The following is a 126400-nucleotide window of genomic DNA, read 5'->3' as shown; positions in this document are numbered from 1 at the left end:
GATCTTCAAGCCCCGCCTGGATGCAGTCCTGAGTAACATGCTCTAACATGCTCTAGGTAATCCTGCTTCAGCAGGGGAGTTAGACTAGATGATCTCTATGGTCCCTTCCAACTCTAAAAATTCAGTGAAATTCAGTGAAACTTCTATGGGACAAAGTGTTCTGAAAATTCAGTGAAATTCAGTGAAACTTCCATGGGACAAAGTTTCTGTCTCACCCCTGGCTATGGAGAAATGTATAAGGATGTTGTGCTGATTTTCCATCTGTGGTGAGTCAGTGTCTAAAGGGTGGGTTGAAGGAGGAGGGAGCCAGACTCTTTCCAGTGGTTCCCAGTGACAGGACGAGGGTCAATGGGCACAAGCTGGACCATGGGAAGTTCCACTGAAATCTGAGGAAGAACTTGTTTGGGGTGAGGGTGGCAGAGCCCTGGCAGAGGCTGCCCAGGGAGGGTGTGGAGTCCCCTTCTCTGGAGATCCTCAAGACCCGCCTGGATGCAGTCCTGAGTAACATGCTCTGACAAGCTCTAGGCAATCCTGCTTCAGCAGGGGAGTTGGACTAGATGATCTCTATGGTCCCTTCCAACTCTGAAAATTCAGTGAAATTCAGTGAAACTTCCATGGGACAAAGTTTCTGTCTCACCCCTGGCTATGGAGAAATGTATAAGGATGTTGTGCTGATTTTCCATCCGTGAGGAGTTTGCTGACCTGTGCCCAGCAGGGACCAGGAGCAAGCCCTGTCTCAGCCACTCCAAACCCATTTGTTGGTAGCAGCTTACAATATGGCCATAGTCTTCATGGGCTGCACAGGTAAAGTTGTCCCCCTTTCCTAAACCTGTGTGGGCTAAACTCCTCTCTCTGCTTGGACCACGAGATCCCAGACTCAGCCAGTCCCCTGGCTTCCTCCTTCCCTCATTTAATGTTCAGTAGCCATCTTCTCAGTGACATATCCAAGCTGGTATCTGCTTGTGGGTGCAGGGGAAGGTTGTGCAGCAGGAGCAGAAGGTAAAGGAGGCTTCAGATTGCAGGTGGTGACATCTGATCAGCCACAGAGCTCCTTGACCACCCTTCCTGGCTACTTAGTCCTCCTTCTCCCAGTCTAAGGCTGATCTGGTGAGACAGTTGTGCCCAAGCCAGCTGGAGGGTTGCTGAAGAGCAGGTACATCAGGGTCAACCCTGATTATCTAAATGTTTTTATTTCTCTAACAGTGTGAGGCAAGTTGGATTTTCACAATGCCGTAGCCTGTAGACCAACCTGTTTTCACCAGAACAAGCTGGTAAACATCATCTGATGTCCCTTGCTCAACAGAGGTGGGCCCCACAACTTTGCTCCAGAGCTGGGACGGGACTCATGGGCTGCCTGGAGAGCTGAGGAAGACAGCAGAGGGACATGCAGAAGCCACAAGGAGGACTGAGGTTTATCTCTGCGCAAAACATGTGGCACTCAACAGAGTGGATTTCATTCCTGGAGAGATATTTTTTTCCTTTTCCACTGAGAGCAGGTTTGCTGAGCTTAGCTCTGAGATGAGGGACCATAATAAGTCCATTAGCTTCAGAGGAGTTATCCTGAGCACACAGTTCGACCTGTGATCCCTCATTTTACAAAGGGCTAAACGAGGAGAGGGTGTAGTAGTGGAAGTGAGAGATCCTCTGCCATTTTACACGCAGGAGGACTTGGATGTTATGTGAAAAAGCAGTCCTGGGGGTGAAAGCCAGGTTACATGGGACTTTTTTCACTGAAATGTGTGGTCCTGGCAATCAAGCCTCTCACGCTATAGCTGCCCTTCTGTACTGCAGGGGTATGTGGTGTCTTACACTAAAGGGTGCCCAGGGACCCGGGGTACATGTGTTGGGGGTGTCCCACGGTGTGGGCAGTCCTGCAGTTGGGTGCCCTGTGATACACTCAGCAACACAAGGGCTCCTCAGCCACAGGGTACCCCATGGCGTGGGATGTCCTGAGGATGTGGGTGTTGATGCAGGATGCCCAGCATCCAGAAAAGAGGCCCTTTGGCTTGATTTTGGTGGGTACCAGCCTGGGTGGCTGCTGGGGAAAGTCTGCAGCTGGGAAGAAGGCAACAAAAGGGGTCCCAGCACTGGGGCTCCGATAATGAAGAAACAACCCTACAATTTGTAGCTGAGCTCACAGTTTTGGGAGCCCTTCTTACGGCTTTTGAAGTGCAAACAGGCACAACACCCCCCCATCAACCAGCTCACTGCCGAGAAAAGCCCATGGCTCTTTGTGTCACCTCCATCGCAGGAGGTTTCCCGGAGCAAAGCCCCTGCCAGAGACTTGCGCAGATGAAACTGCTGAGCAAGATCAAACACGAACCCTTCCCCAGGCTCCCCCCCCGCCTCCTCCAGCTGTCCAGATAATCCTCCAGACTGAAAGGGAACCTGAACCCTGAGTGGTTTCGGGCAACAGGAAATGGAGCTGAGCCCCCAAACCTTCTTTGTGCCGGGATAATGGTCACAGTGACATCCCCACGCTGTCCCGCTCCCCACCGGCACCGACCGGGAAGATGAGCTCTGGAGCCGTCACCACTCGGGGCCGCAGCCCGGCATCAACCAAACTTTTTGTTTAAGGCAGTAGTTTAAAAAAAAAAAATTAAAAAAGCGCAGCATATGTCTTTGATCTTGAATAAAGCTTTTATCACAGAGCTTTCAGTCCCGGTGAGCAAAGGGGATTATCTTTCTCTTGCACAAAAGTTCACCTCCCGGTGCAGGTCACAGGAGGAAGATTTCACCAGAGTGGGAGGCGTTTTCTCCGGGGCATTCACCCCAAGTCCAGCACTGCCACTCCCAGGGAAAGCTTTTTATGAGCTAACCTACTGCCTCAAATCCTTTCAGATGGAAAGGGAAGGGAAAAAAAAACCACCCCTGAAAGAAAGAAGCGGGTGCAAACTCCCTGACAATTGCTGCCAGCTTCATTTGGCAGGAGGGACCTCAGCCCAGCATCCCACCTGCTGTCCTAACTCCCAGCAAACAGGACCCAAAGAGGTCACCCAGGGCTGTGTCCTGACCCCGACCCCTCTGACGCAGCCAGAGCACGGCCTGAATTCAGCCTTGTGCAGAGCATGGTCTGCATCTGGCCCCGGGCTGTGGCTCCCCGTGCAGGGCAGGCTGGAGCTGGTGGGGGTCATCTCACCCCATCGATAGGTTAATGCAGAAGGTGCTCACAGCCCACACCTCGGGTGATCGCCCTCATCACTGATGCACTGGGCAGCCTCCCTGCCCTCGCTTCCCCTGCCCCTCCATCAGGCAGGCACTGCTGTAAAATGGGATTTATTGCTAGAGCCTGGAAACTGCTGCTCCCGGGGTCCAAGGGGCGGAGAGCAAGAGGTGGGGGCAAGAGATGACATCGCAAGGTTCTGCAGCACCCCCCGCCAGGAGGGGACAATGGGTGGGGAGGCTGCCCCAGGAGGGAAGAATGGACGGCAGGGTTGCCCCAGGAGGGAACGACGGACAGCCTGGCTCCCCCCAGTGCAGCCCCCACCTCCAAAATCCTGCTGTCCCGGGGGCCATGGGAGCAGAGCGCTGCCAGCCCCCGCCAGGGAGGAAGGGTGCGAGGGGGGAGCGCCAAGTTCCCCACTCCCAGGACATTAATCGGAGTGACAAATATGCCTTGACATCAATTATGTTTCTTTCTTGTTCAGCCAAGAAGTAATTAACTTAAGTGAAGCAATTAGGTAAACTTATCAAGTGAGGTTTGCAGTACCCTAAGCAAACAGCTAATTGGGCTGTGAAGGGAGTAGGGATAAAAGGGGATGGGGATGACACACCCAAAGGGGACCTGGGTGTCCCCGGGGGTTGGGGGTGCCACAACACCCTCTGTTCAAGGGGCAGACCCTGCAATGGGAACGTCTGGAGTGAAAACACCATCCTCCCCTCCGTGCCTCTGAACCCCTGTGCCCTGAGCACGTCACAGACCCCACCACACGGTCCCTCCTGCTCCTCCCGGGACACAGGCAAGAAGAAGACACAGCCCCAGGGTTCTCCTGAATGCAGAGGTAAGAAATAAAGCTGTTGATGGGGAACACCACCGTGCACCAGAGACTCAGTCACACGGGTCTCAGAGCATTTGCTGGGTGAGGCAGAGGATGGAGACGGACGTTGGGTGATGCTGGACTCCCTGCAGGAACAGCAGAGACCTGACTGTGCCTCACTCCCAGCCTCCTACACCAGAGGAGCAAGAGAAAGGGTCAGGGTGCTCTGCTGGGATGGATGGTCACAGGGCAGTGTCCCGTGGGGAGGGGGGACGGCGGCGTGGGGAGAGGTGATAGGGGCCTCTGTGGCCCAGAAACGCTCCTGGAAGACCCTGGCTCCCAGGACCCATCACATTAGAAGAGACTTAAAACTCTGCAAAAGCTGCCTGGAGAGGAATGACAGAGGGTCAGAGCAGCCAGGCCACACGCCAGCCTCCTGTCATGTCTGGAGATGGATGGGGTCCCCCCCCGGGCCAGCGCCACCTCCTCGGGCAGGGGTGCAGCCACCCCACGGTCTGGGTTACGGTCACTTTTCAAAGACTCTTTAAGATTCTTTTTCTCATGGTGCATCTAGCCCATTTTCCTGTCTTTCAAGCCAATGAACAACTAAATTTTCAGATTTAATTTCCAGATTTCAGCAGAATCCATGGCACAAGCTTTTAAAGTTTGCTAAGGTGTCGAATCAAAATGCAATACTATAAATCATTAATGCACCCCTGTGTCGCAATGAAGCTGGAATATTTTAATCACTGAATAATGAAGTCAATACTCACAAATCTCAGCTGTCATTAAATATCTGTGTGCCTCTCTGCACCCAGCAGGAGGGGAAATCTCACAAGGGGACTGGACTTGCCCACAGAGGTGCAGCCAGGAGCACCACGGTGGGACATGGGGGGGACAGCGAGCCGGCATCCCCTGCAGCACCTGCTCTTTAAGCAGTGTGGTTGCTGAAAGAAATAAAGTCAAGCTAAGCCACTGCATGGTTCCTGGGTAGGATGATGGTGACCCGGACACATTACAGTTTGGATGAGTGAGGGGTTTTCAAAGTGGACATTACCAGGCTCCTTGTCTTGGTACCACAAGAGGTTTCTCCAGCCTCACTGAGGACAGACTGGCGCTAGTCCAGAGCGGGAATGGCCAGACACCATCCTGGAGCTGGAGAGACCCTGGAGACAGCAGGGTGGAGAAAATTGGGAAGGGCAGCTCTGGAAGATGGTGAACAGAAGGCTAAAGGGTAAAGTTAAACCGACTCCACAAGTGCTGGGAGGTGCCTGCAGGCAGCAGGAGCCACCGTGTCCCCAGCACAGATGGAGTGTGTGGAGCCGCAGCAGCAGCGCAGGGCAGGGGAGGGACACTTGGCCCTGCCAGGGGAAAGGGGACAGGGGACAAGCATTACCGAGTAGGACCAGCCTCCTCGAAGGAAGGAAACTCCAGGAAGGACAGCATCGGGCTGGCAAACAGCCAGCACAGAGGCTGGACAAGAGAGCAAGCTGCTGATAGCTCTGCCTGCCCCCAGCTACGGCGTTCGCTGTGATGCTCAGGTGTGTGGTCCTGCTGATGGTAGGACCTGCCCTGTGGTGTCTTGTGCTGTGACAAGCCTGGGGCTCCAACACTGCAGCACTGGCAGGATGGGGCTGCCATCCAGCCAGATGCCTGAGTACTTGTGGAAACTGCAAGGTCAGATTAGCATCACAGGGACAGGAGAGCAGTGTGGTCCAGAAGGGAAGGACCCAACATTTTGGTACCTCCAGAGCTGGGTGAAAATCACATTCACAGTAAGACACAGCTGTGTGGGAAGCAGAAGACGTCAAAAATTGCCCCTACAAAGGTAGGAGCAGGTGTAACAGTGCTGCCACAGGGCTATAGCAGTGGTACAAGAGCTGCCAAGTGGCCTCCTGAGCCACAGGAGACCTCTCTGGCTCTGGAAAGAGCAGGTACCGTGCACCAGTCTTTCTGGATACATGGTGTAACTGGGAGTCAGATACTCTTCTCCCAGGAACCAGGTGAGATGAACTTTCCATCCTGAGTTTTCCTGCTCCATCCCGTCTTGACACTACACTGAAGCCCACACCAAAGGTCTCAGGTTTGGTCCATTTTTTCTCAAGCAGGAAAAGGGGTGAAGCGCTCCCAAGTTTAGGGTTTGCTTGATACTGCTCTGCGTGCAGCAGGGAAGCCCAGCCAAAGCCTTGGGGGAAAAATTGGAGAGATCTTCAAAAAAATTACAATAAGAGACTCACAGTACAGTTGAGGTTGGACAGGACCTCTGGAGATCACCTAGCTCAATCCACCCCCCCGTGCCAAATCCTTGCTGTGCCTTTTTCCTCCTGACATCGCAAACCACTGGGAGATGCCACACGGGTGTAGACGGTTCACACTGCGGGGTTTAGCAGCACAGAGGCTCAGCAGGACACGCAGCAGCATCCTCCTGTGAGTGACCATCAACAGTGCCCGGCAGATAGGACTTCTGCTTCACCGTGTTTGAAGCCGTGACCTCACAGGTGGTCACTGGAGAACACGTGTCCAGAGCTGTTTCCCTGGACATGAGGGTCCTGGAGCAAATCCTGCCAACCCACCTCTAAATTTATTTCAACCCAGACATCACCCATAGTCTTTGCAGTGGTGTGACAGGGTTTGGCACTCCAACAGGGACGGCCAGAACATTTCCTTCAAATCCGAGAAGGGGTTTCTCTCCCCATCCGGCTGCTGCAGAAGCGCTTGTGTGGGTGGCAGAGGACTTTCACCTTTGGAGCACGAGACCGGTCGTTTCTGAAGAGAGGACCCTGAGCGAGCTGGGCCAGTGTGACAAATCCCGTTTACTCATCGATTTTCTTGAAGGATGCTCTGGGGGAAGCTGGGTGTACGTGTTCATGTGAGCAAGGGATATTAGAGACTCGTGCAGTGAGATTATAACCGACACCGAAGGTCGTTCTCTGCTAAACCCCTCTTTTCAGGCGTTAACAACTTTAAATAAAAAAAAAAAAAAAAGAATTCTTTGTGCTGGTGATGTCTCAGGCTTCATCACAGACGAAAGGTTTTTTTTGGGGAAAACTGAGACAAAATCTCCATGGATGTGTTCTGCATTATCTGAGCTTGGGAAAAAAAAAAAAAAAAAAAGCAAAAAAAAAGCCGTGAGGAAAGCGCTCCCTGGTAATACCGTTTGTCATAATCCTCTCCTTCCATCATCCTGCCCAGCAACAGCAGCTCTGCTCTGCCACTGCTCCTCCTACGAGACCGGGAGCTGATGCAGCCTCCTGTGAGCACCCCCTTCCCCACCAGAGCCTTCCAGAGCAGAGCGGGGGTGGGTGGACCAGGGCACGTAGGCAAGCCTGTGAGATGCCCATCTAGACCATCCCTTGGGCAGCTGGAAGACTCTGGCCCCACTCTCCCCATCCTGCCCCCTGTTTCCTCCAGGGGAGAGTTTCTGGCTGGTCCCCAACGCCCAGCACCAAGGGGCTGGCCATGCCAGGAGAAGGCAGGAGGCACCAGTCTCAGTGGACAGTTCTTCTGGCCGGGCTCGCACAGGGCTGGGAGGGGAAACCGGGTCCCTGTGTGCCCAGCCCTTGCAGCATGAAGAAGACTCACCAAAAGAGCAGCCTGAAGGCAGGGAGGGACACAGCTCACCCGCAGGGCCAGCAAATAATGGAGCAACCCAGTGATGAACAGAGACCTGCCCCAAATAAAGAGTAGAGGATGGGGGTGCCTCCCCGCCATGCAGGGAGGGAGACCCCCCCAGCCCTTATCACAGGCAGCCCAAGCAAACAAGTTACACGGCCAGGTTCCAGCCCTCAAAGGCTTGTTTGGGGTCTCCAGAGCACCAGCAGTTTGGGGTACCCCTCAGCCCCACAGCACGGCGTGGTCAGCTCCGGGAGGGCGAAGGGCCAAGCACCAAGAGGTGCTCTGGGAGATCGGGAGCACTGGAGATGCCAATGTCCAAATTTTAAGGGCCCAGCCAGTGTCCCCAAGGGTCAGGCAGGTCCTGCAGCCCCTGTTGAAGCCCATCACCAGCCAGGGGCTGCATTCAGCCCCCTGACCTGCAGCCATCCCTCCCGGGTGGCTCTACACCTCTACACCATTGCAGGAGACAGCCCAGCTGCTTTCACATTTAAACCAACACCAATTAGCGCCCCCCCCTCAAATTACAGGTCTGAGGCATGTCCCTCCAGCCCAGGGGAAGCGACTGTTCCCACAGAGCTCTCCTGTGGGCACCCGGCAGGAGCGCAGCCCCGGGCACCGGCTCCTGGCACGGAACAAGGAGTTGGCATTTGGTGGCTTTGGCAAGGAGAGGTGCCCGCTGCCGGGAGGGGAACCGGAGCTTGGGGTCCCCCACGGGGCTGGGGGGGCTGCAGAGGTGGGACACAGCGTCCCAGGCCGTCCCAGGGCCATGTCCCACCTGCACACGGGGACAGGGATGACACACAGAGGAGTGAAGGGACCCCCATCGCCCCGTGGCTTCCCGGAGCCGCTCCAAGACGCTGGAAATAACCTCTCAGGCGTTGGCAATTCTTCGCCAAGTGCTGAATCATCCTCCTGCAGCGTTTGCATCAGGAATGCGGGAGCGGTGGAGCCTTTTGCAGCGGGAGGGGGGAAGGAGGGGACAGGCACCCGCACACCAGCAGTGAGAAGAAGGACCAGCAGTAACGGGCTCTCTCTGCCACTGGTGCTCCCAGGACTAAAGGGAGGAGGGGACGGAGGCTGCCAAAGCCTGCACAGAGAGTCTGGACACACAGCAGGGTTTGGTTTCTTCAGTGTGAAATTAAGTCACTGTGAAGCCCTGATGCAAGTGCTACCCATTCCCATCCTCCACCAGAGCAGCCCCAGCCGTGCAAAGCTCCAAGGATCCCACTTCCAATCACCTACCACAGGGTCCCACCAACTCCTGGTCAGCTCTATCACCTATCAAAGGGTCCCACCAACTCCTGGTCAGCTCTATCACCTACCCCAGGGTCCCACCAACTCCTGGTCAGCTCTATCACCTACCCCAGGGTCCCACCAACTCCTGGTCAGCTCTATCACCTACCCCAGGGTCCCACCAACTCCTGGTCAGCCCAGTCACCTACCCCAGGGTCCCACCAACTCCTGGTCAGCTCTGTCACCTACCCCAGGATCCCACCAACTCCTGGTCAGCTCTGTCACCTACCCCAGGATCCCACCAACTCCTGGTCATCGCTGTCACCTACCCCAGGATCCCACCCACTCCTGGTCAGCTCTGTCTCCTACCAAAGGGTCCCACCGACTCCTGGTCAGCCCTATCCCCTACCCCAGGGTCCCACCACCTCCTGGTCAGCTCTATCACCTACCCCAGTCCCCCCAACTCCTGGTCAGCCCAGTCACCTACCACAGGGTCCCACCAACTCCCAGTCAGCTCTGTCACCTACCAAAGGGTCCCACCAACTCCTGGTCAGCCCTATCACCTACCCCAGGGTCCCATCAGCCCCTGGTCAGCTGTACCACTGATAATCTGAACGAGCCCATTGAGTGAACAGCAATGCCTCACCTCTAAAAAAGAAAAGCCTTCTCGAACCACTGAGAAACAGATGAGTAAAAGTGGTTTATTTATTTAGACTTTCAATAAAACTTTGACAGTATCCTGCACTGAGGGATTTAAAATCTAGCAGCCTACCCTGGTTACGCACAAGGACATCAGAACTTTTGTGTGTTTAATAGATCTACTGAGATGTGGCAGATAGCAGAGGATTATCTGGGTTAGTCGATGAGAGAGGCTGTGGGGAGCTGCAGAGGGAATTCACTGCTAACAGAGACCAGCTTCGCTGCAAGGGAAACGTAGTGTTGATAAATGGAAGTTCATGCACACCACAGGGATCATCTGACCTACTCCTGCGTATCGCCAAACTCACTGTCATCTATAACCACGCTGGAAACAGCCCTCTGTGTCACAGGAAGCTCAATAACAATGGTTATTAAACTCGGAGACAAAAGAAACAACTTAAGGTTTGAAGTGCAACGGGCTAAACAAATTAAATATTATTATGGCATTAAGCACCAACTGACAGGACAGCCCTGCCCTAAACACTGTCTCAGCTGCAGCCTCTGGGCTGGAAAAAGTGAAAGCAACACAAGGTGGATAAAGGGAACCACCCGCCTTTGTAACTGCCAGGGGGTCCTTCCAGCCATCCCACCTACCTCCCACCAAGCAGGGCCCTCCCTGCGACTCCTGCCAAAGGCCAGAACAGGAGCTATTTACCAGCAACTGGAGACTTTCCAGATGGGCATCCAAGTGTAGTCTCTACAGACAGCAAAGCCCTGCATGGGGCTCAGCTCACGGCAAGTACCTCAAGGTGCACCATCTTCGTGGAATGAGCTTTGGGGAAGATGCTCTGGGGGATGACAAAGCACAGGTGAAGGTGTGGGGCGAACCTGCAGGGGAGCCTTGTCCAGGTGACGAGGCAGAGCAGAGGGATGAAGGTGGATGGCAAGGACTGGAGCTCAACCCTTCCCTATCCGAGTGCTGGCCAAGAAAGCCAAGGCCATGGAGTAGGTGGCATATGGCCTTAGCCTCCTTGGGCAGAGAGCACCAGATTCGCATGTCAGGGAAAGCCATCATCATGCCCGTTAGCAGGTTCAGCACAGCTGGAGGGGCACGGATTATCTCCACAGGCAGTTTGAAACCTGAGGCAGGGCTCTGCTCACCTTATTGCAGCCAAGAGGAGGAGAGCAAACTCTGTCTCCATCATGAAGCCTCCAAAGGCTGGAAGACCTGTGGGCTGAGATCATTTTGCACAGCACGAAGCTAGATCTAATTTATCTGGACAGAGCCATTTGTTGGCAGCGACTTCGTGCTCCAAGCGAGGATGTGCACAACAGACCCATCCTGGCCAGCCCTCCCCATCTGCAGGAGGCTCTGGGGCAGTGGGGAAAGGTCTGGGAAGCACAGAGAATGCAAGCAGCCCGCCTGCCCGGCCCAGGCTTCCCATATGCTGCGGAGCTCTAAGCATCCCTGATCCAAGGGATGAAGGAAATATCAGTCAGCAAACTTGACCCTGAGCTCTCTGGGAACGGCACCGGCTGCTCCCCTTAGAAGTGAAAAGGTCGCTGTCTGGACGGCCCTCAATGCTGGGCATCTCAAGGGTGCCTGGAGGGGAAGGAAAATAAGGCAAATCCAAGCATTTGTGCTCTGTACAGATGGACTCTTCCCAGCGCTGATGCCCCTCAGCACTTTGCCTTTGCTGGAGCAGAGAGAAAGGACGGAGCGCAGTCCCCTGGCACAGGGGGCCGAGTGCTGCCACAAGGACCTTCCTCCACCCCCCCCAGCAATTAGAGCTCTGCCCTCTCCTGCAATAAGGCTGATTTTCCACCCCTTGACTTGTGCTGGCAGTTGTCACCTGCACAGCCTCCCCTTTGTCATCTACCTGTTACCCACTGCTGTGGGTGAGCAGCCGGATGGGAGAGACATCCACGGGGCCGCAGTGATGCTCAGAGCAGGGGCAGCAGCAAACACCTCCCCACTTCTGCCAAAAGCAGCTCCTAAAGCCTCCAAACGCCACTCGCGGATCCGCACACCTCCGGTTGCAACCAGCAGACCCCAGGATGGTTTCAGACATCCCGACCGCAGCGCTCTCCGCACGGCTGGCACCACCTTCTCCCCACACGCAGCTGGCATTTAATGATGCTGAGACGTGGGGAGCCCTACAGCCCCTGTGTGCCAGGCAGTCAGATCCCCACTGCTCCTCGTTGCTCCTCCAGCCCCTGTCATACAATCATAGAATCATCTAGGTTGGAAGGGACCTTCAAGATCATCCAGTCCAAACATCAACCTAACTCTGACAAAAAAAATCATCACTAAACCATGTCCCCCAGCACCATGTCAACCCGTCTTTTGAACACCTCCACGGATGGTGCCTCAACCACTTCCCCAGACAGCCCATTCCAAGGCTTCATAACCCTTTCCGTGTAAAAATGTTTCTTAATCTCCAATCTGAACCTCCCCTGGCACAACTTGAGGCCATTTCCTCCTGTTTCATCGCCTGTTCCTTGGGAGAAGAGACCGACCCCCCCTGGCTACACCCTCCTTTCAGGGAGTTGGAGAGAGCGAGAAGGTCTCCCCTCAGCCTCCCTTTCTCCAGGCTGAACACCCCCAGCTCCCTCAGCCTCTCCTCACAAGACTTGTGCTCCAGACCCCTCACCAGCTCCGTTGCCCTTCTCCAGACCAGCTCCAGCCCCTCAATGTCTTTTTTGTGGTGAGGGGCCCAAAACTGGACACACCAGTGCCCAGTACAGGGGGATGGTCACCTCTCAGGTCCTACTCACCACGCTGTTCCTGACACAGGCCAGGATGCTGGTGGCTTTCTTGGCCACCTGGGCACACTGCTGGCTCCTGTTCAGCCGACAGTCGACCAACACCCCCAGGTCCTTTTCTGCCCGGCAGCTCCAACCACTCTGCCCCCAGCCTGGAGCATCCATGGGGTTGTCCTGCCCCCACTGGCAAGGGCTGGCTGTTTCCTTGCAGGTCACAGAAAACAGGGGCCGTGACCCGACTCGTGGGTGCTTCCTGGCCCTGCTCCTGGTTGTAGGGGAGAGCTCTATGTCATGGGCACCTCATATGTGCCTCGTATTAAGTGGATGAAGAGCCAGCTCACTTTATCAAGTTTGCTTAAATGTGATTAGAAACCTGGGCAGATTTCCCACTTTAAGTGACCGTAAATGGTGCAGGGAAGGCAAAGTGAGAACAACTGCTTGCGCTCTCGCCAGGTGCGAAGGGCTGGCTGGAGATCTGATAAAAGGAATTATTGTTTTAAGGCAGGAAATCAGGAATTGTGGTGATCTACTCCAGCGAGGCACCGTACAGCCGACTGCGCGGGGGGATCAGATGCATTAATGGCTGCCCGAGAGGCAGCCGAGCCCCCTCCATTAACCAGCCTCTCCGTGACAAAAGGTTCCTGAGCCCATCTCCACACCTTGGCTCTCTCTGTCTGCAGCAAACCAAGGATATTCGGGAGAGGGAATTCCCTCTGGCTGCTGCAGCATCTCATCTCTGCCCTGCGAAACGCCGCTTGGCTTCTGCTGAGCTGGAGGCCGCTTCCCTTCCCCAGTGCTGGAACTCGCTGGGGACGAGCTGGACTGGTAACAAACCCCACCAAGACACCACCATCAGCCAGGGCACAGGGGCTGCTAGGGCCTGCCCAGTGCTCACTGAGGGTCTGCAGACCCCTGGTACCCGCTGTCCTCCTCCTCTTCCCCAGGAGAGGCTGCAAGCAATGATGTCCCACCTCTCTCTGTGCTCCTGCCACCTCCACCCCTCGCTCCTGGGCAAGGCAGCAGCATCTCTGCACCTAATCACAGATGGGCTGCATTTAAAAAAAAACCCCAACCAAACCCAAAACCAAAGCCCACAGCACAGGATTTACACATACCATGTTAAAATACTAAGGCAGCAGCATCTCTGCACCTAATCACAGGTGGGCTGGATTTAAAAAAAAAAACAACAACCAAACCCAAAACCAAAGCCCAGAGCACAGAATTTACACATACCATGTTAAAATACCACTTTGGGGCTGCAAAGTCACACTTTGGATTGGGAAATGCCAAGAGGGGGCTGCTCACAGCCGTTGCCATACCCTGCCTTTCCCAAAGTGAACAGGACAGACACCGGCTCAGAATGGAAGTTGTGCAGAACACAGGCAGTTCCAAACAGTCACAAGCTTAATCCTGCACCCTAAATTACACCAATTAGTGCACGGAGATATATAAATCACTAACTGATCTAACCTCCTCCATGGGATGTTACTCCTCCATGGGATGTTACTTTTCCCAAAAGCCTCATGCACCAGCAAAGGAGGACAAATGAAGCACAGGACAGTCCCCTGCCCCAGCCTGACCTGACAATAGCTTCTTCTCTTCCAAGGTCAAGAGGGCCACGGGACCCCATGTAACCCAGTGGGTCACCCAGCACCTGGAAAACGACCTGCAAAAATCACTTCTTCAGAAATAAGGATTTTTCCTTCCAGTGAATCACTTCACATGAGACCATGCAGCCACATCTTTCATTCTCCATGTTTTATTTTTACAGAGAAAAAAAATAATATGCAGCAGAACAAGAAATTGCTAGTGATCAGCATCTTCAGCATTGGACACGCCAGACCGGGATGTGCCCTGGGAAACGCATCTTCCCTCTGGGTAGGACATAGGTGTTGCTCACACTGCAATTTGCTCCAACTGCTTATTTCATCCATCAAGAAAGAACTGGAACAGGGGGATCTGAGTTATTATCTCCTCCTAATGATACGGGAGATGCTCGACAGTCCCCGCACAGCCGCAGAGCTCTCACTGGGTGTACACTGCTGGCAGGGCATCTGCTGATGATATGCCTATGCAGGCTCTTGCAGGATACAAAGGCAGGAGAGATGACCCTGAACAGGAGACATGAGCCTGAACTACACCTGATGTGTGATTTACACCATCCTCCTTCCACTGTGACAACACTCACTCAACAGGGACCAAAGGGATCAAAGTCATAATGCACCACTGGCATGCTTTTCCCGAGCTAAGCCTTATGAGAGGACTATAAATAAGGCAACTTCTCCCCAAACCCTCCTAAACCTTTAGTCTTCCTCCAGAGTTTTTCAGGAACAAAGGGAGATCAGCTTTACCAAGGCTGTCAGGATTTCCACAGCTCCCAGCCCCCACGGAGCCAGAAAAGAGGGAACAGCTTCCATCTCCACCAGCCTGTGGTTCAAAATCCACCACTTACCTCCTGACACATCTGCTCGGAGACCATCAAGACGTACTCTCTTGTTCTGTCACCATCCCTGTGCTCATCCTAAGCACCACACATAGCTCTTCTGTCTCCAGGCAGGCATCAGATGGTCTCCAGCAGTTCCCCCTCTGCTCTCCACATGTGGCCACAGCCCAATTTTAGGCTCTTCTTTAAGCAGTGATATCCAGGGCTTGGAGGTGCCCTGTCCAGGGCTTGGAGTTGTCCTTCAGCCTGGCAGTGGCTCAAGGTATCTCCACGCCTGCCAGCCCAGGAGCTGGGTAAGGCCTGGGAAGGCAGAGGCACCTGGCCATTAGCACTAATCCTCAAGACCTTGAGCACCATCTCCTGGTCATTCCCAGATTCAGTGGCAACTTAACCTCACGCTTCCCACATTTCTTCCTCAGCGCGAAGCCTGGAGGACAAGCTGCGCATGAAACTGAGGAAGAGAAAGGTGGCAGCACCGCACGACACGTGCAACCCTTCAGCAGGGTCATGTGCGTGATGCCACACACAAAGTGCCACAGAGAACATGAGCTCCACCAAACCCTTCTCCTGGCGTCCCTCCTTGCTGTTCACTTCTTTTCTCCAAGCTCCAAGAGGAACAACAAACGATCTCACTGGCACCGCCGCCGTGGCACTCTCCGTGTGACCGTCCCTGCCTGGTGGCCGTGAGCAGCCGGCACAAGATGCTGCTGGAAACCTCCAATCTGTTCCTGCCCTGCGCTCCGTGGAGGAGCAGCGCTCGCCGCGGGGTCTCGGGCCGCGAGCTGCGGTGGGAATCACCGTCGGCACAGAAATACCGCAGCGGCAGAGTTCAACCTTTTGGCACGAGGGAAAGGAAGATAAATGCTACCAGTCCCCCTAGAGCCACAGGAACCCTGCATCTATCTAATTGCACTTCATAATGGATTCAGCAAACCATTAATTATCAGATTATATTTTAGGAAAGCGCAGATAAAAAAGCTTTATGAAATTTTAGCCTTAAAGGGGCCGGTGCACTGCAATGAAGCCGTCGCACCGCGCTGGCACCAGAGGAGCAAACTTCACGGTGGGTATCTGAAAGCCTTCTACAAAGCAATGCCCTGTGTGCCCCGGGGGATGCCTGTGTGCGGTGACAGCAGCACAACCAGACAGAAACACCTTCATTAGTGCCAACCCACCGATACCAGGCACGGGGGGCCCCACCACACAGGTACTGCTCTTCCTCAGCTGCAGTGCTTCAGCGTGTCCCCAGCGCACCCCAGGGAGGCAGGAGATGGCAGAGCTGCTCCCTCACAAAGGGGATGTGGATGCCCAGACCTGCCTGTGACCGTTCCTCGTGAGGCACAGTCCCAGCAGAGATGTGGACAGAACCAGACCTGTGCTACACAGGGTACCACCTAAACACTCCGAAGCCATTTAACACAACTCCCAGGGAGTCTCTGCTCAAGGCCCAAGTGCCAGCTCTGCGCTGGAGGACTTTTCTAGCTGGCACAACGGGCAGCACAACGAGACCAGGGAAAGCACTGAAAAACATCCCTGGAGGGGTTCTGGGGTGGAACTGGATGCTCTTTCAGGTCCCTTCCAACCCAAACCATTCTGTGATTCTGTAACAAAGCAGCCCTTACCCTGCAGAGCAGCAGACACCTGCAAACACATCTCTGATTCAGCCATAGAAATCTCCACCCCATATTCTCCAAACAACTTTTTCTTTGGTTTCACATAACCCACCCAGCCCAGCTTTGTCCTGCACTGGTCTCCTCCTCTCCACTCTGCTCACAGCAGTGAAGGGACACACATAAACACACCCATCTTTTCCTTTGCTGCTTTATTTCTCTTGAGCCAGGAAGGTTGGGTGGTCCAGCTCACCTGAGCTGCTGACTGCAGGGAGAGTTCCCAGTTCCCTGTTAATGTCTACAGACCTCTCCTGTCCTTGGCTCCTGTCCTTGGCCATGCTGTGCTTACTGGAGGCCATTTCATTTGCAGTGTCACGTAGCCAGGGCTGTTTTCCCAAAGAAACCCTGAGTGTCCCTCTGGAGCAGCACGTACAGCTCCTGAACGAGTCTAGTAGATACCGGGAGCACTGCGTGGGCACCCGCTGCTCACTCTCACTTGGTTTCTTCACAAATCAGAGTGACTTTGTCATCAAACAAGTCCTCCATGGTCACTGCCACCAGCTCGGAGCCAGCTTGGCTCATCTGGGATTCCGGCAACGTCACAAAGACTTGGGAGCCAGCGAGTTGGGCCTCATCAAAAGAGATGATGTGCTCTGCGTCTCCTTGCTCCAATGTCTGAATTACCTGTGTGGAAGATGACCTGAGTCAGACACCTACAGCACCGCTTTCTCCACGACTCTTTGCTGCCCACATCTTTCGCAGCCCCAGCTCTGGTAATAACATTTAGCTTCACGCCAGAGGTCTGCAATTACAATAGGTGTGAGACTAATGGGAAACACCAAACCACATACACTGATGATGCAAAAGAGAAGACAGCAGAGTAATTTAAATATTTCTCTCCACAAAATTGCTATAATTTAGCTCCACAAGCAGTTGTAGACAATAAATGCTCTGTGATTATCCACTGGAGGAACGCCAGCCCAGGGAATCTTGCACACTTGGCTCCCTCATCCAAGGAGCTCTTCTCCACTGATGGCTGAGATACTGAAGAGAAGGAGTCTGGGTTCAAGCCCAGCATTTGGCGTCCAACAAAACAACTATAATCTCATGGGGTATGTCATCTGGGTTTCAATAGCCCCTGAGGAACCAGGCACCTCTGCACACACTATTGGTCCCTCCTGCTCAGCTCCTGAAAACCAGGACTAAGCTGCTTCCCCTCCAGTGAGCCCACCTCACACCAGCACAGAAAGCCCAGAGCCCTGTGGGCTGGGAGGCTGGACCCTTCTAAAATAGGGGAATCAGGGAGCAGAAGGGGTGACCAGAGCCATGGGGCGGGTTTGGGAAGAATAAGCGGGATGGAGGGGGAGGATGGACGAACAACCTTGGGAGCCATGGCATATAGCAGTCTTTACCTGCACAATCTGGGTTGTGGTGGCTTGGGAGAAGACCATCTTGGGATGCTCAGCGCTGCAGTGACCCTCCAGCTCACCCTGGGAGGGGAAGAGCTCCCCACAGAGCTCACAGGGGAAGGTGCTCTCTGTCTGCTTGAAGTGCTCGGTGGCAACGTGGCTCTGCAGGGCCCCTGGGAAACAGAAGGAAGCTGAGCAGTACAAGCAGCAAAATGGCTGGGAGCCTGCAGGGCTGTCAGCACTGTCCTGAGCCTGGGCTGCGATGGCCAGGGCCAACCCCGGGCACAGGGAGCTGCAAACTGCCAGGACACGCAGGGCAGAAACCCAGCAGGGACTCGGGACATGGCACGTGCCAGTGTCCCATCTCCTGGCACACCACTGCCCGCTCAGTTCTAGCTCTGGCTCCCTGCAGCACTGGCAATCAGAAACCAGGCTGGTGTATGATTGTAGCTGCGGCTGCCCCACCTCACAAACACCTCTTCTCCCTGTTCCTTTGCATCACTCAGCACTGCTCCTTGTTGGCGTGGCTTGCAATGTCTCCTGCTCCATCTCCTCCCCTGCCATCCCATGCACAGCCCTGGGGACCCACCTTTCGTAGCAGTCTGGTCTCCCAGTTCACCCTGCCTCACAGCCATGCTTCAGCTTGCCAAAGGGCCCTTGAGGTGGCCTCCCCAAGCCTAGGTCCCTCTCCGATCCTTCTGGTGCTAAACTCACTTTTTCTCCAGTCTCCCACTAGCTCTCTCCTCCACAGACTCCCATGCTCAGGGTTCAGTTCCTCATTTCTCTCTGCTGATGCCTCCTCACCTTCACTGAGCTCTCTTTTCTGCTGTAACAAGCAAATCCAGATTCCTCCTTGACAACAGTGGCTCCAGAAGCTTAACAAACATGTACCAGCCTCACCAAAACCAGTGCTCTTCCACCAGTTCATCCATTCATTTTCTGTTTCCTCACACTCTGCTTCCTCACCATGTCCACCTTCTCTCCCACTTACAGCTCAGACATCGCTCCCTGAGAGGAGAAGTCATTGCTCACAAGGTAAACATGAACAAACAGCAGCAAACAGAACTGACCTGAGTGCCTGCACTTCACGTGGACCTGCAGGAGAGCCAGCGTGGGGAAGAGCTCCTTGCACATCTCACACTTGTGGAACTTCACATCTGCAAACAAGGCCAAGAACAGAAAAGTGTGCACCCAAGGTCTTCTACAAGACACCTTCTGGACCAGAGCTCTGTTAATGTTTCAGCAACACCACACATGCTTATAGACGTGAGGAACATCTCTCCTCCAGGAAAAGGAGAGAACAAGAGCAAGTGAGCTGCAAGAGGGTGAGATGAGACTTGTCAGAAAAGACTGTTGCAGGAACAAAGAATCTGCTGTGATCTGCAGGCAAACGGGATGCGCAACCTTGTCCTATGGGGGTTATTGAGACACCTCTCCCAGCAGCTGCCATGCATTTTTCTTCACTAACAAATGGGCTGTTACCTGTGTGCTCTGCCTTGACATGCTTTCGGTGAGCAGCAGTGCTGGAGAAGGTTTTGTCACAGGAGCTGCACTGCAGGGAGGAGAACTTGGAGGAGCGGTGATTCTGAGCTGCAAAGACATCAGGGTGGTGGGTCCGGTTGTGATACCATAACCCTGACAACTGCTGCAATGATAAGGATCAAATCACAGTTAAATACAAAACTGCTCCAGGGACATCGTGACACCAAGAAACTGTGGAAAGCAACAAGAACAGTGAGGCTGTGCTCAGCAGGTATGAGACCTGCTCACCCTCCCACAGGACAACAGCCAACACCTCACTCCTGGTTCTCCGTTGCCCCCAAAGAGCTGAACCCCGCTGAATCCCTCATCCCCATCTCACTTGCCACAGGTCTCCTTTCCATGTGAATTTTTGTTCCCTTGTAGGAATGTTCTCCCACACCCACTCCCACTGAGGTGTGCCATTTGCAACACGAGTAGTTTTATTCCTACACTTCCCAGCAGACGGAAACTTGAAGTGGAAGAGATTCTGGAGGGTGCAGATGGGCAGGTATGTAGCCCTTTGCAGCCATGGCCTGTCTCTCTCCATGGACCTGCCTTTTCATAGAATCATAGAATGGCTAGAGTTGGAAGGGATCATTGAGTTCTAACTCCCACCAGACCAGGGTGCTCAAAGCCCCCTCCAACCTGGCCTTGAACCCCTCCAGGGATGGGGCAGCCACAGCTTCTCTGGGCAACCTGGGCCAGGCTCTCACCACCCTCACACCAAACAAGTTCTTCCCCAGATCTCAGCTCAGTCTCCCCTCTTTCAGTGTCAAACCCCTCCTCCTCATCCTATGTCTCCACTCCCTCATAGAGTCCCTCCCCATCTCTCTTGTAGCCCCTCTTTAAGTATTGGAAGGCTGCTATAAGGTCTCCCTGGAGCCTTCTCTTCTCCAGGCTGAACAACCCCAACTCTCTCAGCCTGTCCTCACAGCACTCACGTCCACCAACACCCCAAAGTCCTTCTCCTCAGGGCTGCTCTCAATCCATTCTCTGCCCAGCCTGTATTCGTGCCTGCCTTTTCCCTATGGATTCTGCCTTCTCTATGCAATGTTTCCTTCTGTTGACCACAAATTGCTGCACTTGGTGCTCACGGCCAGAAGAGACATCCTGGTGCGGGAGCAGGCAACAGCAACCTCCAGCACATGAGACCAAGCCCTTGCTGTGCCAGCTCACCTGGTAGGCTTTGCCACAGATCTCACAGCTGAAGGGCTTTCCTCCAATGTGGGTCACCACATGGCGCTCCAGGAGCGACGGGGCGCTGAAGACCTTGGGGCAGGTAGGGCAGGGGTGGTACTCCCGGGAGTGGGCTTCGTGGACGTGCCTGCGGTGCTCCTGCAGGGTGGCAAAGCTCATCCGGCACTTCTTGCAGTCGTAGGGATCTTCGATGTCTGCCGCCCAGGAACGTAACAAACAGGAGACAAAGAAATCAAGGAGAAAAAAAAAGAATTAAGAGGAAAATTCACAGAGAGAGAAAGGAAAAGGGAAATAAGAGCTTGTTACACCCCAGATGAAAACTAGCGCAGAGTTTTGGCCTTGCATACAGGGGTTGCTGCTCCTGCTCATCTACAGCTTCCCGCGGTGGGTTCCCAGCAGCTTGCACTTTGCTGGAAGCCAGCTCTGCCATTTTCTTTGGGATAATCCTACCCACAGCATCAAATCTCTAAAGAGTTCTTGCTTTTCTTGGGAGGGAACAACCCCACCATGAGACACCCAGCCAGCCTGCAGGCACCAGTAACACGGCACGAGCCCCTGCTGGTACAGACGGGTCTGCCATGACCCCGCAGAAGCCGTGTCTTGCAGGCTGGGCTGCCCGAGACAGGGAGGCGGGTGGTCACACTCACTGTGGAGGGTACGGAGGTGGATGGAGAGCCCGTTGGCCTGGCGAAAGCCTTTCCCGCACTCCCGGCAGACGTAGGGCTTGTCCCCCGTGTGGGTCCGGACGTGGCGCGACAGCTCAATGGACTGGGCGAACACCGCATGGCAGTACTGGCAGGCGTACATCTTCCCTGCAGGGACACCCCGCCTGAGAGCCCGCACCCAGCCCGACAGGAGATCTGCCCAGACTACGACTAATTCCAGAGGGAGAGATCATAAACCAGACAGGCTTCCCTGGGGTAGCCAGAGCATCTCAGCGCAGGGTCAAAAAGGTCCTAGAGGTGCTGGAGAAAACCACACCTGCACAGGGAGTATTAAATCACTATGAATTTCAAGTATCTGGAGGTACTATGTGCTTCTGGAGGTACTACACGCTGGCATGTCTCATGTTCAAAATTAACTGCCCAGCTGCAACACGCTCATGCCCCAGCAGTGGAAGGGGCTGGGTGCAGGGGCAGGAGAAACACCAACATAAAAACCTGAATGAAATCAAGTCAGAGGGAGGGACAGAAGAAAGCAGGTTAACCAGAGGGAGGGGGACACATCACAAGAATTTAGATATGAGGGGACAGAGAGGAGCTCAGGAGCAAAACAAGGCAGAGAAAGAGAGAGAACCCCAAAACAGAGAGCAAGCTGCTAACTGGGTGGGTACAGGGAGGAGGTGGAGAAGGGGATGGGGGAGAAGCAGAGCTGGGAACAGCAGCCAAAAGCATGTGGGTAAAGATGACCTGGGAGCAGCCTCCCAAAGGATGGGGAGGGCGGGGAAGCAACCAGGAGGCAGATGGAGGAGTAGGGCAGGAAGGAGTGGATGGAGCAAGCCAAGCCCATGGCTGGGCTTCCGCAAGGCAGGCTCACCCTCAGCATGCTTCTTCTTGGTGTGGTAGGCGAGGGCCGAGGCCTGCATGAAGGTCATCAGGCAATGCTTGCACATGAAGGGCCGGTCCCCCGTGTGCAGCCGCAGGTGGTTCTTCAGTGTGGAGTTGGCCGCAAACTTGGCCCCGCACTCCTGGCAGGAGAAGGGCTTCTCGTCAAAGTGCTCCGTCAGTTTGTGGTACTGCATCCCTGGGGAGGCAGAACAGGGGGGTGGCACTGGTGGGACCCCACGCCTGCCCTACCCAACCCTGCTGCAGAGGCACCACTCTGCCCAGTCCAGAGCTCCACATCGGGGGTCACCCTGTGTCCTCCAGTCTGGAGGTCCACCAGGACATCACAAGCTGCCACAGGGAAGGCAAAGAGACTCAACTCCTCTTACTCATCCTGCTAAACCAGCCACAGAACTGGAACAGCTTGATTATTTTTGGAGGCTTTTAAGTTTGCCAGTAGCCCCACTTCTCCTTGATGAGCCATGTGGAAAAGCAATTAGGGAAGAACTAATCAGAAAGCGGTTGTGCTCAGTGGGGCAGGAGAAATGAGCTGAGCTGCATTTCTCACACACAGCGTTCACAGAGCTGCAGGGGGGAGGAGGAGATTTCAGACTATCACTTTATTATATTGTCCAGATTTCGGTCCCACCAACCCTACCTGAGGCATGAGCAAACTCTCGGCCACAGATGTCGCATGCCACGGGGAGCCGCTTCTTCTTCTTTTTGGCTGCCCCCAGCATCCCGTGGACCTCCAGCTGATGCTTCTCCAGCTCCTTCTTTGTGGATTTGACCTCACTGCACTCCTTGCACTGGATTTGCTTCCCTCTGGCCACCCGACAGCGTTTCATGTGCACCTTCAGGCGGCAGTAGAAGTGAAAGGTCTTATCGCAGGCCTTGCAGACAAAACTCTTCTTGGAAGAAGCTTTTTCCTGGTGTTCCTTCAGGTCCTTGGCACCAGCACCTCCCGTCTTGTCTTCATCTTTGTCCAGAGCTTCAACTTGGGATTCACTGTTCACCTTCCACTTCCTGATCCCAGGTTTCTCCCCAGTTCCCTCAGTCAAGAGACCTACAGAAACAGTAATTCCTGTTTCGGTGGTGACCAGCAGGACCAGGCACCAGCCCATCAGTCTCCCATCTGCTGAATGCTTCTACACAGATAGTTGTCCCTGCACAGCAAGAACAGACACACATCGGACACGCTGTCCCATCACAACGGACACACATCGGACACGCTGTCCCATCACAATGGTGGCACGTGGCACATGGCTCTGCCCAAAAGTGGCCATGGCCATGCATGGTATGATGGATGAAAGCGTGGTCCTTGAGTTTCTCCACCCAGACGTACCAGGGGCTGAGTAGCCTGGAAAGAGCCAGGGCCAGATTTTCCAAAGAGCCTGCTCCTCAAACAGGAGCATCAGTTGCTTCCAAGTATCTGCCTCCTGCTCAGACACGGGAAGTTATGGCCATGATTAAACGTTTGAAGATCTGAGCCTCAGGTATGGTACTGTCTAAGTCTGCCATTGAGAGTGGATACCCAGCTATTAATTACAAGAAATCTCAGAAATACTTCGCAAACACAAACTCTTTGAAAGAGAACAGATAATCTTGCTACGACCCTTTTGAGTCTGCTGGTTAGGGCCCTGAGGTATTTTAAATCGCTCATTACATTCACTTCTTACAAAGTATAATGCTTTTCTGAGGCTCTGTAACACCATCATCTCAAAAAGCACAAGCTGTAAAATTCACCCAGGAATCTCAGTCTACAGAAAAGACCCACAGGGAATGCACGTATGGAAGAAATCAAAATACAAACAGATAGATTTGGCTTCTCTGCTATAATGAGAACCATGCAACGGCGTGGCCATGGAAACCAGCACAGACTTCTTTTGCCAATGCACAGGAAATTCAGCCTGTGCTTGTGAAACTTCATTTCTGCTTCCTCGCTATGGGCAGAGCTCAGCACCATGTCCCCCCTGCACAGCGCTCCTGCCCTGGATTTCCAACGAACTAGAAACCAGGTGACATATTGCAACAGACTCAGAAATCTTAAGTGGTGACCCATCGACCTCGGAATACATCAAGGGAGAAAAACAGACTGGAAGACTGGTTTCCAGTTTGTCCTGCTCTGTCAAGACAGCAATACAAGATCTCTCTCCACATCCCTAGAACCAACGCTGGCAGTTTTTCCTGACCCAAGTGAAGAAGTATCTTTAAATCTCCCAGAAATGTTGAATGTCAAAAAGAGTTACTTTGCTGGGCAGGATGAATGGGAACAAAAGGCCCCCACACCCTGCGTGCATCCCCAGCAGCGTGGCCAGCAGGGCCGGGGGGGGACTCTGCCCCTCTGCTCCGCTCTGGGGAGACACCCCCCTAGTGCTGCCTCCAGCTCTGGGGCCACCAACAGCAGAAGGACACGGACCTGTTGGAGCTGGGCCAGAGGAGGCCACGGAGATGCTGCGAGGGCTGGAGCCCCTCTGCTGGGAGGGGGGGCTGAGAGAGTTTGGGGGGTTCAGCCTGGAGAAGAGAAGGCTCCGGGAAGACCTTGGAGCCCCTTCCAGTCCCTGAAAGGGCTCCAAGAAACCTGGGGAGGGAGTCTTGATCAGGGAGGGGAGCCCTAGGATGAAAGGGAAGGGTTTGACACTGAAAGAGACACTGCTACATCAGGGCAGCAATTCTACTCCACTTGGCAGCCAGCATACCCCCCAGAACCTCTCCTGTGGGTGAAGACAACATTTCATACCTTGTTAGAGCAGCATCAAGCAACAGACATTGCCCAGCTGGCTTCCATCCTTGGAGATGCAGGAAGCCTAGAGGTGAACCCAAGCGCTCTCATGAGAAATAAGACCAGACTGAAGAAATGACTGCACATCAGGCCTGAGGGGCAGGACCTCAGCATGCCTTGGCCGTGCCCCTGGCTGAACCTCCTGGGAGCAGACAGAGCCCGAGGGCAAATGTACACCAGAAAGCTCCCAGACCTCTTGGTGTGTGACCATCCTGCCTCCCACTTCTTCAACTTAAGCTGGAAGAAAATTCCCCCTACGCCTTTGCATTTTGAAGGTCGCTCCGATGCTGACACACATGGTGGCTTCTAACGCAGAATCTTTAGAGGGGAGAATGGCATTTTGCTCACAGACCCTAGGGTTTAACAATTCCAGGGGCTGGCGCAGGCCTAAGTTAGATGCCAACTGTCTTCTTTAAACACAAGGCTATGCAGAGAAAAAGCCTTTTTGCTGAGTTCTTGACACATTTCTGAGATCTGAAAGGCATATCTTAACAAACATGATCTCCCCAAAAGTGACTGTACAGAGAACTGGAAAGCAGCTGGCAAGAGGGGAGGTTATGGCGTTGGCTGGAAGAGCCAAACCTCGTCCTTGCAAGCTCCAGCTGCCGACAGTGAAAGAGCTCTCACTGTAGAAGGGACTCAAGGAGAAGCCAATGGATTTCATATGGTACCTCCACCAAAGAAACCAACTCAACTGATGATGCCGAGTGTGGCTGGGGATGGATGCAGACACCTTCCTCCACAAGCGACGCCTGGTGCTTTCCAAGTGCTTCAGCCCACCTAAATTAAATATCAGAATTTTTTACTTTTTTTTTCTTTTTTTTCAGGAGAGATGTAAGAACTGTTGCTTTCAAGTGGAAATGCAAACTGTACACATCTCCACACAGCACATATGTTCTTCAGAAATGTAAGCTTTCAGGTAGAAGCTCACATCCCTCAAACATGAGGACCACAGTTACCATTCATATCTCATGCCAAGACCCACATGGCTATTGATCTGTAAAGCCATCTGCAGCATTTGGGGCTGGTAAGCAGCGATATCAGAGCTGAGGAGACTGGCCTAGACATTAAGATATGGACATTCAATGCAAAGATCCATAGGATGCCAAGAAGGGGCCGGTAACTGGCAATCCTCCTCAGGACACCTCATACAGAATACATTATTTTTGCAAAGTAAGTACCATTTTTTCAGGGCTCTTGTTTTTGATGTTGCCTCTTGCTTGATTTAGTCTCAACCTTGGCTTGAAGCCCTGCAAAGACACTTAGTAACAGCAGTCTGCTCCCTTTGATATTGGTGCCAGAGAAGCAGGCATCTGCCAGAGCAATCTCGCTGCTTCCCCAGTTCCCTCAGGGGCAAGCTCTGCAAGGTGTCCAGAAACTAAGGTGGGCTGCACCTTCACAGGCACGTCCAGTTCTTGCTGGCTTTCCTTCTCTAGAGCCATCGGGGCATCAGCCCTGGCACATCCTGTGGTCAGACAGGGCCAAGGGCAGTAGGCAGGTGCCTGCATCATCAGCAGGAGACAGAGGAGGAACAGAAGATAAGAAGGAGTCGCCTTTTCTCTGGAAATTCTCATCAGAGCCACGACTGCTGAAAAAGCCAACTGGACTGGTGGCAGCTCTTGGTGGAGTTAGAAGAGAGGACCTATATCTGAACTGGGCATGAACACTGGATCTACCATAGGACATCTCTCAAGGAAACCGTTAAGGCCACTGAGCCAAGAGAGGGGAGCAGAGCACATGCCGTCACCCTCCCAACCCTATGGCTAGAGCAGGAATCCAGCTCCTGGATTCTTCTACACGTGCCCTGCTCCCAGTCCCCCAGTCCCATCTACTGCCCCATCAACACTTCCCCATCAAGGGGAAGTGTAAAGGTAACGAACTGCAGCTCGCTCTTTGCCCCTTCCCAGCACGTGGGGGACATCAGCTTCACCTCTTGCTGTGGAACATAGAACGATGGTGAGTATCAAAGCCAGGAGGTTTGCGTTCACTCATAAAGACTGATCATGGGCCTGACCCAAATTTTCAGACAAACATTATACCCCTAAAAAAGAAAAGACATTAATAATAAGCTGCTTACTATAGCTACCCAGCAATCTGCTAATATTTCCACACTGCTCCAGAAACTAAGCTGCTCTGGCAAACAGGGACAGCCTGAGCCGAGCCAGCGCCTGTGCCCGGATAACAATCGCCCCGGGTACATCCCAGGGGACTCTGCAGCCCAAAGAATCTGGATACTCTGGGAAGCAGGATGCCATCAAAATGTATGTGAGCAAACAGAATAAGCAAGTCACATTTGCATCCTTTTCAGGAGAACGCAAACCTGCAGTTAGCTTCCTGCCCCTCTGCTATTGTTTTCATTAAAGCACCAAATTCTGTGAAGCTTTCATTCAAATGGCGGATGCAGAGACACAATTCCACTCAGCTGGAAAGCTTCCCACAGCTCAGGGCAGGGCCTCACACATGGTTATTGCTGTGCATTTGTTTCCTGAGTTCACCAAATTGCTATCTGCATATGTTTCCTTCCACCTTTGCCAAACGAGTACAGTATGTAATGTTTCCCTACTGCCACGGGACCCTCCCAGGGGATCTCTGGCTCTGTAAAGTGTATGCAGAGCAAGACCAAATTAAGGCACCGTAAAATTCACTCAGAAAATAGTCTGGGACTACAAACTGCACCATCACGGTCATGTTTGCATGAGACAAGTGTGCTCCGATGTGACCTTTTCACAATCAGCCTGTGAAGTACCCTTGGGTACACAGATAAATTCAGGCATTGTAATACAAGCCCAAATTCATACAGTACTGGAAAAGCCTAAGAAACCCCACGGGTCAAAGATAAAAATTCTGAAAACTAACCCAGTGTAGATACAAACTACATAACTAAGTTGCTTAAACACCTACTGAGCAAGGGCTGGGGTGGAGAAATGCAAACACAGTTACAGAACACCAGTAAGGCATTAGTTACAATCTCTACAACCCTCGTAACACAAAATACATTAATGTGGTGCACTTTACCAGCAGGGAAAAGCCCACTCCAGTGCCTGGATCCAGAGGTCACCCCCGAGAATCCTCCTGCAAGTACAAGGCTGACATCTCATCAGGGGTAAAATGACCTCAGGCCACCACAACACTGAGGTCCACTACCAAACTGCCCAAAACTCCCATAACTGCATGTAAAAAATCACCGCAGGATGAAAGGTTGTGCTTTTCTTACCCAGATGCCCCAGCTCCTGCATCACTGGCTGCAGGTCCGGGAAGGACTCGTGGACTCTACACAGCAGCTGACAGATCTTGATGGCCGGGACAGACTTCTCTTGGGCTGTGCTCAGAGCTGCTTTCAAGGAGGCCTCTGAACTTCCCTTCTGAGCAGAAATACTCAGTAGCTAGAGAAGGAAGAAGAAGAAAACACCACATGACAGAGATTTTGGGCTGTGAAAGGTCAGGATGGTCTGGGAGTGAGGGCACATCTGCTTTATTTCATCTCTACTGCTGGGAACCTGCTTTGAGAAACCAGAAAAGAAATCCCTTTCCATACAGGTCTTTGCCCCTCCACTGATATATGTGCACGAGCTGAGAGAATTTCAGGATTTAAAAAAAAGTTACAACAAATTAAATTCTCAGACTTTCTGTTTTGGTATTAGCTCACGTAAAACCACCTTTCCATGGAAAGAGCTGTTCCTCAATGCCTTACAGCATCACAAATTTACCCAACTCATAAACCTGTCCTTCATACACAGCTATCTGGGCTATTTCTCTCCCTTCCAAATCCACACGTTCTTCAGAGAGCCACTGCAAAGACAACCAAGGAGAGGATCTCTGCATGCCCAGGAGTACCTCACCCTTCCAGATCTCCAACGGCCACCAACCAGAGTGGGAACGAGCAACTGCAGACTGCTTGGTGGAAAAAGCCAGCTCGTTACTAACACAGCTCATTTTCCTTGTCAAAGGGAAAGCAGAGAAGGCACCTTGGGACACCACACAATCATGGCACCCTCAGTGCACTCTCTAGGAGCATTTCATTCTCATATGTCCTGGAACAGCCAACTTAAATGGAGACCCATTGCCTGGCAGCTCCACTTTCTCTAGAACTTCAGCACCCTTGTAGAGCTAGAATAGTTCTGCTGTGTTTGAATAGGCATATTTTCTCCAACTGAGAATCTCACTGGCAATTCCTTTTACCTAAGAACTCCTGCAGAATTTATATAAACACCCAACATGCTCTCACTTCACCAGATGGGCACCTCCAACTGTGGATGGCTTCCCCCACCTCAGTAATCGTAGAATCACAAAGTGGGCCGGGTTGGAAGGGACCTTAAACATCATCTAGTTCCCAGCCCCTGGCCTGGGCAGGGACACCTCCCACCACACCAGGTCCCTCCAAGCCCCCTCCAACCTGGCCTTGAACCCCTCCAGGGATGGGGCAGCCACAGCTTCTCTGGCCAACCTGGGCCAGGCTCTCACCACCCTCACACCAAACAAGTTCTGCCCCACGTCTCAGCTCCATCTCCCCTCTTTCAGTGTCAAACCCTTCCCCCTCCTCCTAGGGCTCCCCTCCCTCATCCAGAGTCCCTCCCCATCTCTCCTGGAGCCCCTCGAGGGACTGGAAGGGGCTCTAAGGGCTCCCCGGAGCCTTCTCTTCTCCAGGCTGAACCCCCCAACTCTCTCAGCCTGTCCCTTGATTTCAGTGCACGCTCAGACCTGTCCACCCTTTGAGCCCCAGACCACGCCAGCTCCAAGAGCATCCTCTGGTACCTCTTTTACTGCTTCTGTGAGTCCCATCTCCACCGGGGCCAAGCCCACCAGGTCTGCTCTCTGCTGGATGGCCTCCGAGATCAGCTTGCTGTGCCGCAGGATGATCTCAATGGCCATGCTCTCGCTGGTGGCCACTGAAGAGGAAAATAAAAAGTAAAGATATTTAAAAGCACAAAACCCAATGAGAACCTAAAAGCCTTAGCTTGTCCAGCCCCGTGCTGAAGCTGAGCTGTTTACAGCATGAGTGACTTCTTTAGGGCATAGGAAAGAGCAAACAATTACAGGTAAGCTTTAGTTACACTAATTACAGCATAAAACCCTAGAGGGCCTCACTTCTCACTCCTTGCCCAACTTTGGGTGAGAAGATTGAGTTTTCCAAAGCACATTGCTGAAAGAGACACTGCCAACCTCAAAAGGCAGGCATGATTCTCCCAAGACTCAGGATTTCTTCTCTCCCCCAATTACAGACACCCCATTCTGACTTCCGCAGAGAAAGAGGCATTTCTAGGCACAATTTGCCTCATCCAAGGACAGCCATGTGAAAAGCAGCCAGATGCACTATGCACCAGAAGTGCTGGTTTCTCCAGGCTGAGCACGGAGGGGATGAAGAAGAGGAGTCTGGATGGAGGCAGCTGCACAGGACCACCAACCCCAGTGCTCCTCACACTTGCATGAGGTTTTGACAATGGTTTTGGGGGAAAAGCACAGTTTAGGGTATTAAAGTAGGAAATCTCAAAGCCAGAGGCAGAAAGCTCAGAGGAGAACAGTGGTGGCTGCACACAGACCTCCAATGACACCCGTGCTTTCAGTCTGACAGGCCTCCAGCTGGTTATTAGCGCAGGATGGTGGCCAGCTCTCAAAAGGTTCGCCCTCTGCAAAACTTGAAGGCACAGAGCCACAAGCAAAGCAGACACATTTGCAGACAAAAGTGCTTTTCCAACCAATGAAACATTTCACCAAGGATATGGGTGATGAGACCCTTTAGAAGAAAAGAGGTTAGTGGTCAGGGAGAGGGCAAGGAGTTAAAAGAAGCTCTTTCCAGCAGAGAAGCTCAGGGAGAACACAGGGGGACACCAAGGTCATTACCTGCTTGGAAGAAAAACTCTGCACCGGGTTGTTTCCGGATGTCCTCCATGAGCGGGCTGAGCAGGGCCGGTTCCTGCAGAGCCACCAGCAGCTGCCACAGAGCAGAGGCCGACAGAGACCGCTCCTCCAGCACCGCCCACACCAGGGAGGCAAAACCGCCCCCGTGCTTCACAGCCTGCTCCATTGCCTTGGAAAGACCCACAGCAAGGCACTAATGAAGGACCCCATCCATCTGCCCTGTGCCACCCTTAGCCACAACCGTGGCTCACCCCAGACCCAGCCTTCCCTTGTTCTCACGCTGCTGAAGAACTGGCTCATGGTGCAAACCAAGTAGTGACCACTTGGAAGCTCAGCTCTTAGAATCACAGTATGGTTTGGGTTGACCTTAAAGATCATCTAGTTCCCACCCCCTGCCCTGGGCAGGGACACCTCCCACCACACCAGCTCCCTCCAAGCCCCCTCCAACCTGCCCTTGAACCCCTCCAGGGATGGGGCAGCCACAGCTTCTCTGGCCAACCTGGGCCAGGCTCTCACCACCCTCACACCAAACAAGTTCTTCCCCACAGCTCAGCTCCATCTCCCCTCTTGCAGGGTCAAACCCTTCCCCCTTCTCCTAGGGCTCCCCTCCCTGATCAAGCATCCCTCTCCAGCTTTCCTGGAGCCCCTTGAGGGACTGGAAGCGGCTCTAAGGTCTCTCTTCACCCACCCACATCAGACATTTCCTCAACTCGCCCTGAAGCTGAACGTCTCTCCTCACTGCCCCAGTCAGCCACTCTTATTTGCCAACCTTCAGCATCATACACATCACCTGCTTCACTCCCACTATGGGCTACTAAAGAATCATTAAACCCAGTCCTGCTGGAGAACTGCCCCACATCAAGCCCTGACAGGCAGTAAATCAAGTCCACAGGACTCAACAGGGATTCCAGATGGGGATTAAAGCTTGGTATCTCCTTGAAGATGTGCCCGAGGCCACTTACGTCTCTCTCAGCAGGAGCCAGGCTCTGTGCAGCAGAGATGCCCTGCAGCAGTGTCTGGGTGTCCGTGAGGAGCTCCACTAAGGTTTCTCGGTATCGTCTCAACAGTTTGGCTCCATAATCCTCTGGGGTCCACTTGGCTGAAGGCAAGTGAATGAAAATAAGAACAGCTCAGCTTGGAGCATCTTCCCAAAGGGCTCCAGAGCTGAGGGGCACTGAATAAGCCAAGGCAGCCACCTCTCCCTGGGTGACTTACATACAGGTTCATGCTCAGGACACGGGGAATTACCCTCAAGCAGAGGATCCATATGAGAAACCAAACCATCTCCAAATCAAAGACAACACAGAACATCCTCTGCCCGCATGTACCTACAGAAATAGATCTCTGGCACCCAAACGCCTTGTGAGTCTCAGTCCTAGTCTGAGCCCAGAAGAAGAATGTCTGTTTTCAGCCATGTTCAGCAGACAAATATGTGATCTTGTCTGTGAAGACAACACCTCGAGATGTTCAGCAGCCTCTAGAATCAAGGAAGCCCCATTACTGACTCTTAATTGTAGTTTCATAGTTTCACTGCAAGAGGTCTGTAAGTGAAAGTCTTTGATCCACTCCATTGAAAAGAAGCTCTGTCTTAGCAGTGTGTGACTATCAAACATTTTACACGCACCCAGAGGTCCAAGATAATCAAGAACTTAGCAGGCTGAGTTGTTCTTGGTGAAAACGTTAAGGGAATATAGATTTGCAAATGCAAAGCACCAGTAACACCCTCTTCTCTCCCGTACACCAAAAAACCACAACTTTAACCTCCTTCTTCCCATATCTACTTTCAGGCTGGGTCTGCTGAGGTTTGCCTTGATGAATCTGAGAAACAATTTCTCTAGAGGAACACCACAACCCTTTAAAGACATCCCAGTATTGGGACACAATGGGCTAATTCAAGAAAGAGGAACGGTGTTTATTGAGGATAATGAAGAGACTTGAACAAAATACACTGTGTACCAAAAGCAATATATGATTGTACTTGTCGCCAGATTAGTTGATAAATAAAACTAGAAATTGTTAAACAGGTGAATCTGAAAAGGATTTTTTTCACTGTTGAAGTTATTGAATTGGAGAAGATGCATCTTTCTACTTCTGTAGGAGAAACCAAAACAAAAAACTGTAGTTCATCCAAGATATCTGTGCATGTTTATTGTTTGTATGCTTAGGTCTTTTAATCATTTTGGTTCAGTACCATACAGAAAAAATCTATTATTTGCACCTGGGAGAAAAGCTGCTAAACACACACAGCTTGGTGAAAAGACAACACGGTCTCTGGGACCCAGAAGACATACGGTGCTGGGTGAGTAGAGAGAGCTCTCCAAGATGGAGAAGGAGGCAATGGCAGGCCATGGGAATAATCAACAGAAGACTCCGAGCTAATACGAAAACTCCTTGCACAAAGACACAAGTCTGCTCCCCAGCAAAGCCAAGGGAACCTCACAAAGCACTTGAACTCCGTAGGGGTTAGGTATGACTTGGATCTGCTCCACGTGGCTCAGGGGATGGTTTACAAATAAAAATGCTTTCCCCCTTCTCCCATCGGAATGTTTCTGTTTCAACTTACGCAAATTTGAGCTGTTATGAATGCACCCTCAGTTCTGCTGCCAAACCAAGGTGAGAACCACAACCAGAGCGTGCCCTGTGCCGCTGAGCAGGACATCCCCTTTTCTGGTCGCAGCACAGGACATCAATCAGCTGCCATCAGTGACTCTAATCATTCCCTCCCTCCTCAATAAGAAATCCCCAATAAGAAATATCTGTGCTTCTGTTTGTTCAAGCTGCAATTTTAGGAGATTCAGCTCTATGTAATTAAGGAATGCTCCTCCTCGGAATGGGTATTACCACTAGATAATTAACCATGTTGGGAGTCTGGTGTTTCAAGAAAGCAATCGTGCTTAACAAATGACAAAGCAAACTGCCTGTCGGGAAAGTCTGCTACAGAGGAAATTATCAGCATTATGAGCACAGTTTTGCTTTCTATTAAACACTCATTTACATTTCACTGCATGTTAATTTAGTTTTTAATTTTTAAGACTTCAGAGCCGGTGAAATTTGCCTCTTTATTTGAACTGCTCAGGGCTGTGCCTAAACCCTCCCAGACTTGGAAATTCGTCCCACCAGCCGAAAGGTGAGGACTCACGAGCCCCTGAACCAACACCGGCAGGCAACAAACAATAAACTCCACCAAAACAAGAAGGGGACTAGCTGTCCAAGATCACGATGTCTAATGGGGACACTGGGCATGGGACTCTACCAGAGCACTCTGCTCCATGCAGCAGACCACAACTCAATGACCACGATGTGCAGAAACACCACCCAACCAAACGCAAGGCCACATTCCCCCTCAGCCCAAGGAACTCACAAAGACTGAAGCCAAGAAAGACATTGCCTGTATTTAATTTCAAGACATCTACAGCTTTGGGCAAGTTTTAGGTATTTGCTTTCAAAGCAAGCAAGTACCATGAGTTAAAGTCACCAATGGAACGGAGTTTGGTAAAGATGCCTTCACCCGTGAAGGGTTTATTAAGTGAAAATTGTTCCATTCATTAGGGAGACACGTGCTGCTGCTTTTAAGTGTCTGAAAATCAAGAATTAGTTTGACACTGGAGGGAAGCGTTCTCCTGTTTGCCTGATACGACACCCCAGTTTCCACCCTGTCACAGTGTCAAAGGCCAGGAAGAAGCCCAACAGGCTTCTGCCCAACACTGCTCATTTCTTTGCAAACCAGGGGTTTTCTTGCTGGCATCATCCTCCTACCCCAGTGCTCCCAGACCACGTTTGTTTGCAGAAAAAGGCCATCCCATTCCCTTACACAAAAGTAAGATTATAAGAGCATGCTGAAGTCCAGACAAGCATCCAAAATTCCCGCCAATCCCCTGAACTGAGTCCCCAGGCACCTGAAGTTTAGTGTATCCATACCTTTGCCATCAGAGACATTTGCTGTTGTCACTAAGTTGTCCAGCAGCAGGTGGAGACCAGGGAATGATGCTTTCACAGCCCCAAGAAGTTTGACCAAACTTTCCACTTTCAGGGTTTTCTCTTCATGCACCTTCCTGAGCAGAGTGTCTATGGCCTCCCCCTGAGAGCCGCCTCCGCAGCAATCCAAAACCACCTGTGACAAAGAAACAGCCAAGAACCTGTTCTTGAGAGTTTCCCACAAACTCTTGGATCTGAAAAGAGATCAGAGAAATATGTATCACAGCACACAGGACTGCTGTAAATCCATACCCACTGCTTCCACTAATTTGATTAATGGGAAGGTGTTATGGGGGGGCAGTTACAGGAACATCTAAACACATCCCGGTATTTCTGACACATGTCACCTTGAGAACTACGCCGGTGGGTTCAACCAACACATCTAGCTCTTGGAAGTGGCTGACAAGCAAAAAGCATGTTTTCAAAGGGAACAAAAAACGACTTAAAGACAGGATTCAAAACAATATTTCATTTAATATTTTTAGCAAATACTTTTTATATTGGCAGTCTCTTTTCCCTTGTCTCCCCAATTTTTCTGCTTGTCAGCAAAAGACAGGGATGGAGGAAAAAAAAATGAAAAAGACAAGACTCTTTATTTAAATAAGCATCCTATTAATTGAATGATTATTTCTACGACGAGATCACATGAGACATATTCACTGTAGCCTAGAAAAGCTGTAGCATGCCTGTGTAACACCTACAGGGCTCCTGCCAGGGAAAGGCAGTTGACAAATCCAGGCTGACCCCTCTGCAAACGCGGTGTTCCCGAGCACCCGAAAGGCACTGGCAGGAACTCTGTCACCAGCCCAGTTCCCCGCTGTCATAAGCACTGCACCACACGGTCCCAGCAAGGAAAGTACTGAGATCTGTCCTAAAACCAGTTACATTTTTGCTCCCTTTCCCCCGGTTGGAAGGACAGTCTCATTCCCCTGTTGATTCTTCTAATTTTCAGCTTAAATTTATTCATGGCCATTGTATACCCATTTGTTCATGTGCCAACATTATCTTTTAGCTTTACAAGCCTTCTAAATTCTCTGAGGCGTTTACCCTGCCCTTCCTCTCCAATTTCTTTATAAGAGCACAGTCATATTCACCCTCAATCTTCATTTCACTTGTCTAAATAGGGCAGCTCCTCTCGTGAAACAGCTTCCCCACTCCCCTGATTATAGGACTGCAGATCTGTCGCTGCTTCAGTGAGAATTCCCCGGTTTGGAACAAGACTGGGAGGGCACACAAATTTCAGATGAGGTCTCAATTCTTAGTTCTCATTACGGCATCTAAACGCGGGTCCTTCACTTTACACTACCATGACATTCCACCCTCACTATTTAGTTCTGCAGCCGTGTCATTCCTCTCCCTCTTGCAGATCCTCCTCTCTGCGGACAAAAGATCCCACACTCGCTCACCAGCAAGTTTTGCTAAGCATGCTTTGATACTGTCGTGTCAATAACATTAGTGTTAATATTAAGTAAGTGCCAAGAATCCCACCGGTAACCTTGTTCCAACCTGTCACTCCTGCCTTCAGCAGAGTCTGTGATTATGTCCCAGTAAGATACAGCCTTTTTTTAATATCACCGCTTCCTCCGGTTTAACAATTTCCACACATGAAATTCAAATGCTTTGCTCAAGTCTAGATTGAGGCAGAAAAACCCATTTTTATCTCATCAAATAAAGACTCCGGGTCAGGCAGAAACAATTTACTTGAATACCCTTTGCTGCATTTTATCCCATATTCTTGCTCACACACAGTGCTTCAGCTACACGCGTCCCCCCGCCTGTCCCAGCACCCACCCAGCTGGTGCCTGGATCACTGCTTCCCTCTCCCATGTCTGTCCTGGTCAGCAGCCGTAGAAACCACTCTCAACCTGGCAAATACAGCAATAAACCTTGCTGTCACCCTCACAGCCACATGTCAGCTCCTAATGTCTGCTGGGAGAAGCCCTTTGAGCCACGGTCTCACTCCAGCTGCAGGAAATGTCTGTTTCCTCATCTCTCCTGGATTTGTCCCTGGGCTCAGTCATGACTTTGAGGGTCATCTCTTCTCGTTTTTCTTTACTTGATCAGACAAACGTTTGTTGACGCTCTCAACACAGGCTGGGATGCCCAGCAGCCCAACATACTGCAAGACTCTCTTCACACCTCTAAAGTACAGTTCATAGAACAGAATCATAGAATCACTCAGGTTGGAAAAGACCCTTGGGATCATCGAGTCCAACCATCAACCCCACTCTTCAAAGTCCTCCCCTATACCATATCCCCCAACACCACATCTCAATGACTCTTCAACACATCCAAGCATGGTGACTCAACCCCCTCCCTGGGCAGCCTATTCCAGTCTCTGACCACTCTTTCTGTGAGGAATTGTTTCCTAATGCCCAGTCTCAACCCACCCTGTTGCAGCTTGAAGCCATTCCCTCTTGTTCTATTGCTAATTACCTGGGAGAAGAGACCAGCACCGACCTCTCTACCATGCCCTTTCAAGTAGTTGGAGAGGGTGATGAGGTCTCCCCTCAGCCTCCTCTTCCTCCAACTAAACAGTCCCAGCTCCTTCAATCACTTTTCATAAGATTTATTCTCCAGGCCCTTCCCCAGCTTTGTTGTCCTCCTCTGTACTCGCTCCAGCACCTCGATATCTCTCTTGTGTTGAGGTGCCCAGAACTGGACACAACACTCCAGGTGTGGCCTCACCAGTGCTGAGTACAGGGGGACAATCACCTCCCTACTTCTGCTGGTCACACTATTTCTAATCCAAGCCAGGATGCCATTGGCTTTCTTGGCCACCTGGGCACACTGCCGGCTTGTATTCAGCCACTTGTCAATTAGAACCCCCAGGTCCTTTCTTTGCCTGTTGGACATTTCAGCCATTCCTTGCAGGTCTTATACTCTAAACTCCCAAATACTCCAAACCTCTCACACAAATTCTCCTCTCTCATCGAGGGTGCTAACTTCAGACAGTTCTCCTACCTTTAACATAAAAGAAACTAATCCAACAGCTCCTCCTGCACTCTTACAGGCAGCTGATCTCATTAATTAGTTTCTCTCATTTCCAAAAAACTGTTCTTTTATAGCCAAAACTCTGTTAGTGAACCTGTTGACACATCTTCCCTTCTAATTCACACTGAGCAACTCTGGATTGCTTGGTCTGAAGTCATCTCTTGGGAGAACACAAAAAGGGGCACAAGAGCAGCATCTTTTTGGGGAGCTCATGCTGTAAGCTACCACCGCTGCCCAGCGAGTGCCGACAGGAGCAGGAGCGATGGCCCCGGCAGCGGGGGATGCAGCGCTGGCACTTTGGGACTCATTTTGACAACAATAAGGTGAAACAGTCAGAAAACACACCCCTGTTCTGCTTGCAATCGGACTTCTCCATAGAATCATAGAGTGGTTTTGGTTCGAAGGGATATTAAAGACCATCCAGTGCCACCCCCTGCCCTGGGCAGGGACACCTCCCTCCACACCAGGTTGCTCTAAGCCCCCTCCAACGTCCAGGGATGGGGCAGCCACAGCTTCTCTGGGCAACCTGGGCCAGGCTCTCACCACCCTCACACCAAACAAGTTCTTCCCCACATCTCAGCTCCATCTCCCCTCTTTCAGGGTCAAACCCTTCCCCCTCCTCCTAGGGCTCCCCTCCCTCATCCAGAGTCCCTCCCCAGCTTTCCTGGAGCCCCTTGAGGGACTGTAAGGGGCTCTAAGGTCTTGCCAGAGCCTTCTCTTCTCCAGGTTGAACCCCCCCAACTCTCTCAGCCTCCCCGTCCAGCAGAGGGGCTCCAGCTCTCCCAGCATCTTTGTGGCCTCCTCCGGCCCCTCTCCAAAAGCTCCGTGTCCTTCCTGTGCTGAGGACTCCAGAGCTGGACACAGTGCTCCAGGTGGGGTGTCCCCAGAGCAGAGCAGAGGGCAGAGTCCCCCCCTCGCCCTGCTGGCCACGCTGCTGGGGATGCAGCCCAGGATGCAGGGGCCTTGCTGGGCTGCCAGTATACGTTGATGGCTCATGTTGAGCTTCTCATCCAACACCCCCCCCAAGTCCTTCTCCTCAGGGCTGCTCTCCAGCCATTCTTCACCCAACCTGTATTTGTGCCTGGGATTGCCATGACCTTGCACTTGGCCTGGCTGAGCTTCATGAGGTTCACACAGGCCCACCTCTCAAGCCTGTAAGTCCCAGGCCTGTAAGCTTCTCCATCCCCCAGTGCGTCCAGTTAGGGTTGCTCCTTGTTGTCACTCCTACCTGTCCGAGCTCTGGAGCAGCTCAGTTTGAACATGGGCTGTGCAGACACCAGAGCCAGAGGGGAGGAAATGCACAGCTCAAGGTGCCCAGGTCCCCTCTAGAAGAGGGGCCAGGAAGTTTTCACCAGCTACTCTGACACTCCAAGTTCAGGGCTCTTGTGTGGACGGGTAACTCCGAGCTCTGCCATGATTTAAGTCACGGGATATGGAGCACAAGAGGGAATCTGCTCCTCCATCCCCAAATCCTCCACCCTACCTCCACACGTTAGAGAAACACGAATAAAGCCATAAAGTTTAGCACTCAAAACCCAGAAATTTTAGGTTAAAAGTTCCCCAGACAAACAGGGATTTACAAAGGGGCTTCACGACACGTCATGTGCTGGTTTGTGAGCAAAGGAAATCAGACTTACTCCCTGCATCGCTTGGACTGGGCTCAGAGAGAACCCAGTTGCATAGAAAAATGGCTGTTGCAGGTAAAACTTGTGCTTGTCTTGCTGAATAAATGTGTAGCTAATGAGGCAGTGACTGTGAGAAGAAAAAAGAAAGCCTCATCTTTATGAACTTGGAGAACTAGATCCTACCTCTGCCAGCCCAGAGCTCTAGCGCAACCTGGATTAATCAGGTAACACGAAACCTTCAGAGGTGGCTGCTAATTCCACGTTTGTTTTCCCAGTGCCGCACCTGAGACACCAGAGATCTCAACTGCACATATGCCACAGGCCCACCCTTTTAATCAATTTAACTTCTGAAATAATTAAGCACTTTTCCATTTGTCCAGAGGGAAAAAAAAAAAACCCACAACAAAAACAAATAAACCAAGCCTGAAAAAAGGTGAAAAAATAGAACCCCCCAAGGTTGGTCCATAGTTGGCAATTTCTGTCTTATTTTCCTGTGCCACAGCAGGGAAGCAGCTCTGCACACAGCCTCGCCGGAGACTCCCCAGATATTTGATATTTGATATTTGCTGGGAACCTGCGGGCCAAAACAAGAGCACGAAGGGATCCCATAGAGAGGAGCAGGATTTTGTCCTGGGAGCAGGGTTCGGAGGCTCTGCAGCAAATGGAGCACAGAGCGACTGAAGAGGATGAAAACAAATGTTGAATAACACCAGTCCTTCACCAAATGAGGCAGGTGTCCTCATCATTGCATACGATGATGCAATTAAAGCCTGTATCCTGTGACTGAGGAGCAGAATTATGATGGTGTAACAGGTTTAGGTTTATTGGCTTTTTTTAATGAGAAGGGAGATAAAAAACGGCTGCATTTTACCTACCTAATGAAGACAGATAGAAGAGTGCAGGGAAAAGGTGCAGCCTTTAAAGAAAGGCTGTACTGCAACAAGAACAGTTAATATAATAAATATGAAACATCCTCATCTCCCCACTGCTGCTGCAGCTTCCATGGCTTGGAGCTCAGCTCCAGCCCCCCTGCGTGGGTCCCTGCTGACAGCCACAATATCTCCGGCAGACGCCAAGCTCTTTGCTGTATTCCCACCTTGCCTTCTCCTCTTACATTCCCATTCCAGGCTCGGCCACGCTACTTTTGGAGGGGAAAATTCCTCAGTCACTAGTCACAGCCCAGCCCGTGAGGACAAGGTGGATGTCTCTGTCAGTGGCACCTTCTCTCACACCGAGCTGTGCCCGTACCCAGGGACGGTCCGTGGGGGACACTTGGTCAGGGACTGCCTCCAAGTGACCAAGACACCACTGAGGGACTTACAAGATGGGCAGAGGTTCTCAGCCCGTCTGATGGGGCTGTGGTCAGGCTCACTTGGACAGAAAGCAGACAGCACTCACAGCACTGAGCACAACAGTACCTTCCACTCGCTATAATCCCACATCAGAGGAACTAAGGGATGTGACAAACTAGGACAGGAGGTCTGCAGGCTGTGGACTGAACGCAGTGTGCCAGGGCACCCTGCAAGCTTCAGCTGCACAGGCAGGGTATAGGCAGCCCCCCGCCCAAAACACAAAGGAAAGCAAGTTATACACAATATTTTGTCCTTCATGGCTTCTACAAATCAGCACACATAATGCAATCGCTTACAGGAAAGCAATATCCTCCCCACCAACTGCTGCATCCAACACATCAAAAAAATAATTTAAAAAAAGATCAGTCGGTGGTTGTGCTACTCTTGCAGGCAACTGTGTGATAAGAGTTAAATAAAAGAGTTGGAGCTGGGAGAGTCAGCTGAAAGGTACGCCAATGACCCAAGGACGTAAAAGCAGACAGGCAGCACAGAGGTATTAGTGGTTCTGCCGAAACCAAACTCCACGACAGAGCCTTCTCTGGGCTCACAAAAAAGCATTTTCAGGGCCCACAAGGAAGATCAGGTGCCTCCTCCATCCCAGGCCCCACTCTAAGGGCAGTCTGTCACTGCATCAGGTGAGTTCATCCTGGCCTTGGGGTTGCCTTCGCAGGTTCACTGTTCCCACCATTCGGTGCAGAAGGGCCTGAGACAACACACGTGTGCCGTGCGAGGTGCACGGGGAGGTGACACTGCCAGGGAGGGACAGGATATTGCTTGAAAAAACACACGGTAGGATGCTGCCTCGCAGACACACACACATACAGACACACACAACCCCTTGCCCACAGTTTGCCTTATTTCAGATTTTTTTTACCCGCTTCTCCGAGGCAGACAGGAATCCCTCTTCTGCCGCCTCCAGGAACTCTACGATGGGGCTCAGCTGTGTCACAGTCTGGATCAGCTCCTCCCTGTGTCCCAGCAAGCGAGCGGTCAGCGTTTCTCCCTCGTCTGTGCTCTCTGGGGGGAAGGGATTCAGAAACACAAGAGAAGAAACGAGTCAGTCTGAAGGAACTGACAGGCTCCTGAAGCGAGTGAGACTGAAAGATCTAAGTGAATAGCAAAGCTCATCCCAAGCACAAGCAGCAGAGGAAAACCACTTTACTATTCTCTTTAAACTCTATGAAAGGAAAACGTCTCATTTATCTAACAGAGCACAAAGCCATAAAGCAAGCTGGAGGTTAACACCAGGTTTGCGAGGCCACTGCTTTATGTCAGACTCGAGTAAGAAAGGGGCTTTCCGTTTTGAGGCTCAGCTGTGCCGTGACCCAGGCTGGCTGCACCCTATCAATCCAGCCCTCCAGGCAGCACCAGGAGAGCCCTGCGCTGCCTGCACCCCGCTGCTGTGGGACAGAAACACCCCGGGATCTTGGCCAGCATAAGATAAAACTCCTGTATCCAAGTACAGATACAGGGTTTCTGGAGACCTGCTTTGCCTCTAGGGCAAGAAGCCAGAGGCTGCACCCACATCTCTACCTGTTTGCTGCTGGGCTTCTCCTCTGCCCCCTTCTCTCTCCAGCAAAGCTGCCTCCAACTTGGGGTTCACATCTTGAAACAGCTTCAGCAGAGACACAAGGGTCTGAGCATCCAGGGGCTGAGCATCCAGGGGCTGAGCATCCTTCACTCGGCTCAGCAGCTTCTTGAACACTGACTGTTCCCCTGGCTCTGCCAGACAGGCAGCCACAGCCTGCAATAGGACAGGTAAATGCAGGGATGGTTTTAGTAACAGTCAACTGTCCCCTACAAACCAACACAAAAAGCAGAATCCTCAGGGTTTTGCTAATTTTTTTTTGTCCTCTGAGCAGACACAAGCTGAGCTTGCTACCAGCCAAGGCCCTGCACTGATCTCCTCGTCTGGTCTGTGGCCACCAGCCCTGGGAGGAGGGCAGCAAGCCCTGCCAGGTTTTTCTTTACAGTCCCACACACTGGAGCTGATTTCACCACCAAACACATTTCTTCATTTCTTTCCCCAACAGCCTAGCGCCAGTAAGCCTAAGGAACTTAATAAACCATCATTTCAAGCCCACTACTTTGGAAGCCCAAGGCTAAGGCAGGGGATTCTAGATTTCACTGCAGATCAAGGAGAAAGTGGTTGCATAGAAAGCAGAGAGTATTTTAAATGGGACTTTGAGGAATCCCCATCCTCAAGTCACAACAGAGTCATGACTCCTAAAGATTTGGAAAGGAGACATGCCAGCCTCGAGCACTGTGGGTTCTCACAATCGCCCACAGTTCCAAAATCCACTCCATTGACCCCAAACAGCAACCAGAGGCAAATATGCCTGCACCATTATGGAAATAAAAGGAAAAGAAATAAGCTGTAACTCTTGCTCCCATCTCCCCGGAGCCCTTTAACGCTGTAAATATTGCCCCTGAAGACACCAGCTCTCCAGGAGCGATGCCAGCCTTTCTGAGCAGGCGTCCTTTATTGGAGACTCCAGGGATGCTATAAAAGTACCTTTGAAGTGGAGAGCTCAGCCCCGCACCAGAGCGAGCGGCCATTCTCTGCTGTCATTGTCATTTTTATTTCTAGGATAAAAAGACTGAATGCAACTGCTTGGGGCCGCACCAGGGGAGGGTGGACCTGCTTTTCCTGGCAGGTGTAAATGCTCATCTATTAGGGCAGCGCGACAGTGCAGTGACCTATTGCAAAGAGTACCCACAGAGGGGACGCTGCGGGACTCCCAGCCCTTACCCGCTCACGGCGTTTTTCCTGCTGAACAGAGAGACGTGGACATGAAGGGCTCTGTTATAAAGGAAGAAAGGAGATGCTGCAGACGTGCTGAAGAACAAGCTTAAAGGTATTTTTTTTAACGCAAACATTAATTTGTAATGAGACGTGATAACCAGATCATGTTTGTTCTCAAGGTTTGCGTGCCTGGCGTGCCTGGCGTGCCTTCCAGATCAAAACCATCGTGTAAAACACAAAATATCTTGACTCTCACCATCCTAAAGGTGCTCAGCACCCTGCCAAATATATGCACTAATATGGATGGAAAGCACCTTGCATTGTTGCAATATTTTCTTTTAATTTTAATTTTATTTTTTTTTTAATTAAAATCAGAACAGCCTTACTACCCAGAGCTCCAGGTAATGTCCTTTCCTCAGTGCATGGCCTTGGCTAATGGAAATGATTTTTCAGAAATTGAAAAGCTCTGCTATTGATAGTCTCTTTCTGGAAGACCTTTCCTTGGACACGTTGCTCAGTGGGAACAACAGCCTTCTAGCATTGTTTTGAAAGAGCACACAGGGCATTTTAGACTCACTTTAAAGCACTAACAACTCCCAAAGATCCTGGAAAAGATGGAGAAATATTGATATAAGCAGGAATCCCAGCTTCCACTTAAGTCGTCATGCACCCAGGCATTACAGCCTGATCCATTGGTTTTTCACTGCCTCAGACACTCACAAACCCTTCAGAGCCAAATTGGCACAAATTAGTGCACATCCAGCCTCCGGACCGGAGGCAGAGCTGGGCTCTCGGATCAGGGAATCCTGCTCACTCAGCTCTGGCTCAAGCTAGAGCTGCACCACCAAATAGGTTCAATGTCCACTGAGAAGATGGGTCCCAGTTGAGGGTGTCACTTCTGGTGGCCCCAACAGGACTCAGTAGCTCAGTACCGCTACGGTCCAACACCACGAAACAGCCCTCTCAGTTCATCCCAAACCTCCCCATGGCCACGGCAGCCCCCAGGCAAGCTCTGAACAGAAACTTCTGCAGGCAACACTGCAGGAGGTAGGTCACCTATCTGTATCATCTCCACATCTTCCAGATTTTTACAGATTTCTTTCCTAACACAATCAATCCCTACACTACTGTGTCCCTTTGTCCCACCACAGGATCTCCTGCTCTGCCCCATTGCTCCTTATTATTTCCTGCTCCTTCCAACATCCCCTGCTGCCCTGGGTAGGAAGACGCCCAAGTCTGCTTGTGCAGAGCCACAGCCTGCTTCTGAAACGTGCAAGAGCTGAGCCAGTGCTGTGTTCTCCCAGCCAGACACTCATCTCCTCACACTGACCCACAACACTCCCAGAAAGCCAGAGCCTCCAAGACCTCCACCTCCCTCTCCAACGTGAGCATGAGATTAAGGATTTTTTGGGCTGGGACGGGGATACTTCAGGAGCAGCTGGTGGCTGTCCCTGCAGGGAGTGACCCTGAGCCTGGGCTGTGCTGACCTCAAGTGTTGTGCCAACCTGAGGGATGTCCTGGCACCCGGAGATACTCAACCAGATGGGCAAGTAACGCACATCCCACCCGAGTGTTTGATGGCCCGTAACTGAGACTGAAGACAGATGTGGGCAGAGAGGGAGGGCAGCTCAGGGAAGCCACTAGCCCAGCTGGCCACTAGCAGGTAGGCAAGTAGGGTTATGGATTTTCATGCCTTTTCCACTCCCTTGTTCCCACCATGAGAGCACATCTCAGCAAAAAGCCACTTTAGTGACAATTACTGAGTGATCTCCCTCAAACATCAGCTTTAGAGTGAATGTGGGTGGGGAGGGACCTGCAAGAGACAGGCTGAAAGCCTCGGGGTTTGGGTGACAGAAGCAGCCAGCTCCCTTCACCTCCTCCTGCACAAGCCAAGGCACATTCAGTTACAAGAGTCACCCCTGAACATGGTAAATCCCATGCCAGTAGCTCAGTGCCACCTCCAGTGCCCAAGGAGAGCTGCACTGGCCACCCAGCGAGCTGCAGGACGCACCACGGGGAAACTTAAGAAACTTAATCATCAGTCCTCTGTGAACGCAAGCTGCTTTGGGTTTTTTACTTGTTAATTTTTCAAGTCTATAAGGTGAAGAAAATATATTAAGAAAAAACCTAGAAGCCTGCAGAGACAGAGCTGCTGCCCCCGGGGCCGGTGGCACAGACAGCACAGGGACTGGCTGTACACGTCTGGAGCAGAGAGAAGCTCGTAGGCTGTGACTGCACCATGAGGTCCACCAGCTATCGCTGTGCACACAATAATCAAAGAAAAACTAGGTTCCTGCTTCTGGTTCAGAAATCTGTAGTGCCCTTTATTCCACCCTGCGTTTGTACAGGAGTGAGGAAGCAGACCCCGGCACCAGAAGGCTCCGAGGAGAACGCTGACCCTCTGCTCGCTCCACACGAGAGGGACAAAAGCTCAGCCCAAACCCCACTCAAGTACACCAGAACAAGGGGAAAAAACTTCTCCAGCTCGGTCACCGCAAAATAAAACCCGCGCAACCTATCACTCCTAATCAGGATGCAGAAGATAACAGGAAATTTCTTTCTTCTGCCACATCCAGAAATCCCTGCAGCTGCAAACGAAGGACGACAATAATTGGACAGGCCTATAGGCAATGGAAATGATCCACAAGCACAATGACATTTATGCTACGTGGGAGAATCAACGCTCCCCCACTTCATCTGAACCCAGTAGTAGAGGGAACAAATGAGCTGTGCAATAATTTGAATTGAGTTTCTCTAAGAGAGCACAGGAAGATAAGACTTGACACCAGCAAAGCTCTTCTACGCTTCCCCAAATTACTGCAATTTCAGTCTTGTTCTCATTTCCAAGCAGGTTTCATCCAGGCCAGAACCAAATTAGATAGAAATAGTTTATGTGAGATATACAGACTCTAAAACAAAAACAACCCACAAAACCACATCTCCTTACACAGAAAAGCAACACGTCTGCATTTTTCAGCCCAGGGAGCAGAACATATAACATCAGACTTAGAGAGAAGCAACAATTCTCACAAAAGCAAGCCCTGCACCAAAACCTCCTTGGGGAAAAACCCCACGGCCCAACAAATCTCCACTGGAGGTAGCAGGAAATAAGGCAGCAACAGCAGAGGGGAGCAGACAGGAGCATGGTGGGGAACAGTGCACCCATGTGGGTACGAGCTCACGAGCAAAGGAACAGAAATATAGAGGCTACATTTGGGGCAAAATGCCACCGAGACCAGAGGAGCCTCAACACAGGATGGCTTCAGTGTCAGGGGCAGGTCTGCAAACCCCCCACCAACACCCACAAGTCCTTCATGCTTTGCTCTCCAAAACATATCGCTGCCTGCCCTTAGGGATGAGCCACTCACAGAAGGCTCCTGAGCAGAAGGATGTGCACAAGGGGTGGGCAGCCTCCCCTGTGGCAGGGCAAGCGTGCCTGGCAGCACCACTTAGTGCAGAGAAACGGTATCCCAGTGGCTTCCAGACCAACTTTTACTTGCTCCAAGGCATCCATGAGACTTCAAGCAAATAACTAGCAAAATAATACAAAAAGTGGGGGTGAAAGGAGAGAGGAAAAAAAAAATAATCCATTGACGTCTACCACTGGCACAATCTCAGCTGTAATTATGCACCGCGAGCTAGGCTCTTCGGAGCTGGAATTGCACTTTAAGCATGAATTTAAAAACACACCAGTGTGTTTCCCCTGAAGAAAACACCGGGCACTTGTGGGAAAAAGCTATTCCTTTTGCTGGAAACAGAGCCCAGGCTCAGTGCCGGTCCCTCAGGTCCTGCTTGTCCCAGAGGGGAGCTCAGGGAGGGACAGGTCTGGCTGAGCCCTGGCTGCAGCCTGTCCCCCCGCTGCCTGGGGGCTGACACTTTTCATGCCTGTCACAGCTGAGAAGTGATTTTTTGTGAAGGCTTAAAGAAAATCCATTTCTCATTTATTCAGCATTTATTTATAGCTGCAGAAAAATTGTCCAGCTGCTGTTTTGCAGTCAGACACCCAAACTGTCCCCGAGCTCCACAGCCTCTCGCTCAGCTCCCGTTGCAAACACTCGTTTGGGAACACAGAGGCTGGGGCACGGGGCTGCGAACCTTACCCACTGGGTCTTGGAGATGCTGAGGAAACACGAAATAACAGCAGTATTTTTGCACAGCAGTAGCAAACAGGGCAGTGAGGCAGAGCAGGAGGGAGGCAGCAGCCCTGCCCCGGCACTCTGCCGCTGCGGTTCTGCCCCGGGGAGCAGCGCAGGCGGGCAAGGGAAGGGATGCCGGCACAGGCAATGCCAGGGAGCTGCCAAATCCCTTCTGGCAGTGCCGTCCACGTCCCACAGCACCCTCCCCGGCTCTGTCAAGGTGCAGAATAGGTAAAACCTTAAACCTGACATATTTTTCTGATCAGGGCGACAATCAAACATACAAAACCCCAATCCTTCTCAGGGCACACGGGCACGCTGAGAGCAATGTACTCACAGCACCTGTCAGCATGGTCAGGCTGGGGCTTGCTTCTACAAACACAAATTAGGACCCACATCTCCCTCCTAAATGTTAAGCTCAACACCATCAGGAGGGGCAGCAGCTCAGGGAACGTGTGCTTCCCTCTGAGAACATTTTAATGCTTATCAGAAAAGAAACCTGTACTCCCTGATTCAAGGGAGTTCTCCTCCCTGCTGTCGTATGGTTTGAGTTTTTTTTCTAATAAACACATTGCCTTTCAAAAAGCAATTTTTAAAATTTTTAAAAGCAGAATGCCACCACAGCCAAAACATCCCATGTCCCACGGTCATACTGGGACGGGAAGGATCAAGTGACTTGAATCCAGACAGCTTCCCAGCACAGCAAGCGCACGGGAACCCAGACAGCACCACAGCCCCCGACCCGGGGAATAGTATTGCTTGGCTTCAAAAGGTCAGCTCGCCATGGAGCCACCAAAAAGCCGGCAATAAAAGTCACATTCTCATTTTTCCACACACAAAAAAAGTACACAGGGTGGTTCATGCAGCCTGGTATGAAAAACGCTTTATCAGAAAGAGACGGGGTGAGGAGAAGCACAGTCCCATCCTCACTCCAAAGTGGCCGCCACATGTTTTTCCACAGCCCCTGCGATGGCGCAGAAGCACAGTGCCTGCCCCAACTACCGCTATCGTACCGAAGCTCCATGTCCTCCTGCTCCACTGTCACACCAACAGGGACCTGCTGGTCCTGTGGTGGCTTTGGGCCAGTGTGAGAGCTGGGACCTGGTTACCCTTGTTCAGAGCCCAGAGTATCCTTCAGCATTAACCAAGTAGCAGACTCAAATATTCCCTCCAGCAGTAACTCAAGCATCATTCCTCAGCAGTGACTGCTCTCACAGCAGCACATCGCCAGGAGAAGCGCTGCGAGGAGGCACCCGTCCCCCCCAAGGCTCCCCCCCGAGCCCCCTGCCATCCACAGAGTGCAGCAGATGCTCCACGGCAAGCCCTCGCCTAGGGCTCGGCAACTCTATTTTGGGATCTCATATGTCAGCCGTTTAGAGTGGATACAGTTCCCAAAGCAAACGCCATAAACAGGAGGAGAGGAATCAGTGCTGGAGCTCTCCTACAACCCAAGGAGGATGTCTTCAGGGCAGGACACACACTTCTTCACCTGTGCACACGAGCAGCTTATTCTTACAGATGCTTCTCTCCAGGGGTTGCTCAGCTGGGCACATCTTGCCCTTCAAACAACCAGGTACCAGATCCCCAGTTGCCCATGAAACAATTTCCTAAACAGGGAACAAACTATTCTAGCCCTCAGCAGGGTGAAGAAAAAACTTGTATCATTTACTCAGGTAAACACACCTACCTCCTTTTGAGAGGCACCAATTTCTCTGCACTCTTCTAGTCTTTTCAACACAGCTCGGGCATCAGAAAGGGCCTCAGAGAAAACACTTTCATATTGAAGAAAGAAATCCAGTTTACAGCTTTTGCTCTCTGCTGCTGTGTGAGAGAAACAAGATGAGTTATTTGCTAATTGAAGGGATTCACAGAAAGCATGATGTGATTGAAAAGCATCAGTTTGTAACCAGCACATCAGCTATAATAGGGGAACTGTGACTCACAAATCCCTTCTAAAGATATCACGCAGCCTGGAGGGAAAACCAACAGTTTATTTAACACCAGTTAAAAATGGAACATTTATTTTAAACCCAGTGCAGCCTCCATTTCCCTCCCATGCTGAACAGTTTAAAGGATAAGGTAGCATTCGCATGCAACTCTGCTCACTTAATGTTACACAGATTGCCTTCCAACCTCACGTCCCGCACTGACGCAGATCCCACTGTACGTCAGGTGCAACCACACACAGGGGTAAGGAAAGTTTTGCTCACTCCAGTTCTGGTAAAGTGAGCATTCTGGTGAGAATGAAGGAATTGCAAAGGCCAAAGGGAGTATTGCACAGTGTCAAAGGAATAAAGTGCCTGCAGAAAAGGGGGGTATGTGTTGGCACTGCTCCCAACCCAGGACAACTAAAAAGAACAAACACAGAGGAAAAGATCCCCCATAAGAGGCAAACGTGAGCCAAAGCAGTTGCAAATAAGAGGGAATACTGTGCCCACACCCACAATATCTCACCTAAATCCCTGGCTCCTTCTTTCTCCTCTGGAGGCTCAGCAAGCTCCCCTTCAGCACTGCCATCCTGCTCAGGCTGAGCAGGGCGAGAGCCTGAATCCTCCCGCAGGGACGTGGAGTCACTCGGCATCGCATCCTGCAGAACCCAGGTGTGATTCATGGCAAGTTCCTGACCAGGAGGAGAAACATCTGCTTCCATTTCTGCTTCTACAGTGACAGGAGAAGGGGAAACTCTCTGAGGGATGAGGGTATCTGTTCTTCCTTCAGCAGGTTTTTCAGACTGAGGCGGATGATCAGCTTCAGCATGGTTTCCTGATGAGTCTGCTGCCTGGCTGGAGACTCCTCTCACCACCGGGTCCTGAGCCGAACAGCTGATGAGGTCCCTGAGGAGGTTTTTGCAACTAACAGCCACATCAAACATCTGCAGACTATCTGCCACAGAGATTATTTTGGTGAAATTGTGTTTCCCCAGTGGGAGTTTACCACTGTACATCATCTCCAACAAGAGCCCAAACTCCTCCGGGGTCACCACGGAAGCATCAATGGAGATGGTGTCTGTGCTGTCCAATAGGGATTTAAAAAGCAGGCTGGCAGCAGCCAAAACCACCTTGTGTGCTCTAAAATGAATGTTCCCAATGAAGATGGTGCAATCACAGAACTGCTGCTCCTTGCAGAGAGCACAGAGCTGCTGCAGCAGCTGCCTGCTGTAACCAGGAAGCTCCATGGCACCAGAAGCTCCTGGGCTCCTCTCACTGTGGTCTCCACTCCGCTTCCACAAAGCCCAGCTAGCAAAAAAACAAGGGATCCTTTGCTCAGATACTAGAAACACAGACAGAAAGAGTACGCAAAAATTACGTTTTGGTTTACACCTCCTCGTAGCTCCCTGTGCTGCAGTTCAGTGGTTACAGCAAGAAGAGGCCCCTTCTGAACTCACGCTCCCCAAATTCAGCAACTTACCTCACTAGAGCTGAAGGGTCTAGATACTGCTCAAGTAAAAATACTTCAGAAAGAGCTTGGAAACGTGTATCAAGTCCCAGGAGTTATAAAATGGAGAAGAAAACTCCCTGATGTGCCCCTGTCAAGAGCTGAAGGTTTGAACGTTCTTCAGATCAGGCACCGATGCTGAATTCAGGAGCTGGTTTCAAAAAGGCAGGTGGGGAAGCAGCACAGAGGGACCTGTTCAGACCATCTTCCAAACACAGAGGACAATCTGAGGTATTGGTTTTGACCTGCAAAGCACAAAGTGGTTTGGGACCAGTTAATTTTCTCCCCACATCACTGCTAAGCTCAGCAGGGGCACGCAAGCGTTGGAGACCGAGGTCTGCTCCCAGCCCAGCGCTTTCAGCAGACCCTTCTCAGCACCCCCTTCTCAGCACACCACGGCCCAAACTCATTGATTTACAAGGCTTTTCCCCCAAGCTATAATTTCTTGCAGAAGTCCACAGCCCTAATCCCATTAACCAAAACCTCCCTTTGACTTTTTCCCCCCACCATTGCAGGAGGGAGTACAGATAAGACATCTGGCAACAGAATTTTTATCAGCAGGATATCTGGAGTTTTTATCTAAACTAGACAAGATAAAGATGTTACTGCCTTGTCCACCCACCAGGATGCCTAATGCTGGTGCTGGCAATGATGCTGAAGCAAAACAGTGTGAGCACCAGAGGAAGAGCACCTGGATGGACACGATTTGCATAAACTTCAACTGCTTAACATCTTTGCACCCAGCTTCCTACTCCTGTAGGGAACAGGAGCAATATTGCCTATCATCAGGGCAGGAGCTTTAACGAGCTGAGGTTCATACACCACCTTGAAGCACTGCCTCGCACAAAAGCAGACTCGGAGCAACTCCCAGCTTGTACCAAATTGCCAGTGGTGAGCAGATACTGGGTGCAGGCTGGGGTCTCGCTCCTGCAGGGCGCCAGCCCCTCTGGAGTTCAGACTCTGTGGGAAGCAGGACCTCCTGCCCGCAGGCAGGACCCCGGCTGTCCTTCTGCAGGGCACTGCCTGTGGTGGCTGTGGGAGACAGGCTTCAAGACAAGAGACACTGCTTCATATCAAAGCTCCAGCCGGCTGAGCAACTGGTTGGTGGATACCACCTGTGCATGGGAGCTCTCCTGCCCAGCCAAGAGCTCCTCCGTGCTTTACAGATGAAGTAACTTGCTTTTCAATCACCAGGATAAGATCACAGATGGTTCTGACATCAGCTCAAAGCAGAGGTGTCATGCTCTCCATCTGAATGCCTTTGAAGAAAGAGCACAGGGCAGGTGGGTCCTTTTCTGGAAGACAGGGAACCTAAGCAGTCACTGACACCCACCCTCCTGCTTCCCAGAAGCTTCTTTGTGCACTCTGCTACCGCAGGCTCTGCTCTGCAGCTCATCTCTGCTACTTTGCTCCTTCCAGATCCACAGGGCCGGCCACCTGCACCTCCAGCCCATCAAACACACGGGCCCTGCTCTCCTCCCACGCTGCTGGAAATCACCAGTAACCAGGCTGCCATCAGCCGCGCTGCTGCTGGGCGTGGGAGAAGAAAAAGACCCGTTTCTTTTGCCAGACTCGATGTAATAGTGGTTTTAGTCCACCCACTCCTTCCCTGGAGCTGAAGGACTTCCAGTATCTGAGATGAAATTGGGTCTGCTGGTTAAATAATAATAGCTGTGGGTCTTCCTACAAAAGGACAAGCAGGGAACATCAATGTCCTAGAAGAGATGTCTGCTCACTTTGCCATGAATAGCCTTCTGCATAAAACCTCTCGCTTCCACCATGGCAAGCTGGAAGAAGCAGCAGCACCGTCTGCTCCCTCTATTCCTGGCAAGAATATAAAAGATATATTTGCCCATGATAGCTCAAAACAGTGAAGCTCTAAGCAGCCCAGCAGCACCTCCCCTTCTTTATTACAGCAACTCAGAGCCCTGGAAAATGTGCCCTGAGTAATTAGATCAGACTTATTTATTTAAATACATTACATACAGTTACTTCTTTAATTATAGACACCCAAAGACCCAGTACTGCCAAAGAGAATGGATATTTTTTAACAAGGGGTGATGGCCAAGACCATCCTCAAGGCAATTGCTCCCTACTTAGAACATGCTTCAGGCTTTTATTCAAAGCTTATGGCAGAAGGGACCACCAGCAGCAATGTGATTTCTCATTCGTCACTGCCTCCTAGATTTCCAGACTCAGTAAACGGGGTTTGGCTTAAGCTTCTCTTCCAGCAAGGTGCCCAGTCATGATGAGAAGGGATTTTTAGGGGAGGACCCTCCACTGCCATAGTTACTCTAACTGTTAAATTACATACCTCGCTTCTTACCTGAATTTCTCTGGCTTCATCTCCCAGACATTTTCTAGATGGCTTTCAGGAGATCTGGTAGGGTGACTGGGCATCTCTCTGAGAGCAGGTAACTAATACTACAGCAGCAAGGAGTGCTTGCAGGGCACGAGCCATCTGCCTCTGCCAGCACCACCGGTAAGAAAAAGCCATTTGTTACTTTTTCAGCTTAAAGCTGCTTCTCTGCACCCTCTCTGGAGGCAGGCTCACCAGGGACTTCTTACAAATTTCAAACTTCGTAAAACGTGTTTTAAGTGGGCTGCTTCTGGGACCTCTCACACCCAAGCCACACAAGTGCTGCCCTCTTCCAAATACCAGCTCACGTGAGTCAGAAGTGGGGGCAAAGGAGACAGAGGTACTTGCTCATCTCAGTTGCTCAACACCTTGAGCCTGGTCCTGCCACCTTCCCAGGGAGAGCACAGAGGTGGCTCAGAGTTTTCAATCCATTGATTTCCAATGAGACTGTGAAGTCAATCAATTTGAGCCAAATTTTCAAAAGTGCCTAAAATTCCTAAGGCTCTACTTGACCACATGTCAATAAATGTCTTCCTGTCGTCCTTCAGCAGCAGTTACCACCCTCGACTGCTCTCAGGTCACCCACTTAGAATCATAGAATCATCCAGGTTAGAATTTCACTGAATTTTGAAATTCAAAAATTTTGACCTTCAAGATCATCTAGTCCAAACATCAACCTAACTCTGAAAAAAATATACTATCACTAAACCATGTCCCCCAGCACCAAGTCAACCCGTCTTTTGAACACCTCCAGGGATGGTGCCTCAACCACTTCCCCGGACAGCCCATTCCAAGGCTTAAGAACCCTTTCCGTGTAAAAATGTTTCCTAATCTCCAACCTGAACCTCCCCTGGCACAACTTGAGGCCATTTCCTCTTGTCCCATCGCCTGTTCCTTGGGAGAAGAGACCAACCCCCCCTGGCTACACCCTCCTTTCAGGGAGTTGGAGAGAGCGAGAAGGTCTCCCCTCAGCCTCCTCTTCTCCAGGCTGAACACCCCCAGCTCCCTCAGCCTCTTCTCACAAGACTTCTGCTCCAGACCCCTCACCAGCTCCATTGCCCTTCTCTGGACCCGCTCCAGCCCCTCAATGTCTTTTTTGTGGTGAGGGGCCCAAAACTGGACACAGTACTCGAGATGGGGCCTCACCAGTGCCCAGTACAGTACTTCAGCAAAGAAGCCCCTTCTTCTGAGCCTCATAAGTACAGGAGGTCCAGAAAGGGTCTGCAGCAAACATTACCCTCCACTGCCCAGTTCCAGCTCTTTCTTCCTTTCCACGGGTATTTCTGTCCTCATACACTTCCACAGTTTGAGGGGATCATGTCTTTTTCTTTAAGCTACACTAGAAGACGAAAAGGATATGTTGATGGCAACATCTCTTCTTCACAGAGGAGGAGGAAACAGGACCACCCAATTCTAGCTATAGAATTGAAAAGGAGTTTCCAAATTAAATTACTTCTCTTCATTATTCATATAATTACTTCAATCTATATTCAACAGATTCAAAAGCCATCCACGTCACCAGGTTCATCAAAAGATAATTGAAATTTGGGACTGAGCACTTTAGCAATTAGACACTACAGAGATAGGTGTTCCAGCAATGCACAGACGAGACCATCCCTCCCGTGCAGTTACGAGGCTGCCGCAGCCTCACACCATCAGAAAGCTCACAATGAGGCACAGAAAGAATTTTAATGCTGCTGTAACCTTAGCAAAAAGATTCTGTATGCCCCTCACTTCCATCATTAAGGGTTTTTACAAGATGCTGGTCAACACATCTGCTGGCATTAATAAAATAATGCCAAAAGCTCCTTCCTGCATTGATTAGTGGCATCTCAGTGGCCAGCTTGAGATGCATTCCATGCCTGAAATTCTTCCTTGCGATGCACATGGAGCAGGCTTTTTTTTAGCTTTAAAAAAAAGAAATTAAAAAAAAAAAAAAGAATATTGCTGCCCTGCCAAGAAATTAAGCAGTACCATCACAGCTTTTTAAAGGCACAAACCCGCAGCCTTGTGCTCCCTCTGCTGCCAGCACAGCGCCCTGCACGGGGGACAGGCACTGAGCCACCCGAGTACCTGCTGCTGAAGTAGAAGAAAGCAATTCCTACACAAGCTCTAAAAAGCTAAAACAAAGCAGGCAGAAAAAAAAAAAAAAAAAAAAGCGGACAGAAAGAGATAAGCAAAATGGAAGAATCCAACTTCTCTCTCTTAAGGAAATGCCACTTCTTTTGGAGCGGATCAGGGGTTCTCCCAGGAACAGCCCAACAACCCTCTCAGCTTTCTGCTCACAGGAGCTAAAATCCAAAGTGGCCACTGAAGCAAGCGCAAGTCGCAGCCCAGGAAGGCTCGCTGCCCCTGTGCGGAGCTCACTCACCTCTACACGTTTTGCATTTTACTCAAAGGCTCATATTAAAACACTCGTGAAATCAGTAAATGCAGCAGGACAGAAAGCTGAGATTCATTCTCTCGTGTTCCCTGGCCCCGCGGTCCCTCGGGTACCACAGCAGCCTCCAAGCCATGGGCAACTTCCTGTTTTCAGCTCAAAGGAGTTAAGGGCAGTGACAGCCTTAAATCAGAATTTGAATACTTTTTGTGTGTGTTTACCAGTTTCCTGTTTTCTTGTTACTAAGATGATGACCTTACAAAGAGGGTTATTGGAAAGCCAGAAAATCATGTACTGCAATTCAATTTTCTTACCTCTCCCACCAAAAGTAATTCAGTCTTTGTAGTGCTGAAAGAGGCTGAGGGGTCATTACCTTTCTCTGGGGGGCTCCAGAGGGCCAGAGCAGGCAGCTCTCCCAGAGGATAATGTAAAACCCAGTACTAGGAGCCAGGGCACACCAATTTGTTTTTCAATCTATTTTATTTCAGTTCAGAGCATCAGTGCAGACAGATAACGGAGGAAAATAAGCAACACTTTGACTAAATTCAACGCTCCGCGGTCTCTAAAGGCAGCAGAAAATACCGCTCAAAACCAGGCAACACTTCGGCTATCTGTCTGCACTGATGCTCTGAATGGAAATATAATAGATTGGAAAACAAATAGGTATGCTCCAACTCTTAACAGCATGTTTTCCATTACTCTTCAAAGCAAGGGCTGCTGCCTATTCCTCCTGGAATAGGGCTGCCTCAATGAAAGCAAAAAATCACGCAGTGGGAAACCAGCACAAACCCAAAGCAATGGCCAAAGTTTGCTCCAGTCTCTGCCCGTCCCTGTCTCGCCCAAGAACACTGAAAGCGCTAATTACATTTTGCAGGTTCTCATAAAGTCCTCAAAACCAAAAGCTGGACATCTGAACTGCTGTTTGCCAGGCAGGTTTATATCAGAGAAGATTTTATGTTGTAGTTTATTAGTGGCTTTTTTTTTTTAAGAAAAAGAAAACAACAACAAAACACTACTTTGACCAGCTTTTGCAATCCATTTTGCTGTCATCAGAAGTGCAGAAGACATCTGTTACACCCCAAAGCAGACAAGGTACAATGCAGCCATAATGTGCCTTGAGCCCAAAGCTTCTTCAAGCAAAAAGGGGAAAATAAAGAGCTTTAAAATGACACTTCTCAAGCGTGGTCAGCTCAAAACAGGGACTGATTCCCTCAGACTTGTTAGTAAAGAACACAGAATTACTCTGAGCTGAATCTATCGAGAAAGTAAGTCAGGAGGCACCTGGACCTCCTGCACAGCCACCTCTTCCATCAGGCCTCCGTGCCCTGAACCTCCATTAAGCCAAAAGGACAACTTTTCAAACACAAGTGGAGCTGCTTTGAGACACAGAGAAGGATGCTGCGATGCAAAAACCTTAATAGAATTTACCCAGGAGCCAACTTGCTTCCTCCATCTCCTGGAATATTTCTATAACCGCCGAGCTGGGCGACAACGGGCACATCTTCAGCACGTTGTTTACATGGTGTGTTGTGGCAGTTACCTCAAAATACACTGCAGAGATGGAACAGGAGCGAATGAGCAGCGCATGGAGGCTGGGGTGCACAGCTGGAAGAGGACTGCCGCTCTGGTCGGCACTCCAACAGCCTGCTCCTGTATCACCCCGTCCTAGGACTGCGGTTTGAAACCCAAATTTCTCCTCAAACACAAGGCTCTTCGTACATCTGAACCAAAAACCCGCAGAATTATGATGCCTTGTGTCATCGCTGGGCCAATAAATCAGCTGTGCCAACCTTCCTTTCCCCCAGAGAAGACATTACCCCCAAGACTGTCTCTCTCTGGGGAGGCGACAGGTTTTATTGACGCAGACCCACCTCAGCACATTTCCATAATAAATCTAATCTAACCTGGGAACAACCTGCTACTGAATGGGGCAACCCTGCTCCTCTGCAGCAGCTCTGTTGAGCTGGTGATCACAAGAAACTGGATCAGACCACTGATTTCTTGGTGCGGAGCAAAACAAACTATTTATTTTTCTCTTGATGGGTCAGTCTTCCATAATGATCTCGGTGCACAGACATAATCAGCATTCCAAAGAAAGGAGGGGAATCTGCTATGGCAAAAGGCATGGAAGAGCAAGATAATTCCTTTCCACGCTTACCTTTAAAACAACTCTCTGGAGAGGTTCATAGCTTCTGCCCAAGCAGGGGACACAGTTCTGAGGCCCTAAAGTGCATCTAATGAGGAAGATCTCAGAGGGGTCAGTGGCACACAGGTGACAGGCTCACAGGTAGAGCAGAAATTGCAGTGGAAACACCTTTGCTTTTAGGTGTAGGCTGCAAAAGGACAGAGCACTGCAATCAAACAGCCCCCTTCAGCAGAAGGGACACGTGAAGGGCTGTAAATGAGGGGCACAGCAGCTCGCCACATTTTGGGACCCCGGGCAGCACCCATGAGGCACCCCCTGATTTAACACAGCAGTCCCGGGGGATCCACCTCCCGGCCAGGCTGCAGCCCAGCCCGGCCCGCGGGCTCCCTTCAGCCGCCTCCAAAGGCCTGGCAGGAGGAGCCGGTGTCTCCCCGCGGGTGAGAACGAGCGCTTCGAGCCCCTGCCCCGGGAGGCGACACACCGCCCCATGCCCGGCGCGGGGGAGCCAGGCCCAGCCGGGCCCCCGCGCGGGTCTGGCACCGAGTGTGGGGGGAGGGCAGGCCGGGGATCCCGGCGGAGCGGGGCATGCCACGAGCGGGGCCGGGGACCAAGCCGGGGACCCCTCGGGGCCCGGCCCGCCGCGTAACGGCCGGGCGAGGCAGGCAGGGCCCAGCCGCCCCCGTCGCCATGGTTACCTTTATTGGGCGCGGCGCGGCGGACAGGGCGCGGCGGCGGGAACAATAAAGCTTCAACAACAGCCGCCCCTCCCCTCCGAGGCGGGGGCCGCCCCGCCGCCATCTTGAGGCGGCAGCGGGCCGGCTCCCGCGGCACGTGACAGAGGGGCAAGGGGGGGGCTGGGCATGCGCAGTTCTCGTGCGCGCCCTCCCGTCTCTCGCCCCAGGCCCCGGGGGCCGCCCTGAGGGAGCGGTTGGCCGTGGCCGCCGCGCCCCCGCCCGCGCCAGGCCTCTCCTCGCCCCGCTGCCTCAGGCCGCCCCGGAGCTCCTCCGACAATAAAACATCCTCCTCCCGCGGCGGGGTCGGGGCCGTGTCCTGAGAAGGGCAGTGGCGGGGGTGAGCAGCCCGGTGCTGGGGGTGGCCGGCTGCGAGGCGCCTGCCGGGCTGAGGGAGGGGGGTTCTTGGCAGGAGCCGAGTCTGCTGCTGGGTCAGTCAGGCCTGGGCCTCCCAGAGGTGAGGTTAGAGGCGATGGCTGCGGGAGGGGAGTGGGGCAGAGGGACACAGGCCTGGCAGTGGGTCCTAACCGCCCTTGTGTGCCATCAGCCGCCTGCTGGGTCACTCCAGTCACTAGGCCTTGGCTTCACAGCAAAGTGCTGGCATGGCTACATGTATTATTTTTTTTTTACAGAATCATTTAGGTTGGAAAAGACCCTTGGGATCATCGCGTCTAACAATCTACCCTACTGGTTGGAAAAGACCCTTGGGATCATCACGTCTAACAATCTACCCTACTTAGAAAGTTCTCCCCTCCACCGTATCCCCCAACACCACATCTAAACGACTCTTAAACACATCCAAGCATGGTGACTCAACCCCCTCCCTGGGCAGCCTATTCCAGTCTCTGACCACTCTTTCTGTGAAAAACTCTTCCCTAATGCCCAGTCTCAACCCACCCTGTTGCAGCTTGAAGCCATTCCCTCTTGTTCTATCGCTAATTACCTGGGAGAGGATACCAGCACCGACCTCTCTACCATGTCCTTTCAAGTAGTTGTAGAGAGTGATGAGGTCTCCCCTCAGCCTCCTCTTCCTCCAACTAAACAGTCCCAGCTCCTTCAATCGCTCTTCATATGATTTGTTTTCCAGGCCCTTCACTAGTTTCGTTGCCCTCCACTGTACTCACCCCAGCACCTCGACACCTCTCTTGTGTTGAGGTGCCCAAAAGCGGACACAACACTCCAGGAGTGGCCTCCCCAGTGCTGAGTACAGGGGGACAATCACCTCCCTACTTCTACTGGCCACACTGTTTCTAATCCAAGCCAGGATGCCATTGGCTTTCTTGGCCACCTGGGCACACGGCCGGCTTGTATTCAGGCCGGCTCGTATTCAGGCGCTTGTCAATTAGAACCCCCAGGTCCTTTTCCACCAGGCAGCTCCAGCCACACTTCCCCAAGCCTGTACCGATGCAGGGGGTTGGTGTGGCCCAAGTGCAGAACCTGGTCCTTGGTCTTGCTGAAGCTCATACCATTAATGTTGGCCCATCGATCCAATCTATCCAAGTCTCTCTGTAGAGCCTCCATGGCTTACGCCTCCAATAGCCCCCCTGAGCGCAGCCACGCCAGCTGGCCTGTAGCCCAGCTCATGGGGGCCCTGTGCCACAGGCTGGGGAGCCCATCTCCAGGGGTCACAGAGGGTCCCAGCAGGGACCCTGAGGGTGGCTAGCTGGCCCTGGGGAATGCAAGGGGCAGGGGAGCCACCAGCTGCTGAAGGCCACCATGGGTAGGGCAGGCCGCAGGGTGGGCACAGGCCATCCTCAAGCCCACGTGTGGGCAGCCTGCGCTCGGGGCAGAGGCCATGACACCCCAGTTTGTGTTTCTGTACAGACTGTACATGCTGGAAAGTGGGGGTGCTCCTTGTTCCTCCCCAGGACCTTGGCGTGTTTATGTTCCTTGTCTGACAGTAATCTGACCCAGCCTGTGCCTCGGGGGGGCCTCCGGGGGCGTCTCATTTCAGCGGGCTCTGAGAGCTTCCAGATGGTCCCCAAGAGCGGGACTGCCCCTGCCATCAAGCAGCCAGGCCACCGAGTGTCCCTGGTGGCCTCACTAAGCCACGATCATACCCTGGCCAGCAGACGTGATCCCTTCCTCGTGTTATGTTCTGGTTTCTTGAGCAAAGAGTTGCACAAGGCCAACGTGCACACCTCAGAGCTGCTGTTTCCTCTGCCCACAGCTCCAGGAGAGTTTTGTGTGACTCATGTTATTGTGGAAGCAGAAAGATTTTGGCCATATTTTGCATGAAAATATTAATAATTGCCAGACAGTGCAGGGAGCAGCAGATTGAGACGCTGCCATTTGTATTCCCAGACTTGGAAGGGCACTGTGTGCTGCCATCTATTGATGGATTGATGAGGAGGCCTAATGACCCAACTCGTTTGCATAAACAAGTGCTGATGTGGATAGAAAACTTTCCATGAGCAAGCAGTGTGCCCTTGTGGCCAAGAGGCCAATGGAATCCTGGGCTGCGTGGGGAAGAGTGTGGCCAGGAGGTGGAGGGAGGTCATTCTGCCCCTCTGCTCTGCACTGGGGAGGCCACCACTGGAATAGTGCATCCAGGGGAGTTGGACTGGATGATCCCTAGAGGTCTGTTCCAACTCAACAATTCCGTGATTTCGTGATTCCATAATTGTGGGATAAATGCATAGAGGTGGTGAGAATGATACCCTTGGCTACATGGCTTTGAGAGCAGGCTCTGTGTGACCTGTGGGTTCTGGTGACTGTGAAACCCTCTTCTCAGGGATGTGGATGGAATTCTGGGGCAGGCGTGTGGTTGGGCAAATTAGCTTGCAAACAAATGGTCGTTAATTAGAAACCCACAACGTCATGATGAGACCTGCTCTGTTCTGGGGCCTCTGTGCTCTGCTAGAGACATGACTTTTTTGCTGGGATCCTCAGCCATGAGTGGCACAGTCGGCTATTTTGGCCGTTAGAATAGAAATGGCTTCACAGCAGCAGGTTTCAAGGTTATTTTTGGTGGATGCAAGAAAAGCTGGACAGGCCATTTACTTGTGGAGGTGTGGAGAGAGGTTCCTGGGGGCCTGCTCAGACTACAGATCTATGCCAGTCTCCTGCAACTAATTATGTGTTACAGCTGCCGATTCGCACTCCACCAGTTTTCTCATAAGTGCTCCTATTTATGCACTGCAGAGTTCCCCGTGAAGAAGTGCTGGACCCAGAGCTGGTTATTTTTATCCCCAGGCTGGTGATGTTCAAAGCAGGGTGATGCTGAAGCCCTGAGAAATCACTGGTGTCTCTTGCTCTGTGGCTGCTGACAGCAGCTGACCTGAAGATGAGGACCAGGCTGTGTCAGATGGAAAACCCGCTCCCCATCTGCCACAGGGAGAGGCGGCTCTTGGCAGGGAGAGTGGGTGAGACGAAGGGTGAGCGAGCCCTGGAATCACCATCCTTATCACTGTCAGACCTGTGCTGGGTCATCTCATGCTTTCTAAGGCAGTGATGAATCACAGAATCACGGAATTGTCAGAATTGGAAAGGACCTTCTAGAGATCATCAGTCCACCTCCCCTGCCAAAGCAGGGCTGCCCAGAGCACATCACTCAGGACGGCATCCAGGTGGGGCTTGAAGATCTCCAGAGAAGGGGCCTCCACACCCTCCCTGGGCAACCTCTGCCAGGGCTCTGCCACCCTCACCCCAAACAAGTTCTTCCTCAGATTTCAGTGGAACTTCCTACGGTCCAGCTTGTGCCCGTTGCCCCTCGTCCTGTCACTGGGAACCACTGGAAAGAGTCCGGCTCCATCCTCCTTCAACCCACCCTTTAGACACTTGTCAGCATTAAGAAGGTCTCCCCTCAGCCTTCTCTTCTCCAGGCTCAAGAGCCCCAGCTCTCTCAGCCTTTCCTCAGCAGGGAGATGCTCCAATCCCTCCAGCATCTCTGTTGCCCTCTCTCCAGTAGTTCCCCGTCTCCCTTGAACTGGGGAGCCCAGAGCTGGACGCAGGATTCCAGTTGTGGCCTCCCCCGTGCAGAGCAGAGGGGGAGAATGACCTCCCTATGAACCACATGAATTCCACATGCTGTGGTTGATTCCAAATGTGGAATGAACTGCAGCAGAGGCTCTGTGTTGCAGTAGGTGCCTTCTCCAGAGCAGTAAAACCTTTCCTGCAAAGTCTAGGATGGCACAGAAGAGCCCTGATGTCTCCAGTACCTTGAGAATGGTTCCTTGGAGAAGGAACTGGCAACTCCGGCGTTAAAAGGGGTCTAGTGGGGCAAGAGGTTTTGGCTCCATGTCTGTGAGACAGCCTGTATGGTGTCTGCTCTGGCTTTGTGTTGCGGTACTTCCAGCAAACACCCGTAGCAGGCACCTGTGATAGCTGCCCTTCACCAGGATTTGAGAGGAGAAAGGTGAATGACTGCCACCACCCAGATCGAGGCAGCACAGCAAAAGGTGACGAAAGGGTGACTTTGCTGAAACCAGCTCTGGAGCCAAAATTGCTGTTTGCTTGGCAGTGTCTGTGGTTCAGGGTGACTGATGGGATGGTGACAGCCCAGAGAGAGCAGCTATGCTCCCCTGCCTTGGAGGTGATGGCTGGGTGTGTATGGAGATGTCAGGCCAGCAGCATGGTGAGACGCAATGGAAAAGAACAATAACCATGCCTTCGGAGAAGCCAGGCAGGCTTTCCTCCATGGGCTGAAGGTAAGGTGGTCAGAGGGGTTGTCCCATGATACTCCGGTATCAGATTCCCCAGTTCCCTTCCATGTCTGCCTCTTTCTGTCCCCTTTGCTGCTTAACTCAATGGATTTTAGGGCGACACAGTGTAAATCAAACCAATGCCCTGATCCAGGCCAAGAGTCGCCTGGAAGGGTGAGGAAGAAAAGGGTAAGAAAAAGGGTGAGGAAACCAGGGACAAGAACAGTGTCTCAATATGCCTTTGTCAATTCCTGTCGCAGTAACGCCCTGTTGTCCCTTGAAAATGTCTTAATTCTTGTACAGCAAGTACCAAGGGGTGGAGGTGTACCATCTGAATGTTCTCTTTCCTCGAAGTGTAAGACCCTAGGATAAAGCTCCATCAGGTGACTCCCCAGGGAACAAGCAAGGGAAGACCTGAGCAAGGTGAGCTGTTTCTGAGTTTACTGTCATGCAAGGGATCACTTCTGTGTCACACAAAAGAGCTCAGATGGGCATGTACAGCATCTCCAGCTCCTACTGTCTTGCTGGGAACAGGCAGAGGTCCCACAGATCCGAACAGGCCTTATCTCTTGTTCCCTGAAAGAGCCCCTCTTGCTGAGAGGCAGCCCACGGACAGAATAAGGGCTGCCCTGCCTTGCCGTGCCAGAACTGTCTCTGCACAGCTTGGAGAGCTCACAGCAGGGAGTCAGATGGGGTGAAGCGCAACCCCCCCTCCAGAGCTGGGACACTGAGTCTCAGTCCTCTCCTCTCCAGAGGAGGTCACGTCTTCTGGAGGTACAGGTCCAGGAGGTCTGGCTGGGTGGGATCACTCCAGCGGTCAAATCCAAACCGTGCTGTTTTCACAAGCTTTTGACATGAGAGTCTTTTCCAGGCAACAGAGACCAGAGGCCTGCTTTGGGTCCTCTTGGAGCATCTCTTGGTCACAGCTGGGCTGTCACATGTCACAAGCAGGACAGGGGGGTGCAGCCCTTTCGGCTTGGCACAGGCAGGGACAGCAGTGAGCCCAGCTCAAGGCCGTGCACCCACAGCTTTTCCCCCTCCAACTTTGTAATCTCTCCTCTGCACCGCAGCCTGGGTGGTAGCAAGCTCCGTCCCTGGCTTGTGGCTTCTCCTTTGAGCACTTGAGGGCACTGTTGGAGTTTGGAAAGACGCAGATCTCTGGGGTGAAAGATTTCTTTCATGTCATACCAGGCAGAGGCACGTCAGTCTGCAAGGACACCACCTTCCCTTGGAACCCTTGCTGTTCATAGGGGTTTACAACTTTGGTGTGAGCACCCCATCTCAGGTAAAACCTTTTGCAGAAAATCTCAAGTGAAGGGCACTTCTTTTATCTTCCTTTTTCTGTAAGCATTTCTCCCTTCTATCTTTTTAACCCCAAAGCTTCTCTCTTGAGGGTCTGATTGCAGGGAGAGGAGTGGGCTGTACAGTCAGTTCTTGAGGGGAAGCAGTCGGGTTGATTGCCTGGAAATACACGTCACCTGCACAGATACTACAATTTTCCAAAGTGCTGTTGGTGCGAGGACTCGCAGCCTGTCCAGGTGCGAGCACAAATCTCATCCCTCCTGGTGTGGTCCTGTGAGGGATCCGGCGGAGCAGGCTGTGCTCGGGGTCAGCGCTGCAGCGGCTCAGGGCTGTGCATAGCCCTCTGCTGGGAAGCGGTGCCAGAATAATTATTTACATGTGCTGGCATAAAAGTAATTACTAATGGAGCATAACACCATGCACAACCCCTCCGAGCTGTCCCAGAGGAGACACTGGGAGTTACTAAGCAAAGTGCACTCTCCATGTACCAAACTCCAGATTTCCTCCCACCCAGTCCTTCCCCCTCCTCTGGGGGAGCAGCGGCTTCATGGCAGAGGAAAACTCTGTCCCCCCTTTTACTCCATCCTCTTGCCTGTGCCAGCGCATCCCAGGCTTGTACTTGGAGACTATAAGTTGCCCTGTTACTGAAGCTAAATTGCCCTTGAAACTGGGTCTGATAAGGCCTTTTGGGGAAGGGGACATTCACATTAAGAAGCAGGGACTGGGTGTGGAGTATTTCACTGCTGTGTTTCTCCAGCCAAACTGAATTTTCATTTAAGAGGTGGCCCACTGGCACCCACACTGGCCTCCTAATGCCGCCTTGTAGTTTCTCGCTTTTTCCAGGGGTTTCCCAGGGGGTTTCCCCAGCGGCAGCACCTCCTTGGTATCTGCCATTCCTGCTCCCTTCAGTGGTGGGTGGGGAACAATGTCTTGTGTCCAGGTTCCCACAGGATGCCAGGCTGTGTCCACTGTGTTGCTGAGTGTGGTGCTCCAGCATCTGAGCAGAACATGTTGAGAACATCAGGCTTTCCAAAGTGCATTTTCAGTGCATCTTCACCTTCTCCATCAGATGTCTGCCTTGAGTCGCCCCTAGAAAGTTCAGTTCCCAAACTCTGGGGTTGCTATTGCAGCAATGGCATATCTGTGATCCATTACTAAATGTGATCAGGTTTCTTCCAGTCTTTTCACAGACAGGTTGGAGTTTCAGGAGGCTGCAGAGATTCCTTTCAGGATGGGGCATAGCACTTGTCTTCAGCTGAGCATCAATATCCAGCCCTGGCACCGCTCCAGGCATGCCTTCATCCTCGGCTCAGCGTGCCTAGGCATCTGTCCATGATGTCAGCCCTTCAGTCCCCTGGAATTAGTGCCTGGCCTCTTTTAAGCAAAATCCCACCCTAAATGTGGCCCAGAAATCACCCCTCACCTGCTGGTAGGAGCTGCTGGTATCTGTCACGTTGATTTTCTGTGATCTCACCAACCTTGCTATACAAATGATTGTCCTGTCTCAGTACCTGCTTCTGTTGGGACCTTTGTAACATCTCTTGAGCCTTTCCTCCCAGCCATGCCAGTGCTGCAACAAGCTGAAAGGCTGCGGCTCCCTCTGCGTGTGTGGGGCAAGGTAAGCCCAGCTCAACTCACTTGAACTCTCTTGTTCTCAGAGCTGATCTCCAAAGCTCCTCAGCAGGGGCTTCCTCATGGTGACCGGGGGTCGCTCTGCGTGCGCTGCAGGGAGCTGCTAGGTCCATCCCCTTCCAGAGGGCACTGTCAGCAGCTCATTTTCTGTCTGAGCACAACCTTCTTTTCTCCGTAGGGGCTCTGTTAGCAAAGCAGTGACCTTCTGGCATGGCAGGATCCCTGCCGATCCCCTGCAGATCTAGGATTTCCCTGCTCCTAGAAGCCGCAGACTGCACTGAGCACGGAGCAGTTCCTCCACTGCCGCCCAAAGCCAGGCATTTTTCTGTCCGCTCTGTCTCCTTGTGCCCATTGTACATTGCTCTCAGCCAGCATGTCTCAAACAATAGCAGCTACCCCTCGTTATCGATCATTTCTGCTGTTAGTTCTCTCAGCATCTCCCCTACATGTTCTGCTTTACCACCTCTGCAGGCCCATGCTGATGCAGAGTTCCTCGCACAGAATCAAGTATCTATTTCTTCTCCCGTGTCTTGGCTTTAGGTAAAAAACAGTATCTCCATGCTCTCATTTTTTTTTCTGATGACAGCACCCATCAACACCTCTCTCAGCTGTTGTAGTGCTTCAAACACCATTCCTGGGCTGAAGAGTCTGTTCTTCCAGAAATCATATCCCCATTTAGATAATAAAGGGTTTTCCTTTCATTTTCCTGTCTCTGCTCCTGGTGGCCAGCTCTGCACACAGCCTGTTTTTCCTTCCATGCATGTGCATGCGTTTGTCTGTGATCCAGCATCCCCGGTGGTCCGGGTCTCTCCGTGTTGTCCATTTGCTCCGTTTCTAGGTGCTGATTTGTTTTCCTATTAATCTCCCTCCTTCTCTCGCTGCAGCTCCCCCCAGACTGATTGCTGCCAACACGTTTCATGTATCGTGTGCTGCGTAACAGCGCGAGGGAAGGGGACTCCCTGCCTGGAGCCCGGGAAGGGCTATTTCCAGGGGTGGCAGGTGCTGGCGGGGCTCCAGCAGGCGCTGCCCTCATGGCTTAGCTGCTCTTCCCCTCACTGCCCCTCTGGCACATGTCCCTCTGCACGTCCCAGCCCAGTTGCCGCATGGACCCTGTTCCTGCGGGGGCAGAGGCTCCTGCCAGTCCCCTTTTTGTCCCTCAGCACACGCAGGCGGCTGCGCCCCGGTGCCTGCTGCCGGCCAGGAGCAGAGAGCACACTTGGCTTTCCCACCGCTGTGATTTGATGGAGGAGCAAGGGATGGAGACCCCTGCAATCCCCTGATGGTGCCAAAGCAATGCCACAGTCTGGCTCACAGGCTCCTTTCCAGCCAGCAGGGATGAGATGCAGAACAGAGAAAGGTTGGATGTTCTCCATCACTCAGCCACACAGGTAAATCTGTGCCCTGTGCTGGGGAACATCCTGCCTCCAGGCCTCCATCACAGAGCAGTCATGCCCCAAACACTTCCAAAGGGTTCTTTCTTGTGGACTGGGACCTGTCCTGTGGTGGGATCAATGAAGAGTGAGTAGGAGATGGCTGGCATCTAGTGAGGTGGGACCTATCCCTAGCTGACACAGGCAGAGCAACACCTGCAGCCCGTATGCCATCCCTTGGGTATCCCAGTCCCATGCCAGGCAGAACCTTTTGGGAAGCAGCATTGCAGAGGAGGCTTGTTTATCAGGGAAAATGAGTTTACAGAGTTGCTGGTAATCATCTCTCCATCCTCACGCCACAGCTTGTTGTCCCTGCCATCTGCTGACACATTTGTTTGTGCTAAAGATTGAGCTGTGGAGATGACTTGGGGGTTAAATATATCCCCCATCTGCTTTCTACAGCAGCCCACAGTCAGCTGGATGGGAGCAGTGGAGAGGATGGCAAGGAGGGAGGGGAAGGAGAGAAATTACTAAAATCATCTTTGTCACCCAAGAAAACATGCTGCATTACTCCGGCTGTGGTGAGGGGGGCAGGGGACTGCCAGCCAGGCTGGTAGGAGGGACACCATCCTGGTCAGGGGTGGGAAAGTACTGTGTTTGCTGGCTGATTTGTGGCTTGGAAAACTGCAATCCAGAAAATGCAGTTTACGTTGACCCAAAATGGTTGTTTCTTTGCAGTTTTCCTTATCTCAGGATAAGGATTTCCAACCTCAGATGTTGGTCATGTCCATGAAAACTGAGGCACTGACCTCCAGACTCTTCTCTGCGTGGGCAGGACAAAGCTGATCTGAATCCTGGGCACTGGAGGATGGGGACAACCTCTGGTGTCCAGGGGGTGCTATCACAGAGGAGCCCCCAGCCCATTCTGAGGGGGGAAAGCAGCTCACCACCGCCCAGCGTTACTTGGCAACTTCAACCCAACTGCATTGGCACCAGATTTCCTCACAAATTCATTTCATTTTCACGTGCAAGGAAAATTCAACCTCCTTGTGAGCTTCCCCTGCCCAACAGCCTCCCTGCACAGCCCAGATGTCCTCCTCTGGCCGCCCCAGCCTGTCCCACTTCCCTGGGGACCAGAAAAAACAAGGGACACTATTAATGCTCACAGACCTGGCTGCTGCAGCAGCCCCGACCAACAGCCCAGTTCCTGGATAAATCACCCGGGCACGGAAGTCGCGGCATTTATAAATATTGATCCTGTCTTTGGGAAAGCTCACCCTTTCGGAGAGGGAGGATTTTCTAAATAGCATTAAATAGAGATGCTGGGGTTATTTTTGGCTCTGTCAACAGCGTGGATCTGTATGGCTGCCCGTGCGCAGGGCTGAGCACACCAACCTGCTCCCCTCTCCCTTGGGGCTTGGTGCCTCGGGGTTGGATCTATATTTTGGGGTCTCGCTAGGCATGACAGACCTGGAAAAGGTAACACTGCGCCAGCTGGAGGGTGTGCTCTGTCCTGATGCGTGGTACCCAACAACAGTCACCCTCAGGAAAAACTCCACCGGCACCTCTGCTGTGCTCCCCAGACATCTGCACCATCTGGAAAGTGGAGGGAAGACTCAGAAATAAGGTGACAAACGTTTTCCAGGGCCTTGAGAAGCTCCAGAAAGTTTGTTGGGTGGGTTACATGACTGAGCATTTCTAATCTGGCCTGTGAATGCCAAGGGCTGTGCTTGGGAGGTGTTTTACTCCAGCTGCAAATGACGGCACAAGCTCTGGTGGGCTGGGACAGTGTTCTTCTGTGTGAGCACATCTGGGAGAAACCAGAGACCTTGATTTCCTGGGATGAGGAACTTCCAGGAACAGTGTTCTCTTTTTCTTGAGACTGACCTCCTACAGGGGAGGGCAGGCATGGGGACAACAGCCCAGATAGATGGGGAGCATTTGGTCATCCTCCTGGGAGAGCCCCCCGCCTGGCCAGACCCAGGGACAGCACAGAACTTCTCCATCTCAGTGGGATCTGGTGGGAACTTCGGCCAATAAACTACAAGGACGGCAGGAGCCAGGGCAGCCACAGGAGGCTCTGGGGACAACAAGCATCCCAGAGATCCCCACCACTTAACTCAAACCGGGTAGGTATGACCCAGCCTGCCCTTCCTTCCCAACACAGGGGCTTTGCAGCTCCAGTGGTGTCATAGCATGTGCTGGGAGCAAAGTTGGGCTGAGGAGACCCCATTCCTGGGACCACAAGGGACAACTGAAGGGCCAGTCCCACTCTCCGTGACCCAGGGTGGATCCTCTTTTGCACCCAAAGTGAAGAGCTGATTCTTGCACCTCTCGGCCAGCACAGGGACCAGTCAGAGGGGCACCTTCCTGGAGGATTGTGCATTTCTCTGGGGGTGGGAGATCCCAGATGAGATGGGCTTTGAAGCACGGAGTGCCCTGCAAACTGTAAGGCAGGATGAGCCTCTCTTACCAGGCAGCCAGAGCAAGCTCTGAGCTGGCACACACTCATTCTGGTCTGCCCTTTCCTCCTGAGCTCTGCATTTCACAGTCCCTTTTACCACCTGGGAAAGCTCTGCATCCCTTCCCAAGGAAGGAGGCAAATGTGTGTCCATGTGCCCCATTCCAGAGGGGAAAGTGAAAGGGCTGGTCTGCAGCGCTGGGCCAGCGAGGAGCAGAGCTGTCAGGCAGGTCCTCGGGTGGCTGCAGGGCTGGAGCCCTGGGCTGAGGCCATGCAGATGGGTACAGTTAGACACCTCTTGTCCCACACAACCTCCTTCTGGAGGCTAACACCAGAGGCTGGAGCTGGCCCCTTGGGCTCCCCGGCCCTGCCCCCGTGAGCAGGTAACCATAGCTGTGTGCCAGGGCTCTGCTCAGCATGTCCTGCAGCCAAACCATCAACACATTTGTCGTTTCTCAGCCACTTTGCTGACTCTCAGTAAAGCTGCTGCTCTCCTGCCGCGGGGCTGAGAGCCACCCTGGTGCAGGGAGAGGGTCCCTGGGGGTGGGAGGGGGAATTAAGGCTTAGCAAAAACGGATTAACTTGGGGCAATGGAAATTCAGCCTTGGAGTGAGTCAGAGGAGTGAGTCAGCGGGTCCCAAAGCACAGCCCTGTGCAGGGAGAGGTCGGTGTCCCACTCTGCTGCACAGGGTCCCCAGCTGAGGGCAGGCTGCATCTGCCCAGGTGGGATGCAGAGCTCTCAGGGCAGTGGAGCAGGGCAGATGGGTATCTATCTCCTTGCCCACAACCCTCTGCTCCCTGGGATGTGTGACCATGGCAAAGGGACCCTGCATGAGTCATGATCCTGGTCAGCAGGACACCTTCCCTGGAAGGAAAGAGTCCCCAGGTCCATGCTTGCGTGCCATGGTGGCTGGATGTGGTGCTGAGGGACATGGTGGACTCGATGGTAGGTCAGCTGTGTCCTGCCACCAGGATCCTCACTGAAGAGCACTGTAGGCACCAGGGCCAAGACCCAGGTGCAAGCTCCACCTGGTTTTTCTGAGAGTGGGAACATGCAAGCATTGGGCCAGGAAGGAGCAGGAGATGAGGTGTGAACATAAAGTTGGGGAGATGCTTAGCTTGATGCTGTACTCAAGATGAACGTACCCCATTCAGCTGTGCATGAAGTGTTTGCTTTTGCAGAAGGTGAAGCAGATGAAACATGGCAGAGAGTTGGTTTTTATTCATTCACTCACCAGTGAGCGTTTCAGGAGACCAATTCAGACAAATAAATGTCCATCTTCTCTGTCCCAAGGCCCCTCTGATGGCCCAGTGGACTGTCACAACCACACAAACTGCATGCTGGTACACCAGAGCTCTGTCCTCCAACCCTGACTCAGGAAAAACAACTTCCTTTGACGCAGCTTAACCTTTGCAGTGAGCCTTGAGAAGAGGCTCTTAAACACAGCTGTGCTTCTGCAGAGCAAACGCTTGGCATCTCCAGACAGCTCTGGAAGCAGGGTGAGACACACCAACCATCCTCCTGCAGATGCTCCAGGACCACAGGCAGCTCAGTGTTAAATAAATGCATGTTTATGGTAAGCCACCAGGGACATCGGCCTGGGAGATTTTTGACCTCAATCTGAGGTTGTCTTCACAATTTTGCTGTTCCTCAGCCTGAGGTTAAACCACAACAGCCCTTTCTTTTTGCAGAGCAGAAAATCCTGGGATTTTCTATAGCTGTAGGTCACTTATGTCTTCAACTACCAGTACAGGTTGCTGGAGTAAGAGCAATAGCCTATAAAGAAACTATAAATCCAGAAGGATTATAGTCAACATCACAAACAAGGCATTTGATATTTTTGGGATATATTTCCAAGCAGCTGAGTGTTCACTTGTTGCAATTACAGCCCCTAGAGAAGATCTGCCAGATCTCCAGAACTAAACAGAGGATAGAAAAAAAACCCTTTCATACAGGAAGGGCAATTCAATTAAAAATTAAAATGAGCAAGGGCATTGTCTTGTGAAGCAATTGTCTTGTGAAGAGGCACCAAAAAGGTTGGGATTCATCATTTTGGAGAGGAGAAAGCTGAGAGGGATGTGACTGAAGTTTACAAAATTCCCAAGGTGATGAATCAGGTGCACATGAAATCAAATCCCAAGGACAAGAACCAGGGCCAGTTGGTGGGACTGGTACGATCTCACTCTGAAACAGAGAAAAGGAAAGATTTCTTCATGCAGTGAGTAAAAACTCAGGAATTTACTGACACAAGAGGCTGTGGACAGGGATGCCGTCAGCATGGTCAGAAAGGGGTTAGACCAGCTAATGGACAGCAGGTCCATAAGGGAATATCAGAGGGAAGGGGCAGGGATGTGCCTTCTGCTGTCCCAAGCCCAGTGGCTGTTCATGGTGAAGTATGAGGTGCTTGGGCTGCAGAAGGTTCACCTGAAAGAGCATCTCCTCTTGCCCCTGCTAGACACAGGCTAGACAGGCTGTAGCTCTGACCCAGTAAGGTGTCTCTTATATTCCTATTCCCTCTCCAGTTCCAGTTTTCTCCTGTAGAATTTTTCCATCAGTTAGCACTCAGGTAATGGGGTGTCTCAGCAGTGGCACTGAGGGACATGCCCATGCGAGTGACCTCCATTCTCACCATGGGGAGGGCAAGCTCTTATTCATATGGAGGAAACACACAGGGAAGTATGTGCCATGTCCATGACCAGGCACTGAGACTGTCCACATCCTGCTACAAAGATGTAACACCCTTGGCAGATCGATCCTCGGCTGCACCGCCCTGCTCGGCCCCAGCTCGCACGGCAGCCAGGGTCTTGCTTTGCCCCAGGGATGGGCCACAGCTCCAAGCACCTCCTCAAAAAGAAAATGTGGGCAGTGGATAGAGTTGTCCTGGTCTGGGGGCAGGGAGACACATCCAGTCCCAGCATGGGTCCCACGGGGACTTGCTGGTGTCACACCAATCCTGTACACCCATCGGCAGTGGCTGTGTACCACACACATACAGAGACCCACGCAGGCCATTCAGTTTTAGTTCTTTATCCTCAGAGTCTTTGAAGGGGCAAATAACCCATCTGCTTTTTCAAACATATTTCCCCCTAAATTATTGAGACTCCTTTACAAGTGAAGCCCACCTGAATAGGAGCCACGGTGTGAGGTTCAGGCAGACCTTCAACATCATCATGAACCATCTTCCCAGCCAACTACCACAGATCATACTGCAGTGCCCCGTTACAAGAAAATGCTCATTAAAGATATGCAGGAAGCAACTAGGGGTGGGTGAAATGGATTGGGCTGGGTTAAGGCTCCATCTCTCAGTTTTCAACATATTCCCAGTTTCACAGAGAAGTAATTTAGAAGAGCTCAGCCTTTCTCAGGGCCCAGAAACCGGTGCGTAAGGATGCGGCTGTGTTGCTTCACCTCTGTCTCAGGATCCAGGACTCCTCACGGCCTTGGAACGCGCCTGGATAAACCCTGTCTGTGGCAACGAGCTGAGCGGTACCACCTGAGCCCAGCACTTCACTGTGCTGCGTAGTTTGACCAAAGCATCCACTCTGGCTTAAAGAGTGAGACGCATTTCAAAACGCAACTGGTAAAGGATGAAAGCTGTGATTGTCCAGGAGACAAAGGAGCCGATGAATTTCACTCTCGTCCGAATCCTTCCCAGGGAGATCTCAGCTCCTGCCAGTGACTTCCTCATTCAGGCGTCTCGGACAAGTAACTTGGACAAACAATATTTAGCCTCAAACTATTTTTAGAATATTTTTTTGCTTATTTGTTGTTGGTTTGCCGCGATGCCTGGCTGGGCTGCTTGGCCACACGCGACAGCTTCTGCTGGCGGATGGGGTGGACCTGAGGCTTTACAAACAGAGGGGAGATGGGTGCTGAATAGTGACGGGCAAACAGCACAGACACACGTTTGTGCTGCCCTCCCGCAGTTGTGTTTGCATCAGCCTTCCTGCTGGGCGCTCGCCCGCAGCCGTGGCCGGTTTGGCTGCCGCCAGGGGAGCCTGGGGTTAAATCACCTGGGTGTCGGATGCAGCCTTCCTGCCACACCGCTTGTCTGAGCCCTTTCACCTCAGAGGAAGGATGTTTGAGGTGCAAGGACCTACCTACACAGAGCTTCATCTGACTGGAGAGAAGACATCTTACCCTGGCGGTGCTGTGACCTCCTCAGGCTCCTGAGACACGGAGGAAGGCCCCATCCCCACAGGGCAAGGCTGGGTTATTTGTATGCTGTAATCGTTGGAATATAATCCAGCAGTGTCCCGGGAGCCCCTGCAGCATGTCCCAGGAGGGACAGTCTCCCTAACTCAGAAACCACCTTGTGATGCCACAGAAGGTCCACCAACTCCTTCTGGGTGAAAGCACCCCATAAAGGACACTTCTGCTGCTCCAGCTGCAGCTCAGCATTGTTTTCAAAACCACAGCCATCAAATACATGATATGATATTGATCCTTCTTACAGGCAAGAGGGTGAACTCCCCAAATGAGCCTGAACATGTCTGCTACCCTCCAGTGTAACTGGGAAGCAGCAGAGTGTGTCTGGGGGGGTGGCAGAGCAGAGCTGCCCCATCGGCACCCGTAGGACCCGAGATCCCCTCAGCTGACCCTGGAGCAGGCGTTGTCAGGAGAACTTCAGGCATGTCTGCTCCTCATTTCATGTTCTCTTTTAGCAAGTCTATTTCCAATTCTGTCCTGAAAAACTCAACCTTTTGCTTTCCTAGAATAAAATTCATTTCTGCTGTTGTTCTAGATCTGCCTGGTAGGGGAATTGCAAATATTTCCAAATGAGTTTGGAGGTAATGAGACCTGGGGAATGCCTCACCAGCAACATGCAAGAGGTAGCTTTTGCTTTCCTAGAATAAAATTCATTTCTGCTGTTGTTCTAGATCTGCCTGGTAGGGGAATTGCAAATATTTCCAAATGAGTTTGGAGGTAATGAGACCTGGGGACACGAGCTTTATTGCACGCTGAGGAAAAGGCCGAGACCCCCCCTCAGTGGTCACCAGCCAGGATCCTCACCAGAAGTGACCATCTGCACCTCGATGAAATTCTGCATGAGATACTGCCCTTGTCAGGCCGGGGTGAGCAGGGCTGGGCTGTCATCTGTGCTGTGTGTGGGAAGGACCAACCAACCTGCCACAGACCCAGCCACAACGCTCCTCTTTCAGAAAGTTTTCCTCTAGGTAATGTCCCAAGAGCTTTTCTCCTCAGGAAAATGCATTTTCAAAATATCAGTCGGATGCAATGTCAATTTACAGATACAGAACGAGCTCCCAGGAATATCACATCCATACAAAAGAAGGAAGGATCAGCACAGGTGAATCTACCAGAAAAGGGAGGTTGCAGTCACAGGGGTTTTGCGGTCTCAGGTAGGATTTCACTCAGAGGAAGCGCGGCTTTGTGCCTTCACAAGTGTCAGCAGGAGCTAAGCCTGGCCCTGCCACCATGTTAGCCTGTGATGAAGATCCAGTGTCTCTCTCTTCAGCATTTCTTAGCTGAAAATTCACATTTATCACTTCACCAAGACCAACATCTTGTGTTTCAGTTCACATATTCACAGCAGAGTAGCTGGTCTGCTTTTCAAGGCCATACGGGTTGGAGAGTTTACCACATCTCTGGCCTCCTTGTTCCCACTGTTAAAAATAGTTACTTTATCTCTAGCTCGACAACCACCAGCTTTGCTTTCCAATCCCTGGATCTTTTTCTGTCTTTCTCTGCCCTCTTAAAGAGCCCTTTGCACTCAAAATATTCCCCCACATCAGTTCTCACAGACCATGATTAAATCACCTCTTAAAAACTAGATAAACTAAACAGATCATGTTCCATTAGTCTCTCATTGAGAATGATTTCTAGCCCTGGGATAATTTTCTAGTTCTTTCCTGAGTCCTTTCCAAGTTTTCAGTGTCACTCTCCAGCATAAGCACTAGACCTGAATGTGCCATTTTGGTGATGCCGTCACTAAAATCACATGCAGGAGTAATGCCACCTCCGTGATATTCCCTGCTTGTGCTCATCAAGATCATGTTCAGCCTTGCAGCTGCAGGGGGAGTTTCTGTTCTCTGGGTTTAGGCTGAAGCCCAGAAGGGATTTGGGTTTAGGCTGAAGCCTCTCCACAGTCCCTGCTTTCCCTGGTCCACCATCACAGAAGTGCCCTGTGCATCTGATACCAAACCATCATTAAAAGTCAACTGAAGTGTCCCTGTTTTTCTGTATTCCACTGCCTATGAAACCCTCATCCCTCCAGCTTGATTTCTTCCTGTGCCACCAAGTAACCATCTGTGTTTTTCTTTAGATAAGATTTTATTCCATCTCAGGCAACCCCTGTGCTGTCATTAATCCCATAAACAAGGTTTTCCCATGAAGTTCTCATGCTTGTGGCATACCAGTTCCTTCCAACAGGGAGAGATCTTTGCCATCCCTTTTCACAGCACAGACCCTTCTGGTTTATTTCTATAGCATTAAGCCAGGTCCTTCTAAAATGAGAACTTTTTAGGAAGCATCACAGGCAGTCCTAAGTTTGCTCTCTGGGAAAGGTACCACGGTGCTGACAGAGACAGTGCATCCCACTCTAACAAGGCATCTGAAATACTGAAAGGACATGCCATTTTGAGGGATCCACCTTTCTTCTCCAGCTGCAGGGAATCCCAGGCAGCTCCTAGACCAGACAGCAAAGTGAGGCAAAGCCAAAGGACAATGAGAGTTAAAATTCTCTCCAATATTCTTAGCAGAGCTCAGGATCCTCACCCACCCCTGGGAGAGATGGGAACCAGGGCAGCAGCATCGCCCCATGTCCCACACTGTGCTCCACCAGCCTGTCTCAGGCCAGTACTGCCCTTCCTGCTCCACAGCAGAGGCTGGGTCCACGTGCTCTCTGCTGGATGCCCTCGCTGCACGTCTCAAGGGGATACTTCCCGTCCAGCCATCAAGACTCTTAGTTAACAAAGTATTTAAGAGGTTGTGGTGCCCCTTAATAAAGCACTTAGAAATATCTTTAATGTTAAGAGGTGAACTTCAGTTAAGTACTTTGCAGTGGGAGGAGCGTGGAAAAGTCAACTTGACGGTACCTCCATCTCAGCGTTGAACAACGTAGGGCAGCCTGTGCCCTGTGGTGTTACCCTGTGTCCTCTGAGGGACAGCCTGGGCTGGGAGGGCAGAGGCTGGAGGATTTCTGATGAAATAGTTTAAAAAGGGGATTTGAAGGAGGAGGGGGGAGTGAAGTCAACTGAGAAGAAGAAACATTGCTCCCAGCCATTGAGGGTAAAGGAACGGGGAACTACCATGGTCCTGGAGGTCCCCTCTACAGGGTAAATCCTGAACTCCACCCCAGGGTAGAGAGGAGGATGCTGGCGTGGGTCCCACATGGGTTTCAGCCAAGCAGGTGGAAGTTTGCACACCTCTGGCCAGCTCGGACCATGACAGGAGGTCTGAGAAGCTGAGGAAAGCTTTGTTTCCAGTGGAACAGCCTTCCCCAGAGGGTTCCTTCTGGGCAAGATGAATCCCTGGGTCTCTCCTGGCCCCATCGCAGCAGAGCTGTGCTTTCCCAAGCACCAGGAAGATCCAACCCAGCCCCTTCTGCTTGTTCAGCTACGCCAAAACATCCTGCATCTCCCACAGCTCCCACCTTCCCTCCAAGGGAAACCAAGAAAAGGCAATAACCAACTCTGGAGCAGCCACATTTCAGATGGCAAAAGCTGGTGAGAGAGTCTTCTAGCTTTTCTGGGTGGATTTTGTATCTATTTCCTCCACTTTGCCAGGCACCAATTTCTGAACCAGGACCTGGCCTTTGGGGCCCATCGCACCCTGCAGCCCCCACAGCAACACACAGAGGCCCTGCAAGAAGCAGGACCTGGCAAGAGGAGTGGGAAATATTGTCACTTCAGCTGAGGTCACTCCACAGCCCATCTTTTACCCAGAGATCTCAAATGAAGAAACTGGAAAATAACACTGGAACAAACTCACATGTTATTCTCCAGCCGTCATTACCCTGAGTCAGACGGAGACAAGCGAGGAGCCTCTACCCGGGCTAGATTGTAATCGGAGTGATGGAAAAGACCATTAGGTCATCTGGGCCATCTGTCCCCACCAATACACGCCTGTTCTCTGCTTCATGTTATCTAGTGCTTAGCTTGGAGTGAGTCAAGTGAAGCAGCTTCCAGTTTCCCACGGGAGACTTTTCCTAATAAAACTAATAGCTGAGATGGAAACGTTTCCTGATATTCTGCCTAACTATGCTGTTGCTCACATACATCCCATTACTCCTGCTGATCCTCCCATGGGGCTCTCTGAAAGCACATCTCTCCTTGGTGTTCATACCCATCACATTCCTGCTGACAGTTACTGTCATATTTTCCCTGGATTGCCATCTAGACCAGCTACATTTTACAGGATAGTGGTAATGACTCCAGATCCGAGGCTGCAAATAGCTTGCTTCGTCCTTGGAGCCTCTGGACTCCTCCTAAGAAGTCAGATTCCCCAGAAATTCTGCAAAAGGGAATATTCTGGAGAGGTTTTAATGCAAAATCAAGCTTGGGGTTTAGAGAGATGGGCCCTTGAGTAAAAAGCCCGCTTCCATACTTAGGAAGTTTCTCGTCATGATTCTTTATCTTTTATTCTGATCTAGTTTTCCTTCTTTAAAATTTATCTCTGATTTCTCCAGGGATCTTCATCCCTTTTCCATACTTAATGAGAGCCTGAAGTTCCAGCAAGACCTGTGATGCCATTTAGAAGAAAGGTCCAGGTGACTTAAAGGTTTGCAATTTGTAAAGAGACTTCAGCATTTACTGGCAAAGTGAATGACAGATGGAGAGAAAGGGAGACAGGCAGATACGGAGATGGATGCCTTTAGGAGCCAAAGATGTAGCCATGACTTGGAAACTTCCTAAAGACTTCACTATGGCCTGGCTCCTTTCCCTCACCGTAAATAAGAGGCTTTATTAAAATAAGTGGTTTTCAGGGTTGTGCAAGCCCCCTGATAGAGCAGCTCTCCAACATCGGATGCTGCAAGGGCGGGGAATCCCCTCAGTCCCTGGCGAGCGGGGTGTGGGATGTGCTCCTCGCCGGACCTGGCTCTTCCTCAGCCCATACAGTCCATCGAGCACCCACCACCGCTCCTTGGGGCTTCCTCCAAGGACACAACTGAGGACAGCATTGGTGGCAGTGAGGTGTACAGGGAGGAAGGACCCACTCCCTGAATGAGATGGGAGGACACGCAGGGTGTGCAAAATTGCAGGTTCCTCCTCAGAACGGAGACCTGGCTTTCAAAGCACTTACTACTGTGAGCTTTTCAGCCTCTGAGCTCTGCTTGCACAAACCCTGCCATGCTGACTCGATGCCACCAGCCTGGGGACGCTGCAGTCCCTGAAGGGAAGAGCAACTCACACGGAGCAGAACAAGCTGCAATCCAAGATGGAGCCCTTGTGTAGGTCAGATAAACAGAGCCGTGCCTGGAACAGGAAATTAATTTAAATTTAGAAGAAATAATTTTTTCCCTTGGTCGAATGAGATGGGAGATCCTCCTTCTGTTCTTCATTAAGCAACAAAGGGTGAAACCAACAGCAAATTGTGTGCAAACCACCCAACTGCGGCCCTGAACTCCTGAAACATCTTTATTCACTTAATCTGGGATTCAGGAAATTCTCGTCCAAGCCAGTTTTATTGGGTGGTTTGAATTGAGCTCTCGGCCTCCCAATCAGTAACAGATGAACAATTTTGCATAACATTTTTCTCCTGGATTTTTGGCTCTGGTCTGTCCTTCCTAGCAGCTGAGCTGATGAAGCCGGCCTGTTGTTCATCCTTTCAGAGAAGCCAGCCTTGCTCTGATTCTGGGAATGGCCACAGGCTGCCCTGATCAAGGTCCTGATCAAGGCCAAGTCCCACCTTTCTCAGTTCACCTCCATCGGTGGCTCATCCCCCTCTTGACTCATTCCTTCAGCTGCTTCCAGAGCTGGCATCAAGTACTGAGCCCATAAAGATCAGCTAGAACCAGGTCCCAGGTGCTGAAGAGCAGGCAGTAGATGCTGATAAACTGCAACGCAGCCTGACTGAGATGTGTGGACATCTTCTGACAAGGGGGGACAGGTCCCAGCTGTGGCTGGAGCTGCCTGGGGAGAAGGGATGCTCTATGACCTGCCCTTCAGCAGCTCACCAGGCAGGTGACTGCTGGGCTGGTTTCCATCGTCAGCTCCTGAGTGTGGCTTTTGTGGTTGGGAGCAGACTGCTGGATTTCTGTGCTGTTGGGGTGCCTTTGGCATCTGTGTCTGCTTTGGCCCATCACCCCGTGCCTGGCTCTGGGACGCGCTGTGCCCGCAGCCCTGCCCTGCACCACACGTGGACACGTGTGCCACAGACATGTGTGTGAGCCTGTGTGTGTGCACATCCAGGGTGGTGCCGGTCCCCAGGGCCCCCCCACCCTACCGGGAGTGCATGGCATCAGGACCACCAGGAGAAAGCAGAAGGGAAAGGGCAAGACCCTGAAAAAAAAGGGGGATGTCAAACGCCTGGAGAAATCCCAGCCCTCTGGCAAGGGGCTGTTCACATCCATGCCCCCGTGTCCGTGCACGTGTGTGTTACTTGTCAGCGTCTGTCGGCCTCCACCCTCGCTGCCTTGGCCGCCCGGAGCTGCCAGGCCTCCACCGAAGGCCAGTCAGGAAATGAAATAGGTGCTACGGACCCCCCTTGTTCCCCCTCCTGGGTGGGCTCCTTCACCTGCCCGCCGCCCCCTGCCCACCCCCTGGCAGCAGATCTCGTGGAGGATGTGGCCACCTTGATGTTTCAGCTCTGCCAGTTCCCAGAATAACCCGGTCCCGGGGCTGGGGAAAAACACTTGCTCAGCCGATGTGTTTGCTCAGACGCTTCAGCCCAGGCTTTTATTATTATAATGCCTCCGAGATCTGGGGCTTAGGGGGGGATTTGCTGCCATGTGCCTGACAAAGAGGAGTGACCTCAGCGACACCGGAGAGTGGAGAGCGTGTAAAACCTTTCTGGGCTCTGTGTAGGAGTGCCGCTTCCCTTCTTGGCTGCTTTCGGCTCCATCTGCTCTCTCCACACACGGGTCTCCCTCTTAGTCCCTCTTGGGCGGAGAGAGGACCAGGCAGGAGAAGAGTGTTCACGCCAACGGGCTTGGCATTATTTTCAGAGCTTCTAGATCAGCTCGTCCTGAATTGTAAGGATGATAGTGATTTCCCTCACTCTTGGTGGGTCTGCAGCTTCTCCTCTCCATCCTTTGGGGAGCAGGGCAAAGAGCAACCAATGCATCACCCCATCTGCATGAACTGCTCACCCTACGTGCTGGATCTCCAAGGGTGAAGGAGCTCCCTGCCCCATCTGTCAGCTTCCCTGCAGGGACCTGACCCTGACTCTGTGCTTTTCTACTATGTCTCTCCTGTGTGGTTTGGTGGTCACCACCATGCATTGCAGAGTTGGAACTGAGTCAAATCAACATGTCAAAGATCATATTAGACATTCCTTCACTCGCCCTGTGAAATATTGGCCATCTTTTCTGCCACATGGAGCAAAGTTGCAAACCCAATGGGAAAGGCAGGAAAAACAGTCATTAATAACTGTACTTAATTACAACTTAATTTCTTGAAAAATGTGTTTGAAAGCAGCTGGCAACAAGTTGAACTATGTGGAAAGTTTGAAGAATACCAGACCAGACATTAATTAGTCAACAGCCTCCAGAAAAGGTCAGGCTCTGGAAATATTTAAAGGTCCCATAATAAAATGAATTTTAATTCCAATGCTGAATGAAAACTTCATTGCAAATCCTCAGAAAATAGACTCCTTCCCCACAGACTGCACCGTACGTGTTGGAGGGAGACTTGCTCTCCACACACCACAAACTCCCTATGGGGTTTCCCAAACTGTCTCTTCTAGTTACCTCCTGGTTGTAAACTCTACCCAAGCAACTTCATTTCCATCAAGGGCTTAGCATCATTAGCACGAGACCTGGAATACTAACCTCTCTAAATTACTGGTTGGCTTCTGTAATGCAGCGTGACCTCTCTAGAAGCCTCGTGTCACCAGTAAAACCTGATCTCAAACCCACACGTGTACATGGAGAGACATTCTCTTGGGAAGTCCTGCAGAGATGCTGTGGCCAATGGTTTGAGTCCCTGCTGTTCTGGTAGAAGCAAGGAGCTTTATTTGTGCCACATCAGTGATTGCATCCTGGTGGTATGAGTCATTCAGCAAACACAAAAGTCCCAAGAAGGAAATCTGCTGATAAAGAAAAGCATCTGCCAGTAAAGGACAACACTCACCCAAGAGGCCTTTGACAGAAAGCCACAATCAGGAGACATTTTCCATGTCTCTGAGTTTGAAATATTTCCTTGCATCTTCCTAGCTTGTTGGTTCTCCAACCCTGTCCTTATCCTGGCCTTCTTCAAGGTCATAGCTTGCCAGGTAACCTGGAGGAAAACCTGTAGGGACGAAGGAGTGAAACCACTGGAAATGTCATGATATTTGTAGTCAGAAGGGGTATATCTGCCAGTCAGTGGACAACGTGCTTGTAGGAAGAGAACTGGCCCATGCCACAGACTGTCTGGTCTAACCATCCTATCACAGACACCATCACTTTTCTCTATAAAAGGTAACACTGTTCAGGCATTGCCCCAAAAGCATGAATTCAAGGTTTGCGTGGGAAGGAGAGCATTCCTGGTCCAGTGAGGTGGAAGCCACATTCTCAGCCTTCACATATAACTGCCCTTTGCTTACCCATTCCAGCTGCTGTTCTTCTCTGCTGCACTGTGCTAAATGATACCTATCTCCTTGGGAAGCCGGACTGGGACAGGCTGGAACTTGCTGGTGGATGGTTTTTAGCAGAACACAGAATTGTTGAACACGCGACATGCAGATTTTGACTGAGTGCAAGCTGGTACCTCTGAGTTCTGCCCGCTTCCCTGCTGGCTCATCTGCCCACCCAGCTCTGAGGCAGCCACAAGACCCAGCCCTCCCGTGCTCCTCAGCCACGTCCAGACCAGCTGGCAGGAAGCAGTGGCTTCCAGGTCTGCAGGAAGTTGTGAATAGTTTGGTTTCAGAAATAGCAAACTGTTTGGACTGCAGGTGTTTCCAAAACAAAACAACTCGGTATCTTTCCTTCTGTGAAAGTTTTCATGAAGTTCGTGTGTCAGTCCGTTTCAGAGTAAGGCAATTTCCTGAGATCTCAAACTGTTTTCAGGGAGAGCACTCCTGCTGTGTGATGGTTACGTGCTGCCAATGGCAAAAAGTTGGCAAAGCTTTGGGGACACATGTCTGACCACCAAGACAGTGCTCTGTTCTCCTTTTCCCGTCTTGGCACTTCTCCTACGATGCAGATGGAGAGGGAGGCAGGTGCAGTTTCACATCCCATCACGAACAAGGAGGTGCCAAGCAGCAGAACAAAATTCCCAAGTCTTTCCCACAAGTGGCAATGTTTTTCAGTCAAAATTGTGGGGTATCATTTCCTAATCCCAACCTTGGACTGTTCTGTTGGACCAGGAGGAGAAGTTTGTCTCCTCTACTGGCCATTCAAAGGTGCCTGGTCCCTCTCTGCAGGATTGGCACAAGATTGCCAGAGAGGCCTGGCTGCCTCCACAAATCCAGTCCCAAGGCTTTGAAGGAGCAAACAGAGAAGATAGCTTTGTCCATAGCTCATTTTGAAGGAAGTTCAAACGCTCCACATCCTGTCATCCAGAAGACAGCATAGCATCTCCTTCTTCTGAGGAGACACCAGGACCAGCCAGGTGGTCAGTATGCTTGGAAATACTGCTTCCAGGTCGGCTGTCACCTTGTGCCAGACAGATTGGGATTTGCTTTCTGATCCATTTGGGGGGACACATCACAGGAGAAGTGAGGTGGAAATGTGAGAGAGAGAAAAAAAAGTCTGCTGTAAGCCAAGGATGGGATCTGGGATGGAGGAAGGAGGTGCTGGAAATGCACAAGACAAATTCTGTGGTACGGAGAATGGGCTTCAGTCTCTGGTGATCCCAAGCAACAAAGTGGTGACACGCATTTTGTCTTCTCTGAGGTAAGTGCATGGATCAGACAAAAACAGCGGACTGGCCTCTGGCTGGGTCCTTAAACCACTCCTAGGATCTAAGGGGCTTCAACAAAGCAGAACATAGCACAGCCATGGGGAAAGAGGAGCAAAACCTGGCATTTTCTTGCGTTTGAAGTTGAAAGTGAAGGTGACTTAGGAGGAAACATAAGTGTCTTGCCAGGAATTGCTGTGGGATGGGATCCCTGGGCTCCATCGCATTTGCAGGTAGGGTACATATCACATGTCACATGCATCTGAAGAAGAGCTGTAGGACTCCATGCCATAGCTAGAGGCTACAATGGCTTAACTACCTGCATTCTCCAAACCAGAGGAGGCCCATCTTGGCAGAATGTGTCCTTTCTCCCAGCCACCAAAGCTGGATAAACCTATGGTTGTTGTGTCTTCACAGAGTATTGTGGTACTGGAGCAGAAGAGGGAGAGGAGCCCCAAGTCTACTTCTCTCCTTGCAGGAGGATGTGCCCTCAGCTGTGAGTTTGCAATCCCAGGATCAATATTACGCACACACTGTTGCCTGTGATCCTGCCTGAGGGACTCTGCACAGCACACCACAAAGCCACCAAGGCACCCCATAGGATGTCCACCCCACAGAGATGTGCTGCTTTTCAGGGTGCAGGGGATGCAGGACTCCAGGTCTGGAAAGTGTGGCTGCTGTTACAGCCCACATGAGAAACTCTGATGAGGAGGGACTCCCTTTAATGTGTTCCTCTTGGAGAGACCAGGAGACATTGGAGGCCAGAAGCTACTTGGAAATCACTTCTCTCTCTTCTGCTGGCCTGACTGGAAGATGGAGGCAGGAACAGGAGCATGTGGACTCATGGACAGAGACAAAGCATCCTGACCCCAAATTACCAGCTATTTTTGTGAGTCTGTCCCTGGCAGACGGGCTGAGCCCCAGTAGCCAACGTACTGCTGCCAGCCACTGTGTCTGTGAAGCAACAGAGGAGCATTTTATGACTTGTGTTTGGGAGAGCAGTTCCCAGCAGCCAGGCTGCCTGGCAAGGTGAGTCACCACCCTGCCCTGGGGTCCTGCTGGATGCAGGGTGACAAACAGCAAAGATGCCCTGCAGTAGCAGCTCTCAAGGGCTTTTCTTACTAAGCCAACTGGCTCAGGGCTTACTCCTGAGTCCAAAAATGAGAATGATGGGAAACACTGCTGGCAGCCAGCGAGGAGCTCTGCAAAACCCCAAACAGCCCAGTCTGCATCGCTAACCCTAGCTGATTTCAGGCAGAAAACTGCCTGGGCCCCACCTTCAGTAGTGAAAAGCAAATCCTCTCTCTGGAAAAGGAGGTAATCTCTGGGCTATGTCAAGGAGCCCAGCCTTGACATCAGCTGGGACAGTCCCCACACTGTTCTGGCCTGGGGGCTGCTGCCCAGAAAAGCCGGTGTGCCTCCTTTGCCCAGGGACCTACACAGAGTATCTGTGGGGCTGCCAAGCATCTCCTTCACCTTGACCCTGAAGTCCTAATTCCCCACTGGGCAGCGAATGCTATCAGAGCTGGCAGTCTAGCGGAGCTGGGTGAGGAGTAAGTCAAGGGCTTGGAAGATTTTCCTGTGTGCAGTGATTCATGGCTTGTGTTTGTCAGTAGATGGGAGTGTTTGGAGAGGAGCCAAGTCATCATGAAAACATTTACAAATCCCAGACGTTTTGTGGATTTCACCACAAATTATCTTCTGTCCAACACAGCCAACCCACACGTTCATCGACATTTTTGAGCTGCAGTTTATTAATCCTCCATTCCCATCAATGGTGTGAAGCTGACTATGGCCAGCAAGAGGGGACATGCCATTAGAGTTGTACCAGCCAGACAGGAGAAGGGAGCGCAGCTGGAGGCCAAATGACTCCACTCTTCACCGTGGCTGCATCACCTTGCCCAGCAGTCAAAGAAATATGGATGCAAGCCTTCCCTGGGGGAGAAGGAGGAAAAGACTGTTCTTGGGAAGACAAAGGCTCTTACTGAGTTACACACACAGAAAAAATTACTGAAACCATCCTGGTACCCAGTGCTTTGTGCCTTTTGTCCTGTCTCAGAGTGTGAGAAGCTTGGTTGGAAAGGAGAAGTGATGCCAGAATTGCCCATTACCACCAGCAGACACCAGATTGAACACCGTGCAAAAGTCTTTGTGTCCCCCTTGGCTGAGCATATGCCAGTCCCAACCCTCACAAGGCTGCCTAGCAGCAGGGTGTAGGAAGAGATGAAAAGCTCTCAAAAGTCATGCCTGATCAGAGCAGAGAATCACAGAATGGTTAGAGTTGGAAGGGACCTTAAAGATCATCCAGTTCCAACCCCCTGCCCTGGGCAGGGACACCTCCCACCAGACCAGGTTGCTCAAAGCCCCATCCAGCCTGGCCTTGAACCCCTCAAGGGATGGGGCAGCCACAGCTTCTCTGGGCAACCTGTGCTTCACCACCCTCACAGCAAAGAATTTCTTCCTAATATCTAATCTAATGTTTGTAGTACATTTGTTTGTAGTACATTTGGAATATAAGCATCTTTAAGAGGAGTAGACAGTTTTGAAAAAAATACCTGCCTGTGAGCATCTATGGAGGAATATAAAGTGTGAACGATGATGTACAGGGGCCAAAGATCAGGAACACAAGTCAAAAAGGGATAAAAGAATATCATGCATTGATGGCAGCAAGGTAATTCAGTTTATAGCACATCCATGAGTAGCTTTTCAAGACAGACCAAGAAGGAAAACAAAGGGCAGCCCGAGAGAAAAACAAAGAGCAGCATAAAATTAAGGACGCCAAAATTTAATGCCAAAAAAAGGCATTTAAAGGACTCTTAAAAAAAAAAAAATCAGCAGTATTGCCATTGACAAGGGGTGGACCAACATGAAAGTACAGATCAACTCCTAAAAGCTACCAAAAGATATATCAAAAGCCAATGCATGGTCAGCAGCCTGCAAGCCCAGGATTTGCCTGTCATCCCTTCTCCTCTGTCACTGCAAGGAGTTCTGGACCGACCACCTGCAGATGTCTTAGAGCCTGAAGGCTGGACATTTGTTCTGGTGCTGTGCGTATGTGGGTGTGACACACTGAGTGTGTGAAAACAGTTTTGTTTGACATAACATCACCTTTTCTTTCTCACCCCTCTCTTACTGATATGGGGAAATATGTGGGAATATGGGGAAATATATGGGGACATGTGGGGAAATATTTCCAAAAAGAGGGCATAAACCCATCCTTTTTCATGGCATAATGGGCTGATCCATCAGAGAAGGTACAGACCATGGTTAACTTGATGTTTTGGGATGTAACTGAGTAGATGTTCTTCTCTCGATCTTTTACAGTGCAGGCTGCCCCTGTGTAAGGGAACGCAGATGAAGGTCATGGAGAGCTGTTCATGCCTCTGGCAAAATGATGCCCTGGTGACATCTCTCATTATTCACCAGGCAATGAAGGCAGGTGGACCCCTGAGGAGGACAAATGCTGGAAAGGTTCACCTGGGGGAAACAATCCCTTTCACAGAATCATAGAATCATCCAGGCCGGAAGGGACCTCCAAAGGTCATCTCATCTAACCTCCCCGCAGTCAGCAGGGACAACCCCAACTAGACCAGGTTGCCCAGGGCCTCATCAAGCCTCACCTTGAGTATCTTCAGGGAGGGGGCCTCAACCACCTCCCAGGGCAACCTGTTCCAGTGCTCCACCACCCTCACAGTAAAGAACTTTCTCCTAATCTCCAATCTAAATCTGTTCCCCTCCAGCTTGAAGCCATTGCCCCTCATCCTGTCACTGCAGGCCTTTCTAAACAGGCTCTCCCCAGCCTTCCTGTAGCCCCTTCAGATATTGGAAGGCTGCTATTAGGTCTCCCCGGAGCCTCCTCTTCTCCAGGCTGAACAACCCCAGCTCCCTCAGCCTGTCCTCGGAGCAAAAGTGCCCCAACCCCCTGGTCATCCTCATGGCCCTCCTCTGGACCCTCTCCATCAGGTCCATGTCCTTCCTGTATTGATGGCTCCAGAGCTGTACACAGCACTCCAGGTGAGGTCTCACCAGAGCAAAGTGGAAAAATCCCCTCTCTGGACCTGCTGGCAACGCATCTTTTGATGCAGCCCAGGATGGGATTGGCCTTCTGGGCTGCAGCTGCCCACTGCCTGCTCATGTCCAGCTTCTTGTCCACCAGCACCCCCAAGTCCCTTTCCTCAGGGCTGCTTTCCAACACCTCACCCCCCAGTCTGTACTGATGGTGAGGATTGTTCTGGCCCAGGTGCAGAACCTTACACTTGCTCTTGTTGAACCTCATGAGGTTCACCTGGGCCCACCTCTCCAGCCTGTCCAGGTCCCTCTGGATGACATCCCATCCCTCTGGTGTATTGACAACACCACACAGCTTGGTGTCATCTGCAAACTTGCTGATGGTGCATTTAATCCCTCTGTCTATATCATTGATAAAAACGTTAAACAGTATCGGTCCCAGTACGGACCCTTGAGGGACACCACTTGTCACTGCTCTCCATCTGGACTTCGAGCCATTGAGTACTACCCTCTGGATGTGACCAGGCTGTTGCTGGGATGCTCCTGGTGTTCAGGGAACAGTCATCTCCACCCTTAGCACCCACAGATCTCTCCACTGGTTCAGATTTCTCCTCTTGGGTAGCCAACGCACAGAGCAGCAGCTGGGGCCAACACCACCAAGACTTTCCTTAATGCACCCTTGTGGAGTGGCTCTTGGCTGCCTCCAGTCTTCAGTTTTGCAGCTGAAGTGATATTTGTGATATTTTAATTTCTGTCAGCTCCTGCACCTCACCACTGTGGGTAGACAGTGAAACATGGCAGGGAGAAATGAACTGCCTCCTCCATGGAAACCCAGCACATCGGGGCAAGAGGGTCCCCTCGGTCCTGAAGCCAGATGGGACCACACATGGTGCCAGGTGCAAAGCCTGGCCCTTTTCTGGACATGCCTTGCTTTGGTTGTCCCTCCCCTCCAGAGATGTGACCCCCACTCCTGGTGGCCATGCCAGGTTTTATAGATATGGAGTGGAAGTGTTGGTGGGATCCAGCAAGGTGGGACCCCTGTGTCTCTTCATGCTGAGAACGAGCAGCAGCTCACACTGCACCTTTTAGTGCTGACCACTTTGAGGAATGGCCACGCAGATCAGTGGCCGAGGAGTCCCCAGGTGTTAAACAGCCATTTACTGGGACCAGACCCCAGGGGTCCTGGCCACAGCTGAGCACCAGGACCTCTCCTGCTCGCCGCCTTCCCTCTGCTGGGACTGTTGTAAGGCCACCTTGATTCCAGCTAATAAGGCTATGCAAATCACTGAGTTTAAGGTCAGAATAGTGGTAAATTACCTAATTCAACCTCCTAGGTATCTCAAGCCTTTGATGTTCACCTTGATTTTTCTATATTAGGGCTAATAATTCAGCTAAAGTGTCTCTTCCAGATAGCAGCGTGACTTGATTGTTCCATTCATTAAAGAAAAACCTTGTCTCACTGACAATTTAAGGTGCTGACAGCGGGGCCATTAATAATGTACCCATTTTCTGATGTATTTTTTAATGCAGAATCATTTTCCAGGACTTTCACAACTGTTTTGAGAATTGGCTTCCCATGGGGCAGCATGGAAAGCTGCAGGCAGAAGCAATTCCCAAAACTGGCAGGAGGAGATGGAACGACCTCCTTGAGCCTGTCGGAGGCAGGGGACTTCCAGATCACGGGGGACAGGCGAGGTGTGAGGCAGCCTGACCACTCAGAAAGGGGACAGCATGTCTGTGAGAGAAATGTAAATGGTCGGTGGTCCGTCAGCACAGGACTCAGGATGTCCTTCCTGGATGAAGGACAGAGACTGGATGTTTCTCTGGAGCACCACCACATCTCCAGCAGAATAATCATAGTAAAACTACGTAAGAAGTGTTGGCCCAGGGATAAAATCTCCTGATCCAGGCTTTAAACTGGCTCTTTGGGGTTAGCAGGAAAGCAGCCTGCTTGCACTGACGATGGGTTTTCTTTAGCCTTCCTCCAGCTGGAGCTCTGGGGGGTCCGACGCAGCATCTCTGCCTCTCACCACCCCACCCCAGCACCTGGGTGAGCCCAACCTCCACCTTCCCCATGAGTGAACTCGAAGCAACTTAAAGCTCTGTTATTTCTTTTCTCCCGTCCTCAGAGTCATTTTGAATATCCCCTCTCTGCTCCAGCTCCTCAGGCTCCAGGGATTTGGCGCTGGCAAAGAAGCTCAGGCAAGCGGGAGCTGACTGTTACATGACCCTTCTTGTAATTTGCTGGAAATCTCATCCGTAGGATAAACAGACCAATGTTAACCTTTATATAGTAAATAAAACTCCAGTGAATGTGGCCACTTAACATGTCTAAAAGCTACATTTTTACTTCTAATATTAACACATTTTTTAAGGAAATCTTTCTTTGGCAAAAGCCAAAAAAATATTTGTTTCCTGTTTCAGTAAATAGTCGGCATGGCAGAGCAGCTCCATCTGATACCGACTCCCTGCTCCATACAGCTGATCCCTCTTTATCCCTGTTTACTGCAGGGATACTATTAAATACCTTCAGCCGCTCCTGCCTGCAGATTTCCAGAGAGCCCATATCCTGTTTATAGCATCTCTGCCCCGGTTGCCTGCACGGGGGAGCTCCAAGCAGAAAAGAGAGAAAGAAAAAGGGTCAGAGGGAGAGATGCTGAGATGGGGAAGGAAAGAAGAGATGTCCTTGGAGACATGTCTCCTGGAGAAATGCCCGCTACTCCCTCCATGCACAGTCCCTCTAAGACTGACAGCAGCACTATGTCCCCCGACAGTCCTGACAGCATCCCCTCCCCAGTAGACGCCCCTCTCATGGCATGGGAATGCCTGCATCAGGCCTCATAGCCTCCAGAGCAATGGGCTGTAGTTGGGGCTGTGTTAGTGATGGAAGGACCTGCCCTTTGATGTGAGTACCTCAATGCTTTCTGTTCACAGCCCCATTTCTGCACTGCTCACCAGCTTTCTCTGGGGATCAGAAGCTCCTGCAGCCTCCACAAAGCCACCGATGGAAGCCCCTCTTGAGAGCTTGGAGTCCAAGGTCTTCAGTGCACTGAGCAGACAGGCAGGGAAGGCTTTGGAGCCTGATTTATTTTGCTCTTCCCAGCTGTTGTGTCCAGATGGAGCAAGGCTCTTCCATTTCTTTCTGAGAGGATTGCAGCCATGCAGCAGCCTGCACAGTGTTCCTGAGAGAGACAGACGTGGCCATGACATGTGTGAGCTGTGCCAGGGTACCCCCTTAGACACCCCTATGCAAAATTTGCACATCTCTGGGAAAGGTTCCATGGTACTTACTGGGGACTTCAGCCTTTTATCCCTTCACTAGACCCTCACGGTGATTTCTTGCTTCCCCTTCAAAATGCTCAGTTGTTGCTTTGGAAACATGGGCAATAACCTAGAATGGATCTGGGATGTTTAAGCCATGTGTGCTTTCTGCAAGAGAGTTCATGAGAGCAATAAAAGGCAGAATGATGATTAGGGGAGACAGGAAAGGGTTTGCGCATCTTGCTGAGAGCAATCTCGGTTTTGGTTTCGTGGCCAATCTGCCACGTTTCATGTCACATCTGACTTGCATTCAGAAGGAATGCAAATGCATCCAGCATCTCAGTGGTCTCTCGTAATGGGCTGAGCCTCTCTGGGCAGCACCTGGGGTTGGTGGGACACCAGACCCGGGGAGGAGACTTACCTTTGTGCTTCTGCAGCAGGATGAGCCAAAGCCGACTGGCGTCAACGTGCACCCTGAGTTTCTCAGGACCAGTCCAAGAAGGGGGTTTGCTGCGATGCTCCACACTGCACAGCCCGAGTTTTAGGTGTCTCGGTCAAGAGATAGATTTGCAAGGCTGGGTTCCCTCTGTGAGGGACAGGAAGGCTGGGGAGGGGGCCCAGGCAGCTTCCCAACACCCAGCTCTGGGAACATTGTACCAGGAGAGCAGTGATGAGCAAGGGAGAGGCTCTGAGGGACAGGCAGGGACAGGCATGGGAGGCCCTGGCTGCAATCTGGCGGCTTTGGCTCTCAGCGATCTGGTCCTCTGCTCCTAGATGGCTTTATGTACATTGCATTTGACAGTCCCTGGATGAAAAGCAGAAATAATGCAGAGTCTCTGAGCTGAGTAATTTACATCCTGGGAGTCTGCGTCACACACTGTGGCCTGCGTTTAGGCACTGGCGGGTGAGGGAACTTTTGTGGACCACTTCCAACTTTGGCTCTCCTAGGGAATGGGAAGAACAAAGAAGATAATATGAAGACTAACGGCCTCGCCAGTGCTTCCCCAGTGGATGCCTCCCTAAATGAGTTACTCTCCATCCATCACAAATCCTGTTCCAGTGCTAGGATTACCCCACACTTCCCAGCCAAGCCTGTGTATCATCACACCCCTTCCGAGCCACCAGCGTCCCAGCATGACCACCCACTCCATCCCAGCTCAGGGCTTGCTGTGGGGGAGCAGAGGGACAGGGGACCACTGGCCACCCCAGTGCACCTGGCCAGGTCTGCAGCTCAGAGGCAGGACCCTGGACACAGGGCTGGAGCTAAAACCTTCACCATCCCGTTGGCCTGAGCAAGGCTTGGAGACCCAGGCGAGCCATCCCATCCAGAAGTTTGGCAGACCTGGATCCACGATCCCGGCTGGGCTGGCAGCCACCTGCCCCAGGCTACGTTCTCCACCGCCCCCCCAGCCAAGACAAGCGGGTTTTGTTGGGGGTGGGTGCAGGATGTGGCTCGGTGACCCCTCTCGGCAAGAGGCAGCTCTCAGTGCCCAGCGCTCCCCGGCCGCGGGAGGCAGAAAGCCCTCTTTGTGCTGGGGAAGGTGTCAGGTACTCAGCGCGCAGGCGGCTGAATCGGGGCTTTTCATGGGGGCCAGAGGCTTTGCCAGTTGAGGAATGCTGGCTCCCGGCTGGAGCTGGCAGGTCCCGCGATGCCGCCCACAGCCTGCCCTCCTCCTCCAGCCGCTGTCGGGGGGCTGAGGGCAGCAGGAGGGGTGTCCCCTCTGCAGGGACATGTTTTCATGTCTTTAGTTTGGAACCCAAGATCCAGCTGACAAAACTGCTTCAAATTCATAGTTAAGCTTCTGCATCCCTCAAAACTGATTGTAATGACTGCTATCAAAATTGACATTTCTCCCACAAATAACTGCAACCACAGCACGAAGGATTTGGGTTCAGGTTCAGGCAGGGGTGTCTGAACTGAACTGTGTCCCGCTGCAGAGACACAGGGATGAAGCTGCTATTTATAGATAAGGGGGTGTGCAGAGAGCCCTCAAGGAGTGGGGAGGTCGCCTTGCTGTTTCAGGAGGCACCTCCTGATGGGGGCAACCCCAGGAGGATGCTGCGCTCAGACCCCGACCCTGGGCGGGCAGGAGCTGGGGGTGCGCGGGGGACACAATGCACCTGCAAAGCCTCCACACAAGCCCTGGAGCATCTGGGCAGCACCAGGGGACAGCCCTGCAGCACACACGGGATAGCTTCGCAAGGGATGCTTTTAAGACACACAGGCCCTTTTCAGCCCAGGCATGCAGATAATTGTGCTTGCAAGTTTACTCTGGTCTGAAAAGTTTGGGAATCTGCAGTTTTGGGGGGGATACCTGCTGCTTCAAGCCCCGTTTTCATGTCTTTAGTTTGGAGTCAAGGAATCCAAAATCCACCTGACAAAACTGCTTCAAATTCATAGTTAAACTTCTGCATCCCTCAAAACTGATTGTAACGACTGTTATCAAAATTGACATTTCTCCCACAAATAACTGCAACCACAGTATGAATGATTTGGGTTCTGGTTCAGGCAGGGGTGACTGATCTGAGCCAGACAGTAACACACAGAGCTACAACTACTGCCCAAGTCATTTATTTGTTTTTTTTCTTTAATAGATATCTTGCCATTTCTGCCCTCACTCTAAAATCACATGGAGATTTTACATCAAGAAACTTCCAGTGGCGAGCTATTAACTTCCAGTGATCACAACGCAATTAGCGAGAGCCACTGGGGGAAGTGCTGTCTCCAAAACTGCTGGCGGCTGCTCAGTGTTAGAAAGTGGGAACTTACTTCAAAATAAATAAATGAGGAGAGTTCATTTAAAGGGCCCTAAAGGCAAATTCATTTAAGGCCATAGCTTTGATATGGGAGCCGTGTATGTGCCCATCAGTGAGGCTTTGAAGGTTGCTATCCTAAGAGGAAAAGCAGAAAGGCCCATGTGGGAAAGAAAATCAACAACATTTGCTGACATGACAGGGTTTCATCGCGTATTTGAGCTGAACGGGGTACTTCAGAAAAAGGAAATCCAGCCTTAGCACAGGCAATAGAAGCGAGCATAAAGCATGCCAGGGATTACCTAACAGGGGAATTAGGATGGGATTTCATCAGAGCGAATGGCAAAAAATGTTATAAAATAAAAAAGGTATAAAAATAAGCAACAGAAAGACATAAAATCTGGTGTTTGTGAGTAGCTGGAAGCCTGGGAGGGAAACACAGGGTGATAGCAAAAAGTAGCAATGGGAAGCTGAGGGGTTCCTTCAAACCATTCAGGACTACAGAGGGTGCTGGGGAGACAACTACCCTGGATCTGCTCATTTCAGCTTATACAACGAGCAACGGAGCTGTCAGAAGAAGCTGGTGGGATAAAATGATACAGTGAAGAGCAGTAAGTCACTGAGCCCCAGTGATGCACCCAAGACTGGTGTAGGAACACAAGAATGAAGTGGCTGAGCTACTAACAAAAATATGCACACGAAGGTCTGTGCTCAGCAATCAGACAAAACCCAGGGAAATGATAGGACGCGGCAGGGATGGGAATGGAGGGGAATCTGGTATATATTATGAAGCCATCATACGAGTCAGCAGGGTGCTCCTCTGGAGCAGTGCCCTCCCCTGTGCTCATGTCCTGCCCAGTGGGACATGGGGGAGCAGAGGAACAAAAAATCTGTGGGGAACAGCAGTGGGGTCCACCAGGGAGGCTAGGAGGGAGGACGGTTTGATGGAGTGAGCAGGCAAGGCAAAGGTGTTGGGATGAGGATACACACACAACTTGTATCCTCCTTCTCACCCTCTTCTCTTATTCAGAAATTAGGTACCAGGGAGTGAATTGCAGCAGATGAAAAGGAAACATCTTGCTGTGGGACTCACTGATGCACAGTGTAACAGTCCTTATTTTAGCAGCAGTTCGTACAAGATGTACCAGCTAAGAAGGACTTACATGGACACCCACAGCTTCTCCAGGGGTTTGCCAAGTGCAAGGAAAGGTTATAATCCATCTGATTCCCTCAGGCTGCTGGCAAGAAGGAAGATGTCCTCCCCATATGCCAACTGCAAGGCTCTGGAGCATCTGTTTAAGACAGCACCAGGGGCCAGGAGGTGCAGGAGGAGTGGTGCAGGTGGCAGGACTGTGGGACCCATGGGGCAGGGTGGCACAGAAACACTCTCCCAGGAGACAGAAACGGATGGGAAGGCAGAAGAAGAGAGGAGAGGAATTATCTTTGGGTCTGTCTTTGTTCACAAGTGTTTTCCCCCATGTCCCAGCTGGCTGAAGACCCTTTACAGTCTTATCCAGTTGCTCATACTGGTTGTCTAGCATCATTTCCACCTTCCCTCTCGACCATTTTGTGTCACCACAGAGAGTGCAGAAGTGGACAAAAAAAGGAGGGCAACATGGTTTCCACCTCTCTTGCACGGCAGTCTGCCCTGCCAGGGCAGGAGAAGTCCCACCTCGCTTTCTGCTTTGACCTCGGTGGCAGTACCTGTTCAAGGACCAGCCAGAACAGCTTCCCGAGAGTCAAGAGAAGAGAGGGTCTCCAGGAGATGATGATTCATGGTTGATCACTTTAGCCGGAGCTGGATTGAATCAACTCCTCTCTCCTATAGCTCTGCCAGATCTCATGGCCCAGGGAAGGGAGGAGAGAGAAGAAATAATGAGATTTCCCATCCAGAATCGTGGGGGATTTATAGCTGTTGTGATAACCTCAGCCGTTAGTGAGGCTCGCACAAGAAACCATGCTGATTTCCAAGTTTCTGATTTACTAAACAACAAAATGAAAAGTCAGCATAAATCACCTCTGCTCACACAAGTGGCAGCTGTGGGGTCCCTGGGAGCCAGCCACATGGATATACAAGGGCTGGTGCCCGAGTCTCTTGCCTCTGGGGTCTCCTCTGAGCTCTCACTAAGCCGAGGCACTGTATGGTGGTCCTGACAGAGCCACTTCGTCCTGCCATGGAATGCTGCAGCAGCTACTCAGAAAGCAGTTACAAAGAGCACAGAGCCAAGTGATGGCACCAGGGGCAATGGCACATTGGGGCTTGGTAGGTCCAAGCAGGACACAGAAACTCTTCTTCCTCAAGCCTTGGGACAGGTCCCCAGAGAGGTGCAGGATGGGGTTTTCCAGGAGTCATCTAGACAAAGCCACAGCCACCCCAATCTAGTGCTGGAGATAGTCCTACTACTGGTGGGAGGTTGGTCTGGAGACCCTCGAGCCCCTTCCACCAGCCCTGATGGGATCCTGTGTTTCCAGCCGTACATTTTCCCCAGGCATCGTTGTCCCAGTCCAGGACGTTTCTGCTTTCTGTTGCACGCAGCCCCTTCAGACAGCTTTCAGACGCATCCTTTCCAAGAAAATACCCCCGCCTTCCCAAACCAGATGGAAGAGCTCACGTCCTTCAGAAATGACTGTGTTTTCCGGTGCTACTACTGAGTATGAAACAGGAGTTTAAAAAAAAAAAAAAAAGAAAGAAAGAAGTTAAAAACCCCAAACCTGTCATGGCAGCAGGGTGTGCTGTGGTGTGTCTGGTGGCAGCAGGGGAGCAAGGACACACCAAACCAGTGCCAACCCCACAAGAACTCAAAAGGCTGCCGGGAGCTGCGCTGAAGGAGGGGAGAGACTCATTGCTGTGAGGGCGCATCCCAGGATCACCGTCAACGAGGCAGAGCATCAAAGTGGTGCTTGCAAAATGGCAAAGGGAAATGGGACAGATAGGTACAGATCTGTAACAACCATGTTGGCTCAGTTTTATGCTTGTGCCATCAAATCAGCAGATGCTGGTAGTGAAGCAGGTTAAGTATCCCCAGGCCTCTGTAAGGGAAGCCTGGGCATGTATCGTTCTGTCTTGCCATAAAAGACAACAGAAGGGCCCAAGTGGTTTCAGCAACAGCCCTGAAGCTACCCGTAAGATTATACGAAAATTAAATTGGTGAGAAGGGAAACAGGCAAGTTGGACACATTCAAATCTGGAGAGAGAAGTTACTATTCTGATAAGATAAAATGGAGAGAACCTGACACACTGCCAACACCAAAGAGGACAGGGAAAGCTGCAAAGAGCTGATTGTGCTTAGGACTAAGGACAGAAAGAAACAGTATTAATTTGCAAAATGAGATCACACAGCAGACCTTTAAAGAAATTACAAGCAAGTTTGTGAGGGACAAAACCAGGTAGTCTGGAGCTCAGTGAAAATGTAGTGTCTAAGGCAGAAGAGTAAACAGGAGGTGCACAGATGCAGAAAAATTCACTGACCTCCTGGAGATCCATCACCACTGCAGGCAGCAGGAAGGGAGACGGGACGTGGCTTTGGGGGCATTTGGTGTCCCAGGTGAACTCCACAGTGGGCCCTTGTTCCCAGCATCAGCCTCAACCCAGCAACCAACCAAGGATTCTGGACAAAAAACCTAACAAAGGACTTGGTCCTTTCTGTCCCCATCTGTCTACCTGCAACCATTTCTGGAAGAAGACCATTCCCTGGATTTAGCTGGATCCTCTTTATATACACATGATGGGAGACTGACACCTGTAATATGAAAAAATACATTGTGCCAAGAGATTAGCCTGAATTTCCTTACTCGTTTCTCCTCCGAACCAAACTACCCTGCAGACTCCAGTATTATATAGAGGATCTGGTCCCATAAACTGTCTTCCAATCCACAGAGACTTTAGTAAAATTCAAATATTTCTTCCTTATTCACAGGTTAGGCTGGAGGGTGCATTGCTCTCTGCTGAGCAGAGAAACAGACACTACACAGTGATTACTTTGAGGAAGGAGGAAAATGTTGTTTCTGGATCAGTTACCCCATCATGTAGCTCACACAGTACATGATACAGCATCCCATGAGCAGAGTCCCCAACAGCCTGCTCATTTCCACTGGACCTGTGCATAACAGTTTTTTACCCAAATCACTCTCCTGCCCCTTGAGGAGACATTACATTACAGACCCTCGTTTATGGGGCCAGGGTTACTGGTTATTGATTTCTGAGTTAACCTTACACAGTCCCCAGCCTTCAAGGTACTGCAGAACTTACCGTGCCAAAATTTATGGGGTAGATCAGTGCCATTCACTACCCTAAGATGTAGGCACCGAGCAGTTGTCTGTGGTTGACACTACATGTGCAGGGAGGTCTCTTCAGGACTGTCCTACCACTCTTTTCTGGCTGGGAAACATCCTCTGCACCTCTGGGGGTCCCTCATCTGCACTCCGGTGAGCTTGGGCTTCACCTTCATCCCAGGCTGGTACCAGTCCAGGCAGAGAGCCCAGTCCTGCTGCCATCACAGACAGAGACAGAAAAATGAACTTTTAGCATTAAATTCTGCCCAGGACACAGAAACACATAGGTGCTGCAGAGTCCCCCAGGACACCTAGGTCATCTGGGGTCCTGACTGTGCCTTGCCTGACCTGACAGGAGGGGATACTCTGCCCCAGGACAAGACCCATCCTCCTGGCTGGTACTTAAAGACTGGCCCAAGCCATCATGGTACTTTTGTCCCCCAGACAAACCCTCCTTGGTGACTGTGATGGTTTCCTATGGTGGGGACTCCCAACCTCTCATTGCAAAGGGCTTTCCAAGCCCACATCCTTCTTATTGTTCTTTGCCAAATCCCTGCAAATTCTGCAATAATTAGCTAAATTGTATGCGGGCTTTCTGTGGTGTGGATCACAAATACTCTCTGGTCACATATATACTGTGCTGTGAGACCAGCATGTTACTCTATAGTTCATATCAGCTGTCAGGATTTCATGTTCTTCCTCAAGTCTGATTGTAACAGTTTAGACCAAGGGACTTTTTCACTGGGCAGGATGGATTCTCCGTGCAAGAGTCCTTGCACTGATTGTGCAAACTAATTGCAAGCAGGGAATGAGGAGGCCAGCGCTGAGACACACGTGATGGGATGGGATGGGATGGGATGGGATGGGATGGGATGGGATGAGATGAGATGAGATGAGATGAGATGAGATGAGATGAGATGAGATGAGATGAGATGAGATGAGATGAGATGAGATGAGGCAGGGTGTTATGGCATGAAATGGCACGGCACAGGGAAGAGATGGCCAGGGCTGGAGCGCAGAAGATGTGTCACACTGGTGATATGAGCTGCATGTCCCATCCTCATCTGTGGGAGCTTTTTACAGCCCTGCTGATACCAAAGGAAACAAATCTTCATGGAGCTTTTTCTGTCTTCCCAATAGGGGCAAAACGATTTAATGGGGTTTTGTACCTCACTGCCTGTTTGCTGTCATTTTCAGTCCACATTTTAGCACTGAAATACCTCAAGCAAGTAAATACAAACACCCCTCTAGGTTTCCCCTGTTTGACACAAGGCCACTGAGAAATCTCAGAATTTCATTACGGCTGCCTGTTTGTGGGGGCAAAACAGGGGAAAGGAGTCACAGAAAACACACAAAAGCCCTGGAGATGGAGAAGGGCCCACGCAGGGTCCCCAGCTCCACTGTGAAACCCTTGTTTGGTAATAAAAATATTCCAAGCCATTTAATAAAACTTGACAAATGGCATGAAAGTGTTTCACAGCTCTGGTCATTTTCCCATCTGTGACGACCTGGGAACAAAACAGAGCTGAGTTTGTAAAGGACTGTGGGGGAGCAGCGCTTATTAGATTACAAAGAACATGACTTCTTGTGAGAAAACCCAAAAAGTCATGTTTTTTGTCATGAAAGTCTAGGCTGTGACAAATTCAACGCGTTAATCATGATGGATTTTTACTGGAAATCCGTAATGCAGAGTACGGTCATTAAAGAGCTGGCCTCGTGCCCCGCTCTGCCCCTCCTGCTCCGGCTGCGGTCGCGCAGCAATGAGGCTGCACGCTGAGATTACCCTTGCGTGTACCAGGGAGACAAACTGGGGCGATCGCCTCCCAAAAAAGGGACTGCTGAATCCTCTCTCCCACAACGGCCTCCCTTGTTGTGCCCAGGGCTGCCGGGACCGTTTTCTCTGACCAACTCCGCATTTCGCATCTTTCCCTGCCTGAGCCATCCCTTGTTCCTGTAGATAAATCACCCTCTTGTCCTCCTCGGGAAGCACGCTCCACGATCACAAACGAGCCTTTCTCCGCAGGGCACGCTGATGTCAATCTGCAGCTTTCTTTTTTTTGCACTTCTTCCATTTTTTTCCCCTTTCCCCTCCCTTTGGGAGGCTGTTTTTGAACAGGTCCCCTTCCCATTTGGCCCAGAGGTTCCTCCTCTGAACTTGCAACCCTTCCCAGCCTGCAGTGTTGCTTTCCCATCAGACAGCACACCTCATCCCAGGCTGCTTTCTCATGGGTGGAGTGGGAAGTGGCTGCAGGGTTGGCCCGGCTTCTTCAGGGAGACACAGTTTTAGCTACTGGTCCCTCCACTGCCCGGACAGTGCTTGAGCTGCAGCAACAGCTTCAGAGATGTGATAGGACAAAGGGCAATGGCTTCAAACTGAAAGAGAGGAGATTGAGATGAGATCTGGGGAAGAAATTCTTTGCTGTTGAGGGTGGTGAGAGCCTGGCCCAGGTTGCTCTGAGAAGCTGTGGTTGCCCCATCCTTGGGGAGCAGGCCAAGTTCAAGGCCAGGCTGGATGGGGCTTGGAGCAACCTGGTGTGGTGGGTGTCCCTGCCCATGGCTGGGGGGTAGAACTAGATGATGTTTAAGGTCCCTTCCAACCCAAACCATTCTATGATTCTATGATGGGAGGGAGAGGCCAGGGTGATGAGCTGGTGTGCTGCATGATAGGGATAGAGACAGTGGTGGGAAGAGATGGTTAGTAGGGAGGAGACTGAAGGTCTGTGAGGGCTCAGCTAAAGCATGGGCCAGTGGGCAGGAGTCTGGACCTTGCCAGGGCAGGACGGAGGAACACAAGGGAGGGAATCACACCTAAGATGAGGTGTGAGGTGTCCAGGGTGGAAAGGGGAAGGAGGGTAGGGAGGAAGGACAGCATCCACAGACACAAGTATCAGGGAAGTTTGAAGAAGGCGGCATCTCAGCTGAGAAAAGACCCTGCCACAGTCCTGAAGGGAAACATGCAGAGCATCTTCCCTTCTTGTTTCACACCCCTCGACCCTTCTCTGCAACAATCCCTGTCTCCAACTGTGGAGGGGCTAATGCCATTGCAAGGGTCTCGGAGCTGTCCCATCTAGCAGAGGGCACCATGGTGTGCGGGTCTCGACATGGTTCCCAAGGCACAGGTAAAGAGCTGCCCTGGGCATCCCAAGGGACATCCATTCCCCAGGCTGTGCTCTGCTGGATGTAGGTAAAACCCTTCCCATTCCCTCGAGCTGGGCTATGGGGTTTCCCTGCACATTCTCCAGCCTTTTTCTCAGCATTTTCCCTGTTTAATCTTCATGTGATTCATGATGGATCCCATAGAGTGAAGGGAAACAAAGAGCAGCCGATGCTGGTAGGATGCAAGGGGTTTTAAACTGGCACAGGAGGCAGGTCAGCCAAGCAAACCTGCAAACTCCAACAGCAGCTTCCTACCCATGGGCCCTGGCCCTGCAGTGGTCCCCAGGGCTTCAGGATCCTTCCCACAGACTTCTAAAGGGCAGTGCTGCCTGGCACAGAGGAGACGTCTACAGCCCCTTTCCCAGCAGGAGCATCACAGCATCCCGCTGCCCAGCACAGGAGTGCCACATGCGCCATAAACATAAAGGGCATTAGGAACCCTCCCTCCTTCCCCACAGCTCCCCCGACTTTCTTTCTGACCCTCCCCACGCTGGCTTTTCTCCCCTGCTCCCTTTCACGCTTGGTGCTCCCTTCCCGCTTATTAACTCTCCAACCCGCCCGAGGAAATGTGCCCCCCGCGACAGCTCTGCACAGAGGATTTATGAGCCCAGCTCTCAGGGGAACAAGCCCGGGCATAAATCACAGAATATTTAGGAAAGTGATCTACATTTATTACACTTAATACTATATTTAGCATGTCCAAGAGGACCTTATAAATCAGAGACAGTGCAGAGCTCAGTACGGGGTCCTGGGGGAACCCGTCCGCTCAGCGAACGTGTGCGAAGTCTGAAATCAGTGAGAGCAAATTTATGTTTGAATTCTTTGCTAAGTTTATTCCCCTAATTAGGGCTGCATATCACGCTGATGGTTTCCTGAATTGGGCTGGGGACCTGGGGCCCGGGCTCGCTGCCTCTCCCCATCGGCAGCTTCTCCGCACACACGCTGGTCCATCCTCCACCGGCAGAGTCTTTAAGCATGAGGGGTGACAGCGCCGGATGGGCCATCGTTAGTCTTCTCATAATCCCAGGTTAATGCTCTGTGCTCCAGCTCAACGTCAGGCCACTGCTGCAGGTGCTTAAAAGAGATGTAAAGTCCTCTTGTATTTCACAAGTCAGGCTCGGCCCCTGTCTCCTCTCCTGCTTCAACTGGTATTTAACACTCCGGCTTCACAGGCCAGATGTATGCCACCCCACCAACTGTGCTGGACCAGCGACTCGCCTTCATCTCCTGTGCAGCCAGAGCTGCAAACCAGCAGCTCCTGGCCTCTTTTCTGGAGCTCAGCACCTCCCCACAGGTTTGGGCTCAGGTGAGGGAAGCCTTGATAGCCTGGTGATGGACTCCAGGGAAATGGGGGGATGAAATGAGGACTTTGGTACACAAAGCCTTGCTGTTCTCTGAAACTGATATCTCTGATGGCAACAGAGGTCTGTCAGGAAGTGGGGAGTCTGGTCCCTTCGGAAGGCAGACAGGCCTTGTCCAGCTGGTGCTGGACTGGTCATTCCCACCCTGCTTCTGCTCCCACCTGCATGAATTCCCCAAGCCAGTGGATAAAATTGGCAAAAAATAGCACACAATTTTTTTCCAGCTGAAGAGTCCCTGGGGAAGTGACCCTCAGCCACCTCTCCCCAGCCCCAGTTGGTCAGGACACACTGGCCCCACAGTGTGCACGGCTGGGTGCTTTGCACGGGGACCTACAGAGCTCCAGGGATGGTGGTGGCAGCTGCTGGCAGTGGCCAGGTCACCTCCTGCCAGCTCTCAGCTGAAGCTGGCCAAGCATCCTCCCCAAAATAACAGAGTGAGAGGCAGCGGTTGCTAGTGGGAGCAGCCGTCCTGTTTCCTGACATAGCATTTAAACCCAGGTGGATGGAGAAAAGCCTGGCGCATTGTTCTCCCGGTGCTGAGAGGTTTATGCGGCAGCTCTGCTGCTGACGCACTGACGGCTGGGCTCCCGGGAGGACCGGCAGGTCCCGGGCAGAGGCGTCTTGCCAGGGGGCCCGGGGTGATGCACGAGCCGAGCAGTTTGATGCTGGGACTTGATGAGCGGAGAGCACAGCGTGGAGGAGCGGAGCCATGACCCCAGGCAGCTGGTTCTTGCAGGCCGGGTGCTGCCTCCCTTTTCACTTCACAGGGGATGCTTGTTCCAGCACGAGGGCTTGAGGGGTGACCAGCACCATCCCGAGACAGCTGAGCGCTCAGGAGCAGCAACCCAGCTACGTTCACAATCCTTCTCTGGCAACATGAGACAGTGAATCGATACCAGAGCAGACTCCAGCACTGCAGAGGCAAAGGTGTTGCCCATTTGATGGCTGGTCACAGAGATCTAGAATGACCCTCAGTGAGCATCCCCACTGCCACTGGGTCAGCCCCAGCTCCTGAAACAGGCGCCTCCAGCCTCAGGCACACCAGAGGTGCTGTGGCTGGTACAGCGCTGGGGTCAGCAGAAACGTGTCCTCACCTGGCTGAGGTCCTCACAGCCCAGCCAGGCACACTCATGTCGGCAGCCAAAGGCTCTCTCCTTCCCGGAAAGCCTCGCTGCCCGTGGCCAGCCCACGGTCCTGCCCGCCCGCCTGCCCGGGAGCCCTGGGACCCCACGGCCGGGTGCGTGTGTGTCGGTCCGTCTGTCTCCTCGCACGATTTTCCAGGAAAGCCGCCGTGATTTACGAGCCGCGGACAGTGCTAGCTGAGTGCTCAGGAGAGCTTGATTACAGTTTCCCAGAGGAAGCTGTCTGTTTGGAGATGGCAAGGTGACAGGGTTTATACAGAACAGCACAATGTGTCTAAGCAAAGCTGTCAGCCAGAGACGGATGAAGTGACGGAGAAAGCCCATTACTTCATTCACACCTCAACAGGCAAACAATAAAACACTTACACACAGCAGCGGCCGCGGGGGGAGGGGATCCCCCAGCCCCTGCAAAAATGCAGCAAAGCTGCTGCCCAGTCGTTTTGTGCTCTTCGGGCTCAGCAAGATGGGGCAAAGGAAGGGATGGTGGGGAGAAGCATCAAGGAGGGATGATGTGTCACCTCCTGGAGATGGGCATCTGTCCCTGAGGTGACGTGCCACATCATTGCGTTGGCCCATAACAACCACGTGTGCACCCTCTTCAGCAGCAGCATCGAAGATCCAAGCTGGAAGAAGGGACCCATCTGGATCATGCACCAGGCACCCAACCCAGGGTGTGAGCTCTGGGGTGTGGCTAGTGCTCATACCTTCTGGGGCCAAGAGCTGAGACTGGGGACGTGAAAGGAATCCAGGCAAAACCCAGCCTCTTATCCAACTGGCCGATTTAGCGCAGTGACCTGGGAGCAATACCTGGATTTGCACAGAGGCCACCAGCACCTCTTGCTCTCAGGGTGCAGGAACACCTCTGTGGTGACCTGCTGCCACCAGACAGCCCCCCTCCACGGGGGAGCTGGTTGGGGCACAGTCGGCAGTTGTCAATGAAGAGCGACCAGTGCATAAAAGACTTGGCAAAATGTGTGGTTTTCTTTCATCAAATCACCTCACACAGACCTGCAGGTCACCGATCCCAGCACGTGGAGAAAACTGTTGCCCTGCTCCCTTAGGACGACTACTGCAACAATGAGAAGGGGCAGAAACAATACCTTGGCCTCCCCTCAGCACCTCCTGAAGCAGCTGTGGACAGGAGAAGGTGGAAATGTCTGCTGCAATTTGTGCAATAACCCATCTGGTTTGTAGAAGCACTCCAAAAAGCCTCCAGGTTCCTGACTAACCAGAGCTGTCCTTGCCCGGAGGACAACCCATGTGGAAACCCTGTGGTGAAACCCCAACACATTGCATGCTGGATGAGGAAATGATGGAATGCTGGTGCCCAGGGATGCAACAACACCTCCTCATTATGTCAGGTTTCTGAGACAGGCCCTGGGCCCTGCTTGGTGCAGGATGCCACCAAGAAGTTCTTCTGCTGAGAAGTCAGGCAGAGCTGGGTCAACCACACAAAGCCCAGGAAAGGCAGCAACCTCATGCATGGTGGAAAATAAAATCAACAGGGCTCATGCTGAGACACACTCACTGTATGTCCTTGGCTGACACTCAAGTATCTGAAAATAATGACTCAGGATGCGATTGCTGTTAGGAAGCCTATTTTGCTTTCACTAGCTGCCTTCCAGCCGAGCAGACCCCTCGGAGAAGGCACATCCATCTCTCCCGGGGTTCAGCGGGAGCTGAGCGCTGCTAATGCTCCTGCCTTGAACTCCTTGCCAGACTAAGCTCTCCTCAAAAGCAGAAAATTAATTACCTGGCTGGCGTGTGGGTTTTTCACAGGAAAGAGAAACCTCTGATGTTCTCACTCGCCGTGCTGGGGATGGAAAGCACCAGCACCAAGGCTCGTTTATTGGTATTAGATGCCAACAACAAGCTCACGTGCTAAAATTTTCTAGGAAACTTTGTAATGACCAGTCAAGGAGCTTTAAAGTTCAGCCTGGAAACTATGTCATTTAAAGCATAGGCTGGTAGTTTGAATGACAGAGAGACTCTGGCCGTTGTTGTGTGGTTGGAAAAGCCATTGTGGTTGTAAAAGCTATCCAGAGTAACAATCGCCCCTTCCTGAGCAGGAGAAACTAGCCCAGGAGAAAGTGGTTTTCCTACTTTCCTTTTCTGGAGGATACTCCTAACACAATTTCAGTATGTTGGGCAAGAGCTCTGGACGTGCTGTGGTGGGTGCTGATGATTTGACTCTGCTGGATTTTGTTTTTCCTATGTGTTTTTCAACCACTATTAACAGCGTTGCTGGCCGTATGTCGCATGCTTGAGCACAAAGTGGCACGCTCTCCTCTGCTAGGAGCTGGAACCATGTGAGAAGTTTCTCCTCTTCCAGCATCTCTCTGCGGTGAGGAAATACCCAGGGAAGGACCCTTCGATCTCCTCCCCTGACCCAGCACTTTGTGGCTTCTTCCTCTTCAGTTTCCTCTGTGCTCTTTATTAGCACATTAGTTTCGCATTAGTGGGCAACATGACAACATGAACGGGCATTTCTCCTGCCCCATGGCTGTGTGGCTATGAGTTGCTTCTTTGCAACTTATTCTTCAGATCTTTCCAGGGAGGAAGACTGCTCCGGAGGGTGGGTGAAATTGCACCTCCCTGGTGCAAACCTGTCACTGCCCTAACAGGGGAGATGGTTGCATGGCCGAGGGAGATGCAGGCAGGAGAAATCCGGGACTGGGGCTGTGATCTGGGAAAAGCTGGGGAAGAAGCTTCTGGGGAGAGCAAGGAGCAGAGACACATCCAGTCCTCAAAGATGAAGGAAAGAGAAACACTTCCTGAGGATCTCAGGGACACCACAGAAATTAGTGCGAATGAGGGAGCGCTGTGTGCAGGCTGTCAGCTGCCCTGACCCAACACACCTAGCTTAGATATTGTCCTTTCCCAGAATTTCTGAGGACAACCTACTTAGCTTCCTAGCAGTAATCAGAAGAGGTTTGAACAATTTCGGGTTCTAGTCTCCTGCCTTTGCAGCTCACACCAGGTTTACAGTCAGAGTCTGCAGCAAGTGTATCGCTCTTTGTTTGTTAATAAACCCAGGTTACTCATCACACAGAGTCTGGGTGCAGCCATGGTTGAGCCATCAGAAAACACAATCTTTCCACACTCTTTCTATTCTCTCTGATGGAGTTTTTTGGGAGAGTTTCAGATTAAAAAAAAAAAAAAGGAGAGAGAATTTAAAAAATCATAATTTTTGGAAAAAATCCCAATCAAACTTGGCAGCAGAAAAACAATATTTCATAAAAATGGGATATTTTGAAAGAAGGCTCTTTATTTCCAAGGAAAACAGTGCTTGTTCAGAATAATTGTGTGGGATTACTTCTGACCACATTCGATCAGGACAGCCCTGCCTGGTGTCGGGGGCCGGCACAACCACCCAGCACGGTGCTGCCCCTGCTCCCCACGGCAGAGGGGGCCTGATTTGCACCCCACAGGTGCTTTATTAATGAAAGATGTATCAGAAAAAGAAAAATGATCCCTCCTCCATCCCCATCCCTCCCTCTCCCTGCCAGCAGCCAGCACCTTGTACACGCCTTGAGGTTTGCAAAACTGGGCTCATTGCAGTAGATGCTTTTTATGGTTGGACTCCATGATCCCATGGGTCTTTTCCAACCTGAATGATACTATGATTCTATGATTTTATTATTTTCTTGCCCAGTTTCAATAGAAAATAAGGACTTTCCCAATTTACTGCTTGTTCAAACCCTGCTTAGTGGCATCTTCATCTGTGGTTTTGGAAAGCCTGGTGCCCCTGACAGATGAGCTCCACAGCTGGCCCTGGGATGAGTCGCCAGAGTGTGACAGCCACGAGGAGCTTCGTGTTTTGCAACCCGTCTGCCTGGGCCGCCCAGCAGGATTGTGCAACCCGGGAAAGGAATGGCTCTGTCTGGAGCCGGAGCAGCCTCCTGGCCGGGGGAGCAGGCAGCAGGCTGCTGCTGGGCAGGGGTGAGTCACCCACCTCCCTTGGACCGGCCAAGCTCGGATGCCTCCACCTCATGTGGATGCTTCGCTGAAGTGCGTTAGAGCTTGGGGGGGACTGGGGGGGGTGGAATTGCTTTTAACAAGTTATTTCTCCAGATCAGTGTCACGTTCTTAAAGAGTGAGGTGCTACGTGCAGAAACCCACCGCGTGGCCACTTTTTGCCACCTCAAAACCCTTTACAGAGAAACCCCTTGACTGTGGACAGCATTGTTTTGTGGACTTGCTAAAACCTTCTCCTTGGAGGGCAGCTGCTACCCAGTTCATCTACCTGAAAACATTGCAGGAAAACATATGTGGGCTTTTCCTGGCCAGCAAGGTGATTTTTTTCCCACCTCCCAGCCAGGCCAGCAGTGTTATGTAGAGTAGCTGTGTGTGCATCCAGCGGAAAGGGGTCCCTGCACTGAGCCATGCTGGAGTTTTACAGGAAAACCAACAGCATTAGGGGAACAGCTCTGCCTTTAGCTCACCTCCTGGTGGGAGCTAATCCTTTACTGGCCACCGTGACTTAGTTTGCCCCGAAGTGTAATGTTTCTGGTGTCCCTCACTGCAGCATCTTTAAACTCCAGGCACAATGGGTGGTGATTTGCCTGGTTTTGTGGCTGTGGCTAAGCCTTGGTTCCCTGCTGGACAAATACTTTTGGAGAGAGGAGGAAGAGCTTTCAGAGCTGAAGGGCAAAGTTGCAGCCAGGGCCAAGGCAGAGGTATGAATTGTATACCTCATCATATGCATGATCTGAGCATATACCACATGAAAGAGCAATGAAGCTGGGGCACGTCCACTCCTCCAGGGCTGGCATCCCACTATATCATCTCCTCTCTCACCTCTCAGTGACACCATCAGGAAACTTCTGTTTATCTTAGATCTGAATATCTGAGTATCTGGGGTGCTGTAGGAGAGGTAATATCCCTTTGGCCTCATCTGCCCTTTGGCTGCCCCAGGAAGCCCACTCTGGTTGTGGGATGTGCAAGCACCATGCACTGCAGTCAAAAATAGTGTTACAAAACTCCCGGCTCTGCCTTTTGGTGCTGTTCCAGCAGGACATTTGGATAATGGGAAACTGCAGAAATAAATCCGAGTCTTGGCTCTCCTCCTCCTGGGATCTGCCCAAATGAATCCGAGTCGAGCCGCCCTTAGAGCACCCACAGCCCAACGGGATCAGAGGCAGGGGCTATCTGCTGCCTTTCATTATTCTGCCCCACTTGCCTTCCCAAAAATAATCCCAGATTCTTGGAATATAAAGCCTTTGAAGCTCCCTTGATCTCTTCAGTTTCTGAGTGTGTTTTTTCCCTTCTAAATTCACTGTTTTCAGAGCTTTCAGCTGTTTCTTTGGATCTGAAAGCAGTGAATAAAAAGAAGTAAACACCAGGCAGCACTTCCAGCTGCTGTGACACACCAATGTGGGGCACGCTGTAACCCAGTCCCTCAAACCCTGGTCTTTCAGCCTCAGTATCCTGCATACACACGAGTGTGTGTGCAGCTCCTCTGCCTTGGCCTGACGGTCATCCAGCTGGGACTGAACATGGAATGAAGCTTTCTCCTGCAGACCTTCCACTTGCACTGATCTGCCAGGCAAAACCCAATGGGAGCCTGGAGCAAAATCATCTCCAGGAGCAGATTGAGGTGCCTGCGTGCCCCGTGGGACATGAAATGTGGGGCTCAGCTCAGGTTGGGCAGCACAATGTGCTAGGACACAGTAAGAAATACCAGAGTCAGGACGTTGCTGGAGCTGTCTCTCATCTGGTCTCAGCAACCTCCACCATACCATGAAGAGGCTTACAAGAGTTGGAGAGAACCTTCTTCCCTTGGTATGGGGTCAGTGCTTTCTCTTTTGATCAGGAAGGGCTTCATTCTTTTGGAGCACCTCTCCAGCACAGAGGTTCTCACTTGGCTTCCCCAAGCAAGGGTCTGGCATCCTTGGTTTTGCTTCTGTCTGACAAGGAAGCTCCTTAGAGAGCTGTGTAAGTAAGTTGTACATGAGGCCCTTCCTAGGAGTTTCCTCTAATGCCAGCAGCCAAGAAAACCAGTCTTCTGGTTAAGGCCAATTGCTATGACCAGTAGACTCCCATGCACAAACTGAGCAGTGTCACCACCGCTCAGTGTTGGAGTAAGACCAAGCTGACCTCAGGTGAGACACGGTCTTGGGGAAACTGTAGATGTTGAGGTGTAGGGTACCCAAGAAGATCGGGTACACCCCAAGTACACATCAGCCTCTTCAGACTTTTGTTGGATCCAAACTTCATGACCACTAAACCACAAAAGGTTCCCAGAGGCAAAGAGCACTCCAGTGTGCTGGCAGCACCTGGACAAGTGGGATCTCCTGGGGGGCAAGCAACCAACACTTGGCAGCGTGTCACTCCGTATCCAGAAGAGACGGTTGGGAGTTAGCTATATTTCTGAAAACCTGATGTGTTTAGATATTTTTGGCTAACTTAGGCCAAAGAGGTTAAATGAAGCTGCAGCCCAGCAATAAGTGCTGTACTTCCCATAAAGATGAAACAGAAAGATGTTTTTAATCAGAAAGTACAGAAGAAAGATGCTGCATGAGTAAGCTAAGGCTAACGAGCCCATTGTCAAGGCTGGGAGCTAATAATGTGGCTGGAACAGAAATCTCAGAGTGGGACTTGGGGCAGGTCCCAAATGAGTCACCTACCATGAGACAAGATGCTGTCATGCACTGGGCATCCAAACTGGCACACAGCAAAGGTGGCCCAATGCTGCTGGTGTGATGAGGTCAGGTACAGGAGGAACAGACGTGGGCAGAAGGTGGCAGGAGCTGGAAGGTCTCATCAGGTCTCCGCAGTGCACCGGAAGGACCAGGAATTTGGCTGAATCTTTCAGGCCAAATTTGGCAGCTCAAGGGAATGGGCTTTTAAATTTGAATGAAGTTGCACCCCAAGTCCTTGATCTGCTTGTAAGATACCTGACATCTTATAGGAGGGGTTGTGGAACAAGGTATTTCCTTGTGGGGCCGTTATATGATCTTTTCCTGGTGTGTGATCTTCAGCAGGTGATGGTCAGTAGAAAAGCCATGCTGCTGGAGGTGATCCTTGGCTGCAGCTGCATTTTGGACACCTCCTGTGAAACATTCCTGGAAACACAGAGCAAAAAAGATTTGGGTAAAGCATGAGGTGTTCACCTGGGCAAACACCACAGAGGCACCCCGTCTCCATGCAGAGCAGGCCTGGAGAATGACAGAGCCATTTGAAGCGACCACAAAAATCTCCTAATTTGTCCATGTGATACTGGGGACAAGTGCAAGACGTTTCTGGGACCAGAAAGTGCGGGTTGTTAAGATACCTGTGGGGAGTGTGACGCTGGGTTGGAAGCACTGGGGAACAGAGCTGAACAAGGCACAAACGGCTGCTTTTTGTGGCGGCAGGGCTGGGGACTCCCCAAGGAGCCAGCATTCTGCCTGTGAGAATGGGATGAAGGAAGAAGCAAATAAATCCCCTTTTCTCTGGCCAGGTGGTTTCCTTTTGACAAATGATGGCTTCGGGTCAGGCAGGTCTGGTTTTACAGCCCCCCTGTGCCAGCCTGACATGCCCATAACTCTGCTCTGGCAGATTACAGAAACGATTGCTCATTCCGCCAGGAAAGCCAGAGGCTAATTACAGGGAGGCATGTAACAGGATCCCGGCGTAGGAAGAGCTCTCGGAGCTGCCTTTCCACACACTGCCCAGGGGTGCGTTCCACAGCCCTCTCATACATGCACATGCTTTCCCTTGCACATCCCAGGCTCTTTCAGCGGGAAGAGCCATGATGCTCACCCAGCATCCCTTGGCCAGCCACACTCTATCCCACATCCCTTCAGGTCTCACGCATCCTTGACAGTGAGATCCCAGGGGATCCGGAAATCACTGGCAACAGACAGGGAAAACTGTCCAGGTGATGGGGACAAGAGGACTGTGGTGGGTGGGGGGCAAGAAGGAGCCGCTCGGACACTCACTCAATATTGGAGTGTCTCCCAGGGACACCGCAGTCTTCTCTGGTGCATCACGAGGGCCAAAGCAGAGCTCCTCACTCAAAGGTGATCTCTGGAGTGGGGCATGAGGAACTGGGAAAGGATCAATGGATGAAAAGCAGCTGGGATGTTGCAGATCCCAGTCTGGGAGAGAAATGTTAAATGATGGGCATGCCCATAAATGACAGACATCCAGGACTGTCACAGCCCAGCCACCTCCCCGTTCCTCGCATAGTGTGATTCTCCATCAGCTCTGCGGCTGATGATCTACTCACCTGGAGATTGAGATGTCCTATGCAGGTGGGAGAGACCCCCCACATTGGGAATCCCTGATTGTTTCTTGGGATCTGGGAGCTCCCATGCCAGCAACAAGATCTCTTGAGCTCCAAAGGAGAGGCACAGAGAACTCCATGCCAATAGAGGGAGGAGAGTGCTATGAAATGCCCTGGAGTCATGCTACACCCCAAACCCCAGGCTGAGCCCTAGTAGTCCCCCAGGAATCAATGCTGAACAGGATGCTCAGCCACCACAAGGTGTTTCTGGTCCCTCTGTGCAAGAAAAAGCCATCAGAGATGGTCTTCAGAGTCCTGCTCCTAACACACACTAAGCCAGGTTCTCCAGCTCTGAAGCAGATTGATGGATGGAGAAAAGAGGCTTCTGTGGGAGCCGGGAGAAGGCCAGCGCCTCCTCACAGCCTTGCTGCAGAGGAGCTGGGGGAAGCAGGGCCAGCCCAGAGGCCACAGCATCCCCAGTTGGCGGAGACGGACCCATTCTCCGCCACCGCTCAGGAATGTGGCTCGAGGTGGAGAGGCAGGTGGTGGAAGGAGGGTTGCAACCAGTCTCACCCTCCAAGAAAAATAGCAGCCCCGCTCACTGAGGGGAAGGAGCAGGAGCGGCCTCTGCACAGCCAGATTTATGGTTCCCAGCAGGCTGGAAAAAATCCAGTGAACATTTCAGCAAATCCAGCCTCCGTCAGAAGTTACAGAGTGATAGGTGTAAGTCCCCGCCAGACCCACAGCTGCTGCCCCTCCTGAGCCAGCCCCGGGCAGCCGGTGAAGTCACCCTCGCACCTCGGGTTGCGGGGATGGCGATGGGGTCGGTGCAGGCGGCGGTGGGTGCACCACAGACACTGCTCCGGCCAGGTCTCTGCAGCAGGAGAAGCACAGGCAGCAGCTGGGGGTGGGTAAGATACCCCCCAGCTCCTGGATCTGCACAGGGGGCCAGCATCACAACTGGGTGGATGGGGTGTTTTTTTAGGGGATTCACAACCTCATCCATGAGGAGCATGAAAAAGGCGAAGATGGGTCTGGGTTGACCCCCTTCCAGGCCCCAGCGGGTCTACCCCCTCTGGTAGTGTCTTCCAGGGGTTACATTCTGTTTGCAGGCATCTCCTGTGGCCCATCAAGGGTCTCCACAAGGACCATTATCCTGAACCCCACAGCTTGCATAGACAGCTTGCCCCTTCAGGCAGGAGATTGCTGCCCCTTCCAAAAATCTCACAAGGGCATAGGGTCACTAAGCCTTGAACAGATGAGCAAGAGCAGGAAGAAAACAGGGGAGATTCCCTTGAAAGTCATTAACATCTCCATTAATGTTGCCTAGTGCCAGGTCTCAGCCCTCACCATCCCACTTGTCCTCATCTGCAGACATGTCCTCTTTGGGACAAGGCTGGTGTCCTTGAGTTTGGAGGTCACCTGCCATGCTGAGGGTGACAAAAACAACAACTTTCGGTGGCTAGGAAAGGCCACTACTTCCCATCCATTCTTTCCCCAGCCCTATTCATCCCCCTCCCACTGCAACCCGGAGAAACTTCCTCCCCAGTATCTCCAGGGCTTTTTGCATAACAATACCAGCCCTGATCTTGAGATAATGCCTCTGTCCCAGCACCTGGTTGGGAAGCAATGGAATGGAGACAAGCCTCCACCTTGTGCAGACCCAAAACTGCTGGGTGGCTTTCTTACCTGTTACACTGCAGAGGAGGTGTCCAAAATCCCCAGATCCTCAGGAGTCTCCAGTGAAGGGATGAGCAAGGACCTTCCTGCCAGATCTTCGCTGTCTGAAACAGGTAACAGTCCAGCTGCCTCCCCCGTCTCTACAGAAATCCAAGTGCCTGCCTGGAGACACGGCTCAGTGGTGAGGAGTCCTTGGTGCACCAAGCATGGGGAGGATAAATCAGCCACCCCTGTGTCTCTGCCTGGCATGGGGACAATTTTTCGGCTGGTTGTGGAGCCCGGGACTCACCAGGAGAGGAGGTGAAGCAGGAGGATGGGTGGGTCACCTGGTGCGGGGCTGATGATAGGGACAAGCCAGCCCCATGTCCTGGTGCCCTGGGCAGCGCATCACCAGGGCAAGGGCAAGGATGCAGAAGAGGGAGGAGCAGGCACAGGAGGTGAAGCAGCCCCTTTATTCAGTGCCCCGTGCCCTGGAAGGACTTACTTTCTCTGGCTCATCATCTCAGGACACCAGGGTTTTGCCTGTTCTTCTCACAGCCCAATTCTCCCTCCCAGGGGACACAGTTTGGGAGTCAGTGGTGGTCCTTTGGCACCTCAGAGGAGTCAATGGCCCTGAAGCTGTGCAAGCCAAGATGCTGGGGCTGTGGGACCTTTGAGATAGGGAGTGGGAGCAGAAGAACATGGGCACTGTGTTTAGGATTGTGCACCCCAGGCTGAGCTCTCTTATGAGAGTCCGAAGCAGAGGGAGGACTCACAGCAGTTTCTCTGCACCCCCACACCCCTCACCCAGGGCCAAGCCCCCTGTGCAATGCCCCAGGCTGGTACCCAGCCCCACTCCATTGAAAGGCTCTGGCAGAGCCCATGCTCAGCCCTACTGCATCCCATCCTTCCTCCCTCATACCTGGAGCTCTGCAGGACTCCATGTTCATCTGCTGTCACCCCTGGGTCCTGAAGGAGCCGTGCAGAGGTGGCTGAGCCTGGAGGCACCATGTCCATGGAGGTGCACTGGGCTCCCAGCTCCCCCTCTGGGGTGAGGATGCCCCATCCTGCGGCTGCTCAAAGCTCTCAGCCACAGTTTCCTCACTGTGCTGGAGCCACAGCAGCTCTCCGACATGGAGCCCGGAGTGAGACTCAGCACACTAGTTCATGGGCTTTTGCAGGTTTTATAGTGCCCTTTATCTTTGCTCTGAAGCAGACTGCGCGAAGCCAAGCCAGCCCCTTTGGAAAGGGCTCCTGCTTCACTTTCCAAGTGCATCCGTCCATTTTAGCCAAGTTTCCTAATGAAACAGAGGTCATGGGACAGCACTCTGTGCCTCTGTGTATCTCTCAGCCCTCTGAAAGCTTGCCCAGCTTCATCTCCAAACATCTAGTGATTTTTGGGAGGATTGTGGAGAATCTAGGACTTCACAGATGCCTGTAGGCTGGAGAAGTTCAGACCTTATTAATCAGGAGAGCATTCCTACGGAGGCTATTCCTCCAGACACAAAAAGCAAGGAAATCCAGCCCCAGTGTTTCTGCTCTTCCTAAATGACTTGTTCTTCACACAGGTTCCTCAAACCACCCCTGCAGATAACCCTCCTTGAGCTTCTACCCATGGGAGCAGCAAAGATTCAGGAGCCGCCAGGAATGCAGATGCTTTTGAAGAGCAGCTTCTCTGAAGCATAGCACAGAGGTGTCCTTTCCTCTGTGCGAGACCTGCTCCTGACCCTCATTAGACCCAGGATTCAGCCCCAGTCACAGGTTTTGGAGCCACTTCCACTGTGACCATTCACCTGGGGCATCTCTTTTCATCCCTCTGCAGCATCCCCCTTTCTGGCTCCACCTCTGTCTGTCCCTCTCCTTCTTGGAAAGAAGCACTGGATCGGGAGGTCTGAGCGCTCATCTTTGCCCCATGGTTTGAAACTCCTCCTCTGCTCTGGAGCTCTCTCATGCAACAACCTCCAAGCACCCACTCCCTCCTCGTGTCCCCAAGACTTGACAGAGAGACAACAATCACTGGCAGAGCCTGGCATTAACAGAGGTCACCACTTTTCAGATGTCAACCTAAAGCCCGGGTAATTCAGCCTCAGGAGCCGTTGCACAATGGGCTGCCTGGATGAGGTGGAGTTGTGTTGGTTGCAGGGAAGAATAGAGACAAGAGGGTCACTTCATCCCAGGAGGGAGGACAATTTCTGGGTTGAGTGTTGCAGAGAAGATCAATGCTTGCCTAGCATCCGTGCCATAAGCAACAGGCCTGGGGTTGAGCATGAAAAAATACTACAAGTGTCAAAAAAATCTGGTTTTGTATATCCTGAAACTCTTCACAAACACAAGCTGAACATATGCAGTGTTTTCCTCTAGGAAAAGTATTTCAGAGCAACTAAGCAAGGAGGGAGCTGTAAAGCTGACAAAGATTGGGGTCATCTCAATGTCTCCCTGCAGACATCTCCCCTGGGATCAGGAGTCCCTGGGGGATTCCCTAAGGGGAACAGGGATAATGTCCTGCTGTCTGTCCCCAAGGGTCAGTGTTCAGTGGGACGCGGAGGTGAGGCGGTGACAGGAGCAGTGTGGGGACCTGCACGTGATGGGGGACTGTCAGGCCAAGGCTGCACATTTCAAGATCGGAGCATGGTTTAAATGAGTGAAGAAGCCAGATAAAACAGCAAGGCCTTGTTCTTTTTTTTTTTTTTAATCTAATTTAAAAGCTCGTTACCTTCTGTAAAAAAGGGGTTTTGAAGTCTTTGATTTCTCCCCCTGGGCAATCTGTAATCCCTCAGCTAAGTCCTGAGCCCTTTAATTAAGACCTCAGTCATTTAAATTGTTAATGAAGATCCATTAGGGGGCCATCATTCTCATTCCTGATTTCATCTTGTGCTTGTTAGAGGGTCCTGATTAAAATTCATCATCTTAGAAGATATTTATAACTCTCTAACTATCCCTAGACCTCATTAATTCATAGCCACCTGTTTGGAAAGAGATGGGGGGACCTAAAAGGCACCAGGAGGGATCCGGAGCTCAGGTGACACCATGTTGACTGACAGATGACAATGTTGGCCTCGGTGAGAAGAGCAGCCCCACACGATCTGTGAAGGGGCGCAAGGCTGCAAAGGGATGCCACGGGGGTAAGGCAGGAGGCCAGACTGTTCCCAGTGGGAGGAGAGGAAAGATGCCCCAGCAGCCACCAGCCAGATATGGAGAGAGAAGAGAACTCCCCTTCCACATCAGGATCCTGGAGGGTACAAGGACTTGGAGACATTGAGCCATAGGAACAGACCACCCCATGACTCCTTCTCTGTCCCACTGACACATGTGGGTCCTGCCTGTCTCAACAACCCACCAGGGACATCGTCACTGCACTCCCCAGGCTCTGGGTCATGCAGCCTGGCTGGCCTGCTCCCTCCACAGCCTTCCCAGCACTGAACTTCTTTCCTGAACCTCAGGGAAGCTCAACCAGCTTCATGGACTTCACCCCTGGATGGGCAATGAGCTCCTTTTCATAGCAAAACTCCCCCAGCAAGCTCCAAAGCTTCCAGCCTTTCTTCCAACCCATGCCTCAGTTTGCCTTACTCTGGGCTGCCTGTTCCTCTCTCACCATGTCCTCCTTTGCACCCCCAAAAGCTAAGCAGAAGATCTTCCTCTCCCACTTCTATTCCTTTACCATCACCCACATGCTGCCTTTACCTTTTTCTCTCCCCCATCCATGCCATTTCCCACAGCTCCCTCTTTGCCTATTCCTTGTCATCCCTCCAGACCTAAAGTTTGCTGTCACTCTGGGCTGGGGACCAAGCCTAGGGATCAGAACTATTACAAGGGGTTTCTCTGGAGTCGTTTGTCCCCCTGACTCAAAAGGAACCCTTTCCTCTGGGCTACCCACTGGTTTTGCTTAGCCTCATATTCTCCTGCTTTGGGTCAGCCTTTAAATAAAAATGCCCTATGAAAATAGGAAAGGAGTTTTGTTTCAAGGCTGTCTAATGAAATACTCCGGCACTTCTGAAATGAGACATTTTGCCTTGGAAACATCCAGCAGGACTACGCTGACACTTTCACATACATCCAAACGACTGAAACCTGAACTTACAGCTCCTTTTGGTCCTGCTGAAACCCCATTTTTGGTGAATTACTATGCGCAAAGGGTTCCAGCTGGCTGCTCCCACCACAGCCCAGGTTTTGCTGCCCTCCAGCCCAGCTGAGGTTTGGGACAAGTTGTCCCGGGTGCCTTCCACCTTGCATGTCACCACCAATGCTGTGACAGAGGTGTGTGCAGCTCACAGCTGTGCTGCTGATGTGTGAGGCCGGGGAGAGCCCTCCTCCCTCGCATGGTGGCTGAGCCCAGCCGGGTTTGTAGCAATCACCGCATCACGGAGCAGGAAAAAATCCCTGGGTTGCTGTGGACAACAAAGAGGGTGAATAAGAAGGATGATAAATGCACTTTGAATCTCTTTGCCTCTAGACAGACACATTTGAAAGTGACCTGCAAGGGACCTTCCCCTTTTGGTCCCAAATAATAGAAGCTCTGAATGGGTTTTAACACTGGGTTTATTCCCCTTCTGCTTTTTTTGTTCCTATTAGAAATTCAAGTCCTTGTGCAGGCTCCTGAATGAGTGAGTGCAATGGGGATGCAACAGAAGGGAAGAGTGAACACAAGGGAATGAAAAATGTTTTTTAAACACTTTCCAAAAGGCCCAGCTTTTATCCGGCTGGAGTGGGAGAGGACGCTGTTTAACGCAGTTTTCTTTGTGCATGACAGATTTATTTAACTCCAACAATTGTGTCGCAGTTTGGAGAAAGGAAGCCTTTGTAGAAGTTACAGCTCTCTGTGGCAAGCAATCTCCATGCCCTTGCTGGAGCGAGGCCACTTTGCATGGAAGAATGAACTGCTTCTATGGGGTGAGGTGACCCCAGAGCCCACTGCTTGCCAGGAGGCATGATCTGGGATGGTCTGTCTTACCTCAGCTTCAAGCCTCAACTCTGCCCTTGTTAGCCAGGAGGGCATCACAACTGCATGAGAAGCAGGGCATTTCTTGGGCAATGGAAAGACCCAGGGCCTGAGACAGAAATTCCCGGCTGCTATCAACTTCCCTTGAACTTCCCACAGGAACATGCTTATGTTTGGAGTCGTCCAGGCAGCACTGGAGTAAATCATGTGTGATGAACCTGTTATTTTGATATCAGAACAAATGGTGACCTCTTGTCCACCTTAGTTGACCAGGGCTAACCACCCTACCTCAACAACTCCCCATGTAGGAAAGGTCTTGGCCAGCTTCATGGGGACCAAGCTGTAATTGGAGCCTAGCTGCCTGCAACTAGGTCCCAGGAGTATTTCCAAGGCAGGCAGGCAGGCTGCTAAGAGGGCTGTTTTGAAAACATGGCTATTGTCTTGGATCCAGGACCGCTGAGGAGAGTTCCTGCACCTGCAGGACTTTTCTGCCTTCCCCAGGTCCATAGAAAGGCATCAGTTTCCAAGGTTCACCTTGGTAAACACTCCAGAGAGTCCCTCAGCCTTTCCCTTTGGGCTCCTTTGCTCTGCTACAAGCAAGACCTGATGGTTTGGAGAGATATGGAAAAGGGTTGTCAAGGACAGTACCCTCCAGTCCCTTTCTTCTGCCAGCAACTCCCTGTGTCACCAGCAAAGAAGAAGTCTTCTGCTAATGGGCAACAGCACCATGACAGGTCTCACCCAGACCTGGAAGAGGACAGAAATCTCACTCAGGTCAAAAAAATGAACACCAACAACATCTTTCCATGCTTTGAGACACACACGCCCAAAAAAAAAAAAAAAGCCAGAAAGTCAAGACAATGCTCTCCCTCAGCTCTTCCCAGACAGGGTGAGATGAGCCCCAGCCACCCACTGGTGGCCATCCCATGGAGGACCCGGCTGCCAGCAGTTCTCGGGTGGGGTGCAGGGCAGGTACAGCCCCCACGCAGCCCACGGGCCCCCACGCAGCCCAAGCGTGGTGCCTGGGACCCTGTGACACCCGCGCACGGTGGGAGCCGACACCGCAAGTCGCTGCCTCCCTCTTGTGGGCAAATTTGGGGAAGGACAAGGGGAGCACCCGGGGAGCCCTGGCAAGGCTGGCACCCACAAAAACACACCCCTCACCCCGTTGGCTGCACCAAAGGGTGAACCCCTGCTCTGAGAAACCGACAGGCACGCTGCGCTCTCCAGAGCCTGGGAAAACAAAGGTGTAGAGACCCAAAAGGCTCATACAGCCACCCAGACACTACTGGTGGGCTCCAAACCATGCTGCCCAATGGGCTCGCCCAGTCCTCTTGCTCTCCATGGGTGCAGAACCTGGACTGAGCCAAATGAAGGGAGCAAAGGACGTGTGACAGTGCAGGGACCGCAGTCTTGGGTCATCTATAACAGCCTGCCTGACTCTTGGGTTGGAGAAGATTTGGCTCCACCACAGGCAGAGCAAGATGGTAAGCATTGGCAGGAGCAGAGGAGAAGAAACCAGGCTGTCCACTGTAATAACCACCCCACGAATCATTTGGGAGCAGACAGCGGCAAAGAGCAGAGCAGCATCTCCACAGGACCTGCTGCCTACTGGGATCTGTGGTTCCCTCTCTGGAAACCCAGGTTGCTACAAACCCTAGGAGCTTCCAAGACTTCGGGAGGCCGTCTGCTCTCCACATGGGACTGGAAGGAAAAAGGGAATAGAGAGCCAAGGGACCTATTAAAATCCCCTTCGTGGGCACAGTGGGTGGCAGGATATTCCCAGCTGCTTCCAGAGACTCTGAGATAGCCCCAAGGGATGCTCTAGGAGGCCTGAAGATGAAAAGAAAAAGGCTGAAAAGAAATAGCCAGGGGAACGGAGCAAGAATATGCAAACTCAGCTAAGACCTGCAAGGAAATGATAAAGGCCAGGGAAAAACAGAGAAAAATAACACTGCCAAGAGGGCTACTGGGAATAAGAAGGAATTTTGCAAATTGCAGCAAAGGGAAAGCAAATACAGTGTGAGTCAGCCCATTAATAAATGAGAGGGGAACGCAAATTAATGAGAATTCAGAAGCAGCTGAGGTACTGACCTGCTTTCAGATTTTCTATTGCGTTCCCAACACAACAGGGTTTTAGGAGACGTTAACCCTTTCCTCTGTACCCTGTAGGACTGGGCATGACATTGGTCGGTTCAGAAAGATTGAGATTTCTGAAGGAACCTGCGGCACTACAGTGGCCTCCTTCAAGATTCTCCATGCACTTGTACAAAGCTTCATCACAGCTGGATCACAAGTGTCCATGAACATCTATCTCAGCCACCGTGTGTTGCTCCCCATTGGGCACCATTTCCCTACAAACAGTCATTCACATGCGGCTGGGCTTGTATGACAGCCTGGGGAAGGTCTTCTCTCCCACATGCCCCACATCTCTTCTTCATTCTCCCACTCTCCTTATTTTGTCCATCAATCTTATTTGCTTTGAAAAAGTTTTCAGCAGCTTTTCTCCAGCCAGCTGGAGTCATGAGTTCACATGGGGAACCATCTCCTTTTTCGACCCTGTATATCAACCACCCAGGAATTGTGTGGGTTTTAGCCAGTATAGACCAGTTTAGCTCCATTATGGCCGTGGTTCTCTGTTACACTAGCACCCTTTGGCCAAAAGCAGAGAGGGTCAAAGCATATGTCGTTGATAACACAGACCAGTGGGATGTCTGCTCCGTTTATCACTGTCTCTTTGGGATTTCCCAGCACAGTCTCTCTCCTGAGCGGTGGCAGCTCATTTTATGGATCAGCTCCTATTTGATGATGCATTCATTGATCTTTGCCACCATCAACCTGTGAATTCCTCTTTTCCATACTAATCTGCATCACTCCAGTATCCACCAGCACCTGACTTGGTCTGAACCTTCCTCTTCTACTCTCAACAGCTTTACTCACAGGGCAAGGTCCTCCTCAGCCAAAGCAGCCTCTGAGTCGTGCTGATTTTGGTCCTTCACTTCATAGCGGCCCAAAGACCCTTCACAGCAATCATCCTAACAGGAAACAATGACTTTCATGCCCTGGTTTTACAAGGAGAAACTTGTTTGCAGATCCTCCTTCTTTAAAAAGTCCTTTTCCTACAAGACCATCCAGGAACAAGGGGACAGTAGATCCCAGGATGGAGAGGAGCTGTTTAGGCTTATTAGAGCCAGCAGAATTAGGAAAGCCTGTAGTTACATTTGTTATGTTCTCTGACAGTCTTTCACTGTCTTGGCTGCAGTTTCCCAGGATGGATGCCTGTTTACACTGAGCAGCTTAAGCTTTCAGTTAAACCAGCCCCGCTGTCAGTCAGGGAAAGAAAACCTGGCTCTGAAAACCATTTGAGAGAGCTGCAAATGATGCAAGCGTCAGAGAGACTGCCAGGGAGGTGTGCCTGCTCTTCCATGGGGTTTTTTCTCTTCTTTCTTGTCTGAGTCCTTAAATAAACATTTGTTTGTCTCCCAAAATAACCTAGAACTTGCAGATTAAAATGCATTTTATAGCTCCCTCTCTGATCCTCTCCAAACTGGGATATGGGCAGGCAGAAGGTCACACACTGAGTCCCACCTTCTCTGAGGGTGCCCCTTGTTAGATCCATCTCAAAAAGCTCTTGACCTGCCATCAGGATTAGCTGCCACTGGCTGAAGCCCTGTTCCAGATGTTGAGCTCCAAGAAATGACGAAATGTGAAGGAACATGATGCAGGCCTGGATCTAAAGGGGCAGAGAGGTATAGGATGGGGACACTGGACTCATTCCTCCTCCACTCTGAGCTCAGCCTTTCCAGCCCAAAGTACTCAGGAGGGTGTTATACCAACTTCCAAGGTTTGGCTGTTCTGGATGTCCTACCTCAGCTCCCTATCACCTCAGCATGGAAGATATTGTGCTGTGGACTCAACCGTTCCCAGAACTACTGTTCTCCTTTCTGATCCCTTTACCTCCATTTCTTCCTCATTGAGTTTCCACCCAGACTTCATGCAAATGTGCTGACAGGGCAATGGATGCTAATATCTGACCTGGGTGTGTTAAGAGGTCTCCTTGGGGCCAAAATGGCTGAATTTGGGGGTTTTGCTGCAGAGGCTGGCTTTTTAGCTCAATTCATTCAAGCATTTATCTCAGAGGATGGACACAGTGAATGTCAGCATCTCCCTGCCTCTCCATGTGCATGTTGTGTGTGTGCACATATATGTCTGTGTATGTCCACATCATGTGTTCCTTAAGAGAGGTTCCAGCCTCTCCTACCTCTATGCACAGTCCAGCAGCAGAGCACATTGTTCAGAGAGGCTATGCCATTTGGATAAAGCCCTGACTCAGCTGACTTAATCTAATGGGTGATCTCTTAATCTAACGAGCAAGATATTGAACCAGAGATATTGAAGCAGAGACCTCCCAAGGTCCTTTCCAATCTGAACTATCCTGTGATGCTCTGCGCATACAGGAGCTGCACATTGTATACAGGATTGCATATAGCCACCAGCCTCACAGACAAGATGGTTTCTTTCCACAGACTTTGCCTTAGTTTTACCCTCAGAGCATGACAACAATTGCACCACAGTGTTCTCGCTGTGTGTTTGTGCAAGGTCAAGGCTCTGGGGGCCTGCAAGAGAGATCTGGAGGTGCTGGAGCAGGTACAGAGGAGGGCAACGAAGCTGGGGAAAGGCCTGGAGAATAAATCTTATGAAGAGTGATTGAAGGAGCTGGGACTGTTTAGTTGGAGGGAGAGAAGGCTGAGGGGAGACCTCATCATCCTCTACAACTACTTGAGAGGATGTTGTAGAGAGGTCGGTGCTGGTCTCTTCTCCCAGGTAATTAGCGATAGAACAAGAGGCTTCAAGCTGCAACAGGGTGGGTTGAGACTGGGCATTAGGAAAGAGTTTTTCACAGAAAGAGTGGTCAGAGACTGGAAGAGGCTGCCCAGGGAGGTGATTGAGTCACCATGCTTGGATGTCTTGAGGAGTCATTTAGATGTGGTGTTGGGGGATATGCTGTAGGGGAGAACTTTGTCGAGTGGGGTTGATGGTTGGACTTGATGATCCCAAGGGTGTTTTCCAACCTGAATGATTCTATGAATCTATGAGTTGCCATGGGCATCAAATGGAGCTTGTCTGGGCTCTGGGCTTGGATCCTGTATTTTTAACCCGACCTCCTCTTGACCTTAATGTCTGCAGCTACAATTGGAGCCACAGAGCCAAAAGCCTCCCAGAAGCGGTGGTGAGGTTCCAGTAAGACACTCCTAATTGTTTCCAAACAGCTATTATAACACTCACTGTCAGTTCAGAGCCAGTCAGCATCCCTGCCCTGGTGTCAGGCCAAGAGGCAGAGACTGAGGTGCAGACCATGAGTGTAGAGTCTTGGAGAAGCCAGAGGATCAGCTTTGGTCCCACTTGGTTCCTTTGGGGTTTGCACAGCACCAAGGAAGCTCTCCACCCAGCCCCGCTCCCTGTGCATTTCACAATTTACCCAGATTAAGTTTTCCCTGCGCTCCCCAGGGACACACTTGGCCCTCGCTCCTGTGGAGCCTTCCAGGAGGGTGCCCTGGAGGTGGCATTTTAAGGAACAAAATGCAGAAGCAGAGCTAAGCTAAAGAGCAGTCGATAGCTTTCCCTTCGCCCACATCACCTCCCGCCCCAACCGTAGCCAAGCCAGGCACAGCGCACAGTTAGACTCCAAAACAGCGCGGAATTGGCTTAAACCTCTTTCAATCTTGTTTAAATATTACATTTGTTAATTTGGTTTATAGGCCTTCTGCTTTCGGGGTGCTTAAGCTGCTTTCAAAACAGTCAGTCAACTTTTTCCTCTGCAACTGGGAGGATTAGAAAAGGAGTTTTATTTGAAATGAAAGCTGAGAGGCACAGGTATTCGCAGGACTCCAGCATCTCGGGTTATTAGGGGAACAACTACTGGCTGAAGTGGTGTGTGTTGGCAGCCCCTCAGCACACACCAACACCCGCGTGTGCCCGTGCTCCGGGGTTTGTGCGAGTTCCCAGCTGTATTCTGGCACCTACAAGGATTGCCAGCCACAGATGTGAAATGATTCAACTCTCTTTAAAGCATCAGGCTCCAGAAATCGTTAAGACAACTGGCTTAAAAAACATGATTCTTTAATAGATACTTTTTATTTGCCTCCAGCAGCCAGAGCAGCAAGGAAAATACTAATTTTAGAGAGACTTGCAATACTATCACCCAGGTTGGCACCATTACACCTGATAGACCTAGGAGAGCAGCCACAGTTTCACTCTTGGGTTTTAATGCTTTTCAGACCATCCAGAAATTATCCCTTTTGGGATGAAAACTTCCCAGTTTTGTCATATTTCCATCTACTGTTGTTGATGTTTCTCCTTAGGTCAATGCAAAATAGCTCTGGAAACTCATTCTCTCCCATTTTTCTCATTTTCTCCCATTCCTCTCATTTTCTCCCACTAAGCAGCCTGAGTTGTCCAACCCAGTTCCACAGCCAGCCAACCACCCGTGGTGTGCAGGAGCCCTCACCCAAGGATATCTCTGTGTGGCCAAAGAGACGCTCAGCAGAAGCAGGACAAGTCTTGTTCTTCCATTCTCCAAAATCACACCAGCATGGTCAGGGAACGTGGTGAATAAATGTAAAACTGCAGCTGAAACCCCAGCCCCACAGGAAAATACCCAGGAGGCAGGATGTAACTGAGACCTGGCTCTGCCTCCTCCATTGCTGCACTGTCACAGGTGGGTCTCACAGCGAGGGCTGGTGTTAAGGCAGTGTTTCCTATTATAAAATACTGTTTTCAGTTACTTACATTTCACCAGACTTTAACCACTGGGCTATTTTCCATCTCAGCCAGCTACGGAGCTGCCTGCCTTTATAGTCACTGGAGAGAAATAGGGGCTTCTAGGGAAAAAATCACATCATCCCGAGGCAAGCAGTGCAGGTAGGACAGAGTTTCTTGGCTTTCACTCTAGAAGGTGCCTACATGACTGGCTCTCCCATAGGTACCTGGTGTCTACAGATGAGTCAATTCATCCCACACCCAGGTGCTGTTTTGGGCTGGATTGTCTGCAGGGAAAACCTAAGCCAGAAGAGTTGAGCCAAAGGAGAAACAGCATTTGGTCTTTGCTTAAATAATTTGTCTGTGTGCATGTGAGTGCCTGTATCCCAGTGTTGCCACAGCTTTTGCCAAATTATGAGCATCATAAAAATTTCAGTTCACACGTTAACTAGAGAAGACCCAAGGAACTGATCTTTCCGAAGATCCTGCCCATTCTTCTTCTACAGTTCATGGTGATGGTATCTTAGCTAGTGAAGGGCATCTAACAGCATTTTCAACCACAGGCATTACACATCCAAGGGTAATGGACACCATACTCAAGAAGGACTCTTCCCAGAGTTACACAAGATGCTCCACTTGCTCCACACAATCCAGCAACGGAGCAATAGGTGGGAGAAGGAACTGATAGGAATGGAGCAGCATAAAAAAGCGATATGAAGTGAGATTAAAATTACTATGGTTGACACAGCACAGTGGCTTTCAGCACCGGGGTTTAGGAAGGGCCAGAAAAGTGGGTGAAGTAGCAAAGGATTGGAGACAGAGGCGACTACAAAAAGGCAAGGTGTCCAGCAGAAAGACCTGCAGGTGTTCCTGGATGATGGTGGCAGCTGGAATGAGGCTCAGCTGAAGACGGTTGTCAGGCACCCAGTAACTGTGCCAGGGCTTGGCAGAGGGCTGAAGTCCTAGTGAAATCCTAGTCCAGCCACATTGGGTCTTA

The 126400-nt window shown here is 51.5% G+C and overlaps 1 protein-coding gene and 1 long non-coding RNA gene across 11 annotated transcripts; both read right to left on the bottom strand.

Moving 5' to 3' along the window:
* Positions 1–16480: 16480 nt before the first annotated feature.
* ZBTB40 (zinc finger and BTB domain containing 40) lies at positions 16481–58553 on the bottom strand. Of its 10 annotated transcripts, XM_014946940.1 has the most exons (22): positions 58436–58553; positions 57753–57927; positions 50829–51100; positions 49875–50656; positions 49108–49241; positions 43291–43341; positions 42072–42282; positions 41413–41555; positions 34511–34703; positions 31555–31691; positions 30575–30761; positions 29489–29622; positions 27951–28119; positions 27752–27808; positions 22613–23020; positions 21947–22153; positions 21058–21222; positions 20390–20604; positions 19175–19337; positions 18763–18849; positions 17696–17865; positions 16481–16967 (listed from the first exon to the last, which is right to left on the bottom strand). In XM_014946940.1, the coding sequence occupies exons 4-22, from the start codon at positions 50593–50595 to the stop codon at positions 16776–16778; spliced, it is 3744 nt and encodes a 1247-aa protein (XP_014802426.1). In that variant the 5' UTR covers positions 50596–50656; positions 50829–51100; positions 57753–57927; positions 58436–58553; the 3' UTR covers positions 16481–16775. The 10 variants fall into 10 exon arrangements, 9 of the variants coding, with proteins under 9 accessions (XP_014802426.1, XP_014802425.1, XP_014802430.1 ...); XM_014946939.1 differs by lacking the exon at positions 57753–57927; XM_014946944.1 differs by lacking the exon at positions 57753–57927 and having other exon boundaries at positions 19175–19334.
* A 55193-nt stretch (positions 58554–113746) lies between these two features.
* LOC106890858 lies at positions 113747–114846 on the bottom strand. Its single transcript, XR_001412587.1, has 3 exons — positions 114631–114846; positions 114214–114379; positions 113747–113833 (listed from the first exon to the last, which is right to left on the bottom strand). It is a non-coding gene; the product is annotated as an uncharacterized LOC106890858 (long non-coding RNA).
* Between the last annotated feature and the right edge of the window lie 11554 nt (positions 114847–126400).

This window comes from Calidris pugnax, unplaced genomic scaffold (assembly GCF_001431845.1).
Source record: "Calidris pugnax isolate Ruff unplaced genomic scaffold, ASM143184v1 scaffold152, whole genome shotgun sequence".
In the NCBI taxonomy this organism is placed as follows: Eukaryota; Metazoa; Chordata; class Aves; order Charadriiformes; family Scolopacidae; genus Calidris; species Calidris pugnax.
The sequence above is the reverse complement of the archived record's forward strand: the minus strand, read 5'-3'. Positions and strand labels throughout refer to the sequence as shown.

Bases quoted from the DNA above. Each gene is read 5' to 3' on its own strand.
- ZBTB40 (XM_014946940.1), bottom strand. From the start codon at position 50,595: ATGGAGCTTCCTGGTTACAGCAGGCAGCTGCTGCAGCAGCTCTGTGCT. The intron at 43,342-49,107 runs GTAGGTGTGTTT...CCTTTATAACAG, and splicing joins TTGGTGCCTCTCAAAAGGAG to AGCCCTTCATGTCCACGTCT. The intron at 27,809-27,950 runs GTAAGAAAAGCA...TTGTACTTGCAG, and splicing joins GCAGGAGCTGGGGCATCTGG to GAGGATTCTCGGGGGTGACC.